The sequence below is a fragment of the Monodelphis domestica genome, chromosome 4 (genome assembly GCF_027887165.1).
Source record: "Monodelphis domestica isolate mMonDom1 chromosome 4, mMonDom1.pri, whole genome shotgun sequence".
NCBI lineage: Eukaryota > Metazoa > Chordata > Mammalia > Didelphimorphia > Didelphidae > Monodelphis > Monodelphis domestica.
In genome coordinates, this window is record NC_077230.1 from 427,825,372 (window position 1) to 427,952,772 (window position 127,401).

General features: G+C 39.1%; 4 protein-coding genes across 4 annotated transcripts; all 4 read right to left on the reverse strand.

The window, feature by feature from the left end:
* Positions 1-373: 373 nt before the first annotated feature.
* On the reverse strand, positions 374-16,832 carry LOC130458749 (carcinoembryonic antigen-related cell adhesion molecule 1-like). The gene is made up of 3 exons (XM_056825371.1): positions 16,572-16,832; positions 1,119-1,394; positions 374-738 (listed from the first exon to the last, which is right to left on the reverse strand). The coding sequence occupies exons 1-3, from the start codon at positions 16,579-16,581 to the stop codon at positions 410-412; spliced, it is 615 nt and encodes a 204-aa protein (XP_056681349.1). The 5' UTR covers positions 16,582-16,832; the 3' UTR covers positions 374-409.
* A 226-nt stretch (positions 16,833-17,058) lies between these two features.
* On the reverse strand, positions 17,059-44,772 carry LOC107650540 (carcinoembryonic antigen-related cell adhesion molecule 5-like). The gene is made up of 7 exons (XM_056826229.1): positions 44,693-44,772; positions 42,146-42,455; positions 32,082-32,115; positions 27,940-28,188; positions 27,282-27,560; positions 17,200-17,469; positions 17,059-17,132 (listed from the first exon to the last, which is right to left on the reverse strand). Exons 1-7 carry the CDS (start codon positions 44,770-44,772, stop codon positions 17,059-17,061), a joined length of 1,296 nt encoding a protein of 431 aa, XP_056682207.1.
* Positions 44,773-45,034: 262 nt separating this feature from the next.
* LOC130459017 (carcinoembryonic antigen-related cell adhesion molecule 5-like) lies at positions 45,035-72,934 on the reverse strand. The gene is made up of 5 exons (XM_056826230.1): positions 72,820-72,934; positions 71,348-71,647; positions 70,726-70,977; positions 63,401-63,670; positions 45,035-45,111 (listed from the first exon to the last, which is right to left on the reverse strand). The coding sequence occupies exons 1-5, from the start codon at positions 72,932-72,934 to the stop codon at positions 45,035-45,037; spliced, it is 1,014 nt and encodes a 337-aa protein (XP_056682208.1).
* Positions 72,935-89,426: 16,492 nt separating this feature from the next.
* LOC130458750 (carcinoembryonic antigen-related cell adhesion molecule 1-like) lies at positions 89,427-108,831 on the reverse strand. Its single transcript, XM_056825372.1, has 3 exons — positions 108,570-108,831; positions 90,158-90,433; positions 89,427-89,778 (listed from the first exon to the last, which is right to left on the reverse strand). Exons 1-3 carry the CDS (start codon positions 108,577-108,579, stop codon positions 89,450-89,452), a joined length of 615 nt encoding a protein of 204 aa, XP_056681350.1. The 5' UTR covers positions 108,580-108,831; the 3' UTR covers positions 89,427-89,449.
* Positions 108,832-127,401: the final 18,570 nt, after the last annotated feature.

Genomic DNA, 127,401 nt, shown 5'->3' on the forward strand with positions numbered 1-127,401 from the left:
ACTAGGAATAATCCGTGGTTCCACAGCACCAAGGGAAAAGGATTGAAGGAAAGAGTATTGGGCAGTCATTGAACCTGCGGTCCTAGAATTTGGGAGATGAAGAAGGTTGTATATCACTAGGACAGAAGAGAATAATACAATAACAATAACAAGGATGATGAAGACAACTCACATGCTTTTTATACCTACCATATAAAAAGGACCTTTACTCATAGAATGCTATTATATACAGAGAAAATGTAATTCATTTTTCCAGATAAAGAAACTGAGGCCTCAAAAGGAGGAGTCATTTACTACACAGAGAGTAGACAGAAAAGAAAGGATTCTATCCAAGTTTTATGATTCTGAGCTCAGGGCTCTTTCTACCACAATGCACTGTGCCATGGGACCGGGGGGGGGGGGAAGAGTGTCACTTTTGTCTATTTCTGTCATGCCAGGGAAAGAGAGAGCCCCACACAAAGTTGGGGGCCCAATCCAGATACTCACCATAGATTATAATATTCTTGGTTGCAGTACGCGTCAAACCAGTGAATGAGTTAGATGCAGTACAGGTATAAGTGCCAGCATGATTCAGGGATGCAATAACAGAAAATGTGGATGAGTTGCTGACAGTTTGTCCATTGTGTAACCAAGTGAATTGTGCTGCTGGGTTAGAATCAGCAACACAGCTCAAGGTAATATTTGCCCCAGTAGGGTACTCATTGGCTGAATGTACAATTGTGGCGTTATCTGGTCCATCTGGAAGAAAGAAAAGGATTCCATATTGAGATTATGGCAGAAATAAGGGGGCATCTCCTAGTCTATAACCCATCACCAAGAACCACTGTGTCTCCCTGATCCTCCTTTGAGCTGGGAAATTCACAACTCATCTTCTACTTTTCCAGTGTGGATCTGAACTTGGAAGATCTTAGGGCTTTCTCCAGTTCAGCACCCTGGCTGGCCACCCTCAACCAGAACACATGGCAAGGCCAATTTGGGCTCCCTAAAGATGAAGGGGGTTGGGAACCTCAGAGCCTACCTCTTTAGCTCTCAGAGAAGGGACTGAATTAGCCTGGGCCTCTGGGAACACACCACCAGGCTATAAGAAGGCACCATATAGGAAGAAGCAATATACTCACAGGTAACATTCAGTGTGAATGGATTACTCCTTTTCCTAAACAATGGGTTCTCGATTTCACACACATAGGGCCCTTTGTTTTCCGTTCTTCTGAGACTGCGGATAGTGAGTGTCCTCTTATCCGGCGACAGCTGTATCCTGTTACCACCTAGGGCAAGTCCATTTATGAACCACCGGTAAGCGTGAATTTGACCCGTAGCATTGCATGTCATTGAGAAGTCCTTGGTCTCCACTGCAGTATTGTTGGAGGTGATGATGGTAGGTTTGGACAGTGGTGCTGTGCAGGGAATAGACAGAAAATGACTGTATTCGTACTTTTTCTTATCTTATAACCTTATAAGTGGTTTGGAAGTGGCCTGTCTAAGACCTTGGCAAGGCTGGGGGCCAGAGACTAAAAACCTGTGATTTCAAAGGCAAAGACACCCCTTTCTATGGTGCAGATCTCATCTCCTCCAGGCCTTAAGAAAAGTTCTTCTTCAGTTCTGTGACTGACAAAGACATTCACATGGAGTCCAAGCCCCTGGTGCTCAGTCTTTCTGGTCTGAGGCAAGCTGGTCTGGGGATGATAGACCACTTCATCCAGCACCTGGGCTTGGATTTGAGGCCTTTCTAACTTGGCAGAACCACCAAGAGTTTATGATTCCTTGGCCTGGACTTCCAGAAGCCAGGGTCCCTTACCTTGACAGCTTGATAAGGATATTGGGAGCCGGTGGTGTGGATAGACTAAAGTCAGGCCATGGGGAGATTGTGCTCAGAAAGGGAAACATTACTTTAACTCTGTCGAAGAAAGAAAAGGAAAGGCAGAGAGTGGGAATAGATCAGTTCTTATCAGGATACAAAAGGATGAGCCTCTGGCTGGGAGTCAGGTGAGACCTGTTTCAAGTCTGGATATATTGAACCCACAATAGCATCTCTAGAGCATAGGACATGATTTGCCCCCAGGATGTCCATACCCTTTACAGAAGATTCTAGAATTCCCTGCTTTGGGATCTTTACTTTCCTTTGGTGTTTCCTGCCCTACAGGATGAGAATGAGAATGTTGAAGGTGATCTTCAAGCTCACATGAGGTTTTTTGCTGGGAATCTAAGCTAATGGGGACTAAATTTCCCTGAGCCTTTATGGTCCAAGGAGAGACCTTTCCTGATCTCTAGTTGGAAGTTAAAATACCTCACTGAGAGAGGTATGTGTTGTAATAATTAAAGGAGTTTGGCATAAACTGTTACAGATAAAAGAGTGGTTGCCTTAAACTGTGACCTCAAAGATATGTTTTCAAATCAAAAATATAGTGGTCACCCGGGAAAAATTCCCACATATTAAATATAACCAAGTCAGCTGGGTTTTATGGAGATTTTAATTAATACAAATAAGGAATTAATGAAAGAGAGAGAATAAGAGGAAACAATGAGAAAAGAGATAGGCCAGCTTAGGCCAGCCTAGGCTTTTAAGCCTTAAGAGAGAGATCAGTCAGTCTTTTATCACTCATGTAAAAAATAGACTCAGATACAGGACTACAATCCCCACGAGCCTTTCCTCCACTTCCCCAGAATGCCTTGTAATCTCACCTGGGCCGAGATTGAGAAGGGATTTAAGCTGATTCAAAAGCTTTTGAGGGGGGCTTGGGGCTTTTGGACTTCCGTTTTGCAGCAGGAGCGTCTCTTGCGTGATGTGAGGTTATTTTGTCTAGGCCTCTGGCCTAGGCACATGTTTCTTACTTGTATATTCTTTAATCTTTAATCCTTTAATAAACCTTTAAAAAATATAATACTTCTTGCAGAGAGAAACTAATTTCTACCTGCCTCAGTCTCCCCATCTCCCCTAAATTTTAATCTTTACACTCACCACAAGATTTGTCCCAAGCAAGACTCTAGTGTTCAGAGAGATACCAGTTCACCTTTGGCCAGCTCAATCTCCATCTAAGTTCAGCCACCAAGCCCTTCCAGGCAGCTCTGGCAAGCTGCCTCTCTCCCATTCATCTTTGGCCATATGAAACCTCTTCAGAGAGAGGTCCTCAGAGAGAGTTTTTCTCTCAGCTTCTGATTTCCTTTTAAAGAGAATTTTCTCCTATGTCACCTCCCCTAAGTTCTCACATCTACCAATCACAGTAGACATTTTCCAAAGGACAAACCATTCTTATTTCACACCTGAGTAGACTAAAACCTCATACCTCTTTTGTTAAGGCTTGTCCCTTACAAGTTGGCAAGTTGCCTGACCTTCATAGGTACTTAGCACCTTCCTAAAGATGGACTTAGCTTAAGGCTTTTGTTTCACTATAAGTATGAGTTAAGTACTTATTTATTGTTCAGTAAAGAGTTTACAACTTTATCTTCCTCTAAAATATGCTTAAGTATGGGTGGAGTAGAGTTCTCACATTCCTGACTAAGTCCCTTCATTGTTAAAATGGGGAATGGTCTTAACCAAGTGTTATGAAGTAGGGTCTGAGAATTTTTAAGATTCACAGTGTGCCAGAGCAATCCCTGGGGCACATCCAGGATCATCAACAGGCTTCCTTCCTGGGTCATCCATGGCCAGCTGTCTTAAAATTAATTTCCAATTTTACAGGTATAAGTGAGAAATATTTCAGCTTCCTTGACCTTTCTCCTTGTTATTTTGGTAGAGCTTGCACTCCATCCCTGGGTCTCCACTGGGAAGTTTAAGGTGAGGAAGAATGAGCCTCCCATTTGTATCCAGTAAAGCCAAGTGAGACTGACCAGGACAGTGACAAATCTGAGGTCAGCTAGCCACCTTTTGTAGTGGGGGGAGAATATGAAGAAACAGTGAGCATGCTCCTGAGCATGAAGGTCATGGTAGGACTTTTTGGAAGGTGTTTTGGCAGCATCAATGGATCCAGTGACTGACATGACATAGTGACTAGTGTTGGACTAAGAGTGAGAAAGACCTGAGTTCAAATTCTGTCTCAAAATGTTACTGGTTGTGCGACTTACTAGCAAGTCCCTATCTGTGTCTCAGTCTCCTGATTTGTTAAATGGGTAAAATAATCTCTCCCTCTTAGTGTTATTGGATGAAATGAGACCATATATAAAAGCTGTGTATAAATCCCAAGAAGATCCCAAACAAAGGTTCAGAGGAAGGAAAGTCAGAGTGTGAGACTGGGTACCAAATGTAGACTCAGGCTGTTTGAGCACACAATGTATGGCCAGAAGTATCTGTAATGCCTGCTGCCATTTTGTGAAGGGCTAAGGTTTAATGCCAGAACAAGAACACTCAAGGATAGTCTGTAGGCAATAGAGAGTCATAGAGAAGAGACATGAGCACACACATATTTTATTGAAGGGCCAATTAAGGGCACTAGAGATGCTTAGCCCAAAGAAGAAAAGACTTGAGGAGGAGGGGAGACATGTCTCCAAAGACTGGTCAAGTTATAAGGGGTTTGATGCCCCTGCCAGGGGATGCTCAGTGGTTACATTGATCAGGGAGGGACTATTTCCTAATGTGTCAGTATCTTTTCTCCTTACAGCAACATTCTGGTACCCTTTTATCTCTTGTCTATCACAAAACAACTCTTTTTTAAAACCCTTACCTCCTGCATTAGAATCAATACTCTGTATTGTTTCCAAGGCAGAAGGGCCAGGCAATGGGGGTTAAGTAAATAGCTCAAGGTCACACAGCTAAGAAGTGTCTGAGGCAAGATTTGAACCCAAGATTTCCTGATCCACAGCCAGGCTCTCAATTTGCTGAGTTACCCAGCTGCCCCTGCAGATCAGCTCTTCAGAGGAGGTAATGGCTTCTTTTTCAGAAGGGGCAGGGATTATGATTGGAATCCTGGTGACTAATTGAGAACTCTACTATATTTTGTTAGAAAGATAGGCGAGTAGGATTGTGTGGCCTCTGACTCTTATTTCTCCTAGTCTGCCTCCAGAAATGTGGGAGAAAAATGAAGATGATTCCTCTATTTCTTGACCTTCTCTAGGCCCCTGGTCTCCCTCCCTTCCCCAAGCTTGCCTTTCACACAATATTTACTGATATGGATCTCATTGTTCTTTTCAGGGTTATTCATTGTACCTCCTTTTTTCCCAACTTCTTTCTCAAGCAAAAAGTCTTTACTTTTCTGTTTTTAGAAGATGTGGTAGACCTAGATTGATGTAGCCCCAAAATTAAGGAAATAAGATTTAAGAAGACAGAGCCGAAAAGAATGGAGAGGCAGCAAAGGGATCAGGGATAGGGTAGTCTAGAGATAAAGAGAGATGGAGGAGAGTTTTCAGCAAGCTGTATCTCAAGGAAACTGGTCTATGGGTTTTCCTTGACTACACAGGCCAAACAGCAAACAGTTTTAATGGACTTGACTCCCTTCTCATTTCTCTTCCAAAAATGATTTGGGATGCTTTGCAAAACTGATCTGAAGAGGATTCCTGGACTGACTCTGCAACAGTTATGAGACGCATAAACAGGCTCACATCCAACCCAATCCTTTCTTGGGTGAGGAAGGGCTCCAACATTTGCCCCTCTATAATCAGATGGAAATCAGGCTGGCTCAATCATCCCTGGCCTCAGATATTCCTCTCTTGCTATTGGTCTCCTTCTGTCCACTAGGTGGAACTACCAGTACAGGAAGGACTCATTAGTACAAAAAGTTTCAGAGTAGCAGTTGACACATAATGTGATCTAGGGCATCTTAAACTCTCTAGGGCTGTCTCTGGATACAACTGACTTCAGTTCCCTGGAAAGATCAGGAAATGTCCAATTAAACAGGAAATCTTGAAAATCAAAAGAGAGTTTAATAAAATCAAAAGAAAATAAAAAACAGAATTAAATAATACTAGGATCTGGTTTTTAAAATATAAATACAATTAAATAGATGAGGCATTGGTTAATTTGATTAAAGATAGAAGAAAACATTATAACCAATAGGAAAAATGAAAAGGATGAATGAGTTAGCAATGAAGTTGAAATTAAGGAAATTTTGAGCACTTATTTTGAGCAATCATGTGCCAGCAAAATTGAAATGTAAGTAAAATAGATGAATACTTACAAAAAAGATTAATTGCTCAGATTAACAGAATTATAAATAGAATATTTAAACAACTCAATCTTAGAAAAAGACATTGAAGAAACCACAAATGAGTTCTCTATGAAAAAGTCCCCAGGATCAGATTGATATACCAGTGAATTACCACACTGAAGGAACAATGAATCTCAATGCTATTTAAACAATCTTAAAAATCTAGGCAATGAGGGCTATGGGGTGATCAGTAGATAGCAGGGCCTAGATTCAGGAGGACCAGGGTTCACATCTGGCCTCAGATACTTTGGATGTGTGACCACAGGCATGTCATTATCCCCCTTTTTCTAGCCTTTACTTCTCAACTTACTTTGAACCAATACTCAGAATTGATTCCAAGATGGAAGGGAAGAATTTTCAAAAATAGGTAAAGAAAGAATCCCACCAAATTCCTTTTGTGATCCAAATATATTTTTGATACCAAAGCCAGTGAAAGCAAAAACAGAAAAAGAATTGGAATACTTAAATAATCCTGTATTAGAAATAGAAATTGAACAAGGCATCACAAATGTCCCTAAGAAAAAATCCACAGGGCCTGATGGTTCTATAAGTGTGTTATATCAAACATACAACGAACAACTAATCCCAATATTATACAAAATATTTGATGTAATAAACAAACAGGGAGTTGTACCAAATTCCATTTATGACACAATTATGGTACTGATTCCAAAGCCAGGCACATCAAAAACAGAGAAAGAAAACTATAGACTAATCTCCTTCATGGACATAGATGCAAAGGTCTTAAATAGAATACTAGCAAAAAGACTCCAGCAACTGATCCTTAGGGTTATTCATTATGATCAGTTGGGATTCATACCAGATTAATATTAGGAAAATCATCCACATAATTGACCATATCAACAAGCAAACCAACAAAAATCACATGATTATCACAACAGATGCAGAAAAAGCCTTTGACTAAATACAACACTCATTCCAACTAAAAGCACTAGAAAGTATAGGAATAGAAGGGCCTTTCCTAAAAATAATCAACAGTATATATCTAAAACCATTAGCCAACATCATCTGCAATGGAGATAAACTAGATGTATTCCCAATAAGAGCACAAGTGAAATAAGGATGCCCATTATCACCTCTACTATTTAACATTGTACTAGAAACACTAACAGTAGCAATTAGAGAAGAAAAAGACATTGAAGGCATTAAAATAGGCAATGAGGAGATCAAGCTATCTCTCTTTGCAGATGATATGATGGTCTACTTAAAGTATCATAGAGAATCAATTAAAAGGCTAGTGGGAATAATCAACCATTTTACCCAAGTTACATGATACAAAATAAACCCACATATGTTATCAGCATTTCTATATATTTCCAATACATCTCAACAGCAAGAATAAGAAAGAGAAATTCCATTTAAAATCACCCTACACAATATAAAATATGTAGGAATCTATCTGCCAAAGCAAACACAAGAACTATATGAACACAACTACAAAACTATTTCCACAAAATTAAAACTAGATCTAAATAATTGGAAGAACATTAACTGCTCATGAGTAGGATGAGTTAACATAATAAAAATGACAATCCTACCCAAACTTATTTAGTGCCATACCCATGGAACTACCAAGAAAGTTGCTTATTGAAGTAGAAAAAACATCACAAAGTTCGTTTGGAAGAACCAAAGATCAAGGATATCCAGGGAAATAATGAAAAAAAAATGTGGAGGAAGATGTCCTAGAAGTAGCAGATCTCAAACAATACTATAAATCAGGGGTCATCAAAGCAAAATGGTACTGGCTAAGAGACAGAAAGGAGAATCAGTGGAATAGACTTGGGGTAAGGGACCTCAGCAAGACTGTCTATGATAAACCCAAAGATCCCAGCTTTGAGGACCAAAATCCATTTTTAGACAAAAATGGCTGGGAAAATTGGAAGACAATATGGGAGTGATTGGGTGTGGATCAACATCTCAAACCATAAACCAAGAAAATTCAGAATGGGTGAATGACATGAATGTTAAAAGAAGGAAAATATAAGTAAATTAGGTGAACACAAAATAGCATGTATATATCAGATCTTTGGGAAAGCAAAGATTTTAAGACAAAGCAAGAGTTAGAAAGAATCACAAATGGAAAGTAAATAATTTTTATTATATTATACTAAAAAGGTTTGTGCCAACAAAACCAATGTAACCAAAATTAGAATGGAAGCAACAAATTGGGGGAATAAATCTTCATAACAAAATCCTCTGACAAAGATCTAATTACACAAATTTATAAAGAGCTAAATAAGTTGTACAAAAAAACCATGCCATTCTCCAATTGATCAATGGGCAAGGGACATGAATAGGCAATTTTCATATAAAAAATAAAAACTATTAATAAACACAGGAAAAAAAAGTGTTCTAAATCTCTTATAATCAGAGAGATGCAAATCAAAACAACTCTGAGGTATCACCTCACACCTAGCAGATTGGCTAACATGACAGCAAAGGAAAGTAATGAATGTTGCAGGGGATGTGGCAAAATTGGAACATTAATGCCCTGCTGGTGGTGTTGTGAATTGATCCAACTCTTCTGGAGGTCAATTTGGAAATATGCAGAAAGGACACTAAAAAACAGTCAGCCCTTTGATCCAGCCATAACACTGCTGGGTTTATACCCCAAAGAGATAATATGGAAAAAAAAATTTGTACAAGAATATTCATAGCTGCACTCTTTGTGGTGGCAAAAATTTTGAAAATGAGGGGATGCCCTTCAATTGGGGAATGGCTGAAAAAATTGTGGTATATGTTGATGATGGAATACTATTGTGATCAAAGGAATAATACACTGGAGGAATTCAATGGGAACTGGAATGACCTCCAGGAATTGATGCAGAGTGAAAGGAGCAGAAGCAGGAGAACATTTTATACAGAGACTGATACACTGTGGTACAATCAAATGTAATAGACTTCTCCATTAGTTCCAAATTCAGTGATCCTGATCAACTCGGAGGGATCTATGAGGAAGAAAACTATCCATATTCGAAGGAAAAACTGTGGGAGCAGAAACACAGAAGAAAAAGAATTGTTTCATTACATTGATGGAAGGGGATATGATTGGGCATGTAGACTCTAAATGATCACCCTAGTGCAAACATCAACAATATGGGAATAGGTTCTGATTAAGAACACATATAAAACACAGTGAAATTGCATTTCAGCTACAGGAAGGGGTGGAGGAAGTAGAAAGAGGGAAAGGATATGATTCTTGTAACCAAGAAATAATGTTCTAAATTGACTATATAAAATTTAAAATATAACTCCATGAAATATTTCAGTAGCTATAAGACTTAAATCCTAAATATTTACATTCGCCACACTCAAGTTATGTTTTATTCCAGAACTGGCTACAAATCATGTTTGTAAATATTATGTAGAAAAATATAAAAACATGTTTGAATGGAAATAATTTCCATATGGTGCTATTTCTTTAAGTTAAATAAAGCAACTTTTTTTAAAAGATAAAAAAAAAAAATAGACAAGAGGAGAGTTAATCCTATCTTTCACAAGAGACTGATGACTTAGCTATCCTGATCAATACATTGATCTAAGACATTTTCAAAGGATTTATGATGAAGAAATATACTCTCTACCTCCAGAGAAAGATCTGATGGTGTCTAAATGTTGTATAAACAATACTTCTTTCAATTTCTTTTTTCTTGGCTTTTGTGTTGTTGTTACAAAGTGGATAATATGTACATATGTTTTACATAATTTCATATGTACAAAGGACATCACATTTTTTGTCTTCACAATGGGTCAGGACCAGGTAGGAGGGTGGGAATGCAAAATTTTAAAAAACTGTTATAAGTAAAAATATAAAGAATTTGGAGTTTGGAAGGAAGTTTGAGATTTCCATTCCATTGAGGTCCTGGGATAAATTGGCAAATAGAATCATCTACCTACAATCTTGCAAAAGGTTTAAGATACAGGGTCCTAATTTTTTGTAGTTGCCTTTATTGAATAGTTGGAGGCATTGCCCAGAAGAACAAAAAAGGCAGAAAGTAATAAAAGCCCTTCTTAATGAGGTAATTCCTAAGATTGGATATCCCAGATCACATAATCGAAATGATAATGGTCCTGGCATCACATCACAGATTATTCTCATGATTGCTAATGCTTTGTGCTTAACCAACAACCTTCATTACACCTGGCATCCTCAGTACACAATCAACCCTGTTTGCTTCAGTTTTCTCATCAGTAAAATAAGCTGAAGAAGGGAATAACAAAACACTTCATAACTTTTGGTAAGATACACCAAATAGGGTCATGAAGACACAGACATGTCCGAAATAACTGAACAACAATTTTTCCTTTTCTGAAAGGGAAATTTTGTGATTCAGACAATACTGGCTGTCTCAGTCATTTTCTTCCTTTGGTTCCTCTAGTTTGGGACATACTCCTGGAAGGGGGGCAGGGACTGAGTCATTTTCCTGTATCTCAAGTCCATAGCCTAGGGACTTTTTGCTGAGAAAGTGGGTGAAAAATATTGTGGGATAGAGGTGAATGGCCAGTTGTGGCCCAGGTCAGTTAGATGAATGAATGAATGAATGAATGAATGAATGAATGCATGCATGCATGCATGCATGCATGTACCAGTGGACTGATAAGAATAGGATTAGTAATGTGGGAGATGGGGAAGGAGGGAGGAGGGCTTGGCATTCATCCAGTACTACATATCAGCCTTATCATTCAAATGAAGATAATGCTTGTGCTTTGGAACTGTATTTTAATTTAAAATCCAAGATTTTGATTTTTGTTCTAGAAAAGATCTTCAATAAGAAGCTTGCTAACTCCTAAATCCAGGGAATGAACTGTTGCAGAAAGATGCAAAAACATACATTATTACATCAAGAAGATCAAGAATGAACTTTGGATATGGTTGATTGAACTAAAATTTAATTGAACATTTATTGTAAATGTACACATTTATGACAAAAGGGACTGCCCCTAATTTGGCTTTCTGTCATTGTGCCTAGCAAAACATTGGTTTTGCTTTCTTTCTTTCTATTTCCTCCCTTACTACTCTAATTTCCTCTCAGAAAATTGAATATTGTATATATCTATAGTTAGAAGTGCATTTAGGACTACAAGATGATTATGTTAAATGATCAATGGGGAGACTAGTCACCCAGTGATCATCAGGGGGGATTGTGAATCTTAAAAATTCTCAGACCCTACTTCAGAACACTTGGTTAAGACCATTCCCCATTTTAAACAATGAAGGGACTTAGATCAGGAAGTGGGAACTCTACTTCACCCATACTTAAGCATGCCTTAGGGGAAGATAAAGTTGTAAACTCCTTGCTGAACAATGAAAAGTACTTAACCCATACTTATAGTAAGGCAAAAACCCTTAAGCTGTGCCTATTTTTAGATCTAATTCAAAAAGGTGCTAAATACCTATAAAGGTCAGACAACTTGTAAACTTGCAAGGAGCAAAGAGGTGAGAACTTACTCAGGTGTGAATTACTCAAAGTTTAGTCTACTCAGGTGTGAATTAAGAATGGTCTGTCCTTTTTAAATCGTCTACAGTGATTATCATTTCATTTCTCTGTGCATAGAAGATTACTCAGTTTAGGTCAATTCCCTGGGGGTAAGGGATAAAGCTGATCTCAATAGGTGAGCCATTGAAGTGGGAATGACCAGGAGAACCAGAGGGGAAGCAGTTAGAAACCAACAGGGGAAGAGCCAAGATGGCAGCATAGCAGGAGCTTCTCTGAATCTCCTTCTAACCAATCATTACAAAGCATCTCAAGGGGGCAGCTGGGTAGCTCAGTGAATTGAGAGCCATGCCTAGAGATGGGAGGTCCTAGGTTCAAATCTGGCCTCAGACACTTCCCAGCTGTGTGACCCTGGGCAAGTCACTTGACCCCCATTGCCTAGCCCTTACCACTCTTCTGCCTTGGAGCCAATACACAGTATTGACTCCAAGACAGAAGGTAAGGGTTAAAAAAAACAAAAAACAAAGCATCTCAAAAGGACAAAAATCAGAACCAGAGAAATAAAGGCACTCTCCCACTGGTCACAGTGTGAAAGGTAGGCAGTGAGTGAGGATTCCTATGCCATAAAGAAAAGAAACTGCTCAAATCAAAGCACTAGTTGACCACACTTTCCCCCACATCAAATACTGAACCACAGTTAATGCCAGGGCCAGGAGAATTTCCAAAGTCTCAGGGGAAGACTGAGAGCACCACAGAATACCCCTGAGGGCTGTGGCTGGCCTTGGCAGTGAGACTCAAAGCTAAATAACACAGTCCTTGCAGCAGGAGAAGCAAAGGGGCAGCCAAAAGGGTAGCCAAAGCAGAGTTGAGGATGATGAACTTAGTGCAAAACCCATGTTGCAGTTGAAAATACAAGAAGCAACAGCTGAGGAAGATAGCCTTAGGAAAAAATGCTTTGAAGCAGGAACTACACATAAAAAAAAATAAACAACAGAGATCTACCTGCCCTCATTCAATCCTCAGAAAGGGAACGAAAGATACTCACAAGGCAAAGCCCTTGAGACAGAAGCTAAGAAACCAATGACCACCAACATGCAAGAATACCAATCCTAAAGGGGCAAAAGGAGTTAACAAAAAAAACCATCTTGACCCTGGAAAATTTTTATGGAGAAAAAGAGCAAATGTAGAATATCTGTCTTGTAAAGTGGGTAGAGGAAGTGCACATCATCCTCTTCCTCGTTTCTTGCTCTGGGGCCCAGGGGTCTCACATTAAAAAAAATCCCTTAAATTCTGTTTTAGAATATATATTAAATATTGTTTCTAAAGCAGAATAGCATAAGGGCTTGGGATTTGGGGGTAAGTGGAATGCCCAGGGTAACAGAGATACAAAGTGAATAAGGACAGATTTGAAGCTAGGTCCTTATGACTCCAGGCCTGTCCCCTCTATTCACTGAGCCCTTTCATCTTGTTGTGAGAAAAAGAGAAACCATTAAAAGGAGAAAGCTGTGGGAGAGACCTGAGAACTAGAGAATTACCACCATTCTCGGAAGGAAATGCTTCCTCAGTGTTCCAATTCCTGCATGATCCAGCAACTTTAGCACTAGATGACTGGCATGGAGAGGTGCCTTATTAGTCTATTTCAGACTTCTCCTAATTCATAAACTCTTCATGTGTTTCTGATTTCTCTTTATTGAGATTCCTTAGTAGCAGGAAAACTCACCAAAGGAAGACACCCACATCTCACATACAGTGCCAAAAACAAGGTGGTGAAGTATGGGTGAGAATATGACTCCTGGGAAACAAGTCCTCTTCTGCAAGTCTGACTTGGCCAGATTGGGCTGGATGGCTCTTGCCACTCTGTGGCTCAGAATAGGGCAAGGCTTTCTCTCTAGGACTGGGAGGGAAGAATCCCAGGTGCCTTTCATAAGTTAGGTAAAGGAGGAACCTGGCCCTTGGAAGTCCATGCCTCCAAATTTGGAAAAGATACAGAAATGGAGACTGGAGAAGTCTTTCAGAACAAAGGAGCCACTAGGAGAACACACTGGTGGCTAACTCTGTTGGTTCTTAAATTTATTTGCAGGGATTGGATACTAATGATTTGTACTTTGTAAGGACATGGTAGTTGTCCCTGAATAAGTATCAGATATGATTTGACTAAGGTCTCAATCAGAGCAATTGAGTTACTTGAGAAAGAAGGGATACTTAGAGAAGAGTTGTCTTTGGAGCTTCTTAAAATATAAGATTACTTCCCAGGCACCAGGGTTTCTTTCCCCCTCCCTCATCAAGCCTCATCACTGACATGCAACTACCTCAAAGTTAGTCCTTCAGCCATATACACTATTATTCTCCTACTCAGCTAGCCTATGGAGTGTTGGATCTTTCTCAGGAGTCTTTTTCCTACACTAGGTTATGTAATATTTTAATTTGAGAAATTGTTTGGAGCTGTAGTAGTAGTAGTAGTAGTAGTAGTAGTAGTAGTAGTAGTAGTAGTAGTAGTAGTAGTAGTAGTAGTAGTAGTAGTAGTAGTAGTTGTTGTTGTTGTTGTTGTTGTTGTTGTTGTAGTTGTAGTAGTAGTAGTAGTAGTATTGGTAAAGAGAGGGGAAAATGGAAGAAAGGTCAAGAGATATTAGTGTTAAAAGGAATTTCCCTCCAGATTATGTGTTTTTGTTTGATATCATCAATCACTGACCTGTAGGTCATTTATCATTGAGATTGACTTGTATTGAGAAACCCTCAGAGAAAGGAAGTTGAAACCAAGGAGAAGGGAAACTGATCCGACAGAAACTGCCCCCTTGTTAATCCAAGGAATTGCTCCTGCTCTTCTCTCTCTCTCTCTCTCTCTCTCTCTCTCTCTCTCTCTCTCTCTCTCTCTCTCTCCCATCATCAGAGGAGCACACAGGCTGGATCCCAAGCTCTTTAATTCCTGGCTCTGAGTCTTTCTTCCTTTATTATATTCCCTCTTTCTCTATATCCCCTTTACCCATTTTTCCTCAGTTTCTAACTCTCCTTTTCAGGTGTCCAACTAAGAATATATTAATTTGTGGCTATAGGCAGACACAACCCATACATGTCCCAAACATATTCTTTTTCATTAGTGGTAGAAGGTAGAAGGGGAACAGAAAATAGATTGTGATTAATTGGAAAAAGTAAATTAAGAAAAAGTTCCTTTCAAACACAGGTGTCAAATACATAGACTGCAACATTGCCAGGTGCTGCCTGAACCAGGTCAAAAGGTAATTGGGAAATAGTTGTAGCAGTCCACCCCTAGCTATGGGCAAGGGGAACAGTCGGTATGTACAGATTGCCTTAGAAGAGAGCATGCTCAGTCTTGAGCATGCTAAGTATTGCACATGGCTGGGAAAGCCTCTGACCCTTGACCCCAGCTTCCCCCAGGTTAAGTGGGAACACAGGTTTCTTTGTGCTCACCTGGTTAAGAGAAACCACACCTATACCTTGTCATTAACCAATGATCATCATCCCTGTGTACTGTGTATATTTGCATATCAAAGATTATATATAGCCCAGCAAGCTCTGCCTCTCTCTCTCTCTTTCAGGCTAGCTGATGGCTGTCCTGGCAGGACTTGGCCTCTGGTCAAGCTCCATCTTTAAATCTTCTCTATCTCTCTTTGATCTCTCTAACCTGTGTGGGATTAAATGTGGATCTCTGGCCTGGTAAAAGCCTTTGGAAGGGTCCTTTGATCAGAGCTTAGCTGTGGCTCATGGAAAATTAATAAAGACTCATTCCTGCCACCTCATATCTCTAATTTGACTCCGTCATCCCCCTTGTGGTATCTAAAACTTCTATCCTATCTCTATCTTCCTACCTTAAAGCTTCTCTCCCCTCTGAGGAAGCTTTAATAGTTAACCAAAAAAAAAAAAAGATACACAGATAATTATATGCTAAATTAAAATGTGTGCTTTAAGCATCCTTATATACAGATTTAGCCCAATAAAAAGTCATCCCTCCTGTAAAGTATATGCTGTTGGTATCTGACTTTCCAGAGGTCACTTCCACACATCAAAATTCTATTTCTCCCCCTGCTCTCCATTCAGAATATACCCAGAGTCAGGGACAGGAAGCTGGGATACCCCTAAGAATTATAACAATAAAGCTGCATGAAATAAAAGGAAACTAAGGCCAGAGATGACCTCTCTATGGTCCTGCTGCCATTAGTGTGATTATGGGAATGGAGGGTCTGTCATCTGTACATAGGAAAGTCAGACCAGTGAATTAATTGGGCAGCAGGAATTCTACAGTGGAAACAGTTACTGGAGGCTAAAGTCAATAGATCAGAATCAGGTTAAATAACTGACATGCTTCCATGTGGCATTTTACGCTACAAAAAGGAAAAATATAGAAGCAATGGTGAATCCCTATGTGTGAAAGCAGACAAAGTTTACATTCTACTTTCCATCTCCAGAATTTCCCTGCCAAAGGGGACCAAGACCAGCCCCATTGCATGACCAGAGCTTATACTCCAACCAAGACTAGAAATATTCTGTGGTTTCACAGCACCAAGGGAAAGGGACTGAAGGAAAGAGTATGGGGCAGTCATTGAAACTGCAGTCCTAGAAGGTGGGACACAAAGAAGGTTGTATGCTACTGGGACAGAAGAGAATAATACAATATCAATAACAAGGATGATGATGACAATTCACATGTTTTTGTGCCTAACATGTAAAAAGTACTTTCCCCACATAAAATCCTATTATATACAGAGCAAATATTATGCACTTTTCCAGATGAAGAAGCTGAGGATGTGAAAGGAGGAGACACACTTACCACACAGATAATAGACAGAGGAGGAATGATTAAATCCAAGTTTCATGATTCTGAGTTCAAGGTTCCTTCTACCACAATGCAATGTGCCATGGGACCACGGAGGCAGAATGTCACTTATGTCTATTTCTCTCCATGTCTATTTCTGCCAGGGAAAGAGAGAGCCCAACACAAAGTTGGGGGCCCAATCAAGCTACTCACCATAGATCATAAGAGTCTTGTTTGCAGTGCGCGTCAAGCCAGTAAATGAGTTAGTTGCAATACAGGTATAGTTTCCGATATGATTCAGGGATGTAATAATAGAAAATGAGGCTGAGTTGCTGACAGATTGTCCATTCTGTAACCAAGTGAATTGTGCTGGTGGGTTAGAATCAGCAACACAGCTCAAGGTAACATTGTTCCCCGTTGAGAACTGATCGCTTATACGGTCAATTGTGGCAATATCTGGGCCATCTGGGGGAAAAAGAAGGATTCCATATTTAGATTATGGCAGAAAAGAAGGGCATCTCCTAGTCTGTAACCCATCACCAGGGACCACTGTGATGCTCCTTTGAGCTGGGAAATTCACAGCTCCTCCTCTACTTTTACAGATTGGATCTGAACTTGGAAGATCTTAGGGCTTTCTCCAGTTCAGCACTCTGGATGGCCACCCTCCACCAGAACACATGACAAGGCCAATCTGGGCTCCCTAAAGATGAAGGGCTTTGGGAACATCAGAGCCTAGCTCTTTAGTTCTCAGAGAAGGGACTGAATTAGCCTGGCCTCTGGGAACACACCACCAGGCTATAAGCATGCAACATATAGGAAGAAGCAATATACTTACAGGCAACATCCAGTGTGAATGGATCACTCCTATTGCTATAAAATGGATTCCGGATTTCACACTCATATGGAGTTTTGTTATCTCTTCTTGTGAGCCTGCTGAGAGTGAGTGTCCTCTTATCTGGCGACAGCTGTATCCTGCTACCAGCTGGGGCAACTCCGTTTATGAACCACTGGTAAGTGTGAATTTGACCTGTAGCCTGGCATGTCAATGAGAAGTCCTTGGTCTCCACTGCAGTAATGTTGGAGGTGACAATGGTAGGTTTGGACACTGGCGCTGCGCAGAGAATAGACAGAAAATGACTGTGTTGGTTCTTTTTCTTACCTTATAACCAAATAAGTGGTTTGGAAGTGGCCTGTCTAAGACCTTGGCAGCCTGGAGGCCAGACACCAAGAACCTGTGATTTCAATAGCAAAGCTCCCCCCTTTCTCTGGTGCAGATCTCATCTCCTCCAGGCCTTAGGAAAAGTTCAGCTTCAGTTCCTGTGACTGACAAAGACATTCACATGGGGTCCAAGCCCCGGGTGCTCAGTCTTTCTGGGCTGAGGCAAGCAGGACTAGGGATGACAGACCCCTTCATCCAGCACCTGGGCTTGGATTTGAGGCCTTTATAGCTTGGCAAAACCACCAAGAGTTTATGATTCCTTGGCCTGGGCTTTCGGAAGCCAGTGTTCCTTACCTTGACAGCTTGATAAGGATATTGGGAGAGGTTGGTGTGGATAGACTAGGGACAGGCCACAGGGAGACTGTGCTCAGAAAGGGAAACATTACTTTAATTCTGAAGAGAAGAGAAAAGGAAAGGCAGAGAGTGGAAATGGATCAGTTAGTATCAGGGAACAAAAGGAAGAGCCTCCGGCTGGGAGTCAGGTCAGACCTGGTTCAGGTCTGGAGATTTCAAACCCACAATAACATCTCTGGTGCCTAGGACATGATTTGTCCACAGGAAGTAGTTCCTACCCTTTACAGAAGATTCTGGAATTCCCTGCTTTGGCCTCTCCCTTTTCCTTAGGTGTTTCCTACCCTATAAGATAAGAATGAGAATGTTGAAGGTGATCTTCAAGCTCAGATATGGTTTTATGCTGGGAATCTAAACTAATGGGGAATAATTTTCCCAGAGTCTTCATGGCCCAAGGAGAGCCCTTTCCTTATCTCTAGTTGGAAGTAAGGCCTTGCCACTGAGAGAGATATGTATGCCAGAGCAATCTCTGGGGCACATGCATGAGGATCTTCAGGCCTCTGTCCTGGGTCATCCATGGCCAGCTGTCTTAAAAATAATTTCCAAATTGATAGTCATAAGTTAGAAATATTTCAGCTTCCTTGACCTTTCTCCTTGTTATTTTGGTAGAGCTTGCACTCCATCCCTGGGTCTCCATTGGGAAGTTTAATGTGAGGAAGAGTGAGCCTCCCATTTGTATCCAGTAAAGCCAAGTGACACTGGCCAGGACAGTGACAAATCTGAGGTCAGCTAGCTACCTTTTGTAGTGGGGGGAGAATATGACGGAACAGTGAGCATTCTCCTGGGCATGAAGGCCATGGTAGGACTTTTTGGAAGGTGTTTTGGCAGCATCAATGGATACAGTGCCTGACATGACATAGTGACTAGTGGTAGCCTAAGAGGGAGAAAGACCTATGTTCAAATTCTGTCTCAAAATGTTACTGGCTGTGTGTCTTACTAGCAAGTCCCTATCTGTGTCTCAGTCTCCTGATCTGTTAAATGGGTAAAATAATCTCTCAGTCCTAGTGTTATTGGACCAAATGAGAACATATATAGAAGTTCTGTATAAATCCTGAAAATAGCCCAAACAACAGTTCAGAGGAAGGAAAGTACAGAGTGTGAGTCTGAGTACCAAATGTAGACTCATGCTGTCTGAGCACACAATGCATGGCCAGAAGTATCTGAAAGGCCTGATGCCCTTTTGTGAATGGCTAAGGTTTAATGACAGACCAAGAACACTCCAGGATAGTCTGTAGGCAATAGAGAGTCATGAGCAGAGAAGAGACTAGAGCACACACATATTTAATTGAAGGACCAATTGAGGGCACTAGAGATGCTTAGCCCAAAGAAGAGAAGACTTGAGTGGGAGAGGAGACGTGTCTCCATGGAGTGGTGGAGTTATAATGGGTTCTGTGACCCTGCCAGGGGATGTTCAGTGGCTTACATTGATCAGGTGGGGACTATTTTCCTTTCTCCTTACAGCAACATTCAGGTACCCTTTTATCTCTTGTCTATCACAAAACAACCCTTTTTTTAACCCTTACCTTCTGCATTAGAATCAATACTATGTATTGTTTCCAGAGCAAAAGGGCCCGGCAATGGGGGTTAAGTAACTAGCTCAAGGTCACAGAGCCAAACAGGATCCAGTTTTAATGGACTTGACTCCCTGATCATTTCTCTTCCAAAAATGATTTGGGATGCCTTGGGGAACTAACTGAGCAGGATTCCTGGCCTGACTCTGCAACAGTGCAGAGACCCATAAACAGGTCCACATCCAACACAATCCCTTCATGGGTGAGGATGGACTCCAACATTTGCCCCTCTATCATCAGATGCAAATCAGGCTGGCTCAATCATCCCTGGCCTCAGATATTCCTCTCTTGCTATTGGTCTCCTTCTGTCCACTAGGTGGAACTACCAGGTGTGACAAGGAAATCACTTTTAAAAGACTGATATATATTAATTTAAGGTCGCCAAGGAATTCAGCTATGTAATTCCTTAATGAAAACTCAAGTCAGTCTTCAACCTTTTATGGAGTTTTAATTACAAACAGGGGGAAGAAAGGAATTAGAGATAGAGAGATAGAGGGAGAGAGAAAGGGGAGAGAAGGGAATAGGGCTTGAATACCCCTTCTGTTTAGGCTGGGCCAAAAGGCCCAAGCCCTTAGATAGCTGGGGCAATGAAAGGAGATCAGTCCCTATTACTCACGTGACCAAATATGGAGAAACAGTCTCCTGGGCCCCCACCTTCAGCTTCCTTCAGTGCAAGCTTCTCAGAGCACACAGCAACCACTCAGACAAACTCCTCAATCACCCCCAGTCTTCAGACCCTCCTATCCTTCAGGAAAACCCTCCAAGTTCCCTCCCCTCAGTCCTCACATCTCCCAATCACCTGTACATCAATTTCCCTGTGCCAATGGAGGCTCTAGCTTAACCCAGGACCACCCAGAGGTCTCTGGCCTTTGCACATGTCTGTTGAAGGTCATATTTTCAAATAATTAAATCTTTGATCCTTTGCTACAGCCCTTTCTAAATCCTGTTAACCTGAGGAGGATAGAGATTGGAATAATTAAATTTTGATCTAGGCTGCAGCCCTTACTCAATCCTGTTAGGCCTGAATAGGGTGGATGGAGATTGATTCCAAGTATCTCCATTGTATCAATTCTAAAATCAATCATGACTCAAAGAAATTCCTGTTCTATGCTTTAAGCATAGGTCAAAGTCCTTTCCATTGTTCAGCATAAGGTTTCTGTCCTAAAGTAATCTTAAGAAGGGAAGAGGAGGAAACTCCCATGCCAATGGGGTTCACATTCCAATAGCCAAGACCCACTATCAATAGGGAATTTTTCAAGTATGAAATTTCCCAAAGGTGAAATTTCCAACATTTATAAGTCTAAGAAATTTTGAGGTTTACACAGGGCAGGAAGAACTCTGGCTCATAAAAAGTTTCAGAGTAGCAGTTGACACCTAATGTGATATAGGGCATCTTAACCTCTCTAGGGCTATCTGTGGATACAACTGACTTCAGTTCCCTGGAAAGATCAGGAAATGTCCAATTAAACAGAAAATCCTGAAAATCCAAAGAGAATTTAATAAAATCAAAAGAAAAAATGCAGAATTAAATAAATCTAGGATCTGTTTTTTTTTAATAAAAATACAACTAAATAGATGACCCATTGGTTAATTTCATTAAAGAAAGAGTTAAACATAATTACCAAAAGCAAAAATGAAAAGGATGAATGAGTTAGCAATGAAGTTGAAATTAAGGAAATTCTGAGCAATTATTTTGAGCAATTATGTACCAGCCATAACTCAGAAACAAAGAGTCATTGAAGGGTTACATCTAAAAAGCAAATCGGGAAAGGCTTTACAAAGTTATAATTGTGGATTGTCTTATGGCTCAATTAATATGGAAAGGCATAGAATATGTGGTTTCAGGTTTAGGATGGTATCCTCATGAAATCTGGGTACCCATTGCTAAAGATATACTACAGAAATATTTAGTCTTTACTATTAGCATTCCCCATTACTATTACCACCTACACTCCACAAGGTTAATTTTCTTTTTTGTCACAACATCCTGTTGTTTTTCCTAGTGTTCTAAGAGATCTTCCAGTATCAGGACCTAATGTTTATGTTGATGCGAATGCTAGTTATAAGGCAGGAGCATACAAGGAAGGTAGCTACCTGTCATTTTTACCACTACTTTTTCTTCTACCCAACAAAATGAATTAAAAGCTGATTTGCTCGGCAATAACTGTATATACTATAAATAATTTGATCTTTACTTCCAATAATATATCCAGAGCTGAAAATTTTTTCTCTGCATTTTCTTATGAACGAAATTGAGGTACCACTACTCCTGTATTCCGTGCTACAGAAGAAAAATTTGTCATATGGAAAGATGATGATCAATCCTGGCAAGGACCACACCCAGTGGTCCTGCAAGGCCAAGGCTTTGTTTGTGGCTCCACAGGTAAAGACAGTGTATGGCTCCCTTCCTGCTGAGTTCAAGAGACTGACTGACCATAAAGAGAAGGACGAGAAGAGGACTCCGGAAGCCTCACAAGGAGACTCGACTACGTCTCAATAAGATACTGACTCTTCTACTTCTATTCCAGAATTTAAGTACAGCTCCTGGAATAAAGAGATGGGTTTTTTGGGAACAACTACCTTGGGTAGAGTATGTCGGCATGGGACACACTTTACCGTAAGTCATCTTATATACAAAAACTAATTCTGATATTCCTGGCATTTACCATTTTGAGAGACAAGCTAAGGACAATAATCAGGCCAATAATTGTTTGTGTCTTTCAATTGGACTGGACTAGTTGAGGCACCCCCAGTGTGCCTCACACGAGACCATCCTGAATGCCTGCCCCTCAGATCTCTGCAGGCGCATTATTATGGTCATCCTGACCTGTCAGACTCTTTCTGGATAGGATCTTATCGTGTAGACAAAGGGGTAAAATATAAAGGGTACAGCCAACTGCAATATTTAGTTTGGCTAGGGGAATCTTGTGATGGTACTTGGGGACAAGAAATACCTATTTGTCCTTCTGTGATGGAATATGAACAAAGAGACACTGTTAATATGTTTCCTCCCTTGCTATTGTGTAGATCTAAAAGGGCACCATGTATTCATTGGAAAAATATGATTTGGGTATCTTGGCATAACGACACAAGGTGTATTGGAAAGAAACTGGATTCTTATGAATTTCATGATAGTTTTATAGGAGGATACAGCTTGCCTTTGTGGGTGATGCCCCCAGAGCTAATTGGTTACGTTCTGCTAATTTCATACAGATTTTGATTGATTATGGAAAGACAGCCCTGGCATTGGATAAAGTAAATATGTATCACTATGTTAACGTTTCTAATAATGGAAAAGTCCAAAAACCAGTAAATACAAGTGTTACATTAGACATTCAGACTTGCCTAACAGGGGGATATGCTTTTATACCTACAGTAAATAATCATCCTGAAGCTGAACATTACTGAAATAACAAGCAAAAGAGTTAGATATTTGAATATTGGAATGTAACCTGTAGCAACTGTAGGGTCAGTTACTGTGTAGGATCACAGGTGGATGGGCCTGTCTTAATCATTAAGTGACCACGCATGGCCCTTTTTGCCACTGAACATAAATATTCATGGTATGGTAGCCCAGGGGACCAAATTCTTTATGTATTACAACAAAAAATAAGACCACAACATAAATGATGTATTACTTGTATTGCATTAGCCATAGTAGCATTAGTTTCTTCATTGGCTTCTACTATAATAGATTCTGTATCTTTAGCACAATCAGTATCTAACTTACATTCTCTGGAGAATGACGCCAATCATTTGAAAGCATTGGCTACAAATGTAACCTCAGCATTAGAAAGAGAAAAAGAAATTGATACAAGTTTTTACAAAAGTATTATGATGTTACAGAAAAATATGACTGATCTAACAAATGAAGTAGAATATGTCATTGAAAACCCACATGAAATGTGATTATAGATATACTGCATTTTGCTTACTATATAAGAGTAAATAATGACACAAAAACATTGGAAAAAAATTAAATTACAATTACAGGAATTATGGGACCATGAAAACATCACCAAATATATTAACAATCTCAGTATATTAATTCAGAATATTGATTCATCCTTTCAGGAGGATCTCTAACCACAGCATATCGCAGATTCTTTGTATAATTGGATCGAAATATAAAAAGGAATATTTTCCTCCTTATTTCATGATATGACTCTTTTGTAGTTGGTGCACTTGTGATTTTGTTTATCTGCTTATGCTTGCCTTGTTTGCTAAAAGTTTAATTACTAGTTTTGCTTAATTGCAAAAAAACTATTAATGGGATCCTGTACCAAAAGGAATTTGATGTCTTAAAAATAAATGGGGAATTGCAGTGAACCTTCCAGGAACCCATGAGAAAAAATTCCTCTTCCTAGGTGTTTGACACAAACTATTCCTGCTGAGTACACCAAAACATAGAAATCTCAGTTCAAGGCTGCATAAACAATTCCAAGATCTCCTGAGAACGGGTTAACTCCCCTGTTCACATTCTGGGGAGGATTGGGGAGAATAGATTGTTTCTCTTGAGGAGAACTTTAAATCTTGCGTGCTGCATACAATAAACATTCATTATCCCTGCTTTGATAATGTTGCAGTCTTTCATTCTTGAAACTTTTTAGCAGTCCCCTATTGCAACTCCTTAGAAGTCCCAGGCAGTTTTCTAATACGCAGTTCCCTCAATTGATCTTCAGAGACTCCAGACCCCTCAACAATCTGGCTGAACATTCCCCACTTCACTGTTGCCACTTGTAAATTGTGTCATCTAGAACCAAATACAATAATCCAAGTGCCATCTGATTGTACAGAAAGACAGCTATCTCCTTATTCTTCGAAGTGGACATGCTTCACTTAAGACTGCATTAGTGTTTGGGGTAGTTGTGTAGCTCAGTGGATTGAGAGCCAGGCCTAGAGATCAGAAGTTCTGGGATCAAATCTGACCTCAAATAATTCAAAGATATATGACCTTTGGCCACTCATTTAACCTCCATTGCACAGCATGGATTCTAATGCTAATAGGGAAGGATTAAAAAAAGTATACATTATGTTTTTTCAACTACCCTGTTACCTTCCCACTGATAATAAGTTTGTGGATCTCTCAATCATCCCCAACATCTCTTTATGCAATCCAACATGGCATTAATAGTCTGTATCCAAATTCTCTTTTTTTTTTTAGTTTTTAGTTTTTAAACATTACTTTATTTGGTCATTTTCATACATTATTCATTGGAATCAGAGATCATTTTCTTTTCCTCACCTCCCCTTCCACCAACCCTCCCCAAGTCAACGTGTGATTCCACTGGGTATCACATGTGCCCTTGCTCCGAACCCTATTCCTTGCTGTTGGTATTTGCATTAGGGTGCTCATTTAGCATTTCTCCTCAATCATATCCCCTCAACAACTGTAGTCAAGTAGTTGCCTTTCCTCCGTGTTTTTACTCCCACACTTTGTCACACATTATTTCTTTTTTTCTTTCCAGTTTCAAAATTATGCCTTCTGCTTGTCTGTAGAATTAGTAGAACATTAATGGTCATGATTTACAAAACTCTTTACAGATATTATTTCATTTCATCCAAGTCACTCATAGAAACATTGAACAGAATGAGTTCAAGAAAAGAAACTTCAGAAGATTTATCTGAACTGATACAGAATGAAGTGAGTAGAACCAAGAGATAATATATACAATACCAACATTGTTCTGAAGGCAAACAACTTGGAAACCCATGGGACCTCTCATCACTGCCCTGACCAACCAGGACTGCAGAAGACCCATGATGAAATAAGTTACTCACTTTCTACAAAAAGCTATAGACTTCCTATGAAATCAGCTGCCTCTCTTCAGAAATGGGATGGACTGAGGGTGTAAGTTGCAACACATATTTTTTGAGCTCTGCAATTAGTTTTCCTTGATTGTCCATGCGGCATCATACATGTATTTTAATCTTGAAACAATTATTAATATGTAAATATTGCAACTTATGTGCTCATGTACCGGATTCATAGGCTTATTAGTCTTGATCATTGCATTTAATAGGTACTGTATTAATTCTGACTACTCTCCAAATCTACAGTCCAAAAATAAGAAGAATTCCCGGGTAAGCTGCCATAGGGTCCTAGTTCACACCTTGTCTGACCAGATTCCATACCAGGTCACATGTTTGAATAAACTCCTCCTCCTTGATCTAATGGTTGTAAGTTGAGCCAATGTTAACTCTTATGCCATGTTACATGATCATTAGCTACCTCCCATTCCCCATTCCTTGATCCTCCAATAAAAGATTGAGGAAATATGTAGTTTACTCTTTCTCTCTCTCTACTAGAATCAGAGGAGCACACATTAAGGCTTTTTAAGCACTGTCTCTGAGTCTTTCTTCTTTTATTATATTCCCTCTTTCTCTATATCCCCTTCACCCATTTTCCCTCAGTTCCTAACTCTCTTTCTCAGGTGTCCACTAGGAATAGATTAATTCATGGCTACAGGCAGGCACAACTCATACCTGTCCCAAAGATTTTAGTTTTCATTAGTGGTAGAAGGTAGAAGGGGGACAGAAAATAGATATTAGTTAATTGGAAAAATAAATAAATTAAGAAAAAGCTCTTTTCAACCACGGGTGTCAAATACATAGCCTGCAACATTCCCAGGTGCTGCATGAACCAGGGGAAAAGGTAATTGGAAAATAGTTAACAAAAGAAAATGACACAGAGATAATTATATGATCATTTAAAATGTGTGCTTTCATCATCCTCATGTACAGATTGAGGCCAATAAAAAATCATTCCACCTCTAAAGTATATCCTGTTGGTGTCTGACTTCCCCAAGGTCACTTCCCCACTTCACAATTCTATCTCTCCCCCCTGCTCTCCATTCAGAACATTCCTAGAGGCAGGGACAGGAAGTTGGGATACCCCTAAGGTTTGTAACAATAAAACTACATGAAATAATAGGAAACTAAGGCCAGAGATGATCTCTCTATGGTCCTGCTGTACATTAATGTGATTATGGGAATGGAGGGTCTGTCATCTGTACATAGGAAAGTCAGACCAGTGAATTAATTGGGCAGCAGGAATTCTACAGTCGATCCAGCTACTGAATGCTAAAGCCAATAGATCAGAACCAGGCTTCACAAGAGACATGCTTCCATGTGGCATTTAATGCCACAAAGAGGAAAATATATGTCCAATGGTGAATCTCTTTGTGTGAAAGGAGACAAAGTTTATATCTTCCTTTCCATCTCCAGAATTTCCCTACCAAGGGGAATCAAGGCCAGCCCCATTGCATGACCATAGCTTATACTCCAACCAAGACTAGAAATATTCCGTGGTTCCACAGCACCAAGGGAAAGGGATTGAAGGAAAGAGTATTGGGCAGTCATTGAACCTGTGGTCCTAGAATTTGGGAGATGAAGAAGGTTGTATATCACTAGGACAGAAGAGAATAATACAATATCAATAACAAGGATGATGAAGACAACTAACATGCTTTTTATACCTACCATATAAAAAGGACCTTTACTCATAGAATGCTATTATATACAGAGAAAATGTAATTCATTTTTCCAGATAAAGAAACTGAGGCCTCAAAAGGAGGGGTCATTTACTACACAGAGAGTATACAGAAAAGAAAGGATTCTATCCAAGTTTTATGATTCTGAGCTTAGGGCTCTTTCTACCACAATGCACTGTGCCATGGGACCGGGGGTGGGGGTGGGGAGAGTGTCACTTTTGTCTATTTCTGTCATGCCAGGGAAAGAGAGAGCCCCACACAAAGTTGGGGGCCCAATCCAGATACTCACCATAGATTGTAATATTCTTGGTTGCAGTACACGTCAAACCAGTGAATGAGTTAGATGCAGTACAGGTATAAGTGCCAGCATCACTCAGGGATGCAATAATAGAAAATGTGGCTGAGTTGCTGACTGGTTGTCCATTGTGTAACCAAGTGAATTGTGCTGTTGGGTTAGAATCAGCAACACAGCTCAAGGTAATATTTGCCCCAGTAGGGTACTCATCGGCTGAATGTACAATTGTGGCGATATCTGGGCCATCTGGAAGAAAGAGAAGGATTCCATATTGAGATTATGGCAGAAATAAGGGGGCATCTCCTAGTCTATAACCCATCACCAAGAACCACTGTGTCTCCCTGATCCTCCTTTGAGCTGAGAAATTCACAACTCATCTTCTACTTTTCCAGTGTGGATCTGAACTTGGAAGATCTTAGGGCTTTCTCCAGTTCCGCACCCTGGATGGCCACCCTCCACCAGAACACATGACAAGGCCAATTTGGGCTCCCTAAAGATGAAAGGGGTTGGGAGCCTCAGAGCCTAGCTCTTTAGCTCTCTGAGGAGGGATGGAATTAGCCTGGCCTCTAGGAACACACCACCAAGCTATAAGCAGGCACCATATAGGAAGAACAAATTTACTCACAGGCAACATCCAGTGTGAATGGATCACTCCTATTGCGATAAAATGGGTTCTCGATTTCACACACATAGGGCCCTTTGTTAACGCTTCTTGTGAGACTGCGGAGAGTGAGTGTCCTCCTATCTGGCGACAGCTGTATCCTGCGACCAGCTGGGGCAACTCCGTTTATGAACCACTTGTAAGCGTGAATTTGACCTGTAGCATAGCAGGTCAATGAGAAGTCTTTGGTCTCCACTTCAGTATTGTTGGAGGTGAGAATGGTAGGTTTGGACAGTGGCGCTGTGCAGAGAATAGACAGAAAATGACTCTGTTGGTTCTTTTTCTTACCTTATAACCAAATAAGTGGTTTGGAAGTGGCCTGTTTAAGACCTTAGCAAGGCAGGAGGCAAGAGACCAAGAACCTGTGATTTCAATGGCAAGGACACCCCTTTCTCTGGTGCAGATCACAACTCCTCCAGGCCTTAGGAAAAGTTCAGCTTCAGTTCCTGTGGCTGACAAAGACATTCACATGGAGCCCAAGCCCCGGGTGCTCAGTCTTTCTGGGCTGAAGCAAGTAGGACTGGGGATGACAGACCCCAGACAGAAAAATCTGGGGAGATTTAATTGCATCTATCCAGGAATTCACTGAAGCACTATCACTATTAGAACAACTTGAAGAAGAACCTGAAAAGATTCAAGTTGTAACTTCTATGTGTGACATACCCACAGATATACCACAAGGGGTGTTTGCAAAATATCAAAATGATATGAGTTAGATTAAATCTATTACTCCTGTTAGGATTGAGGTCAGGGAAGGCATACCATCTAAGATACCACAATACAAATTGAGTAGAGAAGCGAGAGAAGAGATAACACCTATCATAAATAGTTTGCTTGAGCAAGGTATATTGAGACCTATGGTATCTGAATACAATTACCCAATATTAGCTATTAAAAAGAATAAGCTAAATGAAGATGGAACTCCTGCCTGGAGATTTGTGATGGATTTAAGGGCTGTGAATAATTTTATATGAAAAAAAACACACTATAACACCATCTCCAGACAATATCACAACTCAAATACCTGCAGAGTCTAGGTGGTACACAGTGTTGGACCTGAGCAACGCTTGCTTCACTATACTGTTGCACCTTGATTCTCAAAATATTTTTGCTTTCCAATGGAGACAAACCCAGCTGTGCTATGCAAGATTAGTGCAAGGATGTTGCGAGTCTGCTTCAATATTTTGTCAACTGTTGCAGAGAGATCTAGCTACCATAACTTTCAAACATAGCAGATTGATACACTATGTGGATGATTTGTTGCTAGCATCTCCTGACCCTAAAACATGTTTGGAAGATTCAAAGAAATTATTGAGAGAACCTTATAAGAGGGGACATAAAGTTTCTAAAAAGAAGATTCAATGGGTCCTACCAACAGTTGAATATTTAGGATTAGTCCTGGAGGGGGACACCAGGAAAATATCTAATAAAAGGAGGGCAGACATACAGAAGCTAGGCACCCCTAGAACTAAGAAAGAACTTAAGAGCTTTTCTGGCGGTTGCTGGTTTCTCAAGGCAGTACATAGTAGGATATTCTCATATTTCCAAGTGCTTGATTGATATGACAAAGAAAGATATTAAAGAACCATTGCAATTAAATAAAGAACATTTTCATGCTTTGTCACAGTTGAGAGGAGCTATTTTATCAGTTCCAATTTTGGGAATACTTGATTATATGAAAGAATTCCACTTGTATGTCCATGAAGCAAAAGGTGTTGCTTCTGGAATATTAGCACAGTATTTTGGGTTAAATCTGAGGGCTATTGCATTTTACAGTCCTATCCTTGACACGGTTGCACAAGGAATGGTTCATTGCCTCAGGAGCTTAGTAGCTACAGCTCTAATGGTCAAGAAGTCATATGATATAGTACTAGGATGTAAATTGCATGTGTATTCCGCACATCAAATTGAAAAACTGTTATGGTCGCAGAATATGCATTCATTCACCGATGCAAGAATATCCCAGTATGAAGTCATTTTGTTAGGCAATTATAACATCACAATTCATAGATATGCACCATCGAACCCAGAAACTCTGATCCCTGATTTGCCAATGGATGGAGAAGTATTGCATGATTGGGATCAGATAGTGGAACTCATGCATAGGCCAAATGAATGCCTTAAAGATACACCTCTTATGGATCCAGAAATAGAGTTATACATGGATGAATCCTCTTATGTTCATGATGGGAGAAAATTCACAGGGGCAGCAGTTGTTGACAATGACAAAACTCTTTGGCATACATCACTGCCAAGCCATGTCGGCGCTTAGGGAGGATCATGGCCCTAGAATTAGCTAGAGGGAAAAGAGTTAATATTTTTCTGGATTCACAATATGCTTTCTCCACGGTGCATTGGTCATCGTACATATGGTAAAACAGAGGGCATAAAACTTCAGCTGGGAAACCAATTGCATATCGCAATCTGATAGATCATATCATAAGTGCTGTAGACTTTCCTAAAGAGGTGGCCATAATCCATTTTAAGGCACACACTGATGGGAAGGACAGAATACCCCTAGGGAATGACTGAGCAGGCACATCATCAAAGTATGCTGCTAGGTTCGATCCTCACCATGTGCTGAATTTCTCTCTGATCAAAAGGCAGGATCTCACTGAAGCCTAGGATGGAGAAGAGATGCAGTCATGGAAAGAGCAGCTAGGTACTAAACTAATCAAGGGTGTCTGGATTGCTCAAGGGGGTAAACCTATTCTCCCTAAAAAGTTATATCAACATCTATGCACTGTAAGTCATGCAGAAGGACATTATGGAGTGCAAGGGATTCTGGATACCATAAAGAGATATTGGACAGCACCAGGAATTACAAAAAATACCATTAGCACTTGTCAGGCATGTGAAACATGCAAGAGATATAATCAAGGACATTTTAAGAGTGCTGCATTGGGAAGCAGACCACTCAGCTATATGCTTTTTCAGTGTATTCAAATTGATTATATCAACATGCCTAGAGACAAGGAATACAAATATGCATTGGTGATTATGGATAAATTGACTAGATGGGTTGAGGCATGTCCATCCAAGAAAAGTGACACTGCTACGGTAGTGAGATTTCTATTAAAGGAGATTATACCTAGACATGGCATTCCTGATACCATAGATTTGGACAAGGGGTCTCACTTTACTTCCCAGATTCTAAAAGTAATCTACAAGAATTTAGGGATTAAGTGCAATTACCATTCAGTATATCGACCCCAAGGTTCCAGGCAGGTCAAGCGTATGAACAAAGAACTGAAAACATAAATAGGCAAACTCTGTTCAGAAACACATTTAAAATGGACAGATGTTTTGCCTCTTGATTTGTTCAATATTAGAACCAGGCTTAGGACTGACCTGCATTATATCACCTTTTGAAATGCTACATGGTCAGCCACTTTGGCATGGTAGGACAGTAAGACCACCTTACTTGTCCATCTTAAGAGGGGAATGTGTTCTTCATGAATACTTAAAACAGATACAACGTAGGATTGAAGAACTAAGGAAACTGGGTTTGCTTGGGCAAAGAATACTACTAGATTTTTCATTGCATGAGATAAAACCAGGTGATAAGGTATATGTCAAGAACCTTAATAGAGAATCTCCTACAGAATCAAGATGGATCAGACCAACTAAGGTCATAATGACAATCCCAACATCTATAAAGGTTGATCAAAGAGATCCATAGTTCCATACTTCACATGTGAAATTGCATCACACCCATAATGTTGATTAGCTCTGGGAATATAATCAATAAGCAATGACCGTCCCTACTGACAACACATGAAAGGACATGACTACTTGCCACCAGAATACAGACAAGAGAGTCCTACATATGTTAACATGATTAAGTGATAGCACCCCTGGAGCAAATGCAGCCAGTGTTGCAGCCAAAAGAATAGCATTAGAAGCCTTAGAAAAAGCCTCGATATATTTCTATACAAAGTCTCTGCCAAGAACTAAGTACAGTAAACATTCAATAAATCTTCTAGTGAAAAGTGAAACAAGAATTAGCAAACTTGAAATCACTATTTTTAACAAAATCCTGAGAACCTATGCATAATGGTCACACCCATCTGTGAAAAAACATATGTAGACCTTACTTGCTTTTCACGAAGATATACATATGCAAAGCTTACCTCCATGCACGAAGAGAATACATGTAAATCTTACCTGCAGACATAAAGATTGACAAATTCTGACAAACATTCATGAAGATTTCAACTTACTTCCATGCAAATATACTTTTCACTCTTATTTGCACACACATAAAAATGTCACATGCATACATGTTTGTGGTTTGTTCGTGTGTTCTGGGTTCCTGATTGATTATTCCAGTGGATCCTGATTTGAAGACCACATCTTCAATCAAGACTGGAAGATGGCAACTGGCATGCAGACCAGACAGAGGACCAGAGAGTAAGAAAGATTTTATGCAAACATCGTTAAAGGACATGGTAGGACTTTGGAACTTTGGAATTTTGGAACTTTTGATCATGAGGGTATGTAAGAATGCATAATACATGTTACCTCACATATATGCACATATATGCACACATCCTACATAGAATACACTTTAGTAAGATATCTCATAGAATGGGTAAGTACAAAACATGCATAGTGGCATAACAAAAGACACATTGATACAAATTTCTGTGGAAAATTCAAAGATTTCTTTTCTGCATGAGTTTGCACAGAAATATAGTATGATGTACATATGTCAATGTGTATGGATCCTATGTACACATGTAAATTACTATTGACTAATGAGCTAACTTTATTTGAGTAATTTATTAATATTCTAACTAAGTGAATTTGTTTAAGTCTTAGGAAAGTAGACATAGAAGTTCTGAAGTATAGAATTTACATTGCATTATGATTGTAGGTTAGCATTTGTTAATGATAGTAAACTTTTCGTAGTGACTGTATAGACATTAGGAATTAGGACATTTGCATATTCTTAATGTTAGTGAAATTGTTGGATTGATTTGACAAATGTTACAGGATTTGTTATGTGAAACTATATTCATGTAAATCCCTTACCTAAACCATTTTCCTATACGATTCTTAGCTTAACATCTATGTAGATAGAATAGTTAAGTTAGGATTTTTTTATCTGGGGGTGGCTAAGGGAATACTTAAGATAGCACAGGGTGAAGAATAGATAGATAGAATTAATAAGTGTAAGAATCATTGAAAAATGCAAGTTGATTTTTTTGGAGAATAAAAGGGGGGATTGTGGAAGAGGCATGAAGAAAGAGAGGATTTGCAGGACAAGCCAAGCATGCAGATCAAACTGGGGACATGATCTGCAAAATCAAGGTGAAGATTCCAAAAGGAATGTTCCCAGGAGGAGGCAGTTGGGAGCCTGGACAGAGGAGAGAAACTGGGACTTTGGGGTTCTCTCTGGGAGTGACTGACCAAGAGAGAAATCTCTTCTCTGGATTCCTGATCAGGAGAGCCTGGCTTTTCCTGACTTAGGCAGAGAGAAAGACCTTTGTGGTTTTTTGAAAGAGTCTGGACTTGAATTACTCAAGCAGAGATTATCTGACTGGAGAAGGAAGATTTAACAGTTATCTTCCATCTCTCTGGCTGTAGCCAGAGTGTCACAATTTTGACTAGACTGACATTTCCTAAACCCTTCTTAATTCTCCTTGTACGTTAGGGACAAACTTCATCCCTCTCACCTCAATCCACATTCTGTTTGTTACCAATAAACCCTTTACCTGAGAAAAGAAGAGTAAAGAATATTTCTCTGAAATCGCATAGTTCCCCTGGGTTACTTAGAAGGTGGCTGACTAAGACCAGGGGAGTGGAAAGGGTAGCAGGAGGGCTTCAGGTGGAAGACTGGGAGGTGAAGGGTGGAGAGTAGAAAATAGTTTGATTTATTAGCCTTTAGTGATCTTTAGGCAGCTCCAGAGTAATCCCCTCTAGCAGTATTTATCTCTCTAGCCTTATCTCTCATCTATCTCCATTATAACTAGGCAACCTCAGGTGTCCCCTAGTAGCAGCTCTCTAGTCACAAGCCAGAATATCCAGTTACCACAACCAGAAATATTTACACAGATTATCTCTTATATTACAAAATGGACTGGTGGGGAGGGAAGCAGTATAAGGGATGGAGAGGGTTGGGAGGTAGTTTTAAAAGACTTCAAAAAATAAGGTGGGAAATAAGAAGGGATGGGGTAGAAAGGGTAGTGAAATAAGGGTGGAAACTAGGAGGGCTGATTAAAAGTAGATTATAGAAGGAAATAGTGAACGAAGAAAATGCAGAACTACAAGTAGAAAGCAAAATGTTGGGAAATACATATCTGGTAATCATAACTCTGAATGTGAATGGAATGAACAAATCCATAAAACACAAGCAAATAGTAGAGTGGATTAGAATCCAAAACCCTACCATATGCTGTCTACAAGAAACACACATGAGGCAGATAGATACGCATAGGGTGAAAGTAAGAGGATGGAGCCAAATCTATTGGGCATCTACTGATAAAAAGAAGGCAGGAGTCGCAATCATGATATCTGACAAAGCCAAAGCAAAAATAAATCTAGTTAAAAGAGATAGGGAAGGTAATTACATCCAGATGAAAGGCAGTATAGACAACGAGGGAATATCAGTACTCAACATATATGCACCAAATGGCATAGTATCCAAATTTCTAAAGCAGAAACTAGTGGAGCTCAAGGATGAAATAGATAGGAAAACTATACTAGTGGGAGACCTGAACCTTCCTCTATCTGAACTAGATAAATCAAAACAAAAAATAAATGAGAAAGAGGTAAGAAAAGTGAATGAAATCCGAGAAAAATTAGAGTTAGTAGACATGTGGAGAAAAATAAATGGGGGCAAAAAGGAATACACATTCTTTTCAGCAGCACATGATACATTCACAAAAATTGACTATGTATTAGGGCACAAAAACATTGCAAACAAATACAAAAGAGTAGAAATAATAAATGCAACCTTCTCAGATCACAATGCAATGAAAATAATAATTAGTAAGGGTACATGGAGAGGTAAATCAAAAATTAATTGGAAATTAAACAATACGAGTCTCCAAAACTGGTTAGTCAAAGAACAAATCATAGAAACAATTAATTTCATTGAAGAAAATGACAATGATGAGACATCCTTTCAAAACCTATGGGATGCAGCCAAAGCAGTACTCAGGGGGAAATTTATATCCTTGAGTTCATATATTAACAAATTAGGGAGGGCAGAGGTCAATGAATTGGGCATGCAAATTAAAAAAACTAGAAAGTGAACAAATTAAAAATCCTCAGATGAAGACTAAATTAGAGATCCTAAAAATCAAAGGAGAAATTAGTAAAATTGAAAGTCAAAGAACTGTTGATTTAATAAATAAGACTAGAAGCTGATACTTTGAAAAAACAAAATACACAAAGTACTAGACCATCTAATTTAAAAAAGGAAAGAAGAAAACCAAATTGACAGCATCCAAGATGAAAAGGGAGACCTCACCTCTAATGAAGAGGAAATTAAGGCAATCATTAAAAGAATCATTATGCCCAATTATATGGCAGCAAATGTGGCAATCTAGGTGATATGGATGAATACTTAGAAAAATATAAATTACCTAGACTAACAGAGGAAGAAATTGGTTACCTAGACAACCCCACATCAGAAAAATATTGAACAAGCCATCAAATAATTTCCTAAGTAAAATCCCCAGGTCCAGAAGGATTCACAAATGAATTCTATCAAACATTCAAAAAACAACGTATCCCAATATTATACAAACTATTTGGCAGAATAAGCAAAGAAGGAGTTCTACCAAATTCATTTTACGACACAAATATGGTACTGATCCCAAAACCAGGCAGGTCAAAAACAGAGAAAGAAACATATAGATGAATCTCGCTAATGAATATAGATGCAAAACTCTTAAATAGGATCCTAGCAAAAATACTCCATCCAGTCATCACAAGGGTTATTCACTATGACCAGGTAGGATTCATACCAGGAATGCAAGAATGGTTCAATATTAGGAAAATATGAATCTTAAAACTGCTCAGACTCTACCTTGGAACATTTGGTTAAGGCTATTCCCCATTTAAAAATGGAGGTACTTGATCAGGAATGTACTGGGAATTTTAACATTACTCCACCCATACTTAGGCATACATTAGGGGAAGATAAAGTTGTAAAACTCCTTACTGGAACAATGAAAAAGTCCCTAATTCATACTTACAGTGAGTCCAAAACCTTAAGCTAGGTCTATTTTTTGATCTAATACAAAAAGGTACTAAGTTCCTATAAAGGTTAAATTAATCAGTAAAAGGTCAAGCAACTTACAAAAGGAAAGCATAACAAAAGAGGTGTGAAGTTTTAGTCTACTCAGAGAAGGTGATAACAAAAGAATATGTGAATTAAGAATGGTAAGTCCTGTGGAAAGCATCTACTGTGATTAGTAGATGTGAAAATTTAGGGGAGCTGACATAAGAGAAATTTTTCTTTAAAAGGAGATGGTTCTCTCAACTTAGGAGTTAGTTGGATCTCAGACTCCTTGGAGTAGCTGGGTCTCTGAACTTAGTTGGAATCTTGCTTGGAACAAAATCTTGTGGTGAGTGGATAAAAGACTGACTTAGTTTTCTCTCTTAAAGAGAAAGGCCGAGGCCATTTGGCCTAGGCCCTAGGCCTTTTCCTACTATTTCCTCTTACTCTGTCTCTCCTTTCCCTTAATTCCTTCATTCATTTTAATTAAAATCTCTATAAAACCCAATTGACTTGGGTATTTCATATTTGGGGTTTTTCCCATGGCAACAACTTATTTTTGATATAAAATCAAGACACTAAAATTATTTCTACAGTTTTGGCAATTCACAGTCTTGAACCCACATTTTCATGGTAACAAAAACCATCCACATAACTGACCACGTTAACAAGCAAACCAATAAAAATCACATGGTTATCTCAAAAGATGCAGAAAAAGCCTTTGATAAAATACAGCACCCATTTCTATTGAAAACACTAGAAAGTATAGGATAGAAGGGCCTTTCCTAAAAATAAAAAACAGTATAGATCTCAAATCATCAGCAACATCATCTGCAATGGAGATAAACTAGAAGCATTCCCAATAAGATCAGGAGTGAAACATGGATGCCCATTATCACTTCTATTATTTAACATTATACTAGAAACACTAACAGTAGCAATTAGAGAAGAAAAAGAAATTGAAGGCATTAAAATTGGCAATGAGGAGACCAAGCTATCACTCTTTGCAGATGATATGATGGTCTACCTTAAGTATTCTAGAGAATCAACCAAAAAGCTAGTGGAAGTAAGCAACAACTTTACCAAAGTTGCAGGATACAAAATAAACCCACATAAGTCATCAACATTTCTCTATATATCTCCAACACATCTCAGCAGCAAGAATTAGAAAGAGAAATACCATTTAAAATCACCTTAGACAATATAAAATACTTAGGAATCTATCTGCTGAGATAAACACAGGAACTTTATGAACACAACTAAAACACACTCTCCACACAATTAAAAATAGATTTAAACAATTGGAAAATCATTGGTTGCTCATGGGTAGGATAAGCTAACATAATCAAAATGACATTCCTGCCCAAATTAATTTACTTATTTAGTTCCATACACAAAAAAAATTTTTACTGAGTTAGAAAAAAAACATAAAATTCATTTGGAAGAACAAAAGATCAAAGATATCCAGGGAAATCATGAAAAAAAAAATGCAAAGAAAGGAGCACTTGCAGTCGTAGATCTAAAACTATATTATAAAGCAGGGGTCATCAAAACAAGTTGGTACTGGCTAAGAGACAGAAAGTAGGATCAATGGAATAGACTAGGGGTAAATGACCTCAGCAAGACAGTCTATGATAAGTCCAAAGGTCCCAGTTTTGGGGACCAAAACCCACTATTTGATAAAAACTGCTGGCAAAATTGGAAGACTGTATGGGAGAGATTAGGTTTAGATCAACATCTCACACTCTACACCAAGGTAAACTCAGAATGGGTGAATGACCTGAGTATAAAGAAGGAAACTATAAGTAAATGAGGTGCACACAGAATAGTATATTTGTCAGATTTTTGGGAAAGGAAAGACTTTAAAACCAAGTAAGAGCTAGAAAAAATCACAAAATGTAAAATCAATAATTTTGATTACATCAAGTTAAAAAGTTTTTGTACAAACAAAACTTATGCATCCAAAATTATAATGGAAGCAACAAATTGGGAAAAAATCTTCATTACAAAAACCTCTGACAAAGGACTAATTACTCAAATTTATAAAGAGCTAAATCAATTGTACAAAAAATCAAGCCATTCTCCAATTGATAAATGGGCAAGGAACATGAGTAAGCATCTTCCATATGAAGAAATCAAAACTATTATTAAGCACATGAAAAAGTTTTCTATATCACTTACAATCAGAGAAATGCAAATCAAAACAACTCTGAGTTATCAACTCACACCTAGCAGATTGGCTCATATGACAGCAAAGCAAAGTAATGAATGCTGGTGGGGGTGTGGCAAAGTTGGGGCATTAATGCATTGCTGATGGAGTTGTGAATTGATCCAACCATTCTAGAGGGCAATTTGGAACTATGCCCAAAGGGCATTAAAGAACAGTCAGCAGTGATTCTGAACAACTTGGAGGAATCTACGAGAAAAAAACACTATCCACATTCAGAGGAAACACTATGGGAGTAAAAACACCCAAGAAAAACAACTGCTTGAATACATGGGATGAAGGGATATGGTTGGGGATGTAGACTCTAAATTAACATCCTTGTGCAAACAACAACATGGAAATAGGTTCTGATCAAGACACAAGTAAGACCCAATGAAATTGCACATCAGCTGTGGGAAGGGTAGGTAGAGGGGAGGGAGGGAAATAAAGAGATTATTGTAACCAAAAAAAATTAAATTAATAAAAAAAGAAACGATAAACAAGGGGCAGCTGGGTAGCTCAGTGCATTGAGAACTAGGACTAGAGATGGGAGGTCCTGGGTTCAAATCTGGAAGAAATATACACAATAACAGCAATATTGTACAAGGATCATCTGTGAAAACTTGGCTACTCTCAGTAATGTAATAATCTGGGACAATCCTGAAAGATTTATGACAGGGAATGTTATCCACTTCCAGAGAAAAAAACTATTGGAGTTTCCTTTCATATTAGTATATTTGTGGTTTTATTTTGGAATTTGGTTACGTATAAATGTGCTCTTACTACAATGTCCCAAATGGAGTGTTTTGTACAACAATAAAAATACAAAAGAAAAATTAAGGAAAAAAGAATTAGTAGAACATTAATGGTCATGATTTACCAAGCTCTTTACAGATATTATTCCATTTGATCCCAAGTCACTCAAAGAAACACTGAACAGAATGAGTTCAAAAACAGAAACTTCAGATTTCTCTGAATTAATGCAGAATGAAGTGAGTAGAACCAAGAGGGTGATTTATACAATAACTACAGTGTTCCGAAGTCAAAGAACTTTGAAAAACTTGGGACCTCTGATCAATGCAGTGGCTAACAAGGATTGCAGAAAACCCATGATAATGGGTTACTCACTTCCTACAAAAACCTACAGACTTCCTATGAAATCAGATGCCTCACTTCAGAAATGGGATGCAGTCAGGGTGTATGTTGCAACAGATATTTTTTGAGCATCAGAATTTGTTTTCCTTGATTGTCAATGTGGCATCATAGGTGTATTTTAATCTTGAAACAATTATTAATATATCAATAGTGCAACCTATATTCTTATATACCAGATTCATGGGCAAGTAGTTCTTGATCATTGTATTTAATAGGTACTGGATTAATTCTGACCACTCTCCAAATCTACAGTCCAAAAGTCAGAAAAATTCCTGGGTAGGCTGCCACAGGGTCCTGGTTCCCCCCTTGTCAGACCAGATTCCATACCAGGTCACATGTTTGAATAAACTCCTCCTCCTTGATCTAATGGTTGTAAGTTGAGCCAATGTTAACTCTTATGCCATGTTACATGATCATTAGCTACCTCCCATTCCCCATTCCTTGATCCTCCAATAAAAGATTGAGGAAATATGTAGTTTACTCTTTCTCTCTCTCTACTAGAATCAGAGGAGCACACATTAAGGCTTTTTAAGCACTGTCTCTGAGTCTTTCTTCTTTTATTATATTCCCTCTTTCTCTATATCCCCTTCACCCATTTTCCCTCAGTTCCTAACCCTCTTTCTCAGGTGTCCACCTAGGAATAGATTAATTCATGGCTACAGGCAGGCACAACTCATACCTGTCCCAAAGATTTTAGTTTTCATTAGTGGTAGAAGGTAGAAGGGGGACAGAAAATAGATATTAGTTAATTGGAAAAATAAATAAATTAAGAAAAAGCTCTTTTCAACCACGGGTGTCAAATACATAGCCTGCAACATTCCCAGGTGCTGCATGAACCAGGGGAAAAGGTAATTGGAAAATAGTTAACAAAAGAAAATGACACAGAGATAATTGTATGATCATTTAAAATGTGTGCTTTCATCATCCTCATGTACAGATTGAGGCCAATAAAAAATCATTCCACCTCTAAAGTATATCCTGTTGGTGTCTGACTTCCCCAAGGTCACTTCCCCACTTCACAATTCTATCTCTCCCCCCTGCTCTCCATTCAGAACATTCCTAGAGGCAGGGACAGGAAGTTGGGATACCCCTAAGGTTTGTAACAATAAAACTACATGAAATAAAAGGAAACTAAGGCCAGAGATGATCTCTCTATGGTCCTGCTGTACATTAATGTGATTATGGGAATGGAGGGTCTGTCATCTGTACATAGGAAAGTCAGACCAGTGAATTAAATGGGCAGCAGGAATTCTACAGTGGATCCAGCTACTGAATGCTAAAGCCAATAGATCAGAACCAGGCTTCACAAGAGACATACTTCCATGTGGCATTTAATGCCACAAAGAGGAAAATATATGTCCAATGGTGAATCTCTTTGTGTGAAAGGAGACAAAGTTTATATCTTCCTTTCCATCTCCAGAATTTCCCTACCAAGGGGAATCAAGGCCAGCCCCATTGCATGACCATAGCTTATACTCCAACCAAGACTAGAAATATTCCGTGGTTCCACAGCACCAAGGGAAAGGGATTGAAGGAAAGAGTATTGGGCAGTCATTGAACCTGCGGTCCTAGTATTTTGGAGATGAAGAAGGTTGTATATCACTAGGACAGAAGAGAATAATAAAATATCAATAACAAGGATGATGAAGACAACTCACATGCTTTTTATACCTACCATATAAAAAGGACCTTTACTCATAGAATGCTATTATATACAGAGAAAATGTAATTCATTTTTCCAGATAAAGAAACTGAGGCCTCAAAAGGAGGAGTCATTTACTACACAGAGAGTAGACAGAAAAGAAAGGATTCTATCCAAGTTTTATGATTCTGAGCTCAGGGCTCTTTCTACCGCAATGCACTGTGCCATGGGACCAGGGGGGGGGGGAGAGAGTCACTTTTGTCTATTTCTGTCATGCCAGGGAAAGAGAGAGCCCCACACAAAGTTGGGGGCCCAATCCAGATACTCACCATAGATTATAATATTCTTGGTTGCAGTACGCGTCAAACCAGTGAATGAGTTAGATGCAGTACAGGTATAAGTGCCAGCATCACTCAGGGATGCAATAATAGAAAATGTGGCTGAGTTGCTGACTGGTTGTCCAATGTGTAACCAAGTGAATTGTGCTGCAGGGTTAGAATCAGCAACACAGCTCAAGGTAATATTTGCCCCAGGAGGGTACTCATCGGCTGAATGTACAATTGTGGCGATATCTGGGCCATCTGGAAGAAAGAGAAGGATTCCATATTGAGATTATGGCAGAAATAAGGGGGCATCTCCTAGTCTATAACCCATCACCAAGAACCACTGTGTCTCCCTGATCCTCCTTTGAGCTGGGAAATTCACAACTCATCTTCTACTTTTCCAGTGTGGATCTGAACTTGGAAGATCTTAGGGCTTTCTCCAGTTCAGCACCCTGGATGGCCACCCTCCACCAGAACATATGACAAGGCCAATTTGGGCTCCCTAAAGATGAAAGGGGTTGGGAGCCTCAGAGCCTAGCTCTTTAGCTCTCTGAGGAGGGATGGAATTAGCCTGGCCTCTAGGAACACACCACCAAGCTATAAGCAGGCACCATATAGGAAGAACAAATTTACTCACAGGCAACATCCAGTGTGAATGGATCACTCCTATTGCGATAAAATGGGTTCTCGATTTCACACACATAGGGCCCTTTGTTAACGCTTCTTGTGAGACTGCTGAGAGTGAGTGTCCTCCTATCTGGTGACAGCTGTATCCTGCGACCAGCTGGGGCAACTCCGTTTATGAACCACTTGTAAGCGTGAATTTGACCTGTAGAATTGCAGGTCAATGAGAAGTCTTTGGTCTCCACTGCAGTATTGTTGGAGGTGAGAATGGTAGGTTTGGACAGTGGCGCTGTGCAGAGAATAGACAGAAAATGACTGTGTTGGTTCTTTTTCTTACCTTATAACCAAATAAGTGGTTTGGAAGTGGCCTGTTTAAGACCTTGGCAAGGCAGGAGGCCAGAGACCAAAAACCTGTGATTTCAATGGCAAGGACACCCCTTTCTCTGGTGCAGATCACAACTCCTCCAGGCCTTAGGAAAAGTTCAGCTTCAGTTCCTGTGGCTGACAAAGACATTCACATGGAGCCCAAGCCCCGGGTGCTTAGTCTTTCTGGGCTGAGGCAAGTAGGACTGGGGATGACAGACCCCAGACAGAAAAATCTGGGAAGATTTAATTGCATCTATCCAGGAATTCACTGAAGCACTATCACTATTAGAACAACTTGAAGAAGAACCTGAAAAGATTCAAGTTGTAAATTCTATGTGTGACATACCCACAGATATACCACAAGGGGTGTTTGCAAAATATCAAAATGATATGAGTTAGATTAAATCTATTACTCCTGTTAGGATTGAGGTCAGGGAAGGAATACCACCTAAGATACCACAATACAAATTGAGTAGAGAAGCGAGAGAAGAGATAACACCTATCATAAATAGTTTGCTTGAGCAAGGTATATTGAGACCTATGGTATCTGAATACATTTACCCAATATTAGCTATTAAAAAGAATAAGCTAAATGAAGATGGAACTCCTGCCTGGAGATTTGTGATGGATTTAAGGGCTGTGAATAATTTTATATGAAAAAAAAACACACTATAACACCATCTCCAGACAATATCACAACTCAAATACCTGCAGAGTCTAGGTGGTACACAGTGTTGGACCTGAGCAACGCTTGCTTCACTATACTGTTGCACCTTGATTCTCAAAATATTTTTGCTTTCCAATGGAGACAAACCCAGCTGTGCTATGCAAGATTAGTGCAAGGATGTTGCGAGTCTGCTTCAATATTTTGTCAACTGTTGCAGAGAGATCTAGCTACCATAACTTTCAAACATAGCTGATTGATACACTATGTATCGATGCCAGTCAAGTTATTTCTTTTTTTTAAACCCTTATATATATACTGTATATTATATATATATGTATATGTATATGTGTATATATATGTATATGTATATGTATATATATGTATATATATATATATATATATATATATATATATATACTGTGTATTGGCTCCAAGGCAGAAGAGTGGTAAGGGCTAGGCAATGGGGGTCAAGTGACTTGTAGATGAATTGGACTATGAATTGTGATGTTATAATTGCCTAACAAAATGACTTCATACTGGGATATTCTTGCATCGGTGAATGAATGTGGGCTATGTGGATGATTTGTTGCTAGCATCTCCTGACCCTAAAACATGTTTGGAAGATTCAAAGAAATTATTGAGAGAACCTTATAAGAGGGGACATAAAGTTTCTAAAAAGAAGATTCAATGGGTCCTACCAACAGTTGAATATTTAGGATTAGTCCTGGAGGGGGACACCAGGAAAATATCTAATAAAAGGAGGGCAGACATACAGAAGCTAGGCACCCCTAGAACTAAGAAAGAACTTAAGAGCTTTTCTGGCGGTTGCTGGTTTCTCAAGGCAGTACATAGTAGGATATTCTCATATTTCCAAGTGCTTGATTGATATGACAAAGAAAGATATTAAAGAACCATTGCAATTAAATAAAGAACATTTACATGCTTTGTCACAGTTGAGAGGAGCTATTTTATCAGTTCCAATTTTGGGAATACTTGATTATATGAAAGAATTCCACTTGTATGTCCATGAAGCAAAAGGTGTTGCTTCTGGAATATTAGCACAGTATTTTGGGTTAAATCTGAGGGCTATTGCATTTTACAGTCCTATCCTTGACACGGTTGCACAAGGAATGGTTCATTGCCTCAGGAGCTTAGTAGCTACAGCTCTAATGGTCAAGAAGTCATATGATATAGTACTAGGATGTAAATTGCATGTGTATTCCGCACATCAAATTGAAAAACTGTTATGGTCGCAGAATATGCATTCATTCACCGATGCAAGAATATCCCAGTATGAAGTCATTTTGTTAGGCAATTATAACATCACAATTCATAGATATGCACCATCGAACCCAGAAACTCTGATCCCTGATTTGCCAATGGATGGAGAAGTATTGCATGATTGGGATCAGATAGTGGAACTCATGCATAGGCCAAATGAATGCCTTAAAGATACACCTCTTATGGATCCAGAAATAGAGTTATACATGGATGAATCCTCTTATGTTCGTGATGGGAGAAAATTCACAGGGGCAGCAGTTGTTGACAATGACAAAACTCTTTGGCATGCATCACTGCCAAGCCATGTCGGCGCTTAGGGAGGATCATGGCCCTAGAATTAGCTAGAGGGAAAAGAGTTAATATTTTTCTGGATTCACAATATGCTTTCTCCACGGTGCATTGGTCATCGTACATATGGTAAAACAGAGGGCATAAAACTTCAGCTGGGAAACCAATTGCATATCGCAATCTGATAGATCATATGATAAGTGCTGTAGACTTTCCTAAAGAGGTGGCCATAATCCATTTTAAGGCACACACTCATGGGAAGGACAGAATACCCCTAGGGAATGACTGAGCAGGCACAACATCAAAGTACGCTGCTAGGTTCGATCCTCACCATGTGCTGAATTTCTCTCTGATCAAAAGGCATGATCTCACTGAAGCCTATGATGGAGAAGAGATGCAGTCATGGAAAGAGCAGCTAGGTACTAAACTAATCAAGGGTGTCTGGATTGCTCAAGGGGGTAAACCTATTCTCCCTAAAAAGTTATATCAACATCTATGCACTGTAAGTCATGCAGAAGGACATTATGGAGTGCAAGGGATTCTGGATACCATAAAGAGATATTGGACAGCACCAGGAATTACAAAAAATATCATTAGAACTTGTCAGGCATGTGAAACATGCAAGAGATATAATCAAGGACATTTTAAGAGTGCTGCATTGGGAAGCAGACCACTCAGCTATATGCTTTTTCAGTGTATTCAAATTGATTATATCAACATGCCTAGAGACAAGGGATACAAATATGCATTGGTGATTATGGATAAATTGACTAGATGGGTTGAGGCATGTCCATCCAAGAAAAGTGACACTGCTACGGTAGTGAGATTTCTATTAAAGGAGATTATACCTAGACATGGCATTCCTGATACCATAGATTTGGACAAGGGGTCTCACTTTACTTCCCAGATTCTAAAAGTAATCTACAAGAATTTAGGGATTAAGTGCAATTACCATTCAGTATATCGACCCCAAGGTTCCAGGCAGGTCAAGCGTATGAACAAAGAACTGAAAACATAAATAGGCAAACTCTGTTCAGAAACACATTTAAAATGGACAGATGTTTTGCCTCTTGATTTGTTCAATATTAGAACCAGGCTTAGGACTGACCTGCATTATATCACCTTTTGAAATGCTACATGTTCAGCCACTTTGGCATGGTAGGACAGTAAGACCACCTTACTTGTCCATCTTAAGAGGGGAATGTGTTCTTCATGAATACTTAAAACAGATACAACATAGGATTGAAGAACTAAGGAAACTGGGTTTGCTTGGGCAAAGAATACCACTAGATTTTTCATTGCATGAGATAAAACCAGGTGATAAGGTATATGTCAAGAACCTTAATAGAGAATCTCCTACAGAATCAAGATGGATCAGACCAACTAAGGTCATAATGACAATCCCAACATCTATAAAGGTTGATCAAAGAGATCCATAGATCCATACTTCACATGTGAAATTGCATCACACCCATAATGTTGATTAGCTCTGGGAATATAATCAATAAGCAATGACCGTCCCTACTGACAACACATGAAAGGACATGACTACTTGCCACCAGAATACAGACAAGAGAGTCCTACATATGTTAACATGATTAAGTGATAGCACCCCTGGAGCAAATGCAGCCAGTGTTGCAGCCAAAAGAATAGCATTAGAAGCCTTAGAAAAAGCCTCGATATATTTCTATACAAAGTCTCTGCCAAGAACTAAGTACAGTAAACATTCAATAAATCTTCTAGTGAAAAGTGAAACAACAAGAATTAGCAAACTTGAAATCACTATTTTTAACAAAATCCTGAGAACCTATACATAATGGTCACACCCATCTGTGAAAAAACATATGTAGACCTTACTTGCTTTTCACGAAGATATACATATGCAAAGCTTACCTCCATGCACGAAGAGAATACATGTAAATCTTACCTGCAGACATAAAGATTGATAAATTCTGACAAACATTCATGAAGATTTCAACTTACTTCCATGCAAATATACTTTTCACTCTTATTTGCACACACATAAAAATGTCACATGCATACATGTTTGTGGTTTGTTCGTGTGTTCTGGGTTCCTGATTGATTATTCCAGTGGATCCTGATTTGAAGACCACATCTTCAATCAAGACTGGAAGATGGCAACTGGCATGCAGACCAGACAGAGGACCAGAGAGTAAGAAAGATTTTATGCAAACATCGTTAAAGGACATGGTAGGACTTTGGAACTTTGGAATTTTGGAACTTTTGATCATGAGGGTATGTAAGAATGCATAATACATGTTACCTCACATATATGCACATATATGCACACATCCTACATAGAATACACTTTAGTAAGATATCTCATAGAATGGGTAAGTACATAACATGCATAGTGGCATAACAAAAGACACATTGATACAAATTTCTGTGGAAAATTCAAAGATTTCTTTTCTGCATGAGTTTGCACAGAAATATAGTATGATGTACATATGTCAATGTGTATGGATCCTATGTACACATGTAAATTACTATTGACTAATGAGCTAAATTTATTTGAGTAATTTATTAATATTCTAACTACTAACATTAGTGACAGCCTAGTGAATTTGTTTAAGTCTTAGGAAAGTAGACATAGAAGTTCTGAAGTATAGAATTTACATTGCATTATGATTGTAGGTTAGCATTTGTTAATGATAGTAAACTTTTCGTAGTGACTGTATAGACATTAGGAATTAGGACATTTGCATATTCTTAATGTTAGTGAAATTGTTGGATTGATTTGACAAATGTTACAGGATTTGTTATGTGAAACTATATTCATGTAAATGCCTTACCTAAACCATTTTCCTATACGATTCTTAGCTTAACATCTATGTAGATAGAATAGTTAAGTTAGGATTTTTTTATCTGGGGGTGGCTAAGGGAATACTTAAGATAGCACAGGGTGAAGAATAGATAGATAGAATTAATAAGTGTAAGAATCATTGAAAAATGCAAGTTGATTTTTTTGGAGAATAAAAGGGGGGATTGTGGAAGAGGCATGAAGAAAGAGAGGATTTGCAGGACAAGCCAAGCATGCAGATCAAACTGGGGACATGATCTGCAAAATCAAGGTGAAGATTCCAAAAGGAATGTTCCCAGGAGGAGGCAGTTGGGAGCCTGGACAGAGGAGAGAAACTGGGACTTTGGGGTTCTCTCTGGGAGTGACTGACCAAGAGAGAAATCTCTTCTCTGGATTCCTGATCAAGAGAACCTGGCTTTTCCTGACAGGCAGAGAGAAAGACCTTTGTGGTTTTTTGAAAGAGTCTGGACTTGAATTACTCAAGCAGAGATTATCTGACTGGAGAAGGAAGATTTAACAGTTATCTTCCATCTCTCTGGCTGTAGCCAGAGTGTCACAATTGTGACTAGACTGACATTTCCTAAACCCTTCTTAATTCTCCTTGTAGGTTAGGGACAAACTTCATCCCTCTCACCTCAATCCACATTCTGTTTGTTACCAATAAACCCTTTACCTGAGAAAAGAAGAGTAAAGAATATTTCTCTGAAATCGCATAGTTCCCCTGGGTTACTTAGAAGGTGGCTGACTAAGACCAGGGGAGTGGAAAGGGTAGCAGGAGGGCTTCAGGTGGAAGACTGGGAGGTGAAGGGTGGAGAGTAGAAAATAGTTTGATTTATTAGCCTTTAGTGATCTTTAGGCAGCTCCAGAGTAATCCCCTCTAGCAGTATTTATCTCTCTAGCCTTATCTCTCATCTATCTCCATTATAACTAGGCAACCTCAGGTGTCCCCTAGTAGCAGCTCTCTAGTCACAAGCCAGAATATCCAGTTACCACAACCAGAAATATTTACACAGATTATCTCTTATATTACAAAATGGACTGGTGGGGAGGGAAGCAGTATAAGGGATGGAGAGGGTTGGGAGGTAGTTTTAAAAGACTTCAAAAAATAAGGAGGGAAATAAGAAGGGATGGGGTAGAAAGGGTAGTGAAATAAGGGTGGAAACTAGGAGGGCTGATTAAAAGTAGATTATAGAAGGAAATAGTGAACGAAGAAAATGCAGAACTACAAGTAGAAAGCAAAATGTTGGGAAATACATATCTGGTAATCATAACTCTGAATGTGAATGGAATGAACAAATCCATAAAACACAAGCAAATAGTAGAGTGGATTAGAATCCAAAACCCTACCATATGCTGTCTACAAGAAACACACATGAGGCAGATAGATACGCATAGGGTGAAAGTAAGAGGATGGAGCCAAATCTATTGGGCATCTACTGATAAAAAGAAGGCAGGAGTCGCAATCATGATATCTGACAAAGCCAAAGCAAAAATAAATCTAGTTAAAAGAGATAGGGAAGGTAATTACATCCAGATGAAAGGCAGTATAGACAACGAGGAAATTTCAGTACTCAACATATATGCACCAAATGGCATAGTATCCAAATTTCTAAAGCAGAAACTAGTGGAGCTCAAGGATGAAATAGATAGGAAAACTATACTAGTGGGAGACCTGAACCTTCCTCTATCTGAACTAGATAAATCAAAACAAAAAATAAATGAGAAAGAGGTAAGAAAAGTGAATGAAATCCGAGAAAAATTAGAGTTAGTAGACATGTGGAGAAAAATAAATGGGGGCAAAAAGGAATACACATTCTTTTCAGCAGCACATGATACATTCACAAAAATTGACTATGTATTAGGGCACAAAAACTTTGCAAACAAGTACAAAAGAGCAGAAATAATAAATGCAACCTTCTCAGATCACAATGCAATGAAAATAATAATTAGTAAGGGTACATGGAGAGGTAAATCAAAAATTAATTGGAAATTAAACAATACGAGTCTCCAAAACTGGTTAGTCAAAGAACAAATCATAGAAACAATTAATTTCATTGAAGAAAATGACAATGATGAGACATCCTTTCAAAACCTATGGGATGCAGCCAAAGCAGTACTCAGGGGGAAATTTATATCCTTGAGTTCATATATTAACAAATTAGGGAGGGCAGAGGTCAATGAATTGGGCATGCAAATTAAAAAAACTAGAAAGTGAACAAATTAAAAATCCTCAGATGAAGACTAAATTAGAGATCCTAAAAATCAAAGGAGAAATTAGTAAAATTGAAAGTCAAAGAACTGTTGATTTAATAAATAAGACTAGAAGCTGATACTTTGAAAAAACAAAATACACAAAGTACTAGACCATCTAATTTAAAAAAGGAAAGAAGAAAACCAAATTGACAGCATCCAAGATGAAAAGGGAGACCTCACCTCTAATGAAGAGGAAATTAAGGCAATCATTAAAAGAATCATTATGCCCAATTATATGGCAGCAAATGTGGCAATCTAGGTGATATGGATGAATACTTAGAAAAATATAAATTACCTAGACTAACAGAGGAAGAAATTGGTTACCTAGACAACCCCACATCAGAAAAATATTGAACAAGCCATCAAATAATTTCCTAAGTAAAATCCCCAGGTCCAGAAGGATTCACAAATGAATTCTATCAAACATTCAAAAAACAACATATCCCAATATTATACAAACTATTTGGCAGAATAAGCAAAGAAGGAGTTCTACCAAATTCATTTTACGACACAAATATGGTACTGATCCCAAAACCAGGCAGGTCAAAAACAGAGAAAGAAACATATAGATGAATCTCGCTAATGAATATAGATGCAAAACTCTTAAATAGGATCCTAGCAAAAATACTCCATCCAGTCATCACAAGGGTTATTCACTATGACCAGGTAGGATTCATACCAGGAATGCAAGAATGGTTCAATATTAGGAAAATATAAATCTTAAAACTGCTCAGACTCTACCTTGGAACATTTGGTTAAGGCTATTCCCCATTTAAAAATGGAGGTACTTGATCAGGAATGTACTGGGAATTTTAACATTACTCCACCCATACTTAGGCATACATTAGGGGAAGATAAAGTTGTAAAACTCCTTACTGGAACAATGAAAAAGTCCCTAATTCATACTTACAGTGAGTCCAAAACCTTAAGCTAGGTCTATTTTTAGATCTAATACAAAAAGGTACTAAGTTCCTATAAAGGTTAAATTAATCAGTAAAAGGTCAAGCAACTTACAAAAGGAAAGCATAACAAAAGAGGTGTGAAGTTTTAGTCTACTCAGAGAAGGTGATAACAAAAGAATATGTGAATTAAGAATGGTAAGTCCTGTGGAAAGCATCTACTGTGATTAGTAGATGTGAAAATTTAGGGGAGCTGACATAAGAGAAATTTTTCTTTAAAAGGAGATGGTTCTCTCAACTTAGGAGTTAGTTGGATCTCAGACTCGTTGGAGTAGCTGGGTCTCTGAACTTAGTTGGAATCTTGCTTGGAACAAAATCTTGTGGTGAGTGGATAAAAGACTGACTTAGTTTTCTCTCTTAAAGAGAAAGGCCGAGGCCATTTGGCCTAGGCCCTAGGCCTTTTCCTACTATTTCCTCTTACTCTGTCTCTCCTTTCCCTTAATTCCTTCATTCATTTTAATTAAAATCTCTATAAAACCCAATTGACTTGGGTATTTCATATTTGGGGTTTTTCCCATGGCAACAACTTATTTTTGATATAAAATCAAGACACTAAAATTATTTCTACAGTTCTTGCAATTCACAGTCTTGAACCCACATTTTCATGGTAACAAAAACCATCCACATAACTGACAACGTTAACAAGCAAACCAATAAAAATCACATGGTTATCTCAAAAGATGCAGAAAAAGCCTTTGATAAAATACAGCACCCATTTCTATTGAAAACACTAGAAAGTATAGGATAGAAGGGCCTTTCCTAAAAATAAAAAACAGTATAGATCTAAAATCATCAGCAACATCATCTGCAATGGAGATAAACTAGAAGCATTCCCAATAAGATCAGGAGTGAAACATGGATGCCCATTATCACTTCTATTATTTAACATTATACTAGAAACACTAACAGTAGCAATTAGAGAAGAAAAAGAAATTGAAGGCATTAAAATTGGCAATGAGGAGACCAAGCTATCACTCTTTGCAGATGATATGATGGTCTACCTTAAGTATCCTAGAGAATCAACCAAAAAGCTAGTGGAAATAATCAACAACTTTACCAAAGTTGCAGGATACAAAATAAACCCACGTAAGTCATCAACATTTCTCTATATATCTCCAACACATCTCAGCAGCAAGAATTAGAAAGAGAAATACCATTTAAAATCACCTTAGACAATATAAAATACTTAGGAATCTATCTGCTGAGATAAACACAGGAACTTTATGAACACAACTAAAACACACTCTCCACACAATTAAAAATAGATTTAAACAATTGGAAAATCATTGGTTGCTCATGGGTAGGATAAGCTAACATAATCAAAATGACAATCCTGCCCAAATTAATTTACTTATTTAGTTCCATACCCAAAAAAAATTTTTACTGAGTTAGAAAAAAAACATAAAATTCATTTGGAAGAACAAAAGATCAAAGATATCCAGGGAAATCATGAAAAAAAAAAATGCAAAGAAAGGAGCACTTGCAGTCGTAGATCTAAAACTATATTATAAAGCAGGGGTCATCAAAACAAGTTGGTACTGGCTAAGAGACAGAAAGTAGGATCAATGGAATAGACTAGGGGTAAATGACCTCAGCAAGACAGTCTATGATAAGTCCAAAGGTCCCAGTTTTGGGGACCAAAACCCACTATTTGATAAAAACTGCTGGCAAAATTGGAAGACTGTATGGGAGAGATTAGGTTTAGATCAACATCTCACACTCTACACCAAGGTAAACTCAGAATGGGTGAATGACCTGAATATAAAGAAGGAAACTATAAGTAAATGAGGTGCACACAGAATAGTATATTTGTCAGATTTTTGGGAAAGGAAAGACTTTAAAACCAAGTAAGAGCTAGAAAAAATCACAAAATGTAAAATCAATAAATTTGATTACATCAAGTTAAAAAGTTTTTGTACAAACAAAACTTATGCATCCAAAATTATAATGGAAGCAACAAATTGGGAAAAAATCTTCATTACAAAAACCTCTGACAAAGGACTAATTACTCAAATTTATAAAGAGCTAAATCAATTGTACAAAAAATCAAGCCATTCTCCAATTGATAAATGGGCAAGGAACATGAGTAAGCATCTTCCATATGAAGAAATCAAAACTATTATTAAGCACATGAAAAAGTTTTCTATATCACTTACAATCAGAGAAATGCAAATCAAAACAACTCTGAGTTATCAACTCACACCTAGCAGATTGGCTCATATGACAGCAAAGCAAAGTAATGAATGCTGGTGGGGGTGTGGCAAAGTTGGGGCATTAATGCATTGCTGATGGAGTTGTGAATTGATCCAACCATTCTAGAGGGCAATTTGGAACTATGCCCAAAGGGCATTAAAGAACAGTCAGCAGTGATTCTGAACAACTTGGAGGAATCTACGAGAAAAAAACACTATCCACATTCAGAGGAAACACTATGGGAGTAAAAACACCCAAGAAAAACAACTGCTTGAATACATGGGATGAAGGGATATGGTTGGGGATGTAGACTCTAAATTAACATCCTTGTGCAAACAACAACATGGAAATAGGTTCTGATCAAGGACACAAGTAAGACCCAATGAAATTGAACATCAGCTGTGGGAAGGGTAGGTAGAGGGGAGGGAGGGAAATAAAGAGATTATTGTAACCAAAAAAAATTAAATTAATAAAAAAAGAAACGATAAACAAGGGGCAGCTGGGTAGCTCAGTGCATTGAGAACTAGGACTAGAGATGGGAGGTCCTGGGTTCAAATCTGGAAGAACTATACACAGTAACAGCAATATTGTACAAGGATCATCTGTGAAAACTTGGCTACTCTCAGTAATGTAATAATCTGGGACAATCCTGAAAGATTTATGACAGGGAATGTTATCCACTTCCAGAGAAAAAAACTATTGGAGTTTCCTTTCATATTAGTATATTTGTGGTTTTATTTTGGAATTTGGTTACGTATAAATGTGCTCTTACTACAATGTCCCAAATGGAGTGTTTTGTACAACAATAAAAATACAAAAGAAAAATTAAGGAAAAAAGAATTAGTAGAACATTAATGGTCATGATTTACCAAGCTCTTTACAGATATTATTCCATTTGATCCCAAGTCACTCAAAGAAACACTGAACAGAATGAGTTCAAAAACAGAAACTTCAGATTTCTCTGAATTAATGCAGAATGAAGTGAGTAGAACCAAGAGGGTGATTAATACAATAACTACAGTGTTCCGAAGTCAAAGAACTTTGAAAAACTTGGGACCTCTGATCAATGCAGTGGCTAACAAGGATTGCAGAAAACCCATGATAATGGGTTACTCACTTCCTACAAAAACCTACAGACTTCCTATGAAATCAGATGCCTCACTTCAGAAATGGGATGCAGTCAGGGTGTATGTTGCAACAGATATTTTTTGAGCATCAGAATTTGTTTTCCTTGATTGTCCATGTGGCATCATAGGTGTATTTTAATCTTGAAACAATTATTAATATTCCGGTTAAGACTTCCGGTTAAGATGGCGGCTTAGAGAAAGCTGAAGTTCAGATCTCCGGAAAACCCTTCCCGACCGATCTCAAACTAGAAGCTCCTAAGGCGCCGAAATTCAAAAGGATCAACAGCACAGACCCTGGGAACCCTCCTCCTGGACCTGGATCTGGTTCAAAAGGTACGGCTCCCCTTAAAAGCCAGAACCCGAGATCCCTCGGACCTCAGGGGTAGGAGCGCAGAGTCCAAGGCTCCCGGAAGCGGCAGCCGCGCCGGGCTCAGAGAGCAGGGTCTGAGGAACAACAACCCTCAGGGTCTTCTACCCAAGTCCCAGTCCGGGTGAAAGTTACTGCCTGGGGCTTCCGCTGCAAAGAGCCGGTCGGTCAAAGAGCCAGTAGGTCCGGGTGAAAGTTACTGCCTGGGGCCTCCGCTGCAGAGAGCTGGTCAAAACAACAGCAACCCTCAGGGCGGGCAAGACAGCCTCACGGGCTGGATCCTGCTATCCAAGTCTCAGTGAAAGTCTGTGCTCTCGGAGCTTGGGGAAGTGGCAGCCCATCCCCCCGCAGGCCGACGAAACAGCCTCACGGCCAGAGATTCTGAAGGCAACTTCTGGAAATCGAGCCAGGGGGAGAGTGTGGCCTCGTGGTCCAACCCTTCCATTCCAGTTCCAGTGAGGCATATTCAGTTTAACCCAGGGAACGCTCATAGAACCAACATCTACCCAGGACTAAAGCCTCTGATCACCAGACAAAGACAAGAAAAGCCAATCCTCCACGTTCAGAGATGACAAACTCCACAGAAGCACAGAAGCCCCAAAATACCAAGAAAAATAAGAAGAAAGGGGCGACTCTGGACACATTCTATGGAGCTAAAATACAAAATACAGAGCAGATAGAAGAAGATATACAAGAAAATTCTCCAAAATCTTCCAAAGGAAATAGAAACTCTCCACAAACCCATGAAGAATTTGAATCAGAAAGGACCAAAAAGATGGAAGCCCTCTGGGAGGAAAAGTGGGAAATGATGCAAAAGAAATTCACGCATCTACAAAACCAGTTTGACCAAACTGTAAAAGAAAACCAGGCTTTAAAGCAAGAACTAATAAAGCAAAGCCAAAACACCAAGAAATTAGAAGAGAACATAAAATATCTCACCGACAAGGTGATAGATCTGGAAAACAGGGGGAGAAGAGAAAATTTAAGAATAATTGGACTCCCAGAAAAGCCAGAAATAAACACCAAACTGGACATGGTGATACAAGATATAATCAAAGAAAATTGCCCAGAGATTCTAGAACAAGGGGGCAACACATCCACTGACAGAGCTCACAGAACACCTTCTACACTAAACCCCCAAAAGACAACTCCCAGGAATGTAATTGCCAAATTCCAAAGCTATCAAACAAAAGAAAAAATCCTACAGGAAGCCAGAAAAAGACAATTTAGATATAAAGGAATGCCAATCAGGGTCACACAAGACCTTGCAAGTTCTACGCTGAATGATCGTAAGGCATGGAACATGATCTTCAGAAAGGCAAGAGAGCTGGGTCTCCAACCAAGAATCAGCTACCCAGCAAAACTGACTATATACTTCCAAGGGAAAGTATGGGCATTCAACAAAATAGAAGACTTCCAACTTTTTGCAAAGAAAAGATCAGAGCTCTGTGGAAAGTTTGATACCGAAAATCAAAGAGCAAGGAATACCTGAAAAGGTAAATATTAAGGAAAGGGGAAAAATGTTATCTTCTTTTACTCAAACTCTCTTCTATAAGGACTACATTTATATCAACCTATATATACTAATATGTGGGGAAAATGTAATGTATAAATAGGGGGTAAAGAAAGACCAAATAGAATAATGGTTCTCACACAAAGATTCACAGGGGAAGGGGAGGGGAAGAAAACTCCTATAAGAAGGAGAGGAAGAGAGGGGGGGGGGTTACTTAAACCTCAAACTCAGGGAAATCAACTCTGAGAGGGAAAAACATCCAGATCCATTGGGATCTTGAATTCTATCTTACCCAACAAGGGTAAGGAGAAGGGAAAACCAAGGGGGGGAGGGGGAGAGGGAGAACAAAAAGGGAGGGAAAGAGAGGGGGGAGGGGGAGGGAACAAAAAGGGAGGGACTAAAAAGGGAAACATCAAGGGAGGGGACAAGTGGGACTGATTCAAAGTAAATCACTGGACTAAAAGGTAGAGCCGAAGAAGAAAAGGTTAGAATTAGGGAAGGCAATCAAAATGCCAGGGAGTCCACAAATGACAATCATAACTTTGAACGTGAATGGGATGAACTCACCCATAAAACGTAGACGAATAGCAGAATGGATTAGAATCCAAAACCCTACCATATGTTGTCTTCAAGAAACACACATGAGGCGGGTTGACACCCACAAGGTCAGAATTAAAGGATGGAGTAAGACCTTCTGGGCCTCAACTGATAGAAAGAAGGCAGGAGTGGTAATCATGATATCTGATAAAGCCAATGCAAAAATAGACCTGATCAAAAGGGATAGGGAAGGTAATTATATTTTGTTAAAAGGGACTCTAGACAATGAGGAAATATCATTAATCAACATATATGCACCAAATAATATAGCACCCAAATTTCTAATGGAGAAACTAGGAGAATTGAAGGAAGAAATAGACAATAAAACCATACTAGTGGGAGACTTAAACCAACCATTATCAAATTTAGATAAATCAAATCAAAAAATAAATAAGAAAGAGGTAAAAGAAGTGAATGAAATCTTAGAAAAATTAGAATTAATAGACATATGGAGAAAAATAAATAGGGATAAAAAGGAATACACTTTCTTCTCAGCACCACATGGCACATTCACAAAAATTGACCATACATTAGGTCACAGAAACATAGCACACAAATGCAAAAAAGCAGAAATATTAATGCAGCCTTCTCAGATCACAAGGCAATAAAAATAATGATTAGTAATGGTACATGGAAAACCAAATCTAAAACCAATTGGAAACTAAACAATATGATACTCCAAAACCGTTTAGCTAAAGAAGAAATCATAGAAACAATTAATAATTTCATCAAGGAAAATGACAATGGCGAAACATCCTTTTAAACCTTTTGGGATGCAGCCAAAGCGGTAATCAGAGGCAAATTCATATCCCTGAAAGCTCATATTAACAAACAAGGGAGAGCAGAGATCAATCAATTGGAAATGCAATTGAAAAAACTCGAAAGCGATCAAATTAAAAACCCCCAGCAGAAAACCAAATTAGAAATCCTAAAAATTAAGGGAGAAATTAATAAAATCGAAAGTGATAGAACTATTGATTTAATAAATAAGACAAGAAGCTGGTACTTTGAAAAAACAAACAAAATAGACAAAGTACTGGTCAATCTAATTAAAAAAAGGAAGGAAGAAAAGCAAATTCACAGCATTAAAGATGAAAAGGGGGACAGCACCTCCAATGAGGAGGAAATTAAGGCAATCATTAGACATTACTTTGCCCAATTATATGGCAATAAATACACCAATTTAGGAGAAATGGATGAATATATATAAAAATACAAACTGCCTAGACTAACAGAAGAGGAAATAGAATTCTTAAATAATCCCACATCAGAAATTGAAATCCATCAAGCCATCAAAGAACTTCCTAAGAAAAAATCCCCAGGGCCTGATGGATTCACCTGTGAATTCTATCAAACATTCAGAGAACAGTTAACCCCAATACTATACAAACTATTTGACATAATAAGCAAAGAGGGAGTTCTACCAAACTCCTTTTACGACACAAACATGGTACTGATTCCAAAACCAGGCAGGTCAAAAACAGAGAAAGAAAACTATAGAACAATCTCCCTAATGAATATAGATGCAAAAATTTTAAATAGGATACTAGCAAAAAGACTCCAGCAAGTGATCAGAAGGATCATTCACCATGATCAAGTAGGATTCATACCAGGGATGCAGGGCTGGTTCAACATTAGGAAAACCATCCACATAATTGACCACATCAACAAGCAAACTAGCAAGAACCACATGATTATCTCAATAGATGCAGAAAAAGCCTTTGATAAAATACAACACCCATTCCTATTAAAAACACTAGAAAGCATAGGAATAGAAGGGTCATTCCTAAAAATAATAAACAGTATATATGTAAAACCAACAGCTAATATCATCTGCAATGGGGATAAACTAGATGCATTCCCAATAAGATCAGGAGTAAAACAAGGATGCCCATTATCACCTCTACTATTTGACATTGTACTAGAAACACTAGCAGTAGCAATTAGAGAAGATAAAGAAATTGAAGGCATCAGAATAGGCAAGGAGGAGACCAAGTTATCACTCTTCGCGGATGACATGATGGTCTACTTAAAGAATCCTAGAGATTCAACCAAAAAGCTAATTGAAATAATCAACAACTTTAGCAAAGTTGCAGGATACAAAATAAACCCACATAAATCATCAGCTTTTCTATATATCTCCAACACAGCTCAGCAGCAAGAACTAGAAAGAGAAATCCCATTCAAAATCACCTCAGACAAAATAAAATACCTAGGAATCTATCTCCCAAGACAAACACAGGAACTATATGAACACAACTACAAAACACTCGCCACACAACTAAAACTAGACATGAACAATTGGAAAAACATTAACTGCTCATGGATAGGACGAGCCAATATAATAAAAATGACCATCCTACCCAAACTTATTTATCTATTTAGTGCCATACCCATTGAACTACCAAAATACTTCTTCACTGATTTAGAAAAAACCATAACAAAGTTCATTTGGAAGAACAAAAGATCAAGGATATCCAGGGAAATAATGAAAAAAAACACATATGATGGGGGCCTTGCAGTCCCAGACCTCAAACTATATTACAAAGCAGCAGTCATTAAAACAATTTGGTACTGGCTAAGAAACAGAAAGGAAGATCAGTGGAATAGACTGGGGGAAAACGACCTCAGCAAGACAGTATACGATAAACCCAAAGATCCCAGCTTTTGGGACAAAAATCCACTATTCGATAAAAACTGCTGGGAAAATTGGAAGACAGTGTGGGAGAGACTAGGAATAGATCAACACCTCACACCCTACACCAAGATAAATTCAAAATGGGTGAGTGACTTAAACATAAAGAAGGAAACCATAAGTAAATTGGGTAAACACAGAATAGTATACATGTCAGACCTTTGGGAGGGGAAAGGCTTTAAAACCAAGCAAGATATAGAAAGAATCACAAAATGTAAAATAAATAATTTTGACTACATCAAACTAAAAAGCTTTTGTACAAACAAAACCAATATAACTAAAATCAGAAGGGAAACAACAAATTGGGAAAAAATCTTCATAGAAACCTCTGACAAAGGTTTAATTACTCATATTTATAATGAGCTAAGTCAATTGTACAAAAAATCAAGCCATTCTCCAATTGATAAATGGGCAAGGGAAATGGATAGGCAGTTCTCAGATAAAGAAATCAAAACTATTAACAAGCACATGAAGAAGTGTTCTACATCTCTTATAATCAGAGAGATGCAAATCAAAACAACTCTGAGGTATCACCTCACACCTAGCAGATTGGCTAACATAACAGCAAAGGAAAGTAATGAATGCTGGAGGGGATGTGGCAAAGTAGGGACATTAATTCATTGCTGGTGGAGTTGTGAACTGATCCAACCATTCTGGAGGGCAATTTGGAACTATGCCCAAAGGGCGACAAAAGAATATCTACCCTTTGACCCAGCCATAGCACTGCTGGGTCTGTACCCCAAAGAGATAATGGACACAAAGACTTGTACAAAAATATTCATAGCTGCGCTCTTTGTGGTGGCCCAAAACTGGAAAACGAGGGGATGCCCATCAATTGGGGAATGGCTGAACAAACTGTGGTATATGTTGGTGATGGAATACTATTGTGCTCAAAGGAATAATAAAGTGGAGAAGTTCCATGGAGACTGGAACAACCTCCAGGAAGTGATGCAGAGCGAGAGGAGCAGAACCAGGAGAACATTGTACACAGAGACTAATACACTGTGGTATAATCGAACGTAATGGACTTCTACATTAGGGGCAGTGTAATGTCCCTGAACAACTTTCAGGGATCCAGGAGAAAAAAACACCATTCATAAGGAAAGGATGAACTATGGGAGTGGAAACACCGAGAAAAAGCAACTGCCTGAATACAGAGGTTGAGGGGACATGACAGAGGATAGACTTTAAATGAACACTCTAATGCAAATACTATCAACAAAGCAATGGGTTCAAATCAAGAAAACATCTAATGCCCAGTGGACTTACGCGTTGGCTATGGGGGGTGGGGGGGAGGAAAAGAAAATGATCTATGTCTTTAACGAATAATGCTTGGAAATGATCAAATAAAATATATTAAAAAAAAAAAAAGAATTTCCAGTCATGGAGAGAATCTATGGCAACCTGCTGTTTGTCTCAGACATGCTAAAATATTACATACGCATTTATTCCTTGTCAGCACCAAATAAAATTGTTCATCAATCCTAAAAAAAAAAAAAAACCTACAGACTTCCTATGAAATCAGCTGCCTCACTTCAGAAATGGGATGCAGTCAGGGTGTATGTTGCAACAGATATTTTTTGAGCATCAGAATTTGTTTTCCTTGATTGTCCATGTGGCATCATGGGTGTATTTTAATCTTGAAACAATTATTAATATATCAATAGTGCAACCTATATTCTTATATACCAGATTCATGGGCAAGTAGTTCTTGATCATTGTATTTAATAGGTACTGGATTAATTCTGACCACTCTCCAAATCTACAGTCCAAAAGTCAGAAGAATTCCTGGGTAGGCTGCCACAGGGTCCTGGTTCCCACCTTGTCAGACCAGATTCCATACCAGGTCACATGTTTGAATAAACTCCTCCTCCTTGATCTAATAGTTGTCAGTTGAGCCAATGTTAACTCTTATGCCGTGTTACATGATCATTAGCTACCTCCCATTCCCCATTCCTTGATCCTCCAATAAAAGATTGAGGAAATATGTAGTTTACTCTTTCTCTCTCTCTACTAGAATCAGACGAGCACACATTAAGGCTTTTTAAGCACTGTCTCTGAGTCTTTCTTCTTTTATTATATTCCCTCTTTCTCTATATCCCCTTCACCCATTTTCCCTCAGTTCCTAACTCTCTTTCTCAGGTGTCCACCTAGGAATAGATTAATTCATGGCTACAGGCAGGCACAACTCATACCTGTCCCAAAGATTTTAGTTTTCATTAGTGGTAGAAGGTAGAAGGGGGACAGAAAATAGATTTTAGTTAATTGGAAAAAAAAATAAATTAAGAAAAAGACCTTTTCAACAACAGGTGTCAAATACATAGCCTGCAACATTCCCAGGTGCTGCATGAACCAGGGGAAAAGGTAATTGGAAAATAGTTAACAAAAGAAAATGACAAACAGATAATTATATGATATTTTAAAATGTGAGCTTTAGGCATCCTCATGTACAGATTGAGGCAAATAAAAAATCATCCCTCCTCTAAAGTATATGCTGTTGGTGTCTGACTTCCCCAAGGTCACTTCCCCACTTCACAATTCTATCTCTCCCCGCTGCTCTCCATTCAGAACATCCCCATAGTCTAGGAGAGGAAGTTGGGATACCCCTAAGGTTTGTAACAATAAAATTGCATGAAATAAAAGGAAACTAAGGCCAGAGTTGATCTCTCTATGAACCTGCTGCCCATTAGTGTGATTATGAGACTGAAGGTTTTGTCTTCGATACATAGGAAAATCAGACTAGTGAATTAATTGGGCATCAGGAATTCTACTGTGGACCCAGTTACTGGAGGCTAAAGCCAATCATCCCTTTACATGGATAAGAATCAGGTTTCATAGCAGCCATACTTTCATGTGACTTTTTATGCCACAAAGAGGAAAAATATAGGTGCAATGGTGAATCTCTGTGTGTGAAAGGAGACAAAGTTTACATCCTCCTTTCCATCTCCAGAATATCCCTGCCAAACAGGATCAAGGCCAGCCCTGTTGCATGACCAGAGCTTATACTCCAACCAAGAATTAAAAACATTCTGTGGGTCCATAGCACCAAGGGAAAGGGATGGAAGGAAAGATTATGGAGCAGTCATTGAACCTGCAGTCCTAGAAGTTGGGAGAAAAAGAAGGTTATATGCTACTAGGACAGAAGAGAATAATACAATATCAATAACAAGGATGATGATGACAATTCACATGTTTTTGTGCCTAACATGTAAAAAGTACTTTCCCCACATAAAATCCTATTATATACAGAGCAAATATTATTCACTTTTCCAGATGAAGAAGCTGAGGATGTGAAAGGAGGAGACACACTTACCACACAGATAATAGACAGAGGAGGAATGATTAAATCCAAGTTTCATGATTCTGAGTAGAAGGTTCCTTCTACCACAATGCAATGTGCCATGGGACCACGGAGGCAGAATGTCACTTATGTCTATTTCTCTCCATGTCTATTTCTGCCAGGGAAAGAGAGAGCCCAACACAAAGTTGGGGGCCCAATCAAGTTACTCACCATAGATCATAAGAGTCTTGTTTGCAGTGCGCGTCAAGCCAGTAAATGAGTTAGTTGCAATACAGGTATAGTTTCCGATATGATTCAGGGATGTAATAATAGAAAATGAGGCTGAGTTGCTGACAGATTGTCCATTCTGTAACCAAGTGAATTGTGCTGGTGGTTTAGAATCAGCAACACAGCTCAAGGTAACATTTATCCCCGTTGTGAACTGATCGCTTATATGGTCAATTGTGGCAATATCTGGGCCATCTGGGGGAAAAAGAAGGATTCCATATTTAGATTATGGCAGAAAAGAAGGGCATCTCCTAGTCTGTAACCCATCACCAGGGACCACTGTGATGCTCCTTTGAGCTGGGAAATTCACAGCTCCTCCTCTACTTTTACAGTTTGGATCTGAACTTGGAAGATCTTAGGTATTTCTCCAGTTCAGCACCCTGGATGGCCACCCTTCACCAGAACACATGACAAGGCCAATCTGGGCTCCCTAAAGATGAAGGGGTTTGGGAACCTCAGAGCCTAGCTCTTTAGTTCTCAGAGAAGGGACTGAATTAGCCTGGCCTCTGGGAACACACCACCAGGCTTTAAGCAGGCACCATATAGGAAGAAGCAATATACTTACAGGCAACATCCAGTGTGAATGGATCACTCCTATTGCTATAAAATGGATTCCGGATTTCACACTCATATGGCCCTTTGTTATCTCTTCTTGTGAGCCTGCTGAGAGTGAGTGTCCTCTTATCTGGCGACAGCTGTATCCTGCTACCAGCTGGGGCAACTCCGTTTATGAACCACTGGTAAGCGTGAATTTGGCCTGTAGCCTGGCATGTCAATAAGAAGTCCTTGGTCTCCACTGCAGTAATGTTGGAGGTGACAATGGTAGGTTTGGACACTGGCGCTGTGCAGAGAATAGACAGAAAATGACTGTGTTGGTTCTTTTTCTTACCTTATAACCAAATAAGTGGTTTGGAAGTGGCCTGTCTAAGACCTTGGCAGGCTGGAGGCCAGACACCAAGAACCTGTGATTTCAATAACAAAGCTCCCCCCTTTCTCTGGTGCAGATCTCATCTCCTCCAGGCCTTAGGAAAAGTTCAGCTTCAGTTCCTGTGACTGACAAAGACATTCACATGGAGTCCAAGCCCCGGGTGCTCAGTCTTTCTGGGCTGAGGCAAGCAGGACTGGGGATGACAGACCCCTTCATCCAGCACCTGGGCTTCGATTTGAGGCCTTTATAGCTTGGCAGAACCATCAAGAGTTTATGATTCCTTGGCCTGGGCTTTCGGAAGCCAGTGTTCCTTACCTTGACAGCTTGATAAGGATATTGGGAGAGGTTGGTGTGGATAGACTAGGGACAGGCCACAGGGAGACTGTGCTCAGAAAGGGAAACATTACTTTAATTCTGAAGAGGAAAGAAAAGTAAAGGCAGAGAGTGGAAATAGATCAGTTAGTATCAGGGAACAAAAGGAAGAGCCTCAGGCTGGGAGTCAGGTCAGACCTGGTTCAAGTCTGGAGATTTCAAACCCACAATAACATCTCTGGTGCCTAGAACATGATTTGTCCACAGGAAGTAGTTCCTACCCTTTACAGAAGATTCTGGAATTCCCTGCTTTGGCCTCTCCCTTTTCCTTAGGTGTTTCCTACCCTATAAGATAAGAATGAGAATGTTGAAGGTGATCTTCAAGCTCAGATATGGTTTTATGCTGGGAATCTAAACTAATGGGGAATAATTTTCCCAGAGTCTTCATGGCCCAAGGAGAGCCCTTTCCTTATCTCTAGTTGGAAGTAAGGCCTTGCCACTGAGAGAGATATGTATGCCAGAGCAATCTCTGGGGCACATGCATGAGGATCGTCAGGCTTCTGTCCTGGGTCATCCATGGCCAGCTGTCTTAAAAATAATTTCCAAATTGATAGTCATAAGTTAGAAATATTTCAGCTTCCTTGACCTTTCTCCTTGTTATTTTGGTAGAGCTTGCACTCCATCCCTGGGTCTCCATTGGGAAGTTTAATGTGAGGAAGAGTGAGCCTCCCATTTGTATCCAGTAAAGCCAAGTGACACTGGCCAGGACAGTGACAAATCTGAGGTCAGCTAGCTACCTTTTGTAGTGGGGGGAGAATATGAAGGAACAGTGAGCATTCTCCTGCCATGAAGGCCATGGTAGGACTTTTTGGAAGGTGTTTTGGCAGCATCAATGGATACAGTGACTGACATGACATAGTGACTAGTGGTAGCCTAAGAGGGAGAAAGACCTATGTTCAAATTCTGTCTCAAAATGTTACTGGCTGTGTGTCTTACTAGCAAGTCCCTATCTGTGTCTCAGTCTCCTGATCTGTTAAATGGGTAAAATAATCTCTCAGTCCAAGTGTTATTGGACCAAATGAGAACATATATAGAAGTTCTGTATAAATCCTGAAAATAGACCAAACAACGGTTCAGAGGAAGGAAAGTACAGAGTGTGAGTCTGAGTACCAAATGTAGACTCATGCTGTCTGAGCACACAATGCATGGCCAGAAGTATCTGAAAGGCCTGATGCCCTTTTGTGAATGGCTAAGGTTTAATGACAGACCAAGAACACTCAAGGATAGTCTGTAGGCAATAGAGAGTCATGAGCAGAGAAGAGACTAGAGCACACACATATTTAATTGAAGGACCAATTGAGGGCACTAGAGATGCTTAGCCCAAAGAAGAGAAGACTTGAGTGGGAGAGGAGACGTGTCTCCATGAACTGGTGGAGTTATAATGGGTTCTGTGACCCTGCCAGGGGATGTTCAGTGGCTTACATTGATCAGGTGGGGACTATTTTCCTTTCTCCTTACAGCAACATTCAGGTACCCTTTTATCTCTTGTCTATCACAGAACAACCCTTTTTTTAACCCTTACCTTCTGCATTAGAATCAATACTATGTATTGTTTCCAGAGCAAAAGGGCCAGGCAATGGGGGTTAAGTAACTAGCTCAAGGTCACAGAGCCAAAGAGGATCCAGTTTTAATGGACTTGACTCCCTGATCATTTCTCTTCCAAAAATGATTTGGGATGCCTTGGGGAACTAACTGAGCAGGATTCCTGGCCTGACTCTGCAACAGTGCTGAGACCCATAAACAGGTTCACATCCAACACAATCCCTTCATGGGTGAGGATGGACTCCAACATTTGCCCCTCTATGATCAGATGCAAATCAGGCTGGCTCAATCATCCCTGGCCTCAGATATTCCTCTCTTGCTATTGGTCTCCTTCTGTCCACTAGGTGGAACTACCAGGTGTGACAAGGAAATCACTTTTAAAAGACTGATATATATTAATTTAAGGTCGCCAAGGAATTCAGCTATGTAATTCCTTAATGAAAACTCAAGTCAGTCTTCAACCTTTTATGGAGTTTTAATTGCAAACAGGAGGAAGAAAGGAATTAGAAATAGAGAGATAGAGGGAGAGAGAAAGGGGAGAGAAGGGAATAGGGCTTGAATACCCCTTCTGTTTAGGCTGGGCCAAAAGGCCCAAGCCCTTAGATAGCTGGGGCAATGAAAGGAGATCAGTCCCTATTACTCACGTGACCAAATATGGAGAAACAGTCTCCAGGGCCCCCACCTTCAGCTTCCTTCAGTGCAAGCTTCTCAGAGCACACCTCAACCACTCAGACAAACTCCTCAATCACCCCCAGTCTTCAGACCCTCCTATCCTTCAGGAAAACCCTCCAAGTTCCCTCCCCTCAGTCCTCACATCTCCCAATCACCTGTCCATCAATTTCCCTGTGCCAATGGAGGCTCTAGCTTAACCCAGGACCACCCAGAGGTCTCTGGCCTTTGCACATGTCTGTTGAAGGTCATATTTTCAAATAATTAAATCTTTGATCCTTTGCTACAGCCCTTTCTAAATCCTGTTAACCTGAGGAGGATAGAGATTGGAATAATTAAATTTTGATCTAGGCTGCAGCCCTTACTCAATCCTGTTAGGACTGAATAGGGTGGAGATTGATTCCAAGTATCTCCATTGTATCAATTCTAAAATCAATCATGACTCAAAGAAATTCCTGTTCTATGCTTTAAGCATAGGTCAAAGTCCTTTCCATTGTTCAGCAAAAGGTTTCTGTCCTAAAGTAATCTTAAGAAGGGAAGAGGAGGAAACTCCCATGCCAATGGGGTTCACATTCCAATAGCCAAGACCCACTATCAATAGGGAATTTTTCAAGTATGAAATTTCCCAAAGGTGAAATTTCCAACATTTATAAGTCTAAGAAATTTTGAGGTTTACACAGGACAGGAAGAACTCTGGCTCATAAAAAGTTTCAGAGTAGCAGTTGACACCTAATGTGATCTAGGGCATCTTAACCTCTCTAGGGCTGTCTGTGGATACAACTGACTTCAGTTCCCTGGAAAGATCAGGAAATGTCCAATTAAACAGAAAATCCTGAAAATCCAAAGAGAATTTAATAAAATCAAAAGAAAAAATGCAGAATTAAATAAATCTAGGATCTCTTTTTTTTTTTAATAAAAATACAACTAAATAGATGACCCATTGGTTAATTTCATTAAAGAAAGAGGAAAACATAATTACCAAAAGCAAAAATGAAAAGGATGAATGAGTTAGCAATGAAGTTGAAATTAAGGAAATTCTGAGCAATTATTTTGAGCAATTATGTACCAGCCATAACTCAGAAACAAAGAGTCATTGAAGGGTTACATCTAAAAAGCAAATCGGGAAAGGCTTTACAAAGTTATAATTGTGGATTGTCTTATGGCTCAATTAATATGGAAAGGCATAGAATATGTGGTTTCAGGTTTAGGATGGTATCCTCATGAAATCTGGGTACCCATTGCTAAAGATATACTACAGAAATATTTAGTCTTTACTATTAGCATACCCCATTACTATTACCACCTACACTCCACAAGGTTAATTTTCTTTTTTGTCCCAACATCCTGTTGTTTTTCCTAGTGTTCTAAGAGATCTTCCAGTATCAGGACCTAATGTTTATGTTGATGCGAATGCTAGTTATAAGGCAGGAGTATACAAGGAAGGTAGCTACCTGTCATTTTTACCACTCCTTTTTCTTCTACCCAACAAAATGAATTAACAGCTGTTTTGCTAGAATTTTGGTTATTTCAGGAGACTTTCAACCTCATAATGGACTTTAAATATGTTTTTCAGTCTTTGCAAGGTGTAGAACAAGCTGTCATCAGATCTACTCAAAGCAATGTACAAATGTTATTCTGTAAATTACAAACTGTCATATGACAAAGGACACATCCAGTGTATGCCATGCATGTACGCAGTCATACCAATTTACCTGGACCTATTTTTAAAGGAAATGATATCATAGATCAAGCTTTGATTGCTCAATGTTATCTAACTGATATGCAATTAGCTGAGGAATCCATCATAGATTTCACCACAATAGTACTGCTTTAGGCCAAATGTTGCAACTCACTAAAGATCAAGCGAGGAGTATTGTGAAAAAGTGTCCTAATTGTGTTCCAAACCATCCCCCAATGTATATTGGTGTGAATCCCAGAGGCTTAAGTAGTACAGATATAAGGCAAATGGATGTGACTCACAAACCGTCCTTTGGACGACTTAAATATATCCATGTCACTGTGGATACTTATTCAGGGTTTTTATGGGCTTACTTTTCAGATGCCTGGTCCCCCCAGAACATTTAAAACAGATAATGGACCTGCTTATACTTCCAAACAACTTTTTCTTTTTTGTAAAACTTGGGATATTCAACACCTCACAGGTATCCCATACATTCCACAAGGACAAGCTATTGTGGAGCATAGTAATCAAATACTAAAAATGTTTCTTTTAAAACAAAAAGGGGGAGACAGCACCCCACATCAACGATCGGCAATAACTGTATATACTATAAATAATTTGATCTTTACTTCCAATAATATATCCAGAGCTGAAAATTTTTTCTCGGCATTTTCTTATGAATGAAATTGAGGTACCACTACTCCTGTATTCCCTGCTACAGAAGAAAAATTTGTCATATGGAAAGATGATGATCAATCCTGGCAAGGACCTCACCCAGTGGTCCTGCAAGGCCAAGGCTTTGTTTGTGGCTCCACAGGTAAAGACAGTGTATGGCTCCCTTCCTGCTGAGTTCAAGAGACTGACTGACCATAAAGAGAAGGACGAGAAGAGGACTCCAGAAGCCTCACAAGGAGACTCGACTACGTCTCAATAAGATACTGACTCTTCTACTTCTATTCCAGAATTTAAGTACAGCTACTGGAATAAAGAGATGGGTTTTTTGGGAACAACCACCTTGGGTAGAGTATGTTGGCATGGGACACACTTTACCGTAAGTCATCTTATATACAAAAACTAATTCTGATATTCCTGGCATTTACCATTTTGAGAGACAAGCTAAGGACAATAATCAGGCCAATAATTGTTTGTGTCTTTCAATTGGACTGGACTAGTTGAGGCACCCCCAGTGTGCCTCACAGGAGACCATCCTGAATGCCTGCCCCTCAGATCTCTGCAGGCGCATTATTATGGTCATCCTGACCTGTCAGACTCTTTCTGGATAGGATCTTATTGTGTAGACAAAGGGGTAAAATATAAAGGGTACAGCCAACTGCAATGTTTAGTTTGGCTAGGGGAATCTTGTGATGGTACTTGGGGACAAGAAATACCTATTTGTCCTTCTGTGATGGAATATGAACAAAGAGACACTGTTAATATGTTTCCTCCCTTGCTATTGTGTAGATCTAAAAGGGCACCATGTATTCATTGGAAAAATATGATTTGGGTATCTTGGCATAACGACACAAGGTGTATTGGAAAGAAACTGGATTCTTATAAATTTCATCATAGTTTTATAGGAGGATACAGCTTGCCTTTGTGGGTGATGCCCCCAGAGCTAATTGGTTATGTTCTGCTAATTTCATACAGATTTTGATTGATTATGGAAAGACAGCCCTGGCATTGGATAAAGTAAATATGTATCACTATGTTAATGTTTCTAATAATGGAAAAGTCCAAAAACCAGTAAATACAAGTGTTACATTAGACATTCAGACTTGCCTAACAGGGGGATATGCTTTTATACCTACAGTAAATAATCATCCTGAAGCTGAACATTACTGAAAGCAATGAGTTAGACAAGCAAAAGAGTTAGATATTTGATTATTGGAATGTAACCTGTAGCAACTGTAGGGTCAGTTACTGTGTAGGATCACAGGTGGATGGGCCTGTCTTAATCATTAAGTGACCACGCATGGCCCTTTTTGCCACTGAACATGAAGATTCATAGTATGGTAGCCCAGGGGATCAAATTCTTTATGTATTACAACAAAAAATAAGACCACAACATAAATGATGTATTACTTGTATTGCATTAGGCATAGTAGCATTAGTTTCTTCATTGGCTTCTACTATAATAGATTCTGTATCTTTAGCACAATCAGTATCTAACTTACATTCTCTTGAGAATGACGCCAATCATTTGAAAGCATTGGCTACAAATGTAACCTCAGCATTAGAAAGAGAAAAAGAAATTGATACAAGTTTTTACAAAAGTATTATGATGTTACAGAAAAATGTGACTGATCTAACAAATGAAGTAGAATGTGTCATTGAAAACACACATGAAATGTGATTATAGATATACTGCATTTTGCTTATTATATAAGAGTAAATAATGACACAAAAACATTCCTATATATCCTAAAATCCTATTATATACAGAGCAAATATTATTCACTTTTCCAGATGAAGAAGCTGAGGATGTGAAAGGAGTAGACACACTTACCACACAGATAATAGACAGAGGAGGAATGATTAAATCCAAGTTTCATGATTCTGAGTAGAAGGTTCCTTCTACCACAATGCATTGTGCCATGGGACCATGGAGGCAGAATGTCACTTATGTCTATTTCTCTCCATGTCTATTTCTGCCAGGGAAAGAGAGAGCCCAACACAAAGTTGGGGGCCCAATCAAGCTACTCACCATAGATCATAAGAGTCTTGTTTGCAGTGCGCGTCAAGCCAGTAAATGAGTTAGTTGCAATACAGGTATAGTTTCCGATATGATTCAGGGATGTAATAATAGAAAATGAGGCTGAGTTGTTGACAGATTTTCCATTCTGTAACCAAGTGAATTGTGCTGGTGGGTTAGAATCAGCAACACAGCTCAAGGTAACATTTATCCCCGTTGTGAACTGATCTCTTATATGGTCAATTGTGGCAATATCAGGGCCATCTGGGGGAAAAAGAAGGATTCCATATTTAGATTATGGCAGAAAAGAAGGGCATCTCCTAGTCTGTAACCCATTACCAGGGACCACTGTGATGCTCCTTTGAGCTGGGAAATTCACAGCTCCTCCTCTACTTTTACAGTTTGGATCTGAACTTGGAAGATCTAAGGGCTTTCTCCAGTTCAGCACCCTGGATGGCCACCCTCCACCAGAACACATGACAAGGCCAATCTGGGCTCCCTAAAGATGAAGGGGTTTGGGAACCTCAGAGCCTAGCTCTTTAGTTCTCAGAGAAGGGACTGAATTAGCCTGGCCTCTGGGAACACACCACCAGGCTATAAGCATGCACCATATAGGAAGAAGCAATATACTTACAGGCAACATCCAGTGTGAATGTATCACTCCTATTGCTATAAAATGGATTCCGGATTTCACACTCATATGGCCCTTTGTTATCTCTTCTTGTGAGCCTGCTGAGAGTGAGTGTCCTCTTATCTGGCGACAGCTGTATCCTGCTACCAGCTGGGGCAACTCCGTTTATGAACCACTGGTAAGTGTGAATTTGACCTGTAGCCTGGCATGTCAATGAGAAGTCCTTGGTCTCCACTGCAGTAATGTTGGAGGTGACAATGGTAGGTTTGGACACTGGCGCTGTGCAGAGAATAGACAGAAAATGACTGTGTTGGTTCTTTTTCTTACCTTATAACCAAATAAGTGGTTTGGAAATGGCCTGTCTAAGACCTTGGCAGGCTGGAGGCCAGACACCAAGAACCTGTGATTTCAATAACAAAGCTCCCCCCTTTCTCTGGTGCAGATCTCATCTCCTCCAGGCCTTAGGAAAAGTTCAACTTCAGTTCCTGTGACTGACAAAGACATTCACATGGGGTCCAAGCCCCGGGTGCTCAGTCTTTCTGGGCTGAGGCAAGCAGGACTGGGGATGACAGACCCCTTCATCCAGCACCTGGGCTTGGATTTGAGGCCTTTATAGCTTGGCAGAACCACCAAGAGTTTATGATTCCTTGGCCTGGGCTTTCAGAAGCCAGTGTTCCTTACCTTGACAGCTTGATAAGGATATTGGGAGAGGTTGGTGTGGATAGACTAGGGACAGGCCACAGGGAGACTGTGCTCAGAAAGGGAAACATTACTTTAATTCTGAAGAGGAAAGAAAAGTAAAGGCAGAGAGTGGAAATAGATCAGTTAGTATCAGGGAACAAAAGGAAGAGCCTCAGGCTGGGAGTCAGGTCAGACCTGGTTCAAGTCTGGAGATTTCAAACCCACAATAACATCTCTGGTGCCTAGAACATGATTTGTCCACAGGAAGTAGTTCCTACCCTTTACAGAAGATTCTGGAATTCCCTGCTTTGGCCTCTCCCTTTTCCTTAGGTGTTTCCTACCCTATAAGATAAGAATGAGAATGTTGAAGGTGATCTTCAAGCTCAGATATGGTTTTATGCTGGGAATCTAAACTAATGGGGAATAATTTTCCCAGAGTCTTCATGGCCCAAGGAGAGCCCTTTCCTTATCTCTAGTTGGAAGTAAGGCCTTGCCACTGAGAGAGATATGTATGCCAGAGCAATCTCTGGGGCACATGCATGAGGATCGTCAGGCTTCTGTCCTGGGTCATCCATGGCTAGCTGTCTTAAAAATAATTTCCAAATTGATAGTCATTAGTTAGAAATATTTCAGCTTCCTTGACCTTTCTCCTTGTTATTTTGGTAGAGCTTGCACTCCATCCCTGGGTCTCCATTGGGAAGTTTAATGTGAGGAAGAGTGAGCCTCCCATTTGTATCCAGTAAAGCCAAGTGACACTGGCCAGGACAGTGACAAATCTGAGGTCATCTAGCTACCTTTTGTAGTGGGGGGAGAATATGAAGGAACAGTGAGCATTCTCCTGCCATGAAGGCCATGGTAGGACTTTTTGGAAGGTGTTTTGGCAGCATCAATGGATACAGTGACTGACATGACATAGTGACTAGTGGTAGCCTAAGAGGGAGAAAGACCTATGTTCAAATTCTGTCTCAAAATGTTACTGGCTGTGTGTCTTACTAGCAAGTCCCTATCTGTGTCTCAGTCTCCTGATCTGTTAAATGGGTAAAATAATCTCTCAGTCCAAGTGTTATTGGACCAAATGAGAACATATATAGAAGTTCTGTATAAATCCTGAAAATAGACCAAACAACGGTTCAGAGGAAGGAAAGTACAGAGTGTGAGTCTGAGTACCAAATGTAGACTCATGCTGTCTGAGCACACAATGCATGGCCAGAAGTATCTGAAAGGCCTGATGCCCTTTTGTGAATGGCTAAGGTTTAATGACAGACCAAGAACACTCAAGGATAGTCTGTAGGCAATAGAGAGTCATGAGCAGAGAAGAGACTAGAGCACACACATATTTAATTGAAGGACCAATTGAGGGCACTAGAGATGCTTAGACCAAAGAAGAGAAGACTTGAGTGGGAGAGGAGACGTGTCTCCATGGACTGGTGGAGTTATAATGGGTTCTGTGACCCTGCCAGGGGATGTTCAGTGGCTTACATTGATCAGGTGGGGACTATTTTCCTTTCTCCTTACAGCAACATTCAGGTACCCTTTTATCTCTTGTCTATCACAGAACAACCCTTTTTTTAACCCTTACCTTCTGCATTAGAATCAATACTATGTATTGTTTCCAGAGCAAAAGGGCCAGGCAATGGGGGTTAAGTAACTAGCTCAAGGTCACAGAGCCAAAGAGGATCCAGTTTTAATGGACTTGACTCCCTGATCATTTCTCTTCCAAAAATGATTTGGGATGCCTTGGGGAACTAACTGAGCAGGATTCCTGGCCTGACTATGCAACAGTGCTGAGACCCATAAACAGGTTCACATCCAACACAATCCCTTCATGGGTGAGGATGGACTCCAACATTTGCCCCTCTATGATCAGATGCAAATCAGGCTGGCTCAATCATCCCTGGCCTCAGATATTCCTCTCTTGCTATTGGTCTGCTTCTGTCCACTAGGTGGAACTACCAGGTGTGACAAGGAAATCACTTTTAAAAGACTGATATATATTAATTTAAGGTCGCCAAGGAATTCAGCTATGTAATTCCTTAATGAAAACTCAAGTCAGTCTTCAACCTTTTATGGAGTTTTAATTGCAAACAGGAGGAAGAAAGGAATTAGAGATAGAGAGATAGAGGGAGAGAGAAAGGGGAGAGAAGGGAATAGGGCTTGAATACCCCTTCTGTTTAGGCTGGGCCAAAAGGCCCAAGCCCTTAGATAGCTGGGGCAATGAAAGGAGATCAGTCCCTATTACTCACGTGACCAAATATGGAGAAACAGTCTCCAGGGCCCCCACCTTCAGCTTCCTTCAGTGCAAGCTTCTCAGAGCACACCTCAACCACTCAGACAAACTCCTCAATCACCCCCAGTCTTCAGACCCTCCTATCCTTCAGGAAAACCCTCCAAGTTCCCTCCCCTCAGTCCTCACATCTCCCAATCACCTGTCCATCAATTTCCCTGTGCCAATGGAGGCTCTAGCTTAACCCAGGACCACCCAGAGGTCTCTGGCCTTTGCACATGTCTGTTGAAGGTCATATTTTCAAATAATTAAATCTTTGATCCTTTGCTACAGCCCTTTCTAAATCCTGTTAACCTGAGGAGGATAGAGATTGGAATAATTAAATTTTGATCTAGGCTGCAGCCCTTACTCAATCCTGTTAGGACTGAATAGGGTGGAGATTGATTCCAAGTATCTCCATTGTATCAATTCTAAAATCAATCATGACTCAAAGAAATTCCTGTTCTATGCTTTAAGCATAGGTCAAAGTCCTTTCCATTGTTCAGCAAAAGGTTTCTGTCCTAAAGTAATCTTAAGAAGAGAAGAGGAGGAAACTCCCATGCCAATGGGGTTCACATTCCAATAGCCAAGACCCACTATCAATAGGGAATTTTTCAAGTATGAAATTTCCCAATGGTGAAATTTCCAACATTTATAAGTCTAAGAAATTTTGAGGTTTACACAGGACAGGAAGAACTCTGGCTCATAAAAAGTTTCAGAGTAGCAGTTGACACCTAATGTGATCTAGGGCATCTTAACCTCTCTAGGGCTGTCTGTGGATACAACTGACTTCAGTTCCCTGGAAAGATCAGGAAATGTCCAATTAAACAGAAAATCCTGAAAATCCAAAGAGAATTTAATAAAATCAAAAGAAAAAATGCAGAATTAAATAAATCTAGGATCTGTTTTTTTTTTAATAAAAATACAACTAAATAGATGACCCATTGGTTAATTTCATTAAAGAAAGAGGAAAACATAATTACCAAAAGCAAAAATGAAAAGGATGAATGAGTTAGCAATGAAGTTGAAATTAAGGAAATTCTGAGCAATTATTTTGAGCAATTATGTACCAGCCATAACTCAGAAACAAAGAGTCATTGAAGGGTTACATCTAAAAAGCAAATCGGGAAAGGCTTTACAAAGTTATAATTGTGGATTGTCTTATGGCTCAATTAATATGGAAAGGCATAGAATATGTGGTTTCAGGTTTAGGATGGTATCCTCATGAAATCTGGGTACCCATTGCTAAAGATATACTACAGAAATATTTAGTCTTTACTATTAGCATACCCCATTACTATTACCACCTACACTCCACAAGGTTAATTTTCTTTTTTGTCCCAACATCCTGTTGTTTTTCCTAGTGTTCTAAGAGATCTTCCAGTATCAGGACCTAATGTTTATGTTGATGCGAATGCTAGTTATAAGGCAGGAGTATACAAGGAAGGTAGCTACCTGTCATTTTTACCACTCCTTTTTCTTCTACCCAACAAAATGAATTAACAGCTGTTTTGCTAGAATTTTGGTTATTTCAGGAGACTTTCAACCTCATAATGGACTTTAAATATGTTTTTCAGTCTTTGCAAGGTGTAGAACAAGCTGTCATCAGATCTACTCAAAGCAATGTACAAATGTTATTCTGTAAATTACAAACTGTCATATGACAAAGGACACATCCAGTGTATGCCATGCATGTACGCAGTCATACCAATTTACCTGGACCTATTTTTAAAGGAAATGATATCATAGATCAAGCTTTGATTGCTCAATGTTATCTAACTGATATGCAATTAGCTGAGGAATCGATCATAGATTTCACCAAAATAGTACTGCTTTAGGCCAAATGTTGCAACTCACTAAAGATCAAGCCAGGAGTATTGTGAAAAAGTGTCCTAATTGTGTTCCAAACCATCCCCCAATGTATATTGGTGTGAATCCCAGAGGCTTAAGTAGTACAGATATAAGGCAAATGGATGTGACTCACAAACCGTCCTTTGGACGACTTAAATATATCCATGTCACTGTGGATACTTATTCAGGGTTTTTATGGGCTTACTTTTCAGATGCCTGGTCCCCCCAGAACATTTAAAACAGATAATGGACCTGCTTATACTTCCAAACAACTTTTTCTTTTTTGTAAAACTTGGGATATTCAACACCTCACAGGTATCCCATACATTCCACAAGGACAAGCTATTGTGGAGCATAGTAATCAAATACTAAAAATGTTTCTTTTAAAACAAAAAGGGGGAGACAGCACCCCACATCAACGATCGGCAATAACTGTATATACTATAAATAATTTGATCTTTACTTCCAATAATATATCCAGAGCTGAAAATTTTTTCTCGGCATTTTCTTATGAAAGAAATTGAGGTACCACTATTCCTGTATTCCCTGCTACAGAAGAAAAATTTGTCATATGGAAAGATGATGATCAATCCTGGCAAGGACCTCACCCAGTGGTCCTGCAAGGCCAAGGCTTTGTTTGTGGCTCCACAGGTAAAGACAGTGTATGGCTCCCTTCCTGCTGAGTTCAAGAGACTGACTGACCATAAAGAGAAGGACGAGAAGAGGACTCCGGAAGCCTCACAAGGAGACTCGACTACGTCTCAATAAGATACTGACTCTTCTACTTCTATTCCAGAATTTAAGTACAGCTCCTGGAATAAAGAGATGGGTTTTTTGGGAACAACCACCTTGGGTAGAGTATGTCGGCATGGGACACACTTTACCGTAAGTCATCTTATATACAAAAACTAATTCTGATATTCCTGGCATTTACCATTTTGAGAGACAAGCTAAGGACAATAATCAGGCCAATAATTGTTTGTGTCTTTCAATTGGACTGGACTAGTTGAGGCACCCCCAGTGTGCCTCACAGGAGACCATCCTGAATGCCTGCCCCTCAGATCTCTGCAGGCGCATTATTATGGTCATCCTGACCTGTCAGACTCTTTCTGGATAGGATCTTATTGTGTAGACAAAGGGGTAAAATATAAAGGGTACAGCCAACTGCAATGTTTAGTTTGGCTAGGGGAATCTTGTGATGGTACTTGGGGACAAGAAATACCTATTTGTCCTTCTGTGATGGAATATGAACAAAGAGACACTGTTAATATGTTTCCTCCCTTGCTATTGTGTAGATCTAAAAGGGCACCATGTATTCATTGGAAAAATATGATTTGGGTATCTTGGCATAACGACACAAGGTGTATTGGAAAGAAACTGGATTCTTATAAATTTCATCATAGTTTTATAGGAGGATACAGCTTGCCTTTGTGGGTGATGCCCCCAGAGCTAATTGGTTACGTTCTGCTAATTTCATACAGATTTTGATTGATTATGGAAAGACAGCCCTGGCATTGGATAAAGTAAATATGTATCACTATGTTAATGTTTCTAATAATGGAAAAGTCCAAAAACCAGTAAATACAAGTGTTACATTAGACATTCAGACTTGCCTAACAGGGGGATATGCTTTTATACCTACAGTAAATAATCATCCTGAAGCTGAACATTACTGAAATAACAAGCAAAAGAGTTAGATATTTGAATATTGGAATGTAACCTGTAGCAACTGTAGGGTCAGTTACTGTGTAGGATCACAGGTGGATGGGCCTGTCTTAATCATTAAGTGACCACGCATGGCCCTTTTTGCCACTGAACATGAAGATTCATAGTATGGTAGCCCAGGGGATCAAATTCTTTATGTATTACAACAAAAAATAAGACCACAACATAAACGATGTATTACTTGTATTGCATTAGGCATAGTAGCATTAGTTTCTTCATTGGCTTCTACTATAATAGATTCTGTATCTTTAGCACAATCAGTATCTAACTTACATTCTCTTGAGAATGACGCCAATCATTTGAAAGCATTGGCTACAAATGTAACCTCAGCATTAGAAAGAGAAAAAGAAATTGATACAAGTTTTTACAAAAGTATTATGATGTTACAGAAAAATATGACTGATCTAACAAATGAAGTAGAATATGTCATTGAAAACACACATGAAATGTGATTATAGATATACTGCATTTTGCTTACTATATAAGAGTACATAATGACACAAAAACATTGGAAAAAAATTAAATTACAATTACAGGAATTATGGGACCATGAAAACATCACCAAATATATTAACAATCTCAGTATATTAATTCAGAATATTGATTCATCCTTTCAGGAGGATCTCTAACCACAGCATATCGCAGATTCTTTGTATAATTGGATTGAAACATAAAAAGGATTGTTTTCCTCCTTATTTCATGATATGACTCTTCTTGTAGTTGGTGCACTTGTGATTTTGTTTATCTGCTTATGCTTGCCTTGTTTGCTAAAAGCTTTAATTACTAGTTTTGCTGAATTGCAAAAAAACTATTAATGGGATCCTGTACCAAAAGGAATTTGATGTCTTAAAAATAAATGGGGAATTGCAGTGAACCTTCCAGGAACCCATGAGAAAAAATTCCTCATCCCAGGTGTTTGACACAAACTATTCCTGCTGAGTACACCAAAACATAGAAATCTCAGTTCAAGGCTGCATAAACAATTCCAAGATCTCCTGAGAACGGGTTAACTCCCCTGTTCACATTCTGGGGAGGATTGGGGAGAATAGATTGTTTCTCTTAAGGAGAACTTTAAATCTTGCGTGCTGCATACAATAAACGTTCATTATCCCTGCTTTGATAATGTTGCAGTCTTTCTTTCTTGAAACTTTTTAGCAGTCCCCTATTGCAACTCCTTAGAAGTCCCAGGCAGTTTTCTAATACACAGTTCCCTCAATTGATCTTCAGAGACACCAGAACCCTCACCAATCTGGCTGAACATTCCCCAGTTCACTGTTGCCACTTGTTAATTGTGTCATCTAGAACCAAATACAATAATCCAAGTGCCATCTGATTGTACAGAAGGACAGCTATCTCCTTATTCTTCGAAGTGGACATGCTTCTCTTAAGACTGCATTGGTGGTTGGGGTAGTTGTGTAGCTCAGTGGATTGAGAGCCAGGCCTAGAGAGCAGAAGTTCTGGGATCAAATCTGACCTCAAATAATTCAAAGATATATGACATTGGGCCACACATTTAACCTCCATTGCACAGCATGGATTCTAATGCTAATAGGGAAGGATTAAAAAAAGTATAGATTTTGTTTTTTCAACTACCCTGTTACCTTCCCACTAATAATAAGTTTGTGGATCTCTCAATCATCCCCAACATCTCTTTATGCAATCCAACATGGCATTAATAGTCTGTATCCAATTTCTCTCTTTTTTTTTTTTAGTTTTTAGTTTTTAAACATTACTTTATTTGGTCATTTTCATACATTATTCATTGGAATCAGAGATCATTTTCTTTTCCTCACCTCCCCTTCCACCAACCCTCCCCAAGTCAACGTGTGATTCCACTGGGTATCACATGTGCCCTTGCTCCGAACCCTATTCCTTGCTGTTGGTATTTGCATTAGGGTGCTCATTTAGCATTTCTCCTCAATCATATCCCCTCAACAACTGTAGTCAAGCAGTTGCCTTTCCTCCGTGTTTTTACTCCCACACTTTGTCTTCTGCCTAAGGATACCGTTTTTTCTCATAGATCCCTGCAGATTGTTCAGAGACATTGCATTACCATTAATGGAGAAATCCATTACATTCAATTGTGCCACAGTGTCTCAGTCTCTGTGTACAATGTTCTCCTGGCTCTGCTCCTATCACTCTGCATCACTTCCTGGAGGTCGTTCCAGTCTCCATGGAATTCCTGCACTTAATTATTCCTTTTAGCACAATAGTATTCCATCACTAACATATACCACAATTTGTTTAGCCGTTCCCCAATTGAAGGGCATCCCCTCATTTTCCATTTTTTTTTTTTTGCCAGCACAAAGAGCACAGCTATGAATATTCTTGTACATGTCTTTTTCCTTATTAGGGGTACAAACCCAGAAGTGCTATAGCGGGATCAAAGGGCAGACAATTTTTAGTGCCCTTTGGACATAGTTCCAAATTACCTTCCAGAATGGTTGGATCAGTTCACAGCCCCACCAGCAATGCATTAATGTCCCAAATTTTGCGACATCCCCTCCAGCATTCATTACTTTCCTTTGCTGTCATGTTGGCCAATCTGCTAGGTGTAAGGTGATACCTCAGAGTTGTTTTGATTTGCATCTCTCTGATTATAAGAGATTTAGAACAATTTTTCACGTGCTTATGAATAGTTTTGATTTCTTTAACTGAAAATTGCCGATTCGTGTCCCTTGCCCATTTTTCAATTGGATAATGGCTTGACTTTTTCTACAATGGGTTTAGCTCTTTATAAATTTGAGTAATTAGACCTTTGTCAGAGCTTTATGTTATGAAGATTGTTTCCCATTTTGTTCCTTCTCTTCTAATTTTAGTTACATTGGTTTTGTTTATACAAAATCTTTTTAATTTGATGTAGTCAAAAGTATTTGTTTTACATTTTGTGACTATTTATAAGCCTTGCTTGGTTTTAAATTCTTTCCCTTCTCAAAGGTTTGACATGTATACCATTCTGTGTTCACCTAATTAACTAATAGTTTCCATCTTTATATTCAAGTCATTCACCCATTCTGAATTTATCTTGGTGTAGGGTGTGATTTTTTGATCCAAACCTAATCTTACCCACACTCTCTTCTAATTTCCCCAGCAGTTTTTATCAAATAGTGGATTTTTGTCCCCAAAACAGGGGTCTTTGGGTTTGTCATAGACTGTCTTGCTGAGGTCATTTACCCCAAGTCTATTCCACTGATACTCCTTTCTGTCTCTTAGCCAGTACCAAATTGTTTTGATGACCACTGCTTTGTAATATAGTTTGAGATCGGGGACGACAAGGCCACTTTCCTATGTATTTTTTTTTTCATTATTTCCCTGGATATCCTTGATCCTTTGTTCTTCCAAATGAACTTTGTTATGGTTTTCTCTAATTCGGTAAAAAAAAGGTTTTTGGAAGTTCCATGGGTATGACACTAAATAGATAGATAAGTTTGGATAGGATGATCATTTTTATTATGTTATCCCATCCCACCCATGAGGAATCAATGTTTTTCCAATTGTTTAGATCTAGTTTTAATGGTGTGGAGAGTGTTTTGTAGTTGTGTTCATATAGTTCCCGTGTTTGTCTCGAGAGATAGATTCCTAAGTATTTTATATTGTCTAGAGTGATTTTAAATGAAATTTCTCTTTCTAATTCTTGCTGTTGAGATGTGTTGAAAAGATATAGAAATGCTGATGACTTATGTGGGTTTATTTTGTATCCTGAAACTTTGGTAAAGTTGTTGATTATTTCCACTAGCTTTTTAGTTGATTCTCTAGGATACTTTAAATAGACCATCATATCATTTGCAAAGAGTTACAGCTTGGTATCCTCATTGCCAATTTTAATACCTTCAATTTCTTTTTCTTCTCTAATTGCTACTGCTAGTGTTTCTAGTACAATATTAAATAATAAAGGTGATAATGTGCATCCTTGTTTGACTCCTGATCTTATTGGGAAGACTTCGAGTTTATCCCCATTACAGATGACATTTGCTGAAGGTTTTAGATATATACAGTTTATTATTTTTATGAAAGGTCCCTCTATTCCTATACTTTCTGGTGTTTTTAATAGGAATGTGTGCTGAATTTTATCAAAGGCTTTTTTCTGCATCTTTTGAGATAATCATGTGATTTTTGTTGGTTTGCTTGTTAATATGATCAATTATGTAGAGGGTTTTCCTAATATTGAACCATCCTTGCATTCCTGGTATGAATTCTACCTGTAGTAGCTAACCCTTGTGATGACTTGCTGGAGTCTTTTTGCTAGTATCCTATTTAAGATTTTTGCATCTATATTCATTAGGGAGTTTGGCCTATAATTTTCTTTCTCTGTTTTTAAACTGCTTGGCTTTGGGATCAGTACCATGTTTGTGGTGTAAAAAGAACTTGGTAGAACCCCTTCTTGGCTTATTCTGTAAAATACTGTGTATAACATTGGGTTTAGTTGTTCTTTGAATGTTTGATAGAATTCATTTGTGAATCCATCTGGACCTGGATTTTTTCTTAGGGAGTTCTTCGATGGCTTTTTCAATTTCTTTTTCTGATATGGGGTTGTTTAGGTAATTTATTTCTTCTTCTTTTAGTCTAGGCAATTTATATTTTTCTTAGCATTCATCCATATCATATAGATTGCCATATATTTGCCATATAATTGGGCATAGTAGTTTTTCATGATTACCTTAATTTCCTCTTCATTAGAGGTGAGGTCTGCCTTTTCATCTTGGATACTGTCAATTTGTTTTTTTTCTTTCCTTTTTTTAATTAGACTGATTAGTACTTTGTCTATTTTATTTGGTTTTTTTTTTCAATGTACCAGCTTCTAGTCTTATTTATTAAATCAATAGTTCTTTGCCTTTCAATTTTATTGATTTCTCCTTTGATTTTTAGGATCTCTAATTTAGTCTTCTTCTGAGGATGTTTAATTTGTTCACTTTCTAGTTTTTTAATTTGCATGTCCAATTCATTGACCTCTGTCCTTCTTAATTTGTTATATATAAACTCAAGGATACAAATTTCCCCCTGAGTACTGCTTTGGCTGCATCCCATAGGTTTTGAAAGGATGTCCCACCAATGTCTTTTTCTTCAATGAATTTATGAATTGTTTCTATGATTTGTTCCTTAACTAGCTGGTTTTGGAGAATCATATTGTATCATTTCCAATTAATTTTTGGTTTACTTCTCCATGTACCCTTACTAATTTTTATTTTCATTGCATTGTGGTCTGAGAAGTTTGCATTTATTATTTCTACCCTTTTGCATTTGTTTGCAATGTTTTTGTGCCCTAATACATAGTCAATTTTTGTGAATGTACCATGTGCTGCTGAAAATAAGGTGTATTCCTTTTTGTCCCTATTTATTTTTCTCCACATGTCTACTAACTCTAATTTTTCTAAGATTTCATTCGCTTCTATCACCTCTTTCTTATTTATGTTTTGGTTTGATTTATCTAGTACAGATAGAGGAAGGTTCAGGTCTCCCACTAATATATTTTTTCTATCTATTTCATCCTTGATCTCCTCTAGTTCCTCCTTTAGAAATTTGAATACTATGCCATTTGGTGCATACATGTTGAGTACAAATATTTCCTTGTTGTCTATACTGCCTTTTATCAGGATGTAATTACCTTCCCTATCTCTTTTAACTAGATTTATTTTTACTTTGGCTTTCTCAGATATCATGATTGTGACTCCTGCCTTCTTTTTATCAGTTGATTCCCAATAGATTTGGATCCATCCTCTAACTTTCACCCTATGCGTATCTATCTTCCTCATGTGTGTTTCTTGCAGACAGTAGATGTTAGGGTTTTGGATTCTAATCCACTATGCTATCCACTTGCATTTTCTGGGTGAATTCATTCCATTCACATTCAGAGTTATGATTACTAGCTGTGTATTTCCCAGCATTTTGATTTCTACTCCTGGTCCTGTCTTTTCCTCTTTCACTATTTCCTTCTACACTAATGTTTATTTATAATCAGTCCCCATAGTTACCACCCTTATTTTACTTCCCTTTCTACCCCCCTCCCTTTTTAACCCCCCCTTATTTTCCCCTGTAATGTTTTTTTAAATTTCCACCCCCACCATCTCCCTCCCTTGTATTTCTTTCCCTCACCACCAGTCCATTTTTTACCCTTCTATTTCCATATAGGGTGCAAATCTATTCTCTGCCTCAATGAATTGGATTATTCTTCCCTCTTTAGGTCAGTTTCAAAGCACATAAGAGTTGAGTAATTCCTATCTCCACCCTCTTTACCCTTCCAGTGTATCGATGTTCTCTCCCCACCTGCCATGAGCTTCTTTGTGACATATAAATTTACCCCCATTTGTTTCTTTTCCTGTTTCTTTTAGTATTAACCTCTTTTTTTAAGGTCTGGTTGTATACACACACACACACACGTATATGTATTTATGCATGCATATATCTATATACCTATTGTGTCTTGTCCTTTCATCCTATACAGTTTGTCACTGTTCCCTCTAAGTGTAATTCTACTAGCTGCCCAGGTGATAGCAACAGTTTTTAAGAGTTACCAATGAACTCTCTTTATTATAGGGATACATATAATTTTAACTTATTGAGTCTCTTAAACATGTTTTTCTTCTTTTTTTTGTTTTTCTTTTCCCCCTCTTTTTTAATTACCTTTTGATGATTCTCTTGAGTTCTATGCTTGGACATAAAATTTGCTGTTCAGGTCTGATCTTTTCTTTACAAATGCTTGGAATTCTTCTATTGTGTTGAATGACCATACTTTCCACTGTAAGAATATAGTCAGTTTTGATGGGTATTTGATTCTTGGTTGTAGACCTAGTTCCAGAGTTCTTTGCTTTCCAGAATATCATATTCCATGACTTTCAGTCCTTCAGTGTGGATGTAGCCAGATCTTGTGTTATCCTCACTGTGTTTCCATTGTACCTGAATGGCGTCATCTTGGCAGCTTGTAATATCTTTTCTTTGGTCTGATAGTTTTTAAATTTGGCTATAACATTCCTGGGTGTTATCAGTTGGGGATTAAATACAGGAGGTGATCTGTGGATTCTTTCAATCTCCACTTTCCCCTCTTGTTCTAGGATATTGTGACAGTTTTCCTGAGTAATTTCCTGTAGTATTATGTCCAGGCTTTTTCTTTTCTCATGGTCTTCTGGTAGACCAATGATTCTTAAATTATCTCTTCTCAAACGATTTTCTAAATTGTCAGTTTTGTGAATGAGAGGCTTCATATTTTCCCCAATTTTTTCATTCTTTTTGTTTAGTTTTATAGTGTCCTGTTGCCTTGTGAGGTCACTTAATTCCAGTTGTTGTATTCTGATTCTTAAAGACTGAATTTCATCCCTGGCTTTTTGGTCCTCCTTTTCCTTCTGATCTGATTTTCTTTGAAGGTCTTCTTTCATCCTAGTTACCTTGTCTTTCTTCTCCTTTGTCCCATCTTTCATCTTCTTTGCCTCATCTTTCATCTCCTTTGCCTCATTTTCCAGCTGGTTGATTTTGGCTTTCAAGACACTATTTTCTCATTTTAGTTCAAGTGCCTCTGTTTCCAGATGACTTATCTTAATTTTTAAGTTATTTTCCCAGTTGTCTTCAGCTTCTTTTGATTGTGTTTTGAATTCTTCCACAGCCTGTATCCAATTCACTGGGATTTCTGATTTATCGTTTGCTGATCTCTCCCCCTCTGTTCCATTTGCTGAGTAGAAGCTGTCTATTGTAGTTTCTTTCTTCTTTATCTGTTGTTTGCTGAAATTCACCCCTTCTTTACTCCCCATATTTGTCTGTGCTCTTACTCCTCTCATTTTTTTTTTGGTTTTGGGGGCTTCTGTCAGTCTCCCCTCTTGGAGCTTTAATAGGAGATCTCTCAGTGTAGCCTCTGGTGGGGTTTGAGCTTCCCTGACCTCTGGAGGCTTTTGATTGCATTAAAGTCCAGCAGTCAATGAGGATGGATATGGACCTTGGGTTTCCCTGAACTCTGTAGTCTTTTGATGAGATTAAGTTCAGCTTAGTTGGGCTGGGTGTGCTCTGAGTCCAAAACTTCCTTGAAGACTGGAACAAATATGGAGGATCTCCACCACTCTGACAAGGCTGCCAGGTCTATGCTCCCTCTCTAGCTCCTTCCCCGACATCTCCGTTGGACACTCTAAACTTGGCACAGCTCTGCTTGCAAGTTATGCCTTTCAGACCAGCACCTTTGACCACCCAGAATTTCCCACTTCCATTGGAATCTCAGCACTCTGGGTGGGTGGGGGGATGGGTCCTGGGACCTTCCTTCAGTTTTCCCCTTAACCCTAAGTGTTCTCAGATTCTGGCTTTATCGGGGGAGGGGGGCGTACCTTTTGAATTAAGTCCAGCAGGATGGTTCCTTGGCTCAGACTTGTTGTTAAGTTTGATTTTCAATCCCCTGGGAGCATTCAGTTTGTGATCCATTAGGAAGGGTATTCAGAGGTCTGAACTTCTGCTATTTTGAGGCCTTCATCTTACCTCCCCAACCTTTTTTCTTGAGGATAACCTTGTGTGCTACATAAAATAAATGTTAATTATCCCTGCTTTGATAATGTTGCAGTCTTTCTTTCTTACAACTCTTTAGCAGCCCCCTATTGTGACTCAGTAGAAGTCCCAGGCATTTTTCTAATATGTAGTTCCCTCAATTGATCTTTAGAGACTCCAGACTCCTCACCAATCTGGCTGAACATTCCCCAGTTCACTGTTGCCACTTGTAAATAGTCATCTAGAACCAAATACAATAATCCAAGTGCCATCTGATAGTACAGAAGGGCAGCTTTCTCCTTATTCTTGGAAATGGACATGTTTCTCTTAAGACTGCATTGGTTGGGGTAGTTGTGTAGCTCAGTGGATTAAGAGCCAGGCCTAGAGATCAGAGGTTCTGGGATGAAATCTGACCTCAAATAATTCAAAGATATATAACCCTAGGTCACTCATTTAACCTCCATTGCACAGTATGGATTCTAAGGCTAAAAGGGAAGGGTTAAAAAAAGTATGCATTATGCTTTTTCAACTACCCTGTTACCTTTCCCACTTATAATAAGTTTGTGGATCTCTCAATAATCCCCAACATCTCTTTATGCAATCCAAATTGGCATTAATAGTCTGTCTCCAATTTCCCCTTTTTTAAATCAACCATACCCCATTACTTCAACTCTTTTCTATGGCATAGGTACCAGTCACTGTCCCATCGAGGCTGATGCTTTTTTGTGTTTTGGACTTTTTCTACTCAAGGATAGGACCTGATATCAATCCCCAATTACATTCATCTTATCACATTATGTCTACTGTGCCAGCATCCTAAACTACTTCTGCATCCTACCTGTTCCAACAATCCCTATCCTGCCAATTTTCTCATTATTTCTTTTTTTCTTTCCAGTTTCAAAATTTTGCTTTCTGCTTCTCTGTAGAATTAGTAGAACATTAATGGTCATGATTTACAAAACTCTTTACAGATATTATTTCATTTGATCCAAGTCACTTATAGAAACATTGAACAGAATGAGTTCAAGAAAAGAAACTTCAGAAGATTTATCTGAACTGATACAGAATGAAGTGAGTAGAACCAAGGGATAATATATACAATACCCACATTGTTCTGAAGGCAAACAACTTGGAAACCCATGGGACCTCTCATCACTGCACTGACCAACCAGGACTGCAGAAGACCCATGATGAAATAAGTTACTCACTTTCAACAAAAAGCTATAGACTTCCTATGAAATCAGCTGCCTCTCTTCAGAAATGGGATGGACTGAGGGTGTAAGTTGCAACACATATTTTTTGAGCTCTGAAATTATTTTTCCTTGATTGTCCATGCGGCATCATACATGTATTTTAATCTTGAAACAATTATTAATATATAAATATTGCAACTTATGTGCTGATGTACCGGATTCATAGGCTTATTAGTCTTGATCATTGCATTTAATAGGTACTGTATTAATTCTGACTACTCTCCAAATCTACAGTCCAAAAATAAGAAGAATTCCCGGGTAAGCTGCCATAGGGTCCTAGTTCACACCTTGTCTGACCAGATTCCATACCAGGTCACATGTTTGAATAAACCCCTCCTATTTGATCTTGTGGTAGTCAGTTGAACCAATGTTAAGTCTTGTGCCTTGTAAAATGATCATTAGCTACCTCCATTCCCCATTCCTTGATCCTCCAATAAAAGATTGAGGACATATATAGTTCACTCTCTCTTTCTCTCTACCACCATCAGAGGAGCACACAGGCTGGATCCCAAGCTCTTGAAGCCTTGTCTCTGAGTCTCTCTTCCTTTGTTCTATTTCCTCTTTCTCTATATCCCCTTCACCCATTTTCTCTCAGTTTCTAACTCTCCTTCTCAGGTGTCCAGCTAGGAATATATTAATTTGTGGTTACAGGCAGGCACAACTCATACCTGTCCCAAAGATTTTAGATTTCATTACTGGTAGAAGGTAGAAGGGGGACAGAAAATAGATTTTAGTTAATTGGAAAAAAATAAATTAAGAAAAAGCTCTTTTCAACCACAGGTGTCAAATACATAACCTGCAACATTCTCAGGTGCTGCATGAACCAGGGGAAAAGGTAATTGGAAAATAGTTAACAAAAGAAAATGACACAGAGATAATTATATGATCATTTAAAATGTGCGCTTTCATCATCCTCATGTACAGATTGAGGCCAATAAAAAATCATTCCACCTCTGAAGTATATCCTGTTGGTGTCTGACTTCCCCAAGGTCACTTCCCCACTTCACAATTCTATCTCTCCCCCCTGCTCTCCATTCAGAACATTCCTAGAGGCAGGGACAGGAAGTTGGGATACCCCTAAGGTTTGTAACAATAAAACTACATGAAATAAAAGGAAACTAAGGCCAGAGATGATCTCTCTATGGTCCTGCTGTACATTAATGTGATTATGGGAATGGAGGGTCTGTCATCTGTACATAGGAAAGTCAGACCAGTGAATTAATTGGGCAGCAGGAATTCTACAGTGGATCCAGCTACTGAATGCTAAAGCCAATAGATCAGAACCAGGCTTCACAAGAGACATGCTTCCATGTGGCATTTAATGCCACAAAGAGGAAAATATATGTCCAATGGTGAATCTCTTTGTGTGAAAGGAGACAATGTTTATATCTTCCTTTCCATCTCCAGAATTTCCCTACCAAGGGGAATCAAGGCCAGCCCCATTGCATGACCATAGCTTATACTCCAACCAAGACTAGAAATAATCCGTGGTTCCACAGCACCAAGGGAAAGGGATTGAAGGAAAGAGTATTGGGCAGTCATTGAACCTGCGGTCCTAGAATTTGGGAGATGAAGAAGGTTGTATATCACTAGGACAGAAGAGAATAATACAATAACAATAACAAGGATGATGAAGACAACTCACATGCTTTTTATACCTACCATATAAAAAGGACCTTTACTCATAGAATGCTATTATATACAGAGAAAATGTAATTCATTTTTCCAGATAAAGAAACTGAGGCCTCAAAAGGAGGAGTCATTTACTACACAGAGAGTAGACAGAAAAGAAAGGATTCTATCCAAGTTTTATGATTCTGAGCTCAGGGCTTTTTCTACCACAATGCACTGTGCCATGGGACCGGGGGGGGGGGGAGAGAGTCACTTTTGTCTATTTCTGTCATGCCAGGGAAAGAGAGAGCCCCACACAAAGTTGGGGGCCCAATCCAGATACTCACCATAGATTATAATATTCTTGGTTGCAGTACGCGTCAAACCAGTGAATGAGTTAGATGCAGTACAGGTATAAGTGCCAGCATGATTCAGGGATGCAATAACAGAAAATGTGGCTGAGTTGCTGACAGTTTGTCCATTGTGTAACCAAGTGAATTGTGCTGCTGGGTTAGAATCAGCAACACAGCTCAAGGTAATATTTGCCCCAGTAGGGTACTCATTGGCTGAATGTACAATTGTGGCGTTATCTGGTCCATCTGGAAGAAAAAAAGGATTCCATATTGAGATTATGGCAGAAATAAGGGGGCATCTCCTAGTCTATAACCCATCACCAAGAACCACTGTGTCTCCCTGATCCTCCTTTGAGCTGGGAAATTCACAACTCATCTTCTACTTTTCCAGTGTGGATCTGAACTTGGAAGATCTTAGGGCTTTCTCCAGTTCAGCACCCTGGCTGGCCACCCTCAACCAGAACACATAGCAAGGCCAATTTGGGCTCCCTAAAGATGAAGGGGGTTGGGAACCTCAGAGCCTACCTCTTTAGCTCTCAGAGAAGGGACTGAATTAGCCTGGGCCTCTGGGAACACACCACCAGGCTATAAGAAGGCACCATATAGGAAGAAGCAATATACTCACAGGTAACATTCAGTGTGAATGGATTACTCCTTTTCCTAAACAATGGGTTCTCGATTTCACACACATAGGGCCCTTTGTTTTCCGTTCTTCTGAGACTGTGGATAGTGAGTGTCCTCTTATCCGGCGACAGCTGTATCCTGTTACCACCTAGGGCAAGTCCATTTATGAACCACCGGTAAGCGTGAATTTGACCCGTAGCATTGCATGTAATTGAGAAGTCCTTGGTCTCCACTGCAGTATTGTTGGAGGTGATGATGGTAGGTTTGGACAGTGGTGCTGTGCAGGGAATAGACAGAAAATGACTGTATTCGTACTTTTTCTTATCTTATAACCTTATAAGTGGTTTGGAAGTGGCCTGTCTAAGACCTTGGCAAGGCTGGGAGCCAGAGACTAAAAACCTGTGATTTCAAAGGCAAAGACACCCCTTTCTATGGTGCAGATCTCATCTCCTCCAGGCCTTAAGAAAAGTTCTTCTTCAGTTCTGTGACTGACAAAGACATTCACATGGAGTCCAAGCCCCTGGTGCTCAGTCTTTCTGGTCTGAGGCAAGCTGGTCTGGGGATGATAGACCACTTCATCTAGCACCTGGGCTTGGATTTGAGGCCTTTCTAACTTGGCAGAACCACCAAGAGTTTATGATTCCTTGGCCTGGACTTCCAGAAGCCAGGGTCCCTTACCTTGACAGCTTGATAAGGATATTGGGAGCCGGTGGTGTGGATAGACTAAAGTCAGGCCATGGGGAGATTGTGCTCAGAAAGGGAAACATTACTTTAACTCTGTCGAGGAAAGAAAAGGAAAGGCAGAGAGTGGGAATAGATCAGTTCTTATCAGGATACAAAAGGATGAGCCTCTGGCTGGGAGTCAGGTGAGACCTGTTTCAAGTCTGGATATATTGAACCCACAATAGCATCTCTAGAGCATAGGACATGATTTGCCCCCAGGATGTCCATACCCTTTACAGAAGATTCTAGAATTCCCTGCTTTGGGATCTTTACTTTCCTTTGGTGTTTCCTGCCCTACAGGATGAGAATGAGAATGTTGAAGGTGATCTTCAAGCTCATATGAGGTTTTATGCTGGGAATCTAAGCTAATGGGGACTAAATTTCCCTGAGCCTTTATGGTCCAAGGAGAGACCTTTCCTGATCTCTAGTTGGAAGTTAAAATACCTCACTGAGAGAGGTATGTGTTGTAATAATTAAAGGAGTTTGGCATAAACTGTTACAGATAAAAGAGTGGTTGCCTTAAACTGTGACCTCAAAGATATGTTTTCAAATCAAAAATATAGTGGTCACCCGGGAAAAATTCCCACATATTAAATATAACCAAGTCAGCTGGGTTTTATGGAGATTTTAATTAATACAAATAAGGAATTAATGAAAGAGAGAGAATAAGAGGAAACAATGAGAAAAGAGATAGGCCAGCTTAGGCCAGCCTAGGCTTTTAAGCCTTAAGAGAGAGATCAGTCAGTCTTTTATCACTCATGTAAAAAATAGACTCAGATACAGGACTACAATCCCCACGAGCCTTTCCTCCACTTCCCCAGAATGCCTTGTAATCTCACCTGGGCCGAGATCAAGAAGGGATTTAAGCTGATTCAAAAGCTTTTGAGGGGGGCTTGGGGCTTTTGGACTTCCGTTTTGCAGCAGGAGCGTCTCTTGCGTGATGTGAGGTTATTTTGTCTAGGCCTCTGGCCTAGGCACATGTTTCTTACTTGTATATTCTTTAATCTTTAATCCTTTAATAAACCTTTAAAAAATATAATACTTCTTGCAGAGAGAAACTAATTTCTACCTGCCTCAGTCTCCCCATCTCCCCTAAATTTTAATCTTTACACTCACCACAAGATTTGTCCCAAGCAAGACTCTAGTGTTCAGAGAGATACCAGTTCACCTTTGGCCAGCTCAATCTCCATCTAAGTTCAGCCACCAAGCCCTTCAAGGCAGCTCTGGCAAGCTGCCTCTCTCCCATTCATCTTTGGCCATATGAAACCTCTTCAGAGAGAGGTCCTCAGAGAGAGTTTTTCTCTCAGCTTCTGATTTCCTTTTAAAGAGAATTTTCTCCTATGTCACCTCCCCTAAGTTCTCACATCTACCAATCACAGTAGACATTTTCCAAAGGACAAACCATTCTTATTTCACACCTGAGTAGACTAAAACCTCATACCTCTTTTGTTAAGGCTTGTCCCTTACAAGTTGGCAAGTTGCCTGACCTTCATAGGTACTTAGCACCTTCCTAAAGATGGACTTAGCTTAAGGCTTTTGTTTCACTATAAGTATGAGTTAAGTACTTATTTATTGTTCAGTAAAGAGTTTACAACTTTATCTTCCTCTAAAATATGCTTAAGTATGAGTGGAGTAGAGTTCTCACATTCCTGACTAAGTCCCTTCATTATTAAAATGGGGAATGGTCTTAACCAAGTGTTATGAAGTAGGGTCTGAGAATTTTTAAGATTCACAGTGTGCCAGAGCAATCCCTGGGGCACATCCAGGATCAACAGGCTTCCTTCCTGGGTCATCCATGGCCAGCTGTCTTAAAATTAATTTCCAATTTTACAGGTATAAGTGAGAAATATTTCAGCTTCCTTGACCTTTCTCCTTGTTATTTTGGTAGAGCTTGCACTCCATCCCTGGGTCTCCACTGGGAAGTTTAAGGTGAGGAAGAATGAGCCTCCCATTTGTATCCAGTAAAGCCAAGTGAGACTGACCAGGACAGTGACAAATCTGAGGTCAGCTAGCCACCTTTTGTAGTGGGGGGAGAATATGAAGAAACAGTGAGCATGCTCCTGAGCATGAAGGTCATGGTAGGACTTTTTGGAAGGTGTTTTGGCAGCATCAATGGATCCAGTGACTGACATGACATAGTGACTAGTGTTGGACTAAGAGTGAGAAAGACCTGAGTTCAAATTCTGTCTCAAAATGTTACTGGTTGTGCGACTTACTAGCAAGTCCCTATCTGTGTCTCAGTCTCCTGATTTGTTAAATGGGTAAAATAATCTCTCCCTCTTAGTGTTGTTGGATGAAATGAGACCATATATAAAAGCTGTGTATAAATCCCAAGAAGAGCCCAAACAAAGGTTCAGAGGAAGGAAAGTCAGAGTGTGAGACTGGGTACCAAATGTAGACTCAGGCTGTCTGAGCACACAATGCATGGCCAGAAGTATCTGTAATGCCTGCTGCCATTTTGTGAAGGGCTAAGGTTTAATGCCAGAACAAGAACACTCAAGGATAGTCTGTAGGCAATAGAGAGTCATAGAGAAGAGACATGAGCACACACATATTTTATTGAAGGGCCAATTAAGGGCACTAGAGATGCTTAGCCCAAAGAAGAAAAGACTTGAGGAGGAGGGGAGACATGTCTCCAAAGACTGGTCAAGTTATAAGGGGTTTGATGCCCCTGCCAGGGGATGCTCAGTGGTTACATTGATCAGGGAGGGACTATTTCCTAATGTGTCAGTATCTTTTCTCCTTACAGCAACATTCTGGTACCCTTTTATCTCTTGTCTATCACAAAACAATTCTTTTTTAAAACCCTTACCTCCTGCATTAGAATCAATACTCTGTATTGTTTCCAAGGCAGAAGGGCCAGGCAATGGGGGTTAAGTAACTAGCTCAAGGTCACACAGCTAAGAAGTGTCTGAGGCAAGATTTGAACCCAAGATTTCCTGATCCACAGCCAGGCTCTCAATTTGCTGAGTTACCCAGCTGCCCCTGCAGATCAGCTCTTCAGAGGAGGTAATGGCTTCTTTTTCAGAAGGGGCAGGGATTATGATTGGAATCCTGGTGACTAATTGAGAACTCTACTATATTTTGTTAGAAAGATAGGCGAGTAGGATTGTGTGGCCTCTGACTCTTATTTCTCCTAGTCTGCCTCCAGAAATGTGGGAGAAAAATGAAGATGATTCCTCAATTTCTTGACCTTCTCTAGGCCCCTGGTCTCCCTCCCTTCCCCAAGCTTGCCTTTCACACAATATTTACTGATATGGATCTCATTGTTCTTTTCAGGGTTATTCATTGTACCTCCTTTTTTCCCAACTCCTTTCTCAAGCAAAAAGTCTTTACTTTTCTGTTTTTAGAAGATGTGGTAGACCTAGATTGATGTAGCCCCAAAATTAAGGAAATAAGATTTAAGAAGACAGAGCCGAAAAGAATGGAGAGGCAGCAAAGGGATCAGGGATAGGGTAGTCTAGAGATAAAGAGAGATGGAGGAGAGTTTTCAGCAAGCTGTATCTCAAGGAAACTGGTCTATGGGTTTTCCTTGACTACACAGGCCAAACAGCAAACAGTTTTAATGGACTTGACTCCCTTCTCATTTCTCTTCCAAAAATGATTTGGGATGCTTTGCAAAACTGATCTGAAGAGGATTCCTGGACTGACTCTGCAACAGTTATGAGACGCATAAACAGGCTCACATCCAACCCAATCCTTTCTTGGGTGAGGAAGGGCTCCAACATTTGCCCCTCTATAATCAGATGGAAATCAGGCTGGCTCAATCATCCCTGGCCTCAGATATTCCTCTCTTGCTATTGGTCTCCTTCTGTCCACTAGGTGGAACTACCAGTACAGGAAGGACTCATTAGTACAAAAAGTTTCAGAGTAGCAGTTGACACATAATGTGATCTAGGGCATCTTAAACTCTCTAGGGCTGTCTCTGGATACAACTGACTTCAGTTCCCTGGAAAGATCAGGAAATGTCCAATTAAACAGGAAATCTTGAAAATCAAAAAGAGAGTTTAATAAAATCAAAAGAAAATAAAAAACAGAATTAAATAATACTAGGATCTGGTTTTTAAAATATAAATACAATTAAATAGATGAAGCATTGGTTAATTTGATTAAAGATAGAAGAAAACATTATAACCAATAGGAAAAATGAAAAGGATGAATGAGTTAGCAATGAAGTTGAAATTAAGGAAATTTTGAGCACTTATTTTGAGCAATCATGTGCCAGCAAAATTGAAATGTAAGTAAAATAGATGAATACTTACAAAAAAGATTAATTGCTCAGATTAACAGAATTATAAATAGAATATTTAAACAACTCAATCTTAGAAAAAGACATTGAAGAAACCACAAATGAGTTCTCTATGAAAAAGTCCCCAGGATCAGATTGATATACCAGTGAATTACCACACTGAAGGAACAATGAATCTCAATGCTATTTAAACAATCTTAAAAATCTAGGCAATGAGGGCTATGGGGTGATCAGTAGATAGCAGGGCCTAGATTCAGGAGGACCAGGGTTCACATCTGGCCTCAGATACTTTGGATGTGTGACCACGGGCATGTCATTATCCCCCTTTTTCTAGCCTTTACTTCTCAACTTACTTTGAACCAATACTCAGAATTGATTCCAAGATGGAAGGGAAGAATTTTCAAAAATAGGTAAAGAAAGAATCCCACCAAATTCCTTTTGTGATCCAAATATATTTTTGATACCAAAGCCAGTGAAAGCAAAAACAGAAAAAGAATTGGAATACTTAAATAATCCTGTATTAGAAATAGAAATTGAACAAGGCATCACAAATGTCCCTAAGAAAAAATCCACAGGGCCTGATGGTTCTATAAGTGTGTTATATCAAACATACAACGAACAACTAATCCCAATATTATACAAAATATTTGATGTAATAAACAAACAGGGAGTTGTACCAAATTCCATTAATGACACAATTATGGTACTGATTCCAAAGCCAGGCACATCAAAAACAGAGAAAGAAAACTATAGACTAATCTCCTTCATGGACATAGATGCAAAGGTCTTAAATAGAATACTAGCAAAAAGACTCCAGCAACTGATCCTGAGGGTTATTCATTATGATCAGTTGGGATTCATACCAGATTAATATTAGGAAAATCATCCACATAATTGACCATATCAACAAGCAAACCAACAAAAATCACATGATTATCACAACAGATGCAGAAAAAGCCTTTGACTAAATAAAACACTCATTCCAACTGAAAGCACTAGAAAGTATAGGAATAGAAGGGCCTTTCCTAAAAATAATAAACAGTATATATCTAAAACCATTAGCCAACATCATCTGCAATGGAGATAAACTAGATGTATTCCCAATAAGAGCACAAGTGAAATAAGGATGCCCATTATCACCTCTACTATTTAACATTGTACTAGAAACACTAGCAGTAGCAATTAGAGAAGTAAAAGACATTGAAGGCATTAAAATAGGCAATGAGGAGATCAAGCTATCTCTCTTTGCAGATGATATGATGGTCTACTTAAAGTATCATAGAGAATCAATTAAAAGGCTAGTGGGAATAATCAACCATTTTACCCAAGTTACATGATACAAAATAAACCCACATATGTTATCAGCATTTCTATATATTTCCAATACATCTCAACAGCAAGAATAAGAAAGAGAAATTCCATTTAAAATCACCCTACACTATATAAAATATGTAGGAATCTATCTGCCAAAGCAAACACAAGAACTGTATGAACACAACTACAAAACAATTTCCACAAAATTAAAACTAGATCTAAATAATTGGAAGAACATTAACTGCTCATGAGTAGGATGAGTTAACATAATAAAAATGACAATCCTACCCAAACTTATTTAGTGCCATACCCATGGAACTACCAAGAAAGTTGCTTATTGAAGTAGAAAAAACATCACAAAGTTCGTTTGGAAGAACCAAAGATCAAGGATATCCAGGGAAATAATGAAAAAAAAAATGTGGAGGAAGATGTCCTAGAAGTAGCAGATCTCAAACAATACTATAAATCAGGGGTCATCAAAGCAAAATGGTACTGGCTAAGAGACAGAAAGGAGAATCAGTGGAATAGACTTGGGGTAAGGGACCTCAGCAAGACTGTCTATGATAAACCCAAAGATCCCAGCTTTGAGGACCAAAATCCATTTTTAGACAAAAATTGCTGGGAAAATTGGAAGACAATATGGGAGTGATTGGGTGTGGATCAACATCTCAAACCATAAACCAAGAAAATTCAGAATGGGTGAATGACATGAATGTTAAAAGAAGGAAAATATAAGTAAATTAGGTGAACACAAAATAGTATGTATATATCAAATCTTTGGGAAAGCAAAGATTTTAAGACAAAGCAAGAGTTAGAAAGAATCACAAATGGAAAGTAAATAATTTTTATTATATTATACTAAAAAGGTTTTGTGCCAACAAAACCAATGTAACCAAAATTAGAATGGAAGCAACAAATTGGGGGAATAAATCTTCATAACAAAATCCTCTGACAAAGATCTAATTACACAAATTTATAAAGAGCTAAATAAGTTGTACAAAAAAACCATGCCATTCTCCAATTGATCAATGGGCAAGGGACATGAATAGGCAATTTTCATATAAAAAATAAAAACTATTAATAAACACAGGAAAAAAAGTGTTCTAAATCTCTTATAATCAGAGAGATGCAAATCAAAACAACTCTGAGGTATCACCTCACACCTAGCAGATTGGCTAACATGACAGCAAAGGAAAGTAATGAATGTTGCAGGGGATGTGGCAAAATTGGAACATTAATGCCCTGCTGGTGGTGTTGTGAATTGATCCAACTCTTCTGGAGGTCAATTTGGAAATATGCAGAAAGGACACTAAAAAACAGTCAGCCCTTTGATCCAGCCATAACACTGCTGGGTTTATACCCCAAAGAGATAATATGGAAAAAAAAATTTGTACAAGAATATTCATAGCTGCACTCTTTGTGGTGGCAAAAATTTTGAAAATGAGGGGATGCCCTTCAATTGGGGAATGGCTGAAAAAATTGTGGTATATGTTGATGATGGAATACTATTGTGATCAAAGGAATAATACACTGGAGGAATTCAATGGGAACTGGAATGACCTCCAGGAATTGATGCAGAGTGAAAGGAGCAGAAGCAGGAGAACATTTTACACAGAGACTGATACACTGTGGTACAATCAAATGTAATAGACTTCTCCATTAGTTCCAAATGCAGTGATCCTGATCAACTCGGAGGGATCTATGAGGAAGAAAACTATCCATATTCGAAGGAAAAACTGTGGGAGCAGAAACACAGAAGAAAAAGAATTGTTTCATTACATTGATGGAAGGGGATATGATTGGGCATGTAGACTCTAAATGATCACCCTAGTGCAAACATCAACAATATGGGAATAGGTTCTGATTAAGAACACATATAAAACACAGTGAAATTGCATTTCAGCTACAGGAAGGGGTGGAGGAAGTAGAAAGAGGGAAAGGATATGATTCTTGTAACCAAGAAATAATGTTCTAAATTGACTATATAAAATTTAAAATATAACTCCATGAAATATTTCAGTAGCTATAAGACTTAAATCCTAAATATTTACATTCGCCACACTCAAGTTATGTTTTACTCCAGAACTGGCTACAAATCATGTTTGTAAATATTATGTAGAAAAATATAAAAACATGTTTGAATGGAAATAATTTCCATATGGTGCTATTTCTTTAAGTTAAATAAAGCAACTTTTTTTAAAAGATAAAAAAAAAATAGACAAGAGGAGAGTTAATCCTATCTTTCACAAGAGACTGATGACTTAGATATCCTGATCAATACATTGATCTAAGACATTTTCAAAGGATTTATGATGAAGAAATATACTCTCTACCTCCAGAGAAAGATCTGATGGTGTCTAAATGTTGTATAAACAATACTTCTTTCAATTTCTTTTTTCTTGGCTTTTGTGTTGTTGTTACAAAGTGGATAATATGTACATATGTTTTACATAATTTCATATGTACAAAGGACATCACATTTTTTGTCTTCACAATGGGTCAGGACCAGGTAGGAGGGTGGGAATGCAAAATTTTAAAAAACTGTTATAAGTAAAAATATAAAGAATTTGGAGTTTGGAAGGAAGTTTGAGATTTCCATTCCATTGAGGTCCTGGGATAAATTGGCAAATAGAATCATCTACCTACAATCTTGCAAAAGGTTTAAGATACAGGGTCCTAATTTTTTGTAGTTGCCTTTATTGAATAGTTGGAGGCATTGCCCAGAAGAACAAAAAAGGCAGAAAGTAATAAAAGCCCTTCTTAATGAGGTAATTCCTAAGATTGGATATCCCAGATCACATAATCGAAATGATAATGGTCCTGGCATCACATCACAGATTATTCTCATGATTGCTAATGCTTTGTGCTTAACCAACAACCTTCATTACACCTGGCATCCTCAGTACACAATCAACCCTGTTTGCTTCAGTTTTCTCATCAGTAAAATAAGCTGAAGAAGGGAATAACAAAACACTTCATAACTTTTGGTAAGATACACCAAATAGGGTCATGAAGACACAGACATGTCCGAAATAACTGAACAACAATTTTTCCTTTTCTGAAAGGGAAATTTTGTGATTCTGAACAATACTGGCTGTCTCAGTCATTTTCTTCCTTTGGTTCCTCTAGTTTGGGACATACTCCTGGAAGGGGGGCAGGGACTGAGTCATTTTCCTGTATCTCAAGTCCATAGCCTAGGGACTTTTTGCTGAGAAAGTGGGTGAAAAATATTGTGGGATAGAGGTGAATGGCCAGTTGTGGCCCAGGTCAGTTAGATGAATGAATGAATGAATGAATGAATGAATGAATGCATGCATGCATGCATGCATGCATGTACCAGTGGACTGATAAGAATAGGATTAGTAATGTGGGAGATGGGGAAGGAGGGAGGAGGGCTTGGCATTCATCCAGTACTACATATCAGCCTTATCATTCAAATGAAGATAATGCTTGTGCTTTGGAACTGTATTTTAATTTAAAATCCAAGATTTTGATTTTTGTTCTAGAAAAGATCTTCAATAAGAAGCTTGCTAACTCCTAAATCCAGGGAATGAACTGTTGCAGAAAGATGCAAAAACATACATTATTACATCAAGAAGATCAAGAATGAACTTTGGATATGGTTGATTGAACTAAAATTTAATTGAACATTTATTGTAAATGTACACATTTATGACAAAAGGGACTGCCCCTAATTTGGCTTTCTGTCATTGTGCCTAGCAAAACATTGGTTTTGCTTTCTTTCTTTCTATTTCCTCCCTTACTACTCTAATTTCCTCTCAGAAAATTGAATATTGTATATATCTATAGTTAGAAGTGCATTTAGGACTACAAGATGATTATGTTAAATGATCAATGGGGAGACTAGTCACCCAGTGATCATCAGGGGGGATTGTGAATCTTAAAAATTCTCAGACCCTACTTCAGAACACTTGGTTAAGACCATTCCCCATTTTAAACAATGAAGGGACTTAGATCAGGAAGTGGGAACTCTACTTCACCCATACTTAAGCATGCCTTAGGGGAAGATAAAGTTGTAAACTCCTTGCTGAACAATGAAAAGTACTTAACCCATACTTATAGTAAGGCAAAAACCCTTAAGCTGTGCCTATTTTTAGATCTAATTCAAAAAGGTGCTAAATACCTATAAAGGTCAGACAACTTGTAAACTTGCAAGGAGCAAAGAGGTGAGAACTTACTCAGGTGTGAATTACTCAAAGTTTAGTCTACTCAGGTGTGAATTAAGAATGGTCTGTCCTTTTTAAATCGTCTACAGTGATTAGTAGTTGTAAGAACATAGGGGAGGTGACATAGAAGTAAATTCGCTTTTAAAAGGAGCTCAGAAAGGGCTCTGGGGAAATTCAGCTGGAAGGAATCAGCTGGAGAGATTGAACTGGGAAAGGCTGAATGGTGGCTGAACTTGATTGAGCTAGCTGAAGCTGAACTGTTGTCTCTCTGAACACTAAAATCTTGCTTTGGACAGATCTTGTGGTGAGTTGATAAAAGACTGACTGATCTCTCTTAAGGTTAGCCTAAGCTGGCCTAGCCTTTTTCTCATTATTTCCTTTCTCTCTCTCTCTCTCTCTCTCTCTCTCTCTCTCTCTCTCTCTCTCTCTCTCTCTCTCTCTCTCTCTCTCTCTCTCTCTCTCTCTCTCTCTCTCTCTCCCTTTCTTTAATTCCTCATTTGTATTAATTGAAATCTCTATAAAACCCCGCTGACTTGGGTATATTTCATATATGGGAATTTTTCCCTGGCGACCACTTTATATTTGATTTAAATCAAGACACTGTACTGAAACCATATTTTCTGCGGTCACAATTTAAGCCAACCACTCTTTTAACTGCCACAGTTTATACCAGACCACTCTTTTAACTGTTACAGAACACAATGAGATGCTATAGTGCTTAGTAGACTTTAAAATGCTGGGCATCTGGAAACTCTTGTAATTAGTATCATTTCATTTCTCTGTGCATAGAAGATTACTCAGTTTAGGTCAATTCCCTGGGGGTAAGGGATAAAGCTGATCTCAATAGGTGAGCCATTGAAGTGGGAATGACCAGGAGAACCAGAGGGGAAGCAGTTAGAAACCAACAGGGGAAGAGCCAAGATGGCAGCATAGCAGGAGCTTCTCTGAATCTCCTTCTAACCAATCATTACAAAGCATCTCAAGGGGGCAGCTGGGTAGCTCAGTGAATTGAGAGCCATGCCTAGAGACGGGAGGTCCTAGGTTCAAATCTGGCCTCAGACACTTCCCAGCTGTGTGACCCTGGGCAAGTCACTTGACCCCCATTGCCTAGCCCTTACCACTCTTCTGCCTTGGAGCCAATACACAGTATTGACTCCAAGACGGAAGGTAAGGGTTAAAAAAAACAAAAAACAAAGCATCTCAAAAGGACAAAAATCAGAACCAGAGAAATAAAGGCACTCTCCCACTGGTCACAGTGTGAAAGGTAGGCAGTGAGTGAGGATTCCTTTGCCATAAAGAAAAGAAACTGCTCAAATCAAAGCACTAGTTGACCACACTTTCCCCCACATCAAATACTGAACCACAGTTAATGCCAGGGCCAGGAGAATTTCCAAAGTCTCAGGGGAAGACTGAGAGCACCACAGAATACCCCTGAGGGCTGTGGCTGGCCTTGGCAGTGAGACTCAAAGCTAAATAACACAGTCCTTGCAGCAGGGGAAGCAAAGGGGCAGCCAAAAGGGTAGCCAAAGCAGAGTTGAGGATGATGAACTTAGTGCAAAACCCATGTTGCAGTTGAAAATACAAGAAGCAACAGCTGAGGAAGATAGCCTTAGGAAAAAATGCTTTGAAGCAGGAACTACACATAAAAAAAAAAACAACAGAGATCTACCTGCCCTCATTCAATCCTCAGAAAGGGAAGGAAAGATACTCACAAGGCAAAGCCCTTGAGACAGAAGCTAAGAAACCAATGACCACCAACATACAAGAATACCAATCCTAAAGGGGCAAAAGGAGTTAACAAAAAAAACCATCTTGACCCTGGAAAATTTTTATGGAGAAAAAGAGCAAATGTAGAATATCTGTCTTGTAAAGTGGGTAGAGGAAGTGCACATCATCCTCTTCCTCATTTCTTGCTCTGGGGCCCAGGGGTCTCACATTAAAAAAAATCCCTTAAATTCTGTTTTAGAATATATATTAAATATTGTTTCTAAAGCAGAATAGCATAAGGGCTTGGGATTTGGGGGTAAGTGGAATGCCCAGGGTAACAGAGATACAAAGTGACTAAGGACAGATTTGAAGCTAGGTCCTTCTGACTCCAGGCCTGTCCCCTCTATTCACTGAGCCCTTTCATCTTGTTGTGAGAAAAAGAGAAACCATTAAAAGGAGAAAGCTGTGGGAGAGACCTGAGAACTGGAGAATTACCACCATTCTCGAAAGGAAATGCTTCCTCAATGTTCCAATTCCTGCATGATCCAGCAACTTTAGCACTAGATGACTGGCATGGAGAGGTGCCTTATTAGTCTATTTCAGACTTCTCCTAATTCATAAACTCTTCATGTGTTTCTGATTTCTCTTTATTGAGATTCCTTAGTAGCAGGAAAACTCACCAAAGGAAGACACCCACATCTCACATACAGTGCCAAAAACAAGGTGGTGAAGTATGGGTGAGAATATGACTCCTGGGAAACAAGTCCTCTTCTGCAAGTCTGAATTGGCCAGATTGGGCTGGATGGCTCTTGCCACTCTGTGGCTCAGAATAGGGCAAGGCTTTCTCTCTAGGACTGGGAGGGAAGAATCCCAGGTGCCTTTCATAAGTTAGGTAAAGGAGGAACCTGGCCCTTGGAAGTCCATGCCTCCAAATTTGGAAAAGATACAGAAATGGAGATTGGAGAAGTCTTTCAGAACAAAGGAGCCACTAGGAGAACACACTGGTGGCTAACTCTGTTGGTTCTTAAATTTATTTGCAGGGATTGGATACTAACGATTTGTACTTTGTAAGGACATGGTAGTTGTCCCTGAATAAGTATCAGATATGATTTGACTAAGGTCTCAATCAGAGCAATTGAGTTACTTGAGAAAGAAGGGATACTTAGAGAAGAGTTGTCTTTGGAGCTTCTTAAAATATAAGATTACTTCCCAGGCACCAGGGTTTCTTTCCCCCTCCCTCATCAAGCCTCATCACTGACATGCAACTACCTCAAAGTTAGTCCTTCAGCCATATACACTATTATTCTCCTACTCAGCTAGCCTATGGAGTGTTGGATCTTTCTCAGGAGTCTTTTTCCTACACTAGGTTATGTAATATTTTAATTTGAGAAATTGTTTGGAGCTGTAGTAGTAGTAGTAGTAGTAGTAGTAGTAGTAGTAGTAGTAGTAGTAGTAGTAGTTGTTGTTGTTGTTGTTGTAGTTGTAGTAGTAGTAGTAGTATTGGTAAAGAGAGGGGAAAATGGAAGAAAGATCAAGAGATATTAGTGTTAAAAGGAATTTCCCTCCAGATTATGTGTTTTTGTTTGATATCATCAATCACTGACCTGTAGGTCATTTATCATTGAGATTGACTGGTATTGAGAAACCCTCAGAGAAAGGAAGTTGAAACCAAGGAGAAGGGAAACTGATCCGACAGAAACTGCCCCCTTGTTAATCCAAGGAATTGCTCCTGCTCTTCTCTCTCTCTCTCTCTCTCTCTCTCTCTCTCTCTCTCTCTCTCTCTCTCTCTCTCTCTCTCTCACTCTTTCCAGTTTGACATGTATTATCATTTTGTTCAGTCTCTTTACATTTAACTCTTCCTAAACTATTCTTAAGTAAGTTATTATAGTTTATTTAGATTGGCTAAAATACACCAAGATGTTGACCAGAACCAGTAATCAAGACTGATCAAAGCTACAACCGCACTGCAGAAAACTTTGGATTGGTGAGAAATGGTTAAGTATTGGGGGAGGGAAGCAAGCTGAACTTTTGCTTTTTTCCCCAAATAGAGCCAGGTTTGGGGATTAAGCTCTAATTAATGATTAAATTACAGCTAGGAAATATTGTGGATGGAGTCTGGAGTCAAAAAACTCATCTTTCTGAGTTCAAATCTGGTCTCAGACACTCAATAGATGTGTGACCCTGGGAAAGTCACTTCACCATCTTTGCCTCAGTTTTCTCATCTGTAAAATGAGCTAGACAAGGAGTGCAAACCCCTCCAGCATCTCTGCTAAGAAATGGAGTCAGGAAGAGTTGTACATGACTCTATAATTACTTGTTAACAATTTCTCCTCACACATAAGGGTTTTGCTTTCCATCATCATTTGCCTCTATGATTCTAGTTCAGCCCTCTGTGGCCACACAGAACACTTCTAAATCCTCTTCCATGTAAGAGTCCAGAATATTGCTATCAGGCCTCTCCCCAAAGCTTTCTATTCCTTTTTCTAATATGTAGTTCCTCAATTGATCTTCAGAGACTCCCAAACCCTCAGCAATCTGGCTGAACACTCCCCAGTTCACTGTTGCCCCTTGTAAAATGTGTCATCTAGAACCAAATACAATAGTAAAAGTGCCATCTGATAGTACAGAAGGGCAGCTATCTCCTTATTCTTGGAAATGGACATGCTTCTCTTAAGATGGCATTAGTGGTTGGGGTAGTTGTGTAGCTCAGTGGATTGAGAGCCAGGCCTAGAGATCAGAGGTTCTGGGATCAAATCTGACCTCAAATAATTCCTAGCTATATGACCCTGGGCCACTCACTTAACTTCCATTGCATAGTATTGATCCTACGTCTGATAGGTAAGGGTTAAAATAAAGTTTGCATTATGTTTTTTCAACTACTCTATTACCTTTCCTACAGATAATAACTTTGTGGTTCTCTCAATCATCCCCAAGATCTCTTTATGAAATCTAACTTGGGATTAATGATCTGTATCCAATTTCCCCTTTTTTTAAATCAAACATGCCCCATTAATTTAACTTTTTTCTATGACATGTATACTAGTAACTGCCCCATCGAGGTCGATTTTTTTTTGTGATTTTGACATTTTGTATTCCAGGATAGGACCTGATATCAATTCCCAATAATATTCATATTATCACATTCCACCTACTGTACCAGCTTCCTGAACTACTTCTACATCCTATCTGTTTTTACCATCCCTATCATGCCAATTTTTTCTTTCTCTATATTTTCCTTCCAGGTCCAAAATTATGCTTTCTGCTTGTCTACAGAATTACTAGAACATTAATGGTCACCATTTACTAAGGTCTTTAAAGATATTATTTCATTTGAGCCAAGTCACTCATAGGAACATTGAACGGAATGAGTTCAAGAACAGAAACTTCAGAAGATTTGTCTGAACTGATGCAGAATGAAGTGAGTAGAACAAGAAGGTAATTTATACAATAACGATAGTGTTGTGAAGTCAAAGAACTTTGAAAAACTTGGGACCTCTGATCAATGCAGTGGCTGACAAGGACTGCAGAAGACCCATGATAATAAGTTACTCACTTCCTACAAAAAGCTACAGACTTGCTATGAAATCAGCTGCCTCAATTCAGAAATAGGATGGACTCAGGCTGTAAGTTGCAACAGATATTTATTGAGATTGAGAATTACTTTACCTTGATATGTCCACATGAGTATTTTAATCTTGAAAGAATTACTAATATATTAATATTGCAACCTATGTGCTCAGGTATCATATTCACAGATATATTAGTTCTTGATCATTGTATTTAATAGGTACTCTATTAATTTTGACTAGTCTTCAAATCTACATCCCAAAGGTCAGAAGAATTCCTGGGTAGGCTGCCACATTGTCCTAGTTCCCACCTTGCCAGACCAGATTCCATACAAGGTCATATGCTGAGTTAATCTACTCCTCTTTGATCTTGTAGTTTTCAGGTGAGCCGATATTAAGTCTTATGCCATGTCACATGAACATTAGCTACCTCCCATTCCCCATTGCTTGATCCTCCAGTAAAAGATTGAGGAAATATGTAGTTCACTCTCTCTCTCTCTTTCTCTCTCTCTCTCTCTCTCTCTCTCTCTCTCTCTCTCTCTCTCTCTCTCTCTCTCTCTTTCTCTCTCTCTCTCTCTCCCATCATCAGAGGAGCACACAGGCTGGATCCCAAGCTCTTTAATTCCTGGCTCTGATTCTTTCTTCCTTTATTATATTCCCTCTTTCTCTATATCCCCTTTACCCATTTTTCCTCAGTTTCTAACTCTCCTTTTCAGGTGTCCAACTAAGAATATATTAATTTGTGGCTATAGGCAGACACAATCCATACATGTCCCAAACATATTCTTTTTCATTAGTGGTAGAAGGTAGAAGGGGAACAGAAAATAGATTGTGATTAATTGGAAAAAGTAAATTAAGAAAAAGTTCCTTTCAAACACAGGTGTCAAATACATAGACTGCAACATTGCCAGGTGCTGCCTGAACCAGGTCAAAAGGTAATTGGGAAATAGTTGTAGCAGTCCACCCCTAGCTATGGGCAAGGGGAACAGTCAGTATGTACAGATTGCCTTAGAAGAGAGCATGCTCAGTCTTGAGCATGCTAAGTATTGCACATGGCTGGGAAAGCCTCTGACCCTTGACCCCAGCTTCCCCCAGGTTATGTGGGAACACAGGTTTCTTTGTGCTCACCTGGTTAAGAGAAACCACACCTATACCTTGTCATTAACCAATGATCATCATCCCTGTGTACTGTGTATATTTGCATATCAAAGATTATATATAGCCCAGCAAGCTCTGCCTCTCTCTCTCTCTTTCAGGCTAGCTGATGGCTGTCCTGGCAGGACTTGGCCTCTGGCCAAGGTCCATCTTTAAATCTTCTCTATCTCTCTGTCATCTCTCTGACCTGTGTGGGATTAAATGTGGATCTCTGGCCTGGTAAAAGCCTTTGGAAGGGTCCTTTGATCAGAGCTTAGCTGTGGCTCATGGAAAATTAATAAAGACTCATTCCTGCCACCTCATATCTCTAATTTGACTCCGTCATCCCCCTTGTGGTATCTAAAATTTCTATCCTATCTCTATCTTCCTACCTTAAAGCTTCTCTCCCCTCTGAGGAAGCTTTAATAGTTAACCAAAAAAAAAAAAGATACACAGATAATTATATGCTAAATTAAAAAGTGTGCTTTAAGCATCCTTATGTATAGATTTAGCCCAATAAAAAGTCATCCCTCCTGTAAAGTATATGCTGTTGGTATCTGACTTTCCAGAGGTCACTTCCACACATCAAAATTCTATTTCTCCCCCTGCTCTCCATTCAGAATATACCCAGAGTCAGAGACAGGAAGCTGGGATACCCCTAAGAATTATAACAATAAAGCTGCATGAAATAAAAGGAAACTAAGGCCAGAGATGACCTCTCTATGGTCCTGCTGCCATTAGTGTGATTATGGGAATGGAGGGTCTGTCATCTGTACATAGGAAAGTCAGACCAGTGAATTAATTGGGCAGCAGGAATTCTACAGTGGAAACAGTTACTGGAGGCTAAAGTCAATAGATCAGAATCAGGTTAAATAACTGACATGCTTCCATGTGGCATTTTACGCTACAAAAAGGAAAAATATAGAAGCAATGGTGAATCCCTATGTGTGAAAGCAGACAAAGTTTACATTCTCCTTTCCATCTCCAGAATTTCCCTGCCAAAGAGGACCAAGACCAGCCCCATTGCATGACCAGAGCTTATATTCCAACCAAGACTAGAAATATTCTGTGGTTTCACAGCACCAAGGGAAAGGGACTGAAGGAAAGAGTATGGGGCAGTCATTGAAACTGCAGTCCTAGAAGGTGGGACACAAAGAAGGTTGTATGCTACTGGGACAGAAGAGAATAATACAATATCAATAACAATTCACATATTTTTGTGCCTAACATGTAAAAAGTACTTTCCCCACATAAAATCCTATTATATACAGAGCAAATATTATGCACTTTTCCAGATGAAGAAGCTGAGGATGTGAAAGGAGGAGACACACTTACCACACAGATAATAGACAGAGGAGGAATGATTAAATCCAAGTTTCATGATTCTGAGTTCAAGGTTCCTTCTACCACAATGTAATGTGCCATGGGACCACGGAGGCAGAATGTCACTTATGTCTATTTCTCTCCATGTCTATTTCTGCCAGGGAAAGAGAGAGCCCAACACAAAGTTGGGGGCCCAATCAAGCTACTCACCATAGATCATAAGAGTCTTGTTTGCAGTGCGCGTCAAGCCAGTAAATGAGTTAGTTGCAATACAGGTATAGTTTCCGATATGATTCAGGGATGTAATAATAGAAAATGAGGCTGAGTTGCTGACAGATTGTCCATTCTGTAACCAAGTGAATTGTGCTGGTGGGTTAGAATCAGCAACACAGCTCAAGGTAACATTGTTCCCGGTTGCGAACTGATCACTTATACGGTCAATTGTGGCAATATCTGGGCCATCTGGGGGAAAAAGAAGGATTCCATATTTAGATTATGGCAGAAAAGAAGGGCATCTCCTAGTCTGTAACCCATCACCAGGGACCACTGTGATGCTCCTTTGAGCTGGGAAATTCACAGCTCCTCCTCTACTTTTACAGTTTGGATCTGAACTTGGAAGATCTTAGGGCTTTCTCCAGTTCAGCACTCTGGATGGCCACCCTCCACCAGAACACATGACAAGGCCAATCTGGGCTCCCTAAAGATGAAGGGTTTTGGGAACATCAGAGCCTAGCTCTTTAGTTCTCAGAGAAGGGACTGAATTAGCCTGGCCTCTGGGAACACACCACCAGGCTATAAGCATGCACCATATAGGAAGAAGCAATATACTTACAGGCAACATCCAGTGTGAATGGATCACTCCTATTGCTATAAAATGGATTCCGGATTTCACACTCATATGGCCCTTTGTTATCTCTTCTTGTGAGCCTGCTGAGAGTGAGTGTCCTCTTATCTGGCGACAGCTGTATCCTGCTACCAGCTTGGGCAACTCCGTTTATGAACCACTGGTAAGTGTGAATTTGACCTGTAGCCTGGCATGTCAATGAGAAGTCCTTGGTCTCCACTGCAGTAATGTTGGAGGTGACAATGGTAGGTTTGGACACTGGCGCTGCGCAGAAAATAGACAGAAAATGACTGTGTTGGTTCTTTTTCTTACCTTATAACCAAATAAGTGGTTTGGAAGTGGCCTGTCTAAGACCTTGGCAGGCTGGAGGCCAGACACCAAGAACCTGTGATTTCAATAGCAAAGCTCCCCCCTTTCTCTGGTGCAGATCTCATCTCCTCCAGGCCTTAGGAAAAGTTCAGCTTCAGTTCCTGTGACTGACAAAGAAATTCACATGGGGTCCAAGCCCCGGGTACTCAGTCTTTCTGGGCTGAGGCAAGCAGGACTGGGGATGACAGACCCCTTCATCCAGCACCTGGGCTTGGATTTGAGGCCTTTATAGCTTGGCAAAACCACCAAGAGTTTATGATTCCTTGGCCTGGGCTTTCGAAGCCAGTGTTCCTTACCTTGACAGCTTGATAAGGATATTGGGAGAGGTTGGTGTGGATAGACTAGGGACAGGCCACAGGGAGACTGTGCTCAGAAAGGGAAACATTACTTTAATTCTGAAGAGAAAAGAAAAGGAAAGGCAGAGAGTGGAAATGGATCAGTTAGTATCAGGGAACAAAAGAAAGAGCCTCCGGCTGGGAGTCAGGTCAGACATGGTTCAGGTCTGGAGATTTCAAACCCACAATAACATCTCTGGTGCCTAGGACATGATTTGTCCACAGGAAGTAGTTCCTACCCTTTACAGAAGATTCTGGAATTCCCTGCTTTGGCCTCTCCCTTTTCCTTAGGTGTTTCCTACCCTATAAGATAAGAATGAGAATGTTGAAGGTGATCTTCAAGCTCAGATATGGTTTTATGCTGGGAATCTAAACTAATGGGGAATAATTTTCCCAGAGTCTTCATGGCCCAAGGAGAGCCCTTTCCTTATCTCTAGTTGGAAGTAAGGCCTTGCCACTGAGAGAGATATGTATGCCAGAGCAATCTCTGGGGCACATGCATGAGGATCTTCAGGCCTCTGTCCTGGGTCATCCATGGCCAGCTGTCTTAAAAATAATTTCCAAATTGATAGTCATAAGTTAGAAATATTTCAGCTTCCTTGACCTTTCTCCTTGTTATTTTGGTAGAGCTTGCACTCCATCCCTGGGTCTCCATTGGGAAGTTTAATGTGAGGAAGAGTGAGCCTCCCATTTGTATCCAGTAAAGCCAAGTGACACTGGCCAGGACAGTGACAAATCTGAGGTCAGCTAGCTACCTTTTGTAGTGGGGGGAGAATATGAAGGAACAGTGAGCATTCTCCTGGGCATGAAGGCCATGGTAGGACTTTTTGGAAGGTGTTTTGGCAGCATCAATGGATACAGTGCCTGACATGACATAGTGACTAGTGGTAGCCTAAGAGGGAGAAAGACCTATGTTCAAATTCTGTCTCAAAATGTTACTGGCTGTGTGTCTTACAAGCAAGTCCCTATCTGTGTCTCAGTCTCCTGATCTGTTAAATGGGTAAAATAATCTCTCAGTCCTAGTGTTATTGGACCAAATGAGAACATATATAGAAGTTCTGTATAAATCCTGAAAATAGCCCAAACAACGGTTCAGAGGAAGGAAAGTACAGAGTGTGAGTCTGAGTACCAAATGTAGACTCATGCTGTCTGAGCACACAATGCATGGCCAGAAGTATCTGAAAGGCCTGATGCCCTTTTGTGAATGGCTAAGGTTTAATGACTGACCAAGAACACTCAAGGATAGTCTGTACGCAATAGAGAGTCATGAGCAGAGAAGAGACTAGAGCACACACATATTTAATTGAAGGACCAATTGAGGGCACTAGAGATGCTTAGCCCAAAGAAGAGAAGACTTGAGTGGGAGAGGAGACGTGTCTCCATGGACTGGTGGAATTATAATGGGTTCTGTGCCCCTGCCAGGGGATGTTCAGTGGCTTACATTGATCAGGCGGGGACTATTTTCCTTTCTCCTTACAGCAACATTCAGGTACCCTTTTATCTCTTGTCTATCACAGAACAACCCTTTTTTTAACCCTTACCTTCTGCATTAGAATCAATACTATGTATTGTTTCCAGAGCAAAAGGGCCAGGCAATGGGGGTTAAGTAACTAGCTCAAGGTCACAGAGCCAAACAGGATCCAGTTTTAATGGACTTGACTCCCTGATCATTTCTCTTCCAAAAATGATTTGGGATGCCTTGGGGAACTAACTGAGCAGGATTCCTGGCCTGACTCTGCAACAGTGCAGAGACCCATAAACAGGTCCACATCCAACACAATCCCTTCATGGGTGAGGATGGACTCCAACATTTGCCCCTCTATCATCAGATGCAAATCAGGCTGGCTCAATCATCCCTGGCCTCAGATATTCCTCTCTTGCTATTGGTCTCCTTCTGTCCACTAGGGGGAACTACCAGGTGTGACAAGGAAATCACTTTTAAAAGACTGATATATATTAATTTAAGGTCGCCAAGGAATTCAGCTATGTAATTCCTTAATGAAATCTCAAGTCAGTCTTCAACCTTTTATGGGGTTTTAATTACAAACAGGAGGAAGAAAGGAATTAGAGATAGAGAGATAGAGGGAGAGAGAAAGGGGAGAGAAGGGAATAGGGCTTGAATACCCCTTCTGTTTAGGCTGGGCCAAAAGGCCCAAGCCCTTAGATAGCTGGGGCAATGAAAGGAGATCAGTCCCTATTACTCACGTGACCAAATATGGAGAAACAGTCTCCTGGGCCCACACCTTCAGCTTCCTTCAGCGCAAGCTTCTCAGAGCACACCTCAACCACTCAGACAAACTCCTCAATCACCCCCAGTCTTCAGACCCTCCTATCCTTCAGGAAAACCCTCCAAGTTCCCTCCCCTCAGTCCTCACATCTCCCAATCACCTGTCCATCAATTTCCCTGTGCCAATGGAGGCTCTAGTTTAACCCAGGACCACCCAGAGGTCTCTGGCCTTTGCACATGTCTGTTGAAGGTCATATTTTCAAATAATTAAATCTTTGATCCTTTGCTACAGCCCTTTCTAAATCCTGTTAACCTGAGGAGGATAGAGATTGGAATAATTAAATTTTGATCTAGGCTGCAGCCCTTACTCAATCCTGTTAGGACTGAATAGGGTGGAGATTGATTCCAAGTATCTCCATTGTATCAATTCTAAAATCAATCATGACTCAAAGAAATTCCTGTTCTATGCTTTAAGCATAGGTCAAAGTCCTTTCCATTGTTCAGCAAAAGGTTTCTGTCCTAAAGTAATCTTAAGAAGAGAAGAGGAGGAAACTCCCATGCCAATGGGGTTCACATTCCAATAGCCAAGACCCACTATCAATAGGGAATTTTTCAAGTATGAAATTTCCCAATGGTGAAATTTCCAACATTTATAAGTCTAAGAAATTTTGAAGGTTTACACAGGACAGGAAGAACTCTGGCTCATAAAAAGTTTCAGAGTAGCAGTTGACACCTAATGTGATCTAGGGCATCTTAACCTCTCTAGGGCTGTCTGTGGATACAACTGACTTCAGTTCCCTGGAAAGATCAGGAAATGTCCAATTAAACAGAAAATCCTGAAAATCCAAAGAGAATTTAATAAAATCAAAAGAAAAAATGCAGAATTAAATAAATCTAGGATCTGTTTTTTTTTTTTAATAAAAATACAACTAAATAGATGACCCATTGGTTAATTTCATTAAAGAAAGAGGAAAACATAATTACCAAAAGCAAAAATGAAAAGGATGAATGAGTTAGCAATGAAGTTGAAATTAAGGAAATTCTGAGCAATTATTTTGAGCAATTATGTACCAGCCATAACTCAGAAACAAAGAGTCATTGAAGGGTTACATCTAAAAAGCAAATCGGGAAAGGCTTTACAAAGTTATAATTGTGGATTGTCTTATGGCTCAATTAATATGGAAAGGCATAGAATATGTGGTTTCAGGTTTAGGATGGTATCCTCATGAAATCTGGGTACCCATTGCTAAAGATATACTACAGAAATATTTAGTCTTTACTATTAGCATACCCCATTACTATTACCACCTACACTCCACAAGGTTAATTTTCTTTTTTGTCCCAAAATCCTGTTGTTTTTCCTAGTGTTCTAAGAGATCTTCCAGTATCAGGACCTAATGTTTATGTTGATGCGAATGCTAGTTATATGGCAGGAGTATACAAGGAAGGTAGCTACCTATCATTTTTACCACTCCTTTTTCTTCTACCCAACAAAATGAATTAACAGCTGCTTTGCTAGAATTTTGGTTATTTCAGGAGCCTTTCAACCTCATAATGGACTTTAAATATGTTTTTCAGTCTTTGCAAGGTGTAGAACAAGCTGTCATCAGATCTACTCAAAGCAATGTACAAATGTTATTCTGTAAATTACAAACTGTCATATGACAAAGGACACATCCAGTGTATGCCATGCATGTACACAGTCATACCAATTTACCTGGACCTATTTTTAAAGGAAATGATATCATAGATCAAGCTTTGATTGCTCAATGTTATCTAACTGATATGCAATTAGCTGAGGAATCCATCATAGATTTCACCAAAATAGTACTGCTTTAGGCCAAATGTTGCAACTCACTAAAGATCAAGCCAGGAGTATTGTGAAAAAGTGTCCTAATTGTGTTCCAAACCATCCCCCAATGTATATTGGTGTGAATCCCAGAGGCTTATGTAGTACAGATATACGGCAAATGGATGTGACTCACAAACCGTCCTTTGGACGACTTAAATATATCCATGTCACTGTGGATACTTATTCAGGGTTTTTATGGGCTTACTTTTCAGATGCCTGGTCCCCCCAGAACATTTAAAACAGATAATGGACCTGCTTATACTTCCAAACAACTTTTTCTTTTTTGTAAAACTTGGGATATTCAACACCTCACAGGTATCCCATACATTCCACAAGGACAAGCTATTGTGGAGCATAGTAATCAAATAATAAAAATGTTTCTTTTAAAACAAAAAGGGGGAGACAGCACCCCACATCAACGATCGGCAATAACTGTATATACTATAAATAATTTGATCTTTACTTCCAATAATATATCCAGAGCTGAAAATTTTTTCTCTGCATTTTCTTATGAACGAAATTGAGGTACCACTACTCCTGTATTCCCTGCTACAGAAGAAAAATTTGTCATATGGAAAGATGATGATCAATCCTGGCAAGGACCTCACCCAGTGGTCCTGCAAGGCCAAGGCTTTGTTTGTGGCTCCACAGGTAAAGACAGTGTATGGCTCCCTTCCTGCTGAGTTCAAGAGACTGACTGACCATAAAGAGAAGGACGAGAAGAGGACTCCGGAAGCCTCACAAGGAGACTCGACTACGTCTCAATAAGATACTGACTCTTCTACTTCTATTCCAGAATTTAAGTACAGCTCCTGGAATAAAGAGATGGGATTTTTGGGAACAACCACCTTGGGTAGAGTATGTTGGCATGGGACACACTTTACCGTAAGTCATCTTATATACAAAAACTAATTCTGATATTCCTGGCATTTACCATTTTGAGAGACAAGCTAAGGACAATAATCAGGCCAATAATTGTTTGTGTCTTTCAATTGGACTGGACTAGTTGAGGCACCCCCAGTGTGCCTCACACGAGACCATCCTGAATGCCTGCCCCTCAGATCTCTGCAGGCGCATTATTATGGTCATCCTGACCTGTCAGACTCTTTCTGGATAGGATCTTATCGTTTAGACAAAGGGGTAAAATATAAAGGGTACAGCCAACTGCAATATTTAGTTTGGCTAGGGGAATCTTGTGATGGTACTTGGGGACAAGAAATACCTATTTGTCCTTCTGTGATGGAATATGAACAAAGAGACACTGTTAATATGTTTCCTCCCTTGCTATTGTGTAGATCTAAAAGGGCACCATGTATTCATTGGAAAAATATGATTTGGGTATCTTGGCATAACGACACAAGGTGTATTGGAAAGAAACTGGATTCTTATAAATTTCATCATAGTTTTATAGGAGGATACAGCTTGCCTTTGTGGGTGATGCCCCCAGAGCTAATTGGTTACGTTCTGCTAATTTCATACAGATTTTGATTGATTATGGAAAGACAGCCCTGGCATTGGATAAAGTAAATATGTATCACTATGTTAATGTTTCTAATAATGGAAAAGTCCAAAAACCAGTAAATACAAGTGTTACATTAGACATTCAGACTTGGCTAACAGGGGGATATGCTTTTATACCTACAGTAAATAATCATCCTGAAGCTTTGAACATTACTGAAATAACAAGCAAAAGAGTTAGATATTTGAATATTGGAATGTAACCTGTAGCAACTGTAGGGTCAGTTACTGTGTAGGATCACAGGTGGATGGGCCTGTCTTAATCATTAAGTGACCACGCATGGCCCTTTTTGCCACTGAACATAAAGATTCATGGTATGGTAGCCCAGGGGATCAAATTCTTTATGTATTACAACAAAAAATAAGACCACAACATAAACGATGTATTACTTGTATTGCATTAGGCATAGTAGCATTAGTTTCTTCATTGGCTTCTACTATAATAGATTCTGTATCTTTAGCACAATCAGTATCTAACTTACATTCTCTTGAGAATGACGCCAATCATTTGAAAGCATTGGCTACAAATGTAACCTCAGCATTAGAAAGAGAAAAAGAAATTGATACAAGTTTTTACAAAAGTATTATGATGTTACAGAAAAATATGACTGATCTAACAAATGAAGTAGAATGTGTCATTGAAAACACACATGAAATGTGATTATAGATATACTGCATTTTGCTTACTATATAAGAGTAAATAATGACACAAAAACATTGGAAAAAAATTAAATTACAATTACAGGAATTATGGGACCATGAAAACATCACCAAATATATTAATAATCTCAGTATATTAATTCAGAATATTGATTCATCCTTTCAGGAGGATCTCTAACCACAGCATATCGCAGATTCTTTTATAATTGGATTGAAACATAAAAAGGATTGTTTTCCTCCTTATTTCATGATATGACTCTTCTTGTAGTTGGTGCACTTGTGATTTTGTTTATCTGCTTATGCTTGCCTTGTTTGCTAAAAGCTTTAATTACTAGTTTTGCTGAATTGCAAAAAACTATTAATGGGATCCTGTACCAAAAGGAATTTGATGTCTTAAAAATAAATGGGGAATTGCAGTGAACCTTCCAGGAACCCATGAGAAAAAATTCCTCTTCCCAGGTGTTTGACACATACTATTCCTGCTGAGTACACCAAAACATAGAAATCTCAGTTCAAGGCTGCATAAACAATTCCAAGATCTCCTGAGAACGGATTAACTCCCCTGTTCACATTCTGGGGAGGATTGGGGAGAATAGATTGTTTCTCTTGAGGAGAACTTTAAATCTTGCGTGCTGCATACAATAAACGTTCATTATCCCTGCTTTGATAATGTTGCAGTCTTTCTTTCTTGAAACTTTTTAGCAGTCCCCTATTGCAACTCCTTAGAAGTCCCAGGCAGTTTTCTAATACACAGTTCCCTCAATTGATCTTCAGAGACTCCAGAACCCTCACCAATCTGGCTGAACATTCCCCAGTTCACTGTTGCCACTTGTTAATTGTGTCATCTAGAACCAAATACAATAATCCAAGTGCCATCTGATTGTACAGAAGGACAGCTATCTCCTTATTCTTCGAAGTGGACATGCTTCTCTTAAGACTGCATTGGTGGTTGGGGTAGTTGTGTAGCTCAGTGGATTGAGAGCCAGGCCTAGAGAGCAGAAGTTCTGGGATCAAATCTGACCTCAAATATTTCAAAGATATATGACCTTGGGCCACTCATTTAACCTCCATTGCACAGCATGGATTCTAATGCTAATAGGGAAGGATTAAAAAAAGTATAGATTTTGTTTTTTCAACTACCCTGTTACCTTCCCACTAATAATAAGTTTGTGGATCTCTCAATCATCCCCAACATCTCTTTATGCAATCCAACATGGCATTAATAGTCTGTATCCAATTTCTCTTTTTTTTTTTTTTTTAGTTTTTAGTTTTTAAACATTACTTTATTTGGTCATTTTCATACATTATTCATTGGAATCAGAGATCATTTTCTTTTCCTCACCTCCCCTTCCACCAACCCTCCCCAAGTCAACGTGTGATTCCACTGGGTATCACATGTGCCCTTGCTCCGAACCCTATTCCTTGCTGTTGGTATTTGCATTAGGGTGCTCATTTAGCATTTCTCCTCAATCATATCCCCTCAACAACTGTAGTCAAGCAGTTGCCTTTCCTCCGTGTTTTTACTCCCACACTTTGTCTTCTGCCTAAGGATACCGTTTTTTCTCATAGATCCCTGCAGATTGTTCAGGGACATTGCATTACCATTAATGGAGACATCCATTACATTCAATTGTGCCACAGTGTCTCAGTCTCTGTGTACAATGTTCTCCTGGCTCTGCTCCTATCACTCTGCATCACTTCCTGGAGGTCGTTCCAGTCTCCATGGAATTCTTGCACTTTATTATTCCTTTTAGCACAATAGTATTCCATCACTAACATATACCACAATTTGTTTACCCGTTCCCCAATTGAAGGGCATCCCCTCATTTTCCATTTTTTTTTTGCCAGCACAAAGAGCACAGCTATGAATATTCTTGTACATGTCTTTTTCCTTATTTGGGGTACAAACCCAGAAGTGCTATAGCGGGATCAAAGGGCAGATAATCTTTTAGTGCCCTTTGGACATAGTTCCAAATTACCTTCCAGAATGGTTGGATCAGTTCACAGCCCCACCAGCAATGCATTAATGTCCCAAATTTTGCGACATCCCCTCCAGCATTCATTACTTTCCTTTGCTGTCATGTTGGCCAATCTGCTAGGTGTAAGGTGATACCTCAGAGTTGTTTTGATTTGCATCTCTCTGATTATAAGAGATTTAGAACAATTTTTCACGTGCTTATGAATAGTTTTGATTTCTTTAACTGAAAATTGCCGATTCATGTCCCTTGCCCATTTTTCAATTGGATAATGGCTTGACTTTTTCTACAATTGGTTTAGCTCTTTATAAATTTGAGTAATTAGACCTTTGTCAGAGCTTTATGCTATGAAGATTGTTTCCCAATTTGTTGCTTCTCTTCTAATTTTAGTTACATTGGTTTTGTTTGTACAAAATCTTTTTAATTTGATTTAGTCAAAAGTATTTGTTTTACATTTTGTGACTATTTATAAGTCTTGCTTGGTTTTAAAATCTTTCCCTTCTCAAAGATTTGACATGTATACCATTCTGTGTTCACCTCATTTACTAATAGTTTCCTTCTTTATATTCAAGTCATTCACCCATTCTGAATTTATCTTGGTGTAGGGTGTGATTTGTTGATCCAAACCTAATCTTACCCACACTGTCTTCTAATTTCCCCTAGCAGTTTTTATCAAATAGTGGATTTTTGTCCCAAAAACAGGGGTCTTTGGGTTTGTCATAGACTGTCTTGCTGAGGTCATTTACCCCAAATCTATTCCACTGATACTCCTTTCTGTCTCTTAGCCAGTACCAAATTGTTTTGATGACCACTGCTTTGTAATATAGTTTGAGATTGGGGACGTCAAGGCCACTTTCCTATGTATTTTTTTTTCATTATTTCCCTGGATATCCTTGATCCTTTGTTCTTCCAAATGAACTTTGTTATAGTTTTCTCTAATTCGGTAAAAAAAGTTTTTTGGAAGTTCCATGGGTATGGCACTAAATAGATAGATACGTTTGGATAGGATGATCATTTTTATTATGTTAGCCCATCCCACCTATGAGCAATCAATGTTTTTCCAGTTGTTTAGATCTAGTTTTAATGGTGTGGAGAGTGTTTCGTAGTTGTGTTCATATAGTTCCCGTGTTTGTCTCGGGAGATAGATTCCTAAGTATTTTATATTGTCTAGAGTGATTTTAAATGAAATTTCTCTTTCTAATTCTTGCTGTTGAGATGTGTTGAAAAGATATAGAAATGCTGATGACTTATGTGGGTTTATTTTGTATCCTGAAACTTTGGTAAAGTTGTTGATTATTTCCACTAGCTTTTTAGTTGATTCTCTAGGATACTTTAAATAGACCTTCATATCATTTGCAAAGAGTGACAGCTTGGTATCCTCATTGCCAATTTTAATACCTTCAATTTATTTTTCTTCTCTAATTTCTACTGCTAGTGTTTCTAGTACAATATTAAATAATAAAGGTGATAATGGGCATCCTTGTTTGACTCCTGATCTTATTGGGAAGGCTTCGAGTTAATCCCCATTACAGATGACGTTTGCTGAAGGTTTTAGATATGTACAGTTTATTATTTTTATGAAAGGCCCTTCTATTCCTATACTTTCTGGTGTTTTCAATAGGAATGAGTGCTGAATTTTATCAAAGGCTTTTTTTCTGCATCTTTTGAGATAATCATGTGATTTTTGTTGGTTTGCTTGTTAATATGATCAATTATGTAGATGGTTTTCCTAATATTGAACCATCCTTGCATTCCTGGTATGAATTCTACCTGTAGTAGCTAACCCTTGTGATGACTTGCTGGAGTCTTTTTGCTAGTATCCTATTTAATATTTTTGCATCTATATTCATTAGGGAGATTGGCCTATAATTTTCTTTCTCTGTTTTTAACCTGCTTGGCTTTGGGATCAGTACCATGTTTGTGGCGTAAAAAGAACTTGGTAGAACCCCTTCTTGGCTTATTCTGTAAAATACTTTGTATAACATTGGGATTAGTTGTTCTTTGAATGTTTGATAGAATTCATTTGTGAATCCATCTGGACCTGGGGATTTTTTCTTAGGGAGTTCTTTGATGGCTTTTTCAATTTCTTTTTCTGATATGGGGTTGTTTAGGTAATTTATTTCTTCTTCTTTTAGTCTAGGCAATTTATATTTTTCTAAGTATTCATCCATATCACCTAGATAGCCATATTTTTGCCATATAATTGGGCATAGTAGTTTTTCATGATTACCTTAATTTCCTCTTCATTAGAGGTGATGTCTGCCTTTTCATCTTGGATACTGTCAATTTGTTTTTTTTCTTTACTTTTTTTAATAAGACTGATTAGTACTTTGTCTATTTTATTTGTTTTTTTTTTCAATGTACCAGCTTCTAGTCTTATTTGTTAAATCAATAGTTCTTTGGCTTTCAATTTTATTGATTTCTCCTTTGATTTTTAGGATCTCTAATTTAGTCTTCTTCTGAGGATTTTTAATTTGTTCACTTTCTAGTTTTTTAATTTGCATGTCCAATTCATTGACCTCTGCCCTTCTTAATTTCTTATATATAAACTCAAGGATATAAATTTCCCCCTGAGTACTGCTTTGGCTGCATCCCATAGGTTTTGAAAGGATGTCTCACCAATGTCTTTTTCTTCAATGAAGTTATTAATTGTTTCTATGATTTGTTCTTTAACTAGCTGGTTTTGGAGAATCATATTGTATAATTTCCAATTAATTTTTGGTTTACATCTCCATGTACCCTTAGTAATTTTTATTTTCATTGCATTGTGGTCTGAGAAGTTTGCATTTATTATTTCTACCCTTTTGCATTTGTTTGCAATGTTTTTGTGCCCTAATACATAGTCAATTTTTGTGAATGTACCATGTGCTGCTGAAAATAAGGTGTATTCCTTTTTGTCCCTATTTCTTTTTCTCCACATGTCTACTAACTCTAATTTTTCTAAGATTTCATTCGCTTCTATCACCTCTTTCTTATTTATTTTTTGGTTTGATTTATCTACTACAGATAGAGGAAGGTTCAGGTCTCCCACTAATATACTTTTTCTATCTATTTCATCCTTGAGCTCCTCTAGTTCCTCCTTTAGAAATTTGAATACTATGCCATTTGGTGCATACATGTTGAGTACAAATATTTCCTTGTTGTCTATACTGCCTTTTATCAGGATGTAATTACCTTCCCTATCTCTTTTAACTAGATTTATTTTTACTTTGGCTTTGTCAGATATCATGATTGTGACTCCTGCCTTCTTTTTATCAGTTGATGCCCAATAGATTTGGCTCCATCCTCTAACTTTCACCCTATGCGTATGTATCTTCCTCATGTGTGTTTCTTGCAGACAGCATATGTTAGGGTTTTGGATTCTAATCCACTCTGCTATCCACTTGCATTTTCTGGGTGAATTCATTCCATTCACATTCAGAGTTATGATTACTAGCTGTGTATTTCCCAGCATTTTGATTTCTACTCCTGGTCCTGTCTTTTCTTCTTTCACTATTTCCTTCTACACTAATGTTTATTTATAATCAGTCCCCATAGTTACCACCCTTATTTTACTTCCCTTTCTACCCCCCTTCCCTTTTTATCCCCCCCTTATTTTCCCCTGTAATCTTTTTATAAATTTCTCCCCCACCCTCTCCCTCCCTTGTATTTCTTTCCCTCACCACCAGTCCATTTTTTACCCTTCTATTTCCATATAGGGCGCAAATCTATTCTCTGCCTCAATGAATTGGATTATTCTTCCCTCTTTAGGTTAGTTTCAAAGCACATAAGCGATGAGTAATTCCTATCTCCACCCTCTTTACCCTTCCAGTGTATCGATGTTCTCTCCCCTCCTGCCATGAGCTTCTTTGTGACATATAAATTTACCCCCATTTGTTTCTTTTCCTGTTTCTTTTAGTATTAACCTCTTTTTTTTAGGTCTGGTTGTATACACACACACACACGTATATGTATTTATGCATGCATATATCTATATACCTATTGTGTCTTGTCCTTTCATCCTATACAGTTTGTCACTGTTCCCTCTAAGTGTAATTCTACTAGCTGCCCAGGTGATAGCAACAGTTTTTAAGAGTTACCAATGACCTCTCTTTCTTATAGGGATACATATAATTTTAACTTATTGAGTCTCTTAAACATGTTTTTCTTCTTTTTTTTTTTTGTTTTTCTTTTCCCCCTCTTTTTTAATTACCTTTTGATGATTCTCTTGAGTTCTATGCTTGGACATAAAATTTTCTGTTCAGGTCTGATCTTTTCTTTACAAATGCTTGGAATTCCTCTATTGTTTTAAATGACCATACTTTCCGCTGTTAGAATATAGTCAGTTTTGATGGGTATTTGATTCTTGGTTGTAGACCTAGTTCCAGAGTTCTTTGCTTTCCAGAATATCATATTCCATGCCTTTCAGTCCTTCAGTGTGGATGTAACCAGATCTTGTATTATCCTCACTGTGTTTCCATTGTACCTGAATGGCGTCATCTTGGCAGCTTGTAATATCTTTTCTTTAGTCTGATTGATAGTTTTTAAATTTGGCTATAACATTCCTGGGTGTTATCAGTTTGGGTTTAAATACAGGAGGTGATCTGTGGATTCTTTCTATCTCCACTTTCCCCTCTTGTTCTAGGATATTGTGACAGTTTTCCTGAATAATTTCCTGTAGTATTATGTCCAGGCTTTTTCTTTTCTCATGGTCTTCTGGTAGACCAATGATTCTTAAATTATCTCTTCTCAAACGATTTTCTAAATTGTCTGTTTTGTGAATGAGAGGCTTCATATTTTCCTCAATTTTTTCATTCTTTTTGTTTAGTTTTATAGTGTCCTGTTGCCTTGTGAGGTCACTTAAATCCAGTTGTTGTATTCTGATTCTTAAAGACTGAATTTCATCCCTGGCTTTTTGGTCCTCCTTTTCCTTCTGATCTGATTTTCTTTGAAGGTCTTCTTTCATCCTCTTTACCTTGTCTTCCTTCTCCTTTGTCCCATCTTTCATCTTCTTTGCCTCATCTTTCATCTCCTTTGCCTCATTTTCCAGCTGGTTGATTTTGGCTTTCAAGACACTATTTTCTCATTTTAGTTCAAGTGCCTCTGTTTCCAGATGACTTATCTTAATTTTTAAGTTATTTTCCCAGTTGTCTTCAGCTTCTTTTGGTTTTGTTTTGAATTCTTCCACAGCCTGTATCCAATTCACTGGGATTTCTGATTTATTGTTTGCTGATCTCTCCCCCTCTGTTCCATTTGCTGAGTAGAAGCTGTCTATTGTAGTTTCTTTCTTCTTTAACCGTTGTTTGCTGAAATTCACCCCTTCTTTACTCCCCATATTTGTCTGTGCTCTTACTCCTCTCATTTTTTTTTTGGTTTTGGGGGCTTCTGTCAGTCTCCCCTCTTGGAGCTTTAATAGGAGATCTCTCAGTGTAGCCTCTGGTGGGGTTTGAGCTTCCCTGACCTCTGGAGGCTTTTGATTGCATTAAAGTCCATCAGTCAATGAGGATGGATATAGAGCTTGGGTTTCCCTGAACGCTGGAGTCTTTTGAGAGATTAAGTTCAGCTTAGTTGGGCTGGGTGTGCTCTGAGTCCAAAACTTCCTGGAAGGCTGGAGCAAATATGGAGGATCTCCACCACTCTGACAAGGCTGCCAGGTCTATGCTCCCTCTCTAGCTCCTTCCCCGACACCTGTGTTGGACACTCTGAACTTGGCACAGCTCTCCTTGCAAGTTATGCCTTTCAGACCAGCACCTTTGACCACCCAGACGTTCCCGCTGCCATTGGAATCTCAGCACTCTGGGTAGGTGGGGGGATGGGTCCTGGGACCTTCCTTCAGTCTTCCCCTTAACCCTGAGTGTTCTCAGATTCTGGCTTTATGGGGTGAGGGGGGGAGTACCTTTTGAATTAAGTCCAGCAGGATGGTTCCTTGGCTCAGACTTGTTGTTAAGTTTGATTTTCAATCCCCTGGGAGCATTCAGTGTGTGATCCATTAGGAAGGGTATTCAGAGGTCTGAACTTCTGCTCCTTCGAAGCCTCCATATTACATCCCCAACCTTTTTCTTGAGGATAACCTTGTGTGCTACATAAAATAAATGTTAATTATCCCTGCTTTGATAATGTTGCAGTCTTTCTTTCTTACAACTCTTTAGCAGCCCCCTATTGTGACTCAGTAGAAGTCCCAGGCATTTTTCTAATATGTAGTTCCCTCAATTGATCTTCAGAGACTCCAGACTCCTCACCAATCTGGCTGAACATTCCCCAGTTCACTGTTGCCACTTGTAAATAGTCATCTAGAACCAAATACAATAATCCAAGTGCCATCTGATAGTACAGAAGGGCAGCTTTCTCCTTATTCTTGGAAATGGACATGCTTCTCTTAAGACTGCATTGGTGGTTGAGGTAGTTGTGTAGCTCAGTGCATTAAGAGCCAGGCCTAGAGATCAGAGGTTCTGGGATGAAATCTGACCTCAAATAATTCAAAGATATATAACCCTAGGCCACTCATTTAACCTCCATTGCACAGTATGGATTCTAAGGCTAAAAGGGAAGGGTTAAAAAAAGTATGCATTATGCTTTTTCAACTACCCTGTTACCTTTCCCACTTATAATAAGTTTGTGGATCTCTCAATAATCCCCAACATCTCTTTATGCAATCCAAATTGGCATTAATAGTCTGTCTCCAATTTCCCCTTTTTTAAATCAACCATACCCCATTACTTCAACTCTTTTCTATGGCATAGGTACCAGTCACTGTTCCATCGTGGCCGATGCTTTTTTGTGTTTTGGACTTTTTCTACTCAAGGATAGGACCTGATATCAATCCCCAATGACATTCATCTTATCACATTATGTCTACTGTGCCAGCATCCTAAACTACTTCTGCATCCTACCTGTTTCAACAATCCCTATCCTGCCAATTTTCTCATTATTTCTTTTTTTCTTTCCAGTTTCAAAATTATGCCTTCTGCTTTTCTGTAGAATTAGTAGAACATTAATGGTCATGATTTACAAAACTCTTTACAGATATTATTTCATTTGATCCAAGTCACTCATAGAAACATTGAACAGAATGAGTTCAAGAAAAGAAACTTCAGAAGATTTATCTGAACTGATACAGAATGAAGTGAGTAGAACCAAGAGATAATATATACAATACCAACATTGTTCTGAAGGTAAACAACTTGGAAACCCATGGGACCTCTCATCACTGCACTGACCAACCAGGACTGCAGAAGACCCATGATGAAATAAGTTACTCACTTTCTACAAAAAGCTATAGACTTCCTATGAAATCAGCTGCCTCTCTTCAGAAATGGGATGGACTGAGGGTGTAAGTTGCAACACATATTTTTTGAGCTCTGAAATTAGTTTTCCTTGATTGTCCATGCGGCATCATACATGTATTTTAATCTTGAAACAATTATTAATATGTAAATATTGCAACTTATGTGCTCATGTACCGGATTCATAGGCTTATTAGTCTTGATCATTGCATTTAATAGGTACTGTATTAATTCTGACTACTCTCCAAATCTACAGTCCAAAAATAAGAAGAATTCCCGGGTAAGCTGCCATAGGGTCCTAGTTCACACCTTGTCTGACCAGATTCCATACCAGGTCACATGTTTGAATAAACCCCTCCTATTTGATCTTGTGGTAGTCAGTTGAACCAATGTTAAGTCTTGTGCCTTGTAAAATGATCATTAGCTACCTCCATTCCCCATTCCTTGATCCTCCAATAAAAGATTGAGGACATATATAGTTCACTCTCTCTTTCTCTCTACCACCATCAGAGGAGCACACAGGCTGGATCCCAAGCTCTTGAAGCCAGGTCTCTGAGTCTCTCTTCCTTTGTTCTATTTCCTCTTTCTCTATATCCCCTTCACCCATTTTCTCTCAGTTTCTAACACTCCTTCTCAGGTGTCCACCTAGGAATATATTAATTTGTGGCTACAGGCAGACACAACTCATCTCTGTCCCAAAGATTTTAGTTTTCATTACTGGTAGAAGGTAGAAGGGTGACAGAAAATAGATTTTAGTTAATTGGAAAAAAATAAATTAAGAAAAAGCTCTTTTCAACCACGGGAGTCAAATACATAGCCTGCAACATTCTCAGGTGCTGCATGAACCAGGGGAAAAGGTAATTGGAAAATAGTTAACAAAAGAAAATGACAAACAGATAATTATATGATCATTTAAAATGTGTGCTTTCATCATCCTCATGTACAGATTGAGGCCAATAAAAAATCATTCCACCTCTAAAGTATATCCTGTTGGTGTCTGACTTCCCCAAGGTCACTTCCCCACTTCACAATTCTATCTCTCCCCCCTGCTCTCCATTCAGAACATTCCTAGAGGCAGGGACAGGAAGTTGGGATACCCCTAAGGTTTGTAACAATAAAACTACATGAAATAAAAGGAAACTAAGGCCAGAGATGATCTCTCTATGGTCCTGCTGTACATTAATGTGATTATGGGAATGGAGGGTCTGTCATCTGTACATAGGAAAGTCAGACCAGTGAATTAATTGGGCAGCAGGAATTCTAAAGTGGATCCAGCTACTGAATGCTAAAGCCAATAGATCAGAACCAGGCTTCACAAGAGACATGCTTCCATGTGGCATTTAATGCCACAAAGAGGAAAATATATGTCCAATGGTGAATCTCTTTGTGTGAAAGGAGACAAAGTTTATATCTTCCTTTCCATCTCCAGAATTTCCCTACCAAGGGGAATCAAGGCCAGCCCCATTGCATGACCATAGCTTATACTCCAACCAAGACTAGAAATATTCCGTGGTTCCACAGCACCAAGGGAAAGGGATTGAAGGAAAGAGTATTGGGCAGTCATTGAACCTGCTGTCCTAGAATTTGGGAGATGAAGAAGGTTGTATATCACTAGGACAGAAGAGAATAATACAATATCAATAACAAGGATGATGAAGCCAACTCACATGCTTTTTATACCTACCATATAAAAAGGACCTTTACTCATAGAATGCTATTATATACAGAGAAAATATAATTCATTTTTCCAGATAAAGAAACTGAGGCCTCAAAAGGAGGAGTCATTTACTACACAGAGAGTAGACAGAAAAGAAAGGATTCTATCCAAGTTTTATGATTCTGAGCTCAGGGCTCTTTCTACCACAATGCACTGTGCCATGGGACCAGGGGGGGGGGAGAGAGTCACTTTTGTCTATTTCTGTCATGCCAGGGAATGAGAGAGCCCCACACAAAGTTGGGGGCCCAATCCAGATACTCACCATAGATTATAATATTCTTG

Coding starts and splice junctions, on each gene's coding strand:
- LOC130459017 (XM_056826230.1), bottom strand. CDS start 72,934: ATGTCAGTCACTGTATCCATTGATGCTGCCAAAACACCTTCCAAAAAG. Junction 71,648..72,819: donor TTCTCCCCCCACTACAAAAG/GTAGCTAGATGA, acceptor ACCAACACAGTC/ATTTTCTGTCTATTCTCTGC. Junction 70,978..71,347: donor ATTCACACTGGATGTTGCCT/GTAAGTATATTG, acceptor TTTTTCCCCCAG/ATGGCCCTGATATTGCCACA.
- LOC130458749 (XM_056825371.1), bottom strand. Junction 739..1,118: donor ATTCACACTGAATGTTACCT/GTGAGTATATTG, acceptor TCTTTCTTCCAG/ATGGACCAGATAACGCCACA.
- LOC107650540 (XM_056826229.1), bottom strand. CDS start 44,772: ATGATCCTCCCTAAGCGCCGACATGGCTTGGCAGTGATGCATGCCAAA. Junction 42,456..44,692: donor TGTCAACAACTGCTGCCCCT/GTGAATTTTCTC, acceptor TAAGAAAAAGAA/CCAACACAGTCATTTTCTGT. Junction 17,133..17,199: donor TGATCCATTCACACTGGATG/TTGCCTGTAAGT, acceptor GTGTTCCCAGAG/GCCAGGCTAATTCAGTCCCT.
- LOC130458750 (XM_056825372.1), bottom strand. Junction 89,779..90,157: donor ATTCACACTGAATGTTACCT/GTGAGTATATTG, acceptor TTTTTCTTCCAG/ATGGACCAGATAACGCCACA.